Genomic DNA, 121,035 nt, shown 5'->3' with positions numbered 1-121,035 from the left:
ATGAATAATCAAGGGGTACAAGTTTTGAAACTGAAATTAAATTCCTAGAAAAACTAGGAACATAAAATGTCTTTTCTAATTTTAAAATAAAATCACTATCCAATATAAGGCAGCAAGTCCCAATAGCATCCACATGCGAAGACATCTTGTTTCCTGAATAGATGCTCCGCTCATTTCCTATTGGCTTCCTTAGGTTTTGCATACCCTGCAAGGTATTTGTAACATGGATTGTAGAACCAGAATCAATCCACCATGTGTTATAAATCAAATCAACCATATTAGATTCATAACAGACAAATGAAGTAGGAATACCTTTCTTTTCAAGCCAGTCCTTAAATTTTTTGCAATCCTTCTTAATGTGTCCCGTCTTTTTACAGAAGAAACACTTGGATTCTTTCTTGATGTCAGGTTGGGGTGGAATTATTCCTTTCCCTTTTCCCTTAACTTTGACTTGCTTCTTAAACTTTCTTGTGTGGTCATAAACACATTATCAATTGTTTCCATCAACAGCCTTCCTTCCTCTTGAACACACATGGTCATTAATTCATTAATTTATCATTTATCTTTATGTGTGTTATAGGAAATTTTGAAGGGTCCATATTGCTGTGGAAGAGTGCATAGAATGTAGTGCACAAGAAAAGTCTCAGACATTTCCACTTCAAGTGTCTTGAGCCGAGCCGCTATGTCCCGCATTTTCATGATGTGCTCTCGCACACCTCTCACACTGGTGAGCCTTAATGAAGAGAATTCCATAATTAGGGTGCTTGCAAGTGCTTTATCTGAAGACTGAAACTGTTCATCAATAGCCTTCAGTAACTCTCTGACATTATTATGCTGATCGACAGAACCACGCATACCAGCAGAGATTTTGGTCTTTATAAACATTACGCAGAGTCGATTAGATCGCTCCCATTTTTCATAAAGATCAACGTCATCAGGAATGCTGGTTTCAGTAATAGCAGATGGTTCGTCTTTCCGTATAGCATAATCAATATCCATCCACCCCAATTGAAGAAGAATTCTTTCTTTCCAAATTTTATAATAACCGCCCTTTAGATCGGGAATGTCACATTTCATATCAGAAAAAGTCGCAGGTTGCATAACTGCACAAAATAGCATATGTTTAAAATTTTGAGACAATATCATGTTTTACCAATGTAATTCATGTTTTAAAAATCTAGTGACATAAAATTTGCCTGTGGGCTAAAATTTTAATTTAATAAGATTTTTCTGTAACTTTATGATAAAATTATCAAAACGTATTTTCCTTAACTCCTGTGGGTAAATTAAGAAAAATATAATTTGATATTTTAACCTAATTAGTTATATAAATATAATAAAAATCCATGTGGGGTAAAATTTATTATGTTTATATAATTAATTACAATTGATATCCATTATGTGATCCAAATCCACTTAATGCATAATTTTTCATAATTAAGAATGATGTGCCTATTCCTCAATTATTTAAAATTATACGGTTCACTGGACTAAATTTTGGCTTTACTTAATGCTTTATATAATAATTATTTCGCAATCAACACTTTCCAAGAGTGCTCCCAGGAAAGATAGGTAGTGCAAAGACCCTTTAAATACCTAACTCCTAGACAGAGCAACGTCCCTCAGGGAGACCAGTGGCTAGTCAAGGCAGTTTAAACCGATCTATGAAGAACTCCCTCAGATCATGTTTTCTCACGTTACCTTATAATTATTATTCAACTGAATTATCTACATTTATGTGAATCTTTATAAGCCAAAATTTTTCATTAAATAACTTTTATATTCACATTTTTACTTAATATGAACAAAGACATTCCCCACCAGTTTTTCTCTTCAATCAGAGTAGTGATAAAGTGAGGATCACATTTTGGTAAAAATGTGGGCTCCTCATCAGTTTTTCTCTTTTATCAGAGTAATAATAAAGTGAAGATTATTTGTTCATTTGTGAATATCTGAAATATTTTATTTTGTAATATTATATTCACATCTTTACTTAATATGTTCATTTCAAATTATAAACATCTCAATATAATTTAATATGAACATAATGTGAATATTGATGTACCAAAATATTTTTCAATATAATTTGCATTTAAAAAAAAACTTAAAAAATAAATGCAAACATAATATTAAATTTGCATGTACACATCAAACACTTATCCATAATATTTGATATTTTATTTAACATGCAAAAATAATTTTAATTTTGAAATACTAAAATTTATTTCCAAATCAATTTTTTTAATAATTTATTATTATTATTAAAATAATAATAAATCATTGATATTTTGACCAAAGTCTTCAATCCCTTTTATTATTATTTTATTATATAATAATAATAATAATAATTTTGAACCAATTTGCCGACGCATTTTTTTTAAAGATCGGTGAATTGAAGATTTGTTCAACGCGTGGATCTTCTTTCATTTATTATACTGAATGCGTTGTCTGAATAATTATATTCTTGCTTCAAATTCGATTGGTACAATATTCTTCTTCTTTATCTCCACATTGAAATGAAATTTTCGTAAACGTTCGTAGAGAAACTTTCTTCTGTTCCCAAAATTTATTTTGAAAAAACTGAATATTATCAACCAGTCGGCAGTCGCACACTTCATGTTTCTCCTGCCATTGAAAATTTGCTGAAGCTTTCTGATTTTTTTTCGATTGAAACATTCTAAACACTCAAATACTCCTTTAGATGGTGTATTTTCTGTATGAGATTGTGTGTTTAGGGACCTCAATGCCTTCGGTGGTATTTATAGGTACACTCATACCATCACCGAGTGTTTTGGGAGCTCGAGATTCAAACCAAATTTGTATACGCATCTCGATTTTTCAAAATTTGAGGCGTGTACAAATTTTTCAACACGTTTATTTTACGGGTCACAATTTTCTTACAATACTAGCTAACACTGGACGAGTTTCAGAACAGTGTGTGTGAGGGTGGAAAGAATTTCGGGTCTATGAACATGGATGAATTCCTCAATAGCATATGGAATGCTGAAGAGAATCAGGCTCAATCTCAAACTCAAATGACAATGAACGCCGCTAATGCAGTGCAGTTTCCCCATTGCGAAACTAATTTGTCTGCGTATGAGGGCATGGCCAAGCAATCTAGCTTACCAAGACAAGGTTCTCTTAGTATCCCGGAGCCGCTGTGTCGTAAAACGGTGGATGAAGTGTGGTCCGAAATCCACAGAAGTGGAGATGGTCGAAGCCATGCTCAAAATCCGAATCCTGCTCAAAGAGAACGTACATTTGAAGAAATGACGCTGGAAGATTTCTTGGTTCGGGCTGGCATTGTACAACAACAAGATCACCACTCCGCACAGCCACCTTCGTATGGAATGCACCAAAACTGCAACCATCCAGAAATGGGTCCCGATTTTGTTGCTAGGCCTGTGATTGGAACTTATCAGCCGCTTCTGCAGAGTGGCGTCGGAGAGGTGTCTAGTTATTCTAGTGGGGCGAAAAGGGGCAGCATCGGGTACACACAGCAGTCAAGTGCCGGTATTTTTGTTGGTAGAATGGGGAATGGCTGTGGAGTAGGATATGGGCAGGGGCAGGCAGGTATAGGGATTGGATCTCCAGTAAGTCCAGTGTCCTCGGATGGATTGTGCACGAATCAAGTTGATAGTGCTGGTAATCAGTATGGAATGGACGGGGTGAATGGGGGACGAAAGAGGATCGTAGATGGGCCGGTGGAAAGGGTGGTGGAAAGGCGGCAACGAAGGATGATCAAGAATAGAGAATCTGCCGCCCGATCAAGAGCGAGAAAGCAGGTACTTGATCAGTGGCTTAATGATTTCAGACATTAGATGGATATCGATGATTCAAGTTTGATGTATAGATTAAATTGGCAGGCTTATACAGTTGAACTTGAAGCTGAATTGAACCAGTTAAAAGAAGAGAACGAACTCTTGAAACAAGCTTTGGTAATTACTCGGAAAATCACTATCCATCGACATGTCATGATTCAAAAAACTTTTCTACTCAAAACAAGCTTTATTTCTTGATCCTTCTGCAGGCCGAGTTAGAGAGGAAACGGAAACGGCAGGTAAATTTTTTGGTCCACAATCCAAATTCTCTCATGCAACCCACACCCCATATGACAAAAGTCAGGTCACTAAAATTCCCCAAGTGTAAATTTAGACTTGCTAACTAGCCACATGTGTGTCTCCCTCTAAACGTTGTTCTTATATTGGTAGGCATGATGGTAAGTATATAATTTAATTATACGTTAATTCACCTGTTCTAGCGCGAGCCGTGCGACTTTAGATGTGAGGAAGCAAAAGTGAAGAAGCAATACAAGGTTCCAAAAGCCAACGAGAAGTTGAGAACTAGGAGGAGAAGCTTTAGTTGTCCACATTGATCAAACGAGTGGTTGCAGGCCACCACACATTAATTACGATTCCGGCTAAGCTGCAGTCACGTTCCAATCGGTGGGATGATCTGTGATTGGTCTCTTGCCAAAAAAGAAGAAAGAACTGCATTCCAATCGGTTGTAGGATATTGTGTATATATGAAAATGTAATATGCCGATCACTATTTAGACGTTCTCTTGGAATTAATGTATTCTTTTTCTCCTCGTTCATGTAATTGTATCTTTGGGGATACTTTTTCTAAAAAAAAGATGCTATATTCATTGCGGACTCGTCTAAATTGCTCGTCCAATTAAACGGGACAGTGTGCACAACAGGTACATGCTCGTATGGGAAAGATATGTGCATGCCGCTGGTTTTGTAGTGATAATCTTGTGAAAGATATACGAGTTAATATTATCCATATTTATAATGATAAGTAATATTTTTGATATAAAAGATAATTTTTTTATTAATTTGTGGGCGGGTTGGAATTGGAACTTAAAAAAAAATAAGAACTGGATTTTCAAATTAAAAAAATTACATATATACAGTTGAAAAAGTTGGCTGAACAATCCATTTTCGGAAGAATACGAACAAGAATTTGGGCACATGTGAATATTTAAAACACTATTCATGTTTGCAAAAATAATTAAAAAATCATTCATGTATGCGATATTCTAATTTATTATCTAAAATAAGAATACATCTCTTATGATACGGTTTTACGAATCTTTATCTGTGAGACGGGTCAATCCTATCGATATTAATAATAGAAAGTAATATCCTTAGCATAAAAAATAATATTTTTTCGTGGAATACTCAAATAAGAGATCATTCTCACAAAATACGACTCGTGAGATCATCGAACACAAATTTTTGCCCTAAAATAATCAGAAATATTTTTATTTTCATATTATCTTCCTTTCGGTAAAATTAAATTGATTGTATAACGGATAAAAGATTATGGATAAATGTATATTATTTTATATACAAAATTTTTATGGACAAGCAACGCATGTGTTGGTGGCTAATACGTAAATTTATATTAAATTTAGTTTGTCGAAAAGATAGTTTTGTTGAAGTTGACTCGTGTGATTTGTGAACCCTGGAGATCTTTCGTGATTCCTTTTTTTCATCCTCCGCCGGCAATTTGACACCACCATTTGCTAGCGGAAATTCTCCATTTCCTAGATTGCAGCACACGTTTCGATTAAAGTCTTATTTGTCGCTTTGACGCTGCTTGTTGGCTGAGGTGAGCACCTTCATTTTTTGGAGTTTAATTGGTTCTTCTCGCTGTATTTGCTGTTTAATGCTATTTCTGGAACATCTTTTTCTTTTGTGTTTGAAAATTAAGGAGATTGTTACGAGCTTTTTTAAAACCCTTACATTTGGAAGTGCGGAATGGGGTTTTCTCTCTGGGTTTTATTGGCCGCTTTCTGTTTTGTTCTATCTTCGTTTACTATTGCTTTACTTGGCCGTTTATAATTGTGCTCGAGTTAGTCCTGTGATATGCAGTTGTTTTCTCAATATTCAGCTACAACTGTAATGTGTTTCCTCTTTTGCACATTGGCGTTACTTTAAATTGGCAGTCTCATTATTTGGAGATTTAATTAATGACAGATTGTGAGAAGAAAAGTAGGCAAAAAATCGGGATTTAGTTGATTGTATCTGCATATTTTGGGCTGAAACGCGATTCTTCTTGGTTCGTATTTTTTCCGCAATGGTCACGTGCACATCCCCTTACTTCACTCCTCCGAATACTCAAAGGTCGGTAAGGTTGAGGAATTTTCCTGGTCCAAGAATTTCCCCCTTCAAAGTGTTCGAAGAAAAGAATTTATATCCAAGCATTAGTAATAAAGGTGGTTTGAGTTTCCTCCAGCTAAAATGTACCGCAAACTCTCATAGTGTCAATCAGTTTCAGAGCAAGGACTCGTTTCTGAATCTACATCCGGAGATCTCGATGCTTAGGGGTGACACAAACCCTACAATTACAGATCCTAGGCAGGATAGTTTGAGCGGAAGTGTCTCCGAGAGCTTGAAAGATTCATCAAGTTTGAACAGTTATAACGAGGCCAAGATAAAGGTCATCGGCGTTGGAGGTGGTGGCTCAAATGCCGTTAATCGGATGATAGAGAGCTCAATGAAAGGTGTTGAGTTCTGGATCGTTAACACTGATGTCCAAGCGATGAGGATGTCACCTGTCTTTCCTGATAATCGGCTGCAGATTGGTCAGGAGCTGACTAGAGGACTTGGGGCTGGTGGAAACCCTGATATTGGGATGAATGCTGCTACCGAGAGCAAAGAATCTATAGAGGATGCAGTGTATGGATCAGACATGGTCTTTGTTACGGTAAGTTTAGCTTGTCGTCGATAAAATATTAAGCCATTTTGTCTTTAATATTTGTCACTCATAAATACAATCATGTTTAAATGAATAATACCTCGGAGTGCAGCTATTTTTAGCAGCAATAATTTCGGCTATAATAAGCCAGAGCCTTATTCTGAATTTTTTTTATGTCTCAATCATGATTTGATTGGATCCATAGAGATGACTACTCTCTAGAAATACTTGTGATTTTATTTTTGTAACTTTTTTTGCTTATAAAAATCTTAATTTCATATCCTTGTCACTTGTGAAAAGTCTTATTTTAGTTGAAACGTAGCCAACTGGATGCTGTCTAATGCCATCAAGTTGTTTCTATATACCGTTACTTAGATTTATGATTTTTCTTGCCAGTCCACTCACACATATGATGTGCGCAAATGGAATGCCTTTGAATGATTTGAAAGTGAAACCAAGCAATAATCTTTATAGTGGGTTCATTTCCGACTATTGTAGTGTAAAATCTACATTTAATGAAATAATGATGTTTTTGTCTGGGTCAGCATTTAACTGGCAAGAAACTAGTGTTGCGGACATAAATTGTAGCTTTTGGTTTCTTCATTCTCTCATCTTGTGTTATGTGCAGGCTGGAATGGGTGGAGGAACAGGCACTGGTGGAGCTCCTGTGATTGCTGGAATTGCAAAATCAATGGGTATTTTGACTGTTGGTATTGTTACGACTCCATTTGCTTTTGAGGGACGAAGAAGAGCTGTCCAAGCCCAAGAAGGAATTGCGGCTTTGAGAGAAAATGTTGACACGTTAATAGTGATTCCAAATGATAAACTGCTGACTGCTGTTTCTGCATCTACCCCAGTAACAGAAGCATTTAATCTCGCTGATGATATTCTTCGGCAAGGAGTTCGTGGTATCTCTGATATAATTACGGTATGTTCCTGTATAACAAATGTTATTGTTCTAATAATTATGGTTGGTTATATTTTTAATTTCTCCTGATGGGTTTATGTTGTTATTCATGCAACTATTCTTCAGCGGAAAGCTTTTAGTGTTGTTTTTATTTTTATATATGTTTTGAATTGCTTTCTTGTTTGTTAATATTTAACTTCATTACTGAGTGTCTGGAAATCTGGCTATTATTTAGGTTAACTCAAATTTGATTGCAAATTACTATACACCAAAGTGAGGATGAGGTTGGATTCACTTTACGAAGTTACAATTTTTTCTGTTTTTGGAGTCGATCTTAGTAAGTACAGACTACAGAGATTGATGTTGTTTGAATCATGTACACAATCTTCTTAAGTATCATCCATATCTGAAGTTCTAGATGGTGTTGTGTTCGGTTGTGTGTGCATGTTATAAACATGCTTGTTTAGTTTTGTTCTATATTTATCTGGGGAGAATCAGTTGCTTACCACTCCCGTTCGAAGGAAATTAATTGGCAGTGTCATTACTTGCAGATACCTGGGCTAGTGAATGTAGATTTTGCTGATGTGCGAGCTATTATGGCTAATGCAGGCTCTTCATTAATGGGAATAGGAACTGCAACAGGTATTGCAAATAAACCATTTGGTTTCATGCGTTGCTTCCTGGATGAATTTCGATTTCCGTTTTTCCTACGTTCTCGTCATTTGTTAACCAATCTCTTGTGTTTCCTCTTCAAAATAATACCAGATATTTAGCTTTTCGCCCCATTTTTCAAGAATTTCAAGCATGGAGACAGATACTTGTTGCTTCTGACTCTACATATGTATTTTCAACACTTTGAAATATTTTGGGAAATAAAATTAAAATGAGCAATCGCTATGGATATATTATGAGGGACTAATACTTTCTTTGGGGGTTAGATATGTATGCATTTTGCATATATTGGGGCTTTTTCCACCCTAGTAGAGTGCTATATTGGTTATACCCTGGGAGCAAAATGTAAATGTTCTGTAATGAATGGATATTTTCTGTGCTCCTTTATTTTTGGTCCAAACATAAGAGGTGACATGAAAAATCAGAAATCTTATGGAAAATATCTAGTGAGCTTAAAGAAAAAGAAGCCTTTAAATTGCTCACAGGACACAGAGTGACAATCAGTTTCAGAATGTTCCTAAAATATCTTTATAGTTTTATTTATATTAAACATCTTTTTAATTTTCACTATAATGGGTGTGGACAAAAATACAAAATGCACTGTTCTGATGAAAAATCTTTTTTACAAAAACTTTCTACCATATAGTTTAGTCTAAATATTGCCGTGTGCAGGGAAGACCAGGGCCAGAGATGCTGCATTGAATGCAATTCAGTCGCCTTTGCTGGATATCGGGATAGAGAGAGCCACCGGAATTGTGTGGAATATAACTGGTGGCTGTGATCTGACATTGTTTGAGGTGAACTAGGGGCTATTCCCCTCTTTTTTTGGTTTAAACTCGTAGTTTTTATAGTAGTATATTTTTTGTGACATTTGTTTCTATTATTTACATCGTTTAACATCTAGAAGTGTGAATTATTAATTTTAATTGAAATTCACGTCTATTATGGGGAAAAAAGGATCGAGTGAAAACTTTCTGTATTTACTTTACCACGGTTTCCTCTCTGTGATATTGATTGTGTTGCCTTGCTTTCGATCCACTCTTCTTGTCCTCCCATAATTTATTTTCAACTTAGATGTTGATTGAACCATTTCTTCCTTTCAGCTCCCAGCTACAGGGTTTAATGAATTTTAAGGAATCCTTCTGCGATGATTTTTGCATTGTAGCTAGGTCAATAAAAAATAAGCATTTTATTTGTGAGAGAGGGAGGGAGGGAGGGGGACGAGAGATTTTCTTTTGCAATAAAGCCTGCTACGTGTGATATTTATTGTTGATATCGTGTATCTATCTTCTGTATACTTTGTTCTTCATGATTTCTCTCTTATTCATGTTATTCAGAAACTGTGTTTTTTCAACCTGTGACCATAGGTAAACGCGGCAGCAGAGGTCATATACGATCTTGTCGATCCAAGCGCCAACCTAATATTTGGTGCTGTGATAGACCCGTCGCTAAGTGGTCAAGTAAGTTTATCTTTTTAAGATTCCTTTTATTGACAAAACTGACTACAATCGCAACCGCCATTTCTAGCATACATCCTCAAACTTTGTAATAATGCTCATTGAACTCGACATTATAAATTCCTGAAGCTTGAAGTGTTAACACAGGGAAAGAAACTGAGCTGCTTAACAAAATTTCGGACTGGTGAAAGCAATAATATTGCAATGTTAATAGAAACTATGAATTTCTCTCTTCTTTATTAAATACCAGTTCTGAAGCTCATAATATTATGATAAAAGGTTGACCTATATATATATGCTACTGAATTCAGGTCAGTATAACATTGATCGCCACCGGTTTTAAACGTCAAGAGGAAAGCGATGGGAGAAACCTACAGGTATATCATCCATACTTCTAATTATGCTACGCCTGCTCGACTTTTCACTTGATCCTGACAACTTGTTGTACCGTACTAAATACAGGCAAATCAGCTGTCCCAGGCCGAGAACAGACAGCCGTCATCGTTTTTAGATGGCAGAGTGGAGATTCCCGAGTTCCTGAGGAAGAAAGGACGTTCCCGCTATCCCCGAGCTTGAAAACACCCTCAGTCCATTCCACTGTTACATATTTCTTGGCCTTGAAGTAAGTCTTTGACTTGATTGTCATCTGTACAGGTTTTTGGCTTTCATACAAAATATAAATCTCAAGTTTGACAAGCGATGGAGACGTAGGTTTTTTCCTTTTACTAAACATGATAAATCTATGTATTCGAGTCGCAGCACCTAAAAACTATAGTAAGCATAGTAGTTTGCCCTATGAGAGGCCCCGCACAAAATCTTGTGTTACACATAATTTTTATGTTCTCCTAAACACGTGGAAGAAAAATCCTCAAGTGCACTGGGGTGGTTCGATGCAGCTCATATCTTGATCTAAGGACTTCGGAAAGGTAGCTTGGGAAAATAGATCAGAGATTCAGAAGAAGACAAAAAACAAAAGAAAAAAAGGAACAAAAAAGAGAAATGCGGAGGACCGTACGACGTGTGGCCCGTCCTATGTTTGGCTATTAGCCGTGTGACAGGGAACATTCGGAACTCTAAAAAAATTAATTATAGTAAAGTCCAATTAGTTAATTGGGTGAGATTTTTTTAGATATATAAAATCGAAATAAAACAATTTTTAATAATTTTTCTCTACGTATTTTTCATCTTATTTAGAATCATTATTTTTTTTTTTGGCATGGCTTCGCTTTTCTTCTTCTTTTTTTTTTTACTATTGTATTTATTTAAAAATAAAATATATAATTAGATGATAATACTACATTTTACCAGTCAAATGAAATTAAATTAATAAATCAAGCCATGCGCCCCCAGAATCTCAAAACCCCATCCATGAACAATTAATAAATCAGAACAGAAGGCAAAGGCAGTAGCTAACTCACCAACCCCGTCAACCACCACCACTTTCAAACACGCCGACGGATGGCCTTGTGACGACAAGAAACGGAGACGCCGGGGCGGAGGCCGTAGGAGAGTAGTTGCTGCGGGCGAGAGAGGATGAAGAGGCACTGGATGGACGTGGCGGGTTGGGGGCAGGAGGATTTGCTCAAGGATTGGATTGACTGCTCGGATTTTGACTCGAGTTTGGTTGGCAGCAGCATCATGTCGGCGCGAGTAGTGATTAAGGGTAATTTGTGGTAGTTCACTTTTCTTATTATTACAAGTTTTATTGATAACAAATATATATTTGACATGTTGAAGTAGACCTTGAGGTAGCAAAATACATGAACAATGAAATGGATGTACAACTGCATTTCTGATTTATATATATATATATATATAGATTTGATTACAAATTGAATAAATGTTTGTTTTTTTTACTATTAAATTATGTAATCTCTTCCCAACTAATTCAACAATCAACAACTACTCTTTTTGTTACTCCTTTCAAATACATATTTATTTTATTTATATTTCTAATCAAATATATATTGTCTCTCAAGGATATATATGTATTCTTTATTTGGAGAAAAAGGCAATGTTTAATATGAAAAATAACAGAAAATTTACAAAACCCCTTATTTCCAAATAAACTCAATTGTATCGGCAAGTGTTTCTAGAATTGGATGCACGTGTGTGTGTCTATATATATATATATATATATATAGTTTCTAGAATTGGATGCACGTGTGTGTGTCTATATATATATATATATATATCTGTGTGTGTGTGTGTGTGTGTTTCTAGAATTGGATACACGTGTGTGTGTCTCTGTGTGTGTGTATATATATATATGTGTGTGTGTGTGTGTGTGTGTTTTATAGAATTGGATGCACGTTTAGAGTCAAAGATGGAGGCTCTCTATTTCAGTATTCTGTCGCATTTATTTGATTAAATTAATTAAATATACTCAAATATATTATAAACCATGTTTACACATACATTTTCAACGTAGCGACATTCATCATTCATTAGGGTACCCACGTGCATTAATGGGTGATTATTAACATCCATTAATATTCATGCACCAATGTGGGTGCGTGAATTAACAGCCAAAAAATTCAGCAGAATGAAGGGCATAATTTCGCAAATAGCGACGATTTTTCGTAAACCATCGCAAATTGAAAAACGTCGCTACTTGCGACGGTTTATCAAAATCCGTCGCTATTTGCGACGTTTTGTGAAAAACCGTCGCTATATGCGACGCTTTCTCAAAAAAATTAAAATAATCTGCATTTTTTAGAACATTGAATATGCATTTTTGTGTTGAATTTGCATTTTTTAGAACATTGAATCTGACGTCTAGTTATATTAGTGTTTACATAAATGAAACTCGTAAAATAATCAACAAAACTATTAAAATTTTGTTTTTTCATTTTTTAAATAATATTTTAAATAACAGAGTCCAACATTTTTATATTTTTTAATAATATTTTAATGAATATTGAAATTAAGTTATTTTTAAAATAATAATACTATTTATTTTTAATAATATTTGTGGTAAAATTTTAACAAACTTAGAAAGATATTGAATTAATTAAAATTAAAAAAAATGAGTAAGTGAACAGTGAGACCCATAAATAATGAAAGTTGATATTAAATGAATGTGAGTGTGAGTTAATAATGGGAAAGTGTTAATGTAATGAATATGTGGCTCGTGGACCCCATAATTTTTTAGGAGATCGAAAGTTAATAACATAGATTAATGTGGACGGATGCGGATGCTCTTATCTTCAATTACATCCTCCATTAAATTAAGGCAAAAAGTAACTCTTAAGTCAACAAAATTCTCCTAATTTCATTAAATTATTATAATTATAATAATAAACAAACTTTATTGTATGATTGAATTTGAGCATACAAACTTTAAAAGGTGTCAAAACAATATTATTATTCATAAAATATAAATGGTAAGGATTAAGTATGACGTTTTGATTTGTTTCGATTTTCTAGAATATTACATACCCCATCTAATTAATTACGAGATTTTAAAATGATAGAACATATAATAATTTAAATTTACTCTCTGTGTGTGTATATATTATGTACATATTTTCCAAATCCGACGAACGTGAAAGCAATGCATTGCGGGACCGATTAGACCTCACAAGTTCGTTCTTATTTGACGGCACAAAGCAAAAATTGAGGGTTGAATCTAATCATACAAACAGTAAAAAAGAGATACATACTCAATTTCACATATTTGTTCCTACTGTCCTAGCTCTTGATCAAAATATTGTAAAAAAAAAAGTCATATTTATTTTTATATGAAACTGAATGAGTGTGTTTGTAAGAAAAAATAATTGTGACATCAGTTGAAAGACTACAAAGCATCGCCGGTCTTACTGTGATGTAAACTTATTGGCTTACGAGTAGGTATATTATGTGACAATCTCACGTACATTTACTTGTGAGATCGATCAACACTGTTCATATCTAGAATAAAAAATAATATTTTTAAGATAAAAAGTAATATTTTTTGACCGGTAAGATCGCGACTTATGAGCAAAGCCGTAGAGATGCATATTCTTCAACAAAAGTTAACTAATAAATATTTATATTTTGTTGTGTAAGAACATATTTGGAAAGAATCTCAAAACTTTTATTACTCGCACACTAATCTGAAATTTGAAGTACATTAATGTACACAAATCCCGTATCTCTTTACAGGAACTTATAGCCACGTCATCGGAATAACTAATACTCACCTTCTGCCATGACACGCGCGCGCGGATCCAATTCCAGGGACTCCGAAACCACTTGATTGAAATCCTCCGCGGCCCAATACCCGGATCGCCGCCCCGAAGCGAACCGGGTGAGCCCTCCCAAAGTCGGTGGCTCGCTCGCAGCTTTTTGACTCAAGCTCCTCCACTGCGCTTCAACCGCCGCCGGTTTTTCTTCCGAGACTTCCACAATCTTATGGCTACTTGACCTGTCTGGATTCTTATCAGCCTTCTTGGACCGGAATACGCTCATTAACTTGGAATAAAACCCGCCCTTTTTCTTTTTCTTCTTCTTCTTTTTATCAGCTCCGGTTTTTGGTTTCTGCACCAACTTCTCACGGCTGGTCTCCGGCGGTTTCTCGGTTCTCTTTGACGAATTCGACTTCCGTCGGCCGCGCTTCGAGCGGACTCTCCCGATGCAAGAAACATTCGGGGACCCGGGATCAATTATAGCAATAGTCGATTTTCTCACCGACGTGGAGCGCTTGGGGAACAGCCTTACGTTCACCGATCTACATGTCCTTCTGCTTGAATCCACGAAAGTGTTCTTCTGAGTCTTTGGCAGTCCTATAATGGAAGCCTTTGATTTCAAGGTAAATGAAAACCTCTGAGAACTGTGGTTAGAATTATGGTTCAAACTCGCAGAGTTGGCGTTGCCTTTGGTGGAATCTCTTCTCTCGAAAAAGGCGTTGCGATCGAACCAATCATATTCAGCATCCTTCGACAGCCAGAAAGACTCCGGCGGGAAGTCGGTGTCTTCTTCGTCGGCAATGAATTCATTTTCTGGCGAATTATCATCTGCCAAAGTTTCGCAGACTATTTTCCGGTCATTTCCTCCACCGGCGCAAGCGCTGACAAGATCGACTTGAGGCATAAGAGAAGATAATCTTTATAGGCAAATGTCTTTTTGGTAAACAGGTTAACTGATTGTGGGAGTGGAAGAAAATATAAAGGGAAAATTTTTCAGTCCACGGCAACAATTTTTTTTATATATAAAAAAACTAATATTAAAATAATAATTGCTTCCACATTTTATTATTATTATTATTATTATTATTTATAGTGTTTGATTTTATCTGGAGTTTAAACTTTCAATTTCCAACTTTTTGACTGTTGATTTCATTTATTATTATAAATAAAATAATATATGCGGGAGATATGAAAATTATTCTTCAAAGACTAATTCTTTTAAAAATTATTAATCATAACTACCTTGATAATAAAGGAAAAAAATTAGAAAAATTTATGTTTCAAATTTTTTATGCGCTCCTTTTATTAATATACTTGTTCTACATATGAGCAAATCTGTATAATTTTTCTAGGTTAATAATTAATTTTTTATTAGTTTTATTTATTTATATTATCAAATAATAGATTATTATAATTATCACAATTTGATGTGATGAATCATAAAAAGTAAATAAATATTTCAATAGTACGTGTCATGTGCAACTTACTCCATATTTGCAGTATAAAGTTATATTTATGACATAAAAATAATATTTTTTCTTAAATCATATATATTTCATAAATTTTTTCATATCATAACTAACCAAAAAAAAAATATTTCTATTAAAAAATAATATTTTAAACGTAAAAACTTGACATTCTTTTAGATGTTTTGATTTATATATTTATATATAAAATCTTCTACACCTTCGGTTTTTGGGGGTCCCTAGAAAGTGATATAAATACTTGCTCAATAATAACGTGTGACCTTCAACAATTTTGTCTAAAATAATGTCTCAATAATTTAGGATGTAACCTAGTTTTCTCGCAGTAGATTTCTTGTGAGATGGTTTCATGAATATTTATATGTGAGACGGGTCAATCGTACTGATATTCACAATAAAAAATAATATTCTTAACAAAAAGATAATATTTTTTCATTGATGACCAAAATAAAGATCTGTCTCACAAAATACGACCCGTGAAACCGTCTCACACAAGTTTTTGACTTTCGACAACCCAACAAATCAATAATCGAGCTAACTAGCTATTAGTTCTTGTTTATGACCATCCACAAATTGATTGGATCCAATCTTATATTAATTTAATTTATTTAGATATATAAATTTTGGAGTATATTTATTAAATTCATTCGGATTCTTCGTCCATTTAAACACATACACGGAAGAATCTGGTTTTGTATCTAAATCCAAATATTCATTAATAAATGAAATCTATAATTTTTTTATATGCGATGCGGTTCTGGTATGACAAGTGAAGAAGGGGGTTGCTTGCTTTTTATTAGCTTTGATAAATTACATTGTCCACCCTTCCCCAATTTCATCCACTTCTATTAATTTAATTTTATTTCTATTTTTCGAAATTATTATGTTTCCACAATTTATTACCCAGAAGTCCCTAATTGTGATTGATGAGTAGATGATCAAGTCCAACACACTGATACCAAATCATAGCTTGATTCATTCTATCAAATTACATAAAATATGAATAAGATTATAGAAATATATCAGTTGTCCTACCAACGTGTTCACGGGAGAGGGAGACTATCGTGTTTATTTGATTAACATGATGATTTATAAGTTATTGCGTCAATTCGACAATTTACTCAGTATGGATTGAAAAATAAAGATCACATATTTCATCATTATTATTATATACAATTAGTTGGTCGTGTGGAAGACATGAAGCATTTGCGTGACCAAAAGCCGAAAGAATTCATTTATCAACTTGTGTGGGTTCATGGTAAACATACGATTGATTCTTGTGATGAACTGTTTCGTTCAAATTTGGGTTCCTAATCAATGAGTTTCTTCGGTATATCCAGAATCATTTCAAAAAGGGATGATTAATCGATTTGATTGAAAACAATTGATCATTGTTCATTTTGTCATACGTAATTGTCATATTGCTTTCATACTACCATAGCCTTGAGGATATCTCTTATTTTGACAAAAAAATTGTATGAGTCGGTGTCATGGATCGTATTTTGTGAGACAGATCTTTTATTTGAGTTATCCATGAAAATGTATTACTTTTTATGCTAAGAGTATTACTTTCATTGTGAATGTCGGTAGGATTGACTCGTCTCACAGATAAATATTCGTGAAACTGTCTCACAATAGACATACTCCTCCATTTTTCGGTCATCTATTCTCCAAATATATATTTTTATTCTTTATTTAAAAAATTTTCTACAACATATATTCTTTAAATATTATAAAATTCCCTATTTTTTCATTTTCAACCATTAAATATATACAAAATTAAATATTTGTGCAATGAGTTATTAAAACCGAACTCAATTAAAAGTTACGCGATTGTTCGTTCACGATCTTGTTCATTAGTTCTCATTTTTTTTCCCCAAACAGTGCATTCACATTAAATAAATGTGAATAAAGAGATAAAACTTGAAATAAATTGAAAAGGTACCAAAAAAAAACCATTAAATTAAATAAATGATTGAAATGAAAAAAAATACATATGAAATGAACCCAAAAAAAAACACTGATCTCTTTTACGAATTGAATTGAGTGCGTCACAACTATTATTGTTTGTGTGTGTGTGATGAGAGAATATTAAATATTATTTTTATATCGGTCACACTTCTTAATATATAATAATTTTGAAGTTAAATCAATTAATATATAAATTATGTAGAACTTATATATATATTAATAATTTTTAGCGATGATTTTTACATGACTATTATTATTATTATTCTTATTTTACATGATTAATTTATACATAGGGTTTTTGTTTTTGTTTTTAATTTTTTTTTTATTTTTTTGCCTTTTGAGCTAGTGGGTAGGTTACTTTGGTGTCATGTGAGTGGTGTCAAACTAGGCCACTCGATCGGTTAATGTGGCTTTTAGTGTCAAAACATGTATTTTGAATTTGAGTGATTTTTTGTGAATATGTGGTCGAAATCAGTTTACTCGACCTTACCCCTGCTGGCAGTGCCCACAAGATCGATTCAACGGTTCAGATTTTTCCGAGTCAATTTTTTTTTTTTTTTAAATGGAGGTGGGCTGGAGCTACACGTACGTACTTATGTTTTACGTCTTAAATGTGATTATATCGATATTATAATTATTATATCATGGTTATATTAAATATATTGTGAGAATTTTACTAAAAAAATATATGTTCTTTTTAAAATTAAAATAAAAGAGATAAATATTAGGTTTCATAAATATTAGTTTCGATTTGTTTACCATGTGCGTTATGCTCCCAAAATAGAAAATGAAATAAATTGACGATATTTCATAATGTATGAGTTCATTTTTTTATAACATTTATATCAATTATATTAACATATTTCACTTGATATATGAAATATGTATAATAGACATTTGATGTCTTCTGAAACTTAGATGAATTGACCATGATTTGAAAAATATATGTGAATGAATAACTGAATTTGAAAGCTTCAACTATAACAGTCTTAGATATTTTATGTCAACTGTTATATTTGAATATGCTTTTAGCAATAGTAGAATAATAGTTGATCTTCATCTTAAGTAGACTTAATCTAACGACTTTGAAGGAATTGAAGTGTTCGCGAAGATGATCGTGGGGTGAGATGAAAGATAGATAAATCACAATTTTATTTTGTTAATGTAATTTCATTTTAATTTTGTTATTGTACTGTCTTTTTTTAAATTACATTTTTTTACAGTTTTATTTTTTCAATGTACTTTCTCACTTTAATTTTGTAGTTAATTCTTCAAATAGTTTACCAGCTTGTCCCACCATTCCTGATGAAGAGAAAGATCATCTTGAAAAATGTGTCTGAAATATTGCATACTCGTTGATTTTATATTGATATGTTTAAGTTATGTTATGACTTATTTTTGGGGATGTCAAGATTTTTTTTTGAAGAGCTAGTAATTTTTAGTAACATTTTTTAATGTAATTCTTTATGTTGTGAAAATACTTTATTTATTATTATTAAGTGTGGTCGAAAACATAAATTAATTTTATATTGTGTTTTATTTAAAGGCTTGTTTGTTTCATAATTCAGTAATGTAAGAATAAAAATTACTTGTTTTTATTTAAAAAAAAATTCGGGTCTCACAGTTCTACCCGGACCCGTTTCGTATTTGAGGTGAGATGAGTCCGAAGAATATTTAACATGAGTGAAGCGGGTAGTGTATCAAAATTTTCTTACATAAGACGGATCTTGAGTTTAGCCATACCCACCTCGTAACATTGACATCTCTAAGTATCACTATGACCATAAATATTTTGTTTCAATTTTCAACAAACATGGCTTCGTTTTAATAAAATTTTCCGAGTAAATTTGAGGGGAAAATGGTAACAAATATCAAATTACTATTGTACCCTAATAATGCAGACGTGGCAATTATCTATTGGCTTTACTCTGGTGAAAAATGGCCATCGGCCATACACCTCGAATCTTCACGTGTCATGCAAACAGGTCACCTGAACAGCAGTTCTTATTCCCTTCGCCGCTTCACTTCAGAGTTCGCACTCTTACAAAAAGAAATTTTCCCAATAAAATTTCCCGTGCAAACCCCTGTGACTTTTCTCAATTATGGCCAGGGGGAGGAAAAGGATGAAGTTGTGAGTTTTCTGTAGCCCGTGTATACTACATTTAGCAATTTACATGTTGTTGCGCATTTCTTGGGATTCCGTTTCACGAGATTTGTGGGTTTTATGTTCTTGCTTTACATAGATTGAGATTTACTGTTTGTAGACAAGTAAAGGTTGAGTCTTTTATGCTGAATTAGCGAAAGAAATGGAAATTTGTGGCATTCATTCAGTTTTAAGGTTGCGAAGAAAATGACTAGCGAATGATGAGGGATCCAAGAAAGTATGATTGGTTGTAACTTGTAAGCCGTGAGCGAATCTGTTTTATTTACTCCCTGGTTTATCAAATCTGGGTAGGCTTATAATTTAACAAAGTTCTCCCTTCGAACTTTTTGAGATCAACATTATTGGGATTTGGGACTAGCACAAACTAAGTTGGGAATTTAAGGATGTATACCTGTGATTGTATCTGCTGCGTCGATAATCATATATATATGATCGAATCCAAGGAAAGAAAAATGGCAGCCAAGGGTGATTTCATAATTTGTAATGACAATATTTTTTTATGAAAGATTCCATCTTGTAGATTGAAAACCAATGGTTTGATAACGATCGGAAAGATTCGGTTGTGCGGATTGGTTTATTTAGAAACCAATCACTAAAGAAAACTAAGCATTTGATGACTGCTGGAATGATTCAGTTGTTCAGATTGGTTTGTTCAGAAACAATCATTAAACAATGTTCTCGCCTCTTACACGTGTTGCAAGAGGCGTGGCCTATTTCAATCGTGCAACGGACGACCTTGCCGCGTACACATGTTGCAAAAGGCGTGGCATGTTTCAATTTTGCAATTCTTTAATTGCAATGGCACCCCCTTCATTGGTAGTTTTGGTTGTTTCCGAATCATCACTAATAATTAAGCGTTCGAGTCTGATTCTTTATGTATGTAGTTATGATCAATATATTCTTAAAACAATAATTAGATAACGGCCTTGCTGCTTACACGTATTCTCAAACACGTGGCCTTTTTTTTTGCTGCCTGTGTTTGATCTAAACGACGTAGTTTCCTTATTTAGTTTTTGAGATCATCATTAATAATTAAGCATGAGTGATTGTTCTTTGTGTATAATAAACCAAAAGGTTGGAATATAATTCTGGTGATATTCAGTACAACCCCCCAAAATAGAGTGGCATTGGGAAGAATAGGATGTGGACGGAATTAAGAGGTTGCAATTTAAATTTGAGTGCATCATCGGTTGGCTACATCTCATTCAAATTCTTAGATCCTAGAGCAAGATGATTCAGATAACTAGTTGTAAAAAACAGTGATATAAATGCATTCTGGTCTGACCACGGTAAATCAAATAAGAATAACCAAAGTTCTCTATTGCAAGTTTGTACAGTCCCATTGCTGATCTTTGCTCATGCCGAATTGTCACATTAAATAAGCATCTTGAATGGTTATACTTCTGAGAATTTTTCTACTGCATTTAAGCACATGTGAATTTCTTTACTGATTTACGAATCGAGCATTATAGTTTCTGCATATGATATTTGTTCTATTTGTTTATTTTTCAAGCAGCATTCTTAACCAACAGTGAAGAAGTGCAACTACGGCAATAGCATTTCTCGATTTGATATTGTTGTTCTTTCCCTCGGTTTTTGTTCTTGTAGGTTGGCTGATACAATAAAAAAAGAGAGTAGAGATTCAAGTGTGGATTCAGATGAGGAACAGACATGGTCCGCGCTTCCAATTGAGCTTTTGGAACAATTTCTTTCCCAATTAAACTTAAAAGACAACATCCGTGCATCTGCAGTTTGCAAGAGATGGTTAGCTGTTGCAATCTCTGTCCGAAAAGCCAATAAACCTCCCTGGTTAATGTATATGCCAAAACATGGGGATTTGTATGAATTCTATGACCCCTCTGAGCGCAAGAAATATTGGCTCAAGTTTCCGGAGTTGCAAGACTCTAGACTTTGCTATGCCAAGGATGGTTGGTTGCTGATGATGACCCGTAGACCTCTAAACATGTTCTTTTTTTGCCCTTATACGCGAGAGGTGATAAAATTGCCTGTTCTGCGACGGTTAGCACTTCACATGATTGCTTTTTCGGCTGCGCCAACATCTCCTAGCTGCGTTCTTTTCACAGTTAGGCGAGTTGTAGGCTCAATCGTTGAAATTAGGACATGTCGTCCTGGTGATAAAGAATGGACAACCATTAATTACGAAAGCCATCCGACATTTGACTGCGGTATGTTTGATAAGATTGTTTTCTCCAAGGGCCATTTCTGTTGTTTGTGCAATAGCAGCTTTCTTGGGCTTTATAATCCCAGCAGAAGTTCTTGGACTGTTCATCACGTGCCCCTACCTGAGAGGCCCCTGAATTCATCTTCAAAATCTTGGTATAGCAGAAAGTTCATGGCAGAGCATGGTGGAGATGTCTACCTTGTAAACAGTAGCTCTCACGATGAGCCGCTCATATTCAAGTTAGACGAGACAAATATGGCATGGATCAGAATTCAAACTTTAGGAAACATGTCGCTCTTTGTGAGTTTCTTTTCATCCCATGCTGTGATGGATCTTCTTGGAACGATGAGAAATAGTGTCTATTTCCCTAAGGTTCTCTACTATGGCAAGCGGTGCGTCCAATATTCTCTGGCTGAAGAGAGATTCTTCCCCCGAAAGAAGCTTAATGATTGGGAGGAAAACGACACCTTTAATCGCATTTGGATAGAAGCCCCGGAAGACCTATCGTTCTTGTATGAACGGGGTGACACAGGTATTATTACTTGATGCATGTAATTTTTGGACTACAATGTCACCCTTTCTTCATCTGTTCGGCTTAGTTGTAAAACAAGGAGTTATTCTACAATGTGGTGATCTGTGGTCTCTATATCACATCTGGAACTGATTTCTGCCTTGTTAGAAGCAGCTTTACTTTCTTCATTTAACTTTTAAAAAATAATTCTTCTATATGGTATGTTTGGTCTAAACATCCAAATTCATTTGTTTTCGGAGATAATTTTTCCATATTTTTAGGTTATACTTGAAAAACTGCACGTGGAATGCACACCTGTTGCACTTTAGATGCACAACTAAGTTTATGAATAAAGTCAACATTTAAATACATTTAATTGATATTTCGATGAACAACGACACATAAGAACCAAACAGTTATTTTCAAGTATTTTCCAATTCGACTATGAGCAATTTCTTGATTCTTGTTCAAGTGCGAAACAAATTATTCGTAGTGTCCGAACATGACACCTATGGCTTCCAATTGCTATTATATTAGTTATTTATTTATTTTATCGAAAATAAAAATATTAAAATATGATTTCATTTTTTTATACTAAATATTCCAATTCTTATTTATCCACATTTTTTTTTTGGTTAAAGAGACAATTTTGCTTACAGATATTAAATATTGGATTAGAACAATAGATGCCCCCAATACCGAATGGGTAAGATTATTATTTTTTATTCATTTTTCCAAATCAAAACTGAATAAAACCAAACGCAGAGCGAAAAACTCTTTTTCTCTACATATTTCAATTTGATTAGTATTTAATTCGGTTAATCCAGTTTTAATTAAAAAAAACAATTACACTGTCTTAATTATTTAAAACATTTGTTTCCATTATTTCATCTCTGAAAGTTCAAAGGGACAAATACATATGTTGAAGCGTTCCTTTCAAACAAAAAAGAAGTACGATATTTGTGTTCGAAGGAATATTGGGAAAGAAAAAATTAGAGAACATGGATGTCCCTTGAGTCTTATTTTTCCTAACTCAATCCATTGCTCAGTACTGTATCCTTCGGGCAAATGCAGTCACACTAATGCTACCTGAGTTTCAGTATTTCCCTCGCCACGAATGCCACTTTAGTTTCAACTGAAACCACAACGGTGGAATCCCTAAAACACCTCGTGTCAGTTTTGGATCAAACACATCAAACTGAACACGATTTAAGGTGTCCAGAATGACCTGCGTCGGCACAGCTGGCAGCAGCACCGCGCGAGCCTCAGCAGGGACTGTTCCAGCCAATTCGCGAGCCTTTTGCAGATGCGCGTCGGCAACAGAAGCCATTTCAAAAACCGCATCACGCAGTCCCTCACGAGAACCAATCTGAATGGCCAGCTGCCCGCCTTCATTTACCAAGAGTCCATGTTTTTCTGCCACCTTGATGGGTATATAACGAAAATGGCAGTTTCGGTTTGCATGGTAAGGCAGGGACTTCAGAAGCAATAGAAGACCACTTGCCTTGCCAATATGAGATGCAGCGTGGTCTGCTACTGTAGACTTAATACCACCAGCTTGAAGTGTCGAGTAAAAAATGGTTGACATAGTATCCTCAGCATATTGCTCCAACTCTCCCACAGTTTTTGGGATATCAGTGACATCTCTCTTGGCATCATTGATCCGAGCTTCCACAGAACGTCTCAACCAAATCTTGCTAATTTTGTGATCATGTAAAACCGAAGCAAGTGCCTGAGCTACTGGATGCTCGATTAGCTTATTTGAAAATATCTTGTCAATGGCCTCTTGCCACCATAATAGACGCATCAGACCAATTCTAGGATCAGAAGCGACATCCATAGCTTTTGCTGTTTCGATATTAAAAGCACGCAGAGTGAAAGCTGATTTTCGCATATAAGGTGGAAGTTCGAGAAGGCAAAGATAGTGATGGTAATCATAAGTTCGTACTTGTTGAACACAATAGGATAAAGCGGCTCGTACACTACTAGATGTCGAAGCACCACTCATTGGCTTCTGATAAATTTTCCCTCTGCATTGAGTTTAAATATAAGATTTGACATTTACACATTTCTTCCACACACAGGATAAAACGCAGAAAGGGACACCTTTTGACAGAAGAAACAAAAGATGCTGAACTACAACACACTGGTAACGGAGTAGCATGGAAACTTAAGTATTACATAGTATTTTGCAAATAACTTAATAACATAAAGCACATTGCAAAATCCATTGATACAATAGCTCACTCTGTACTGTATTTGCATTGTCATGACCAAGATTTCTAACAGAAGATTAATTTTGTGACTCCAGAGTCGGGAACGCGAAATTTGTGGATTTTCGCCAATCGATGGGTTAATTTTACAGAAGCAAACAAGACAACAGAGGTTAAATCTACTGCATTTTACATTTCAGGGAAAGTACAACCGTTAAAACTTAGTTAGAATAATATAAAGTGAAGAAACGCATCAAAACAAAAACCCCCTAATTTGGCCCTCAAATTTCCTCGATTCTTCAAACAGCAGGCATACTTGCCGCCTTAAACTAAAAATTACCGACATACAGCAAAAACCCACGAGCAATAACAAGCCAAAATCAATACTAACTGTAAGACTGGACAAAAAAATAAAAGAGAAAAACCTGATCTTGAGTGAAAATTGGGTAAAAGATGCAGATTGACTGAATAGATCAGAGGAAGACAATATTCTTAGGTCTCATTGGTGGCGAAGAGTTTATCGCCGAACGGAATTTGGAGACGAATCGAATTTGTATTTACCTTGACTGAGACTGCGAGCAAAGATTTCCAAGACTTTGATGTCTAATGACAAGTTCAATGAAAATTTGGGAGTTGGTTTCAAATCTTTAAATCAAATATTTATAAAATAATTTCCTTTTAAATATTTAAAGAACTTATTTAAATTATTTATAAATTTTATGTCTTATTATGGTCTGTTTCATTAGCTTATAATTGTGAAGTATTATTTTAAAATTTTATAAAATCTTTTTATCAAGATGGTTAGCAAAAAGATGCGATATTGTAAAATATTTTATTATTAGATTTTAAGAAAGTGAGTTAGTGAGATTTAATTTTTTTTAAAAAAATACAGTATAAATTATAAATGTGAACCAACATAATCCGGTCCTCATTTCTGTCTCATTTTCTGGTTATGACCAAGATTGCACCAGCCACTGCTCATGAAGATTTTGTTCAGAAAAACAGGGGCTAATTTCCTACCTCTTTTTGGTTTGATCTAGTAAAAACCGGTTTACCTTGATTCACGTTGCGAGGTCTGAAGATATAGGATCCTCATCCACCTGAAAATCATTATTCAAATCTGGATTCAAGTTTTTCTCTGTATCAGCAGTTGGAAATTCCTCTGAACGCGCCATCTTTGAGATCAACTTCCAGTACTCAGAGTTTGTGTTGATTTTATGTTCTGTTTTGCATGGGAGTGGATAAAGTACATATCTTTTACACTACAAATTTGGGAGTTATGGAATGCTTATCCAAATCACAAGTTACTCTGTGCTACAAGTGCATCCAAAATTAAGGATCTCGACTCAACTGACTTGCTTTTCAACTCCCGACCACAATTGTAAGATCCCAAATTTAGTTTGATCAAGGATCAAGCTCATCCTACTCTACTGAACTCGTTGCCTGAGTCAAGTTGTATTCAACTTGAATTTGTTTTTGAACATTTTCAAATTTTTAATATAGGCAAGAACGCGTCTGACATTTAAATAATGAACAATGCTTTCCTCCAAATAAAAATTAAATACAAAGCATGCGATTCTCTATTTTTGTCTGCCTAAATATAACGATTTCAAGAACTTCACCTCCAGGATTCCTCCCTTTCAGCTTGTGAATTTAAGCGGCTAGTAATGCTTAATTCCTTGCTTTTTGTAGCAGGTTTTCTGGACTCTTTCTTCACATTATTGGATTTTCTTTCGGTGCTCCAATTCTTTTGCTGTGTTCTTCCATTTCCAACAGCAGCTTTTTCACATTCAAGTCTGTTTGCAGAAAGGTTATCAGACCCATCAGTTAGAATGCTGTCGACAGAACCAAGGAAACAATTGCTTGAATTGCTAGTTTCTGGCTTGGTTGGGGACGTAGAGTTAGCATTGTAGTTTTCTGACAATGGTTCTTTTCCAACGCGAATTTGTTCATCCTGATCACTCACTTCATCGGCTTCAAGAAATACACGCCCCAACGAGCCATGATGGGCATCTTCATCCGGAGGCTTCAAATGCAGTGCACAACCACCATCTGGTACCGAATCTTCTCTTTCTCTCAACGTTTTCATGACGAGTGTTTTGAGGAAATTCATGACTTGGACAACATACATCAATGCTGTCATAGGATCAGACATCTGTAGGTAGCATATAACTGTCAGGTTTGGATCCCAGTACAATATAAGTGCACCAGTTAAGATGGACAAATAAAGAAAACCATAAATAGCCCATCCATCGATTTTTCTTGCTTACATGAGTCATATTGGGTGCAAAAACCATGGCAATGTTCCGTGCACTCATTTTGTTGAGATATTCAAGCTGAGCAACATCAGCCATCAGGTTAATTGCCCAGTCCAGTAGTGCTGCTTCTGTTGGAGGAAGGAGACTAACAAGATGAGTGCAATCATCTTCTGATTGAGCCAGCATTACCTGTTCTGGCGAAAAGGAGTCCAATATCGCTCTAGGGAGTTCTCTAAACCAAGCCTAAATAGCAAAAACCGCAAAGAACTAATGACATCCAATTAACTACAAACTCAATATTTTCATAAATACATAAAGGGACATATTTAAGACAAAAATAAAGAGAGACATGGGCAGACATGGCAAAAAGAAAGAAGAAAGAAAAGCGCAAATCCCGGATGCATGGGTATTTAAAATTGGGGATTTCATTAAGCTTGAGCTCGTTTAAAAATTTCTAAAACCAAACGTAAAAGCAAACAAAATGAAGGATTGGTACCTTAATCAGGCCTGCCAAGCAATGCACATCAATGTTTTCTGGAATCATTCCATTATTTAGTTGTTCCCGAACATACTCTTCCTGACCATTCTCTGCATTAATCCTGAAGATTCCTTCTGACTGCGAAAATTGGAACAAATAATATAACACTCTCTCCGGTTTTCCATGTGTACTACAGAGGGAAACAAATACCTGCAAGCCACCTTGTGAATACAAGCGTCTTTGCATCATCAAGAGTATAGTTGGAACACAATTACCTCTGCAGTCAAAAGAAAGCTGCATCGACTCCGTCGAAACTCCAAAAACCCTTGTACTGTACATAGTGATATCAAATTGTAGTCAATCTGATGGAATAATCATAGGTACTTTCTTCTTTTCTCTTGTCTTGTTCATATAATTTATGAATCCCATCATTTGTACAATATACTATCAGAATACATTCAGGGACGAGCGTAGACAATAGTCCACAGTCTCCCTTGTTGCTATTTTCTTTGGAAAACAACTAAATTAATGAAGGAAACAATAAGAAACCGGAACTTTCAATCGATACTATAGTGTTTGATTTCCAGTTACTCAATTCGGATGTTCCATTTAACTAAAAAAAGGGTAGTCACGATGTTATAAGACGGCTCAACTAAATTACAGTAGGCCTTGCAAAATTTAAGAACAAATTTTTTTCAGAGTCTTAACTTTGGGAAATGGTAATACTATGACCCGTTATTGAACCATTCAGACCAAATACTGAAATATTCTATAATTCAGTGCTTTGTACATTAACTGCAAGAAAAAAGTAATCAACAACCAGTTGTAACAAATACAAGGAAAGAACATGCAGATGAGCATTTAAAACTTGCCCAATTCACCAATATAATTTCCCAAAAAGAGATATAAAAATGCAGTTATTTACATTACGTGTAGATTCTGCCACACAGAACATAGTTAAAAATTAACGAAACCCCATCTTGTAGAAACAAATGGCACGCATGAAAAAACCAAAACATGAATTTCAAGAAAATAAAAAATCAATATACAAAGAGAAAATGGAAAAAGACTGACCTAGCACTAGGTGGCCTTCTCGAAACTTCAGGTTCAAACTCAACCGGGAGACCAAGAAACCCATCAAACCTATCAAAAGTAACATGGGCAACATGCCTTACATTGGTAGGCACCCCAATCTCCATTAGCTGTTCTTCAAGCTCACAGCTTGTACTTCGACAACCCACCAAAGATTTCCTGAAAACAGTCACCAGAACTGCCAGAACAGAGAGCTGATCCCCTTTCTCTTCTCCTTCTATTCCGAGTATTTGTGTACCAGTATTATAGTTATCTTCGTCACAAATATTTCTCCTGTACAAAGCTACAGGGTTAAGAAAGGTTTCTTGGGGCAAAGCATCATTGTTTGTAGGTGCTACACATGTAATGGAGCTTGAGTGTGAAGGCAATATTACTGTCATTTTTAACCTTTTTTCGATAGCAACCTCGTGTACAGTGTGTTACAAGATTAGATTTTTAAGGGGTGAAATGGAATGGATTCGTTAGGTGTAGGGGTTCCTGGTATTGTCTTTAGTGCGGGATCGGTTGGTGGACGAGGAGAAAGACGAGAATTAATGGGGGTTTCTTGGTATAGGATGTGAATGCTTGAGAATTTGGTTAAGAGTGGAGTCGAATTCAAGTAAAGATTTGTGGAGGAAGGTGAGAATCATACATCATCACCACTCCTTTTCTTTCATTTCTTTAATATATCTCTATTTCTCATACTTTCGGTATTCTCAAGGCAAACTTAGCTTCAATATTCCGTAAATCTTACCACATAATTGGTAATCAATATTGGCAAATATTCTTGCTATGTTCTTGATTTTCTAGTTAACAAAAAATGGTTACTCTATTTGGAGTATTTTTCCCATATTATAGTTCAAATACTAACATTTGACCATAAAATATTACAAATGTAGTATAGAATTATCCACTAAAAGCTAAATTAAGGGACTAGTTAATTTATATCATTATTTCAGTAGAGTTATTTTTCATATTTATATCTTCAGATAATTTGTATTGACGTCACATTTGAAAATATATATTTAATATACTTGTACAAATAGCAATAATAATTAAAAGAGACTCAGCTCATGAGATTTCCACCCTAAAATCAAGAATTAGCTCGAGTATCATCACACTTACTAAAAAAACGAGTAATTTGTCTCCATTTTTGGAGCATGTTAAGTGTGTTGGGGGACCCTAGCTTCTTGAAATGCGCGTGATATCAGTAATGTAGGATTTGTAAGCTTTCGCTTGATCTAAGGACAGCGTGTATATCTTTCTTTGTGCAAAGATTTGTCTTAAAATTGGACATGATTCTTAGATGATGCTCCATAAAATGTTCATAATTGAAACATAACAATTTTCCATGCGTAACAATGATTTATATGGAACCATATAATTCAATCACCGTGATTTAAATTTACTTAAATTTGACATGATTGTCGAATTTATGTATGTAAAGATTTACATATATTTGTCCAAAACACACAATGCGCTAAAGTAGCTGTACATGTAGTATAATATAAACATATTGAATACGTCTACTTGTGAGATGATCTCACGAATCTTTATATGTGAGACGGGTCAATTCTACCGATATTCACAATAAAAAATAATACTCTTAACATAAAATATAATACTTTTTCGTGGATGATCTAAATAAAAGATATATTTCACAAAATACGATCCATGAGACCGCCTCACACACATTTTTGTGAAACATGTTTTATCCAAGTGAGATTAACTCGTCGGAGTTGTTGGGCTATTGACAAATATCAATTGGATATATACGTGTGTGTGTGTGTGTGTGATTGTAAGAATTTTGATATTTTTCTCTTGAAAATGGAGTAGTTGAAACCCATCAATCAGTGCTAGCCAGTAATTATACAACAAATACTAATGAGTTATTTTTTAATTTTCAAAAAGAAAGAATAATGATATGGACAAATATTATTGCCTCCCTAATTTACTTAAAAAGATGAGCCTCCGGCTCGAGATTTTGCATTTATATGTATAATATTATTTGCACCTTAATGTTTTACTCTGTATGGATTACATATTTATAAATTTTATATATTCTATTTTTTCGTCTAAAACACGTATTTTCATGTTATATTCTATCTGGCATGTTAAAAATGTATCAGTTCGTGTTGTGAAAAAACGTTTATATAATATGCATTCTCATTAAGAAATTATGTTCGTGGCCTACTTCACGTGCAATTAAAAAAATATATTTTAGTTTCAAAGATATATTTGAGTTGATGGAATACATGGTAGTTGATAAATAGTTAGGTGTTCGATTTTTCCTACTATCACTTTATTTATAATAATTTCTTAAAGTGAATAACAGAGGTTGAAGGTGGAATTATGTATCGGTCTCTATATTAGAGACTGACTGTAATTAATCGGTATCTAAAGTATAAACCGCACATAAAATATCGGTATCTATTTTAGAGACCGATGTCGTAAATGTGGTCGTTAATTTAGAGACCGATTAATCGTACCGGTCTCTCACAATTAGCGACCAAGGTTATTGGTACCAACCAAATCGGTCGCTGGTCGGTCTCTATTTTTATGTAGAGACCGAATAGAGACTGATTTGTCGGTCTCTATTCCGTATTTTTCTTTGATTCGAATCAGCTTATATACATTGAATCAGTTAAAACTTTTATGAATCGTTTTATTAATTTTGCTAAATAAAATATATATTGTAGATATTTAAAACACTAGAAATTGTGATGCATGTATGAATTCAAAGTAATAACCAAGAGCAAATTAAATTTTTTTATCGCGGTTTGAATGGTCAAACTCCAGAATACACCTAAAAACTAAAAAAATGAGATTTTGATTATATTTAAATTATGAAGAAAAAGAAAATATATATGACATTGGGTTATTTTAACATTTTTACTATATTGTAAACTTTTTATATGACTCTTTGATTAATTTATCATTTAAAGTGTGATAAAAAGACGTGTTTGTTTATCTTTTACAACGACTATTTCCTTTTTTTTAATGACAAAGTAAAGCAAAAATAGCCCAAAAAGACATGCATATTGCTTTCTTTCCACGACGTGAAATGAATCAATCCCATTTCATACATTTAAAAAAAAATTTAAACCCCAACAATAAAAAAAAAGATGAATTCTATGCAAATCTTATCACTTTACGATGTACAACGTTAACATATACAACGTTAACATAGAGATTATTTTACTGTATTGATGTTTTTAGTAGTTTATTTATTTTCAGCTACCTTCTCAATACATACCGCAAGGTATCTGTAAACAAGCTACGTACCCAGTTGCAAGAACGATACATATATAGAACATAAAGATCACCACAGTTTCTGCATCGAAGATCTACAGCGCGACAATGAAGATCGACTTAGTACTTTCCAAATATTGTGTTCGGACAACCTGCTCAAGAGCTTCAACGGTAACCACACTGTTCCCTCCGATAACCTACAAAACAGTAAGCTCGACATCCTCAAGTCGTGACAGGAAATAATCGATTCAAAAGTTCAGGACTTGAACGAGACTTACGGGAGAGGCCCCGGCCCTACGTCTACATGGGAAGAAGCAAGAATTTTGGGACGGTGCCGTTTTGATTGCCAAGGGGGGGGAGGAAATTAAACTTCGAAAGCTACTCAAATACATGCCTAAATTTATTTTCTTTAATCTAACAAGACTCCAGGATTGTTTGAATGGTCTTGAGTATGGCTGTGATTGTGAAAGACAAGTGATTGGAAGAATTATAGTTAATCTAACACTAACAATCTAAATTTAAAATAAGATTTCGATTTAAGATCCAACTGTCACAAATTTTTTCTCGTTTTAAAAATATATATATCGGTCTAAAATTTACATTTTTATTATATTTTAAACTTGTAAGGAGAAATTATATTTTCAAAAGTGATACTAGTAGTAACGCTCGATTACAATCATTGATTCATTGCGTGTATATTTGACTTCTTGGAATAATAATTTGTTAACTACTCGATAATTTGTTAATTACTCGACAATAAATGACTTTGCTTTACGATGAATTTAAATAAAATAGATAGCAGATGACATAAAACCAAATCATGTGGTTATCAAGATAAATCTTTTGGTTATGTTCGTGTTATTCATACGAGTAGTGTCTTTATCTACTCAGTACATGTATTGAGTGGATAAATTATGATTATTCATTTAACCATGATGTATGGATTAGTGACAATGATTTTATCACTCAGCACACATGTCATGAAATTTTTTTTATTTATTTGCTAAAAATATTATTTTTATCTAAATATAGATCGAGTTGATCCGTTTCAAAGATATAGACCCGTGACATCGTCTCACAAGAGACCTACTCAAAACAAATCTTATGATACGGTCTTGCGGAACAATTTTATGATATGAATCTCTGATTCGAATAGGTCCATGAAAAAATACTACGTTTTTATTTCTCACGTATGAAGAAAAAAAGGTTATGAAGCCGAGCATGTGACATGTACATGGGTTTTCCTTTTTCATGTAGATTACATTTCTTTCTCAATTTTTTTTTTAAATTTTTTATATTAGTTTTCCAAAGTTGTTGCGGGCATTTAGCTAGACAACTCAATCTTTGCTGTTTTTCCATGGAATAATTATGACAACTTGAGTACTATGGCTTTTAAACTTATGAAATTTGGCACCCATGACAGGTCAGAGCCAATCGGTACACCGACGTGATCTGGTTACCAACTGTATACAGTCCGCCTGGATTTGGAGAAAAGACACGAAAAGGTTGCTAAATACAAATTTACAGTGCATAAAAAATGGTTTCATGTACCAAAAAGTTATTTTCAAATTACCATATCCTATACCAAAACGTATTTCTTAGGCTAAAGTGTTTCCGGTTTCACCTTTAACAGGTTTCATTGCCATTCTTAATTCTGCACGGAGAAGATGATAAGATGACCGATCCATCAGTAAGCAAAGTCTTGTACGAGTCGGCTCGTGCCGTGGACAAGGCCTTCAAGTTGCCTTGACATATGGAAAGCTACCGGAAAATCTTGACACCGTGTTCTCGGACGTTGTCGAGTGGTTGGACAAGAGGTCTTCTGCCCGGAGTGCCCAATTGGAAGAGCAACAAAGATCAACTAATCTGCACTTGATCTCAAATAAATTAATTTTCATTTCTCATGATGTAATTTAATATTGGGATGATCAAACTATCATTCATTTATTGAAAATGATTCTGTTATAAATGAAGACTGTAATGTTAGATATCTAATTCATCAACGAAGCTTTCGATCTTCCTGTTTATATTGTGTTTATGTTGAATATTGAAGAAATATTCTATATGTATTTTTTAAGAAAAATCTAGATATTCAGCGCCTGTTTTTATCACAAGATATATGAAAACATTAGTTCTAGAGTAGGTCTCTTGTGAGATGGTTTCACAAATATTTATCCGTGAGACGGGTCAATCCTACCGACGTTCACAATAAAAAGTAATACTTTTTCATTGATGACCCAAATAAGAGATTCGTCTCACAAAATACGACCCGTGAGACCGTCTGACACAAGTTTTTGCATTAGTTCTATCTAACCATATTTGAATCATATACGTACGAGAACAAAACCAATCCTTATTTCTTTTTGATTTTATGTTATTATATATCCATGTTCCATCCGATTCACATTCACCAAATGTAGGTTTCCTAAAATAACATCTTATTTTCCAAATATTGCATTTTCTTATTTCAAAATTCAATCAATTAAAAAATTATAATTTTACCTTTTCACTTTTAAGAATCAAACATATATATGTTATTTAATTTTCCCAAACTTCTTTCCTGTTTATAAAATCTCAATTATATCAATGAGATCTTACAAAATTAAAATTTGGCCAAAATATAATTTTTATTCTTTATTTAAGTTATCAAAATATAATGTGTGTGCCATAAATACTAGTGTATATGTATAAAATTATAGGTAGAGTTTGCAAATGGTTAAGAAAAATGTGATTATGGATCACTTTTTCTTTACAAATTTGTAAAATTTTGTAAAAGAAAAATCCATAATCAATTTTCTTAAGCATTAATAAATAATATAATAGCACAACAAAGACGTTCATCCCCTAATCTTGGCGTCAAGCGTTTCTTGATTCTTGCATCTTAATCAATCTCTTCAATCAGCACTCTTCTCATACGATCAACAAGCTCATTCATCTGTGCCCTCGAATGCAATGGTGATGGATAAACACAAGCACAGTCCAACTCTCCATCACGAATAGTGTCAAATATAGCGACAGAAGGGCCAACTCCATGTGCAGAAGCACACCCCATGTAGCACTCCACTCCAAGATCTTGCTTCAATTCACCGGAATCATCAAACACAGGATCCTCAAATACTGAAATTAAAGAAGTTCTGAGTGAAGATGATGAGGTCAGGCTCGGGTTTTCCATGGCTTTGCACATAAGATAATTTATATCAGATAAGTCTGTCAAATGTTTATTGCACTTCTTGTGATCAGCGAAGTTGGAGTAGATACTTTGGGCCAAATCCCAGAAGTTTTCGTTCCCTTTTACGGTTTGTACGTCAAGGATTGCAGATTGGTAGAACCCTGGATTGTTTAACAGGATTTAGACAAGAATCTTATATATGATATCCTAGCTACCATTTTTCGTAAACAATAAAAATACCCTTAACTTGCGTATATTTAATGCTTAAGGCGAGGTTAATTTAACATATGATGTATGTTTACCAAAATGATGAGTCGAAAGAGCTGGTTCAAGACTGCAGCGGCAATCAACCAGAGTAACCACTCCATATTTCTTCTTTAGATGATCATATTGAAATTTAGTAGAATGGGCGGCGATTAATCCAGCGGCCGCAAGGGCTCCACACAGTTTAATGCTCCTAGATTTGCAGCCCTGCACAGATTTTATACAATGAAGCAGTTTCCACATGAATTATTACTGATGGTGATATATACGAAGGTTTGCTTTATCCTCTTTTGAGTTTGGCAAGTGAAAACTTCACAATTTGGAAAGTATAGTCTTTTCTAATTTTCTATCCATTGACAAGACTAAATACCAAACAAGCAGAAACGGGGAAAATATCATATGTTCACTGCCAAATTAGTTCCATGCTTGTACTCGATCCAATCCGGGGCCTAATTACCTAACATTTTCTTTAATCTTGAATTTTAAATTAATTTTCAAAAAAATTTTAATTTATTGAAAAGAGCAAAATTTGAAAATTTCACGTGTAATTCATCAGATTATATATTTAAATTTTTTAAAGCAATATATATCTAATTATTCCCACACTCAAAATGAAGTTTTACCATATATGTATCTGCATTCCTTAAATTTATGTCAATGTTTTTTAAACATTTAGTTTTTCTCAATCATCCAGCTATAACTTCAGCATGATCAAAGTAATTTTATAACAGTGATACTTCATATTAACGTTAAAACACTAATTTGTAATTTGGAAAATAAAAGTAGAAAACAAGAAGAGAACTTCTCTGTCGTCCTCCCTATTTCATCCTCCCGATATACACACACATATATTATATATCATTCATCGGAAAAGACAGAATTCGTCAGCGCACAACAAATGACGTTTTATTTTAATAAAATTATTTTGGTGTAAAATCAATCCAAAAACTCACAATATATATATTATCAAGTGAAGATAACAAGAGTATTTTTCTTTTATTTTATCATTCATTTGAAATTATTGAAAATAATTAATATCCGATGCTTGGTTTATAATATATATAGGAACAAAAACTTTTGCGAGGTGGTAAAAAAAAAAAACCAAATCCACTTACATCAATAATCCGGGTGGTATCTTCCGAACTAACATGCAGTCTCACAACCTCGGAAAATCGGGGCTTCTTAGCATTTACGAACTCCAAATTCGTCAGTCTCAATGAATTTAACGAATACCCAAACATTGTCTTTCCACGAGCCCAAATCGTCTTTTTTCCCGTCCCATTCGGAACAAGACTCTCGATCCCCAAATCACCCTCCCCGTCATTCATTATTCCTTTCTCTACCCCTCCAGCGTCTCGACTCTCCTCCATCATCGCTCTGAGAAACGACACCCCAGTGGTCCGGTCGCACACCACGGCGTGAAGCTTCAGCACGACCACCGCCTTTGTTTCGGACAACATGTACACGCTCGAGAAGAACACTTCAATCCCGTTGCATGGGAATGAATAAGGATCAACCCATCTGTTGTTGTTCAATTCGTGTTCGAATATTAAATGAAAATCGGAAATTCCGGAGTTTTGATGTGTCTTCAGGGTTCGTATGATCTGTGAAGTCGATGAATAGTCGTGAAAATTGATCTGAACATGGGGACTACTTGGTATGTGGAACGAATACTCTTTTCTACTGGGATCGAAGTGTAGTTTGGAGCGGAGAAGAGGGTGAGAAATCTGAAGTTCGTGGATTGTTTTGTGTAGGGATGCGATTTCTGAGGGTGTTCTATCAGCGATCTGAAGTGCTAACACAGTATTGCCTGTGCCCGAGGATACTGCGCGGCACCAAGTGTACTCGGTATCGCTGAGACTTCGGGATTTTGGATTAATCTTTTCTGGGTTGTCATAGTTGAGGCCGGCCATTTTAGCTAGCTTGTAAAAGTCGGCGACAAACGGCGGCTGTGGGTATTTTGAGGAGTACTGAGGAAGATGATAGAATCTATGCTTAACCACGGGTGCATGTGTAATGGGAGGAGAAACCATATTGCATGCGCTATGTCTATATATATTATTATTTTGCTTATAATAATGCAGAAAATAAATATCGCGTGAGAGATTAAATATTGGTTAATTATCATTTTCAAGGTCCTGTGTATATAATGTTTTACAGGATTACACAAAGTTGATGATTCTGTATAGAATTTGTTAAAGGAAGTTCAATGATTCCTCTACACGATCGAATTTCAAGCATATAAAATAATCATCCTTAAAATTGGAGTCTTCCAGTAAAGTAAATATCTTTCGATGATGAGATGTATTTACAAATATAGATTGTTTTCTAATTATTGATTTATTTATTTTTATCAGATGTTTAAGCTCCTCCTTATAATAATGTCTAAAATTTGAAAATAACATATGAATGACATGAAAAATGAGTTATTTATATTTATTTCCTGTTTCCTGCTGCGCATTTCATTCTACTGTTGTCCGACAGCTATGGTGCATGCATGGGTCGTCGGTGCATGAATAACATGGATTAAAAGTCAGAGTTAAAGTTGGATAAATTAGGTCGCCCTTGTTCGACTGATACAAGAAAAACGTTGCAAGTAAATGATTTTAATAAATGAGACATATGAACTGTCTAGTCCGAAATGATTCTAATTCGACGACATAATCCTAAAGCCCCACAAGCATCAAATTTATTAATTTCCTAAACATACAACTAGTTGTCCGCGTCCACATTTTTTTGGAAAACGGAAAAAAAAAGAAGAAGAAGAAGAAAAGCATATGTATCCATATTTGTTTTGGAATGGGAGCAGCTTACAGCAATATGTGGTCAAAAATATCTTGCCTAGTAACCTCGCAAATCGCAAATATGTCTATGTGGATAGACGGTTGATCGTCGCCTCGATTTTTATAAGCTATCTGATATAATAAATCTATTACTATTATTAAGAATCTTTTACAACAGAGGCAAAGTAGTGTCTTGGTCTGTTTTTTGAACTTCTAATTTTGCCCTTATGTTACATTAATATTACACTTTTGTTTTTATTTTTATAGAGACAAAATAGTGTCTTGGTCTATTTTTTGATCTTCCAATTTTGTTCTTATGTTATATTAATATTACATTTTTGTTTTTATTTTTAATTTCAACAAACACTTTTGTTTTTTTTATTACAACAATTCAGATATTACTTTAGTCTCTCGATAATTTGTCTAATTTCACTTTAGTTCCTCGATAATTATAAAAAACAATATTATATACACACACACGCACCACGTGTGCAAAGTAGCTGGTAATTTAAAAAGATTGTTCGACATATTTCTCGATCAATTTATAAAGTATAAAGAACAATATATATCTTTGATTTTGAATTTGAATATATTATAGATGAATTTTGGAGAAATACAGACCTAATTTTTTTGTATAAATTTAGGTTAAAAAACCGTATAAGTGAAGAGAAATGCCTAAGCAGTAGGTGGTGGGTGGCCGAACGCCTACCATTTCTTAGAACAATGCTCCTAAATAATATGATATATCTAATTTCATATGTTATGTTTACATCAACTTTTTCTTTGTAGATTAATTTAAAAAGATATAATTAGACATCTGTTTTGTATAAGTTCTACCGGTTTCAACTTGACGATAGTCGATTAACGAGCATTGTTGCTTAATTGGTTGCCAAATCATGTGAGAAAACTCTAGATGATGCCCACGTTCTTGCTTACGTACATGCACTTGGGGTTATATATCTTGGTTTTCTTTCAGAAAAATTTGCTTTCCCACTTCTACAAGTGCAAAACTATTTTCTCTTGCCTTTAATTTATCTTCTATAACTTTAAAATACTTGACTTCCTAAAGTCCTTCCTTAAAAGGAAAAATGCTCAACTCACGTGCCTCCAGAAGCAGGAGTTATACAGCGTGCAGTGAAGCAAATATTTGACACTTTAGAGAGTCAAAACGCAGAATACAGTGTGAGGATCACTTTCTTGGAGCTGTATAATGAAGAAATATCAGACTTGTTAGCACCAGATGATATACCTAGAGGTACCATGGAGGACAAGCAGAAAAAGCTATTGCCACTCATGGAAGATGGGAAAGGGGGCGTTCTTGTTAGAGGACTAGAAGAGGAGATTGTAGCTAGTGCATCTGAGATTTTCACTTTACTTGAACGGGGATCTGCTAAACGCCGAACTGCTGAAACCTTACTGAATAAGCAATCAAGGTTACTGTTATTTCTCTGCTTCTAGTGTGTGATAGAGTTTCGAAACTCTCAAAAAAATATTTTTTGCAATTCCTTTTTAATTTCAGTCGATCGCATTCTCTGTTTTCCATAACAATACATATAAAGGAAGCTACATCAGAAGGTGAAGAACTAATTAAATGTGGCAAGTTAAATCTGGTTGATTTAGCTGGTTCGGAGAACATCTCCCGTTCTGGTGCTAGGGAGGTTAGTTTGGCTTCTGCATAAAGTAGGTTTCCTGGTTTTGAAATTTGTCTTTGTCATTGTAATTTATAATTATCCTAATATCTTTTGAATACGTGCAGGGTAGGGCAAGGGAAGCTGGAAAAATAAATAAAAGTTTGCTTACACTAGGAAGGGTAATAAATGCACGTGTCGAGCATCTTGGACATGTTCCATACAGGTTGAACTTCGACTTATTAAATTTAGTTTTTCTTTCAAATATCTTTGGTTGTGCAATATTGATCTTTAGATTCTCTCTGCTAATTCCTTTGATAGGGACAGCAAGCTCACACGATTACTTCGTGATTCATTGGGGGGAAGAACCAAGACCTGCATCATTGCCACTGTGTCACCTGCAGTTCATTGTCTCGAGGAGACCCTTAGTACTTTAGATTATGCTCACAGGGCTAAGAATATAAAGAATAAGCCAGAGGTGCTATTGAAGCGTTTACATATTTATTCGCTGTTGAATGTTTCCTAAATTTGTTTTTTTCATGCACCTTTCTTCACTATTTTAGACATCACCATTATTTATGCTGATTAATTGATGGAATGTTGCCAATAAATCTATTTGATCAATCTCATAAATGTAAAGATTGATTCAAATGGTGGTCGTCCTTGCATTGGTTCCCAAAACATATACAGTTTTGAACTTCAGAATTTTTAAGATTATTTTCTTTGAAATTGTAGGTGAATCAGAAGATGATGAAATCAACTCTGATTAAAGATCTATATGGTGAAATTGAGCGGCTTAAGGGAGGTAATGGTTTTGTGGTTATGATGGGATGTGTATCTGGACTTATCAATAGGCCTTCAAAATTTGAGCTTCTCGCATCTTTAGTCTCTGTGTGTCTCATTCTCTTCCTGTGTAGAGGTTTATGCCGCTAGAGAGAAAAATGGAGTCTACATTCCCAAAGAGCGATATTATCATGAGGAGACAGAGAGAAAGGTACTGCCACATATTAAATCTTTGGTCTAATATCGATTTCTTAACTCTTGATTTCATATGTCAAATGACTTCTTCACAGGACTTAGAGTCGTGATGGCGTGCTTTTAGATGCATTGTTTTTAATTATCTAAAAACTAGTATTCAATTTGCTCTTGTCTTAATAGTTTACTCCATTCAGGCTATGGCTGATCAAATTGAACAACTGGGATTAACAATCGAGAATCAACAGAAGGTCAGTTCAAGAGAGGCTCTGTACAAGAAAAAGAAAAAGTAAACTGTAGGCATGCCTATGTACAAATGATGAATCTGTTTGGTCATGTTACACAGAAAATCAAGGAATTAGAGAGCAAATATAATGGTCAGGTCCAACAATGCTCTGACTTGAGCAACAAACTCGAGGAGACACAGGCAAGTTATCTTCAATATATGGTGTACTCGTAATGAGTTGATTTGCAAGTTCTTACTCGGAGTTGTTTGCAGAAAGTTATGAACCATACTTGCACGATGTTGGAAAGCACTGAGGATGAGTTACGTCAATGCCAGTATTCTCTTAAGGAGAGAGATTTCATCATATTGGAACAAAAAAAAATCCGATATTTTATCGCTTCTATGGTAAAAGATTTTTTACCTTTCTGGTGGTACCTAATTTATGTTGGAGTGAAAACAGAAAGTGCGTTGGCTCATCAAGCATGTGCTTTGCGTGCTGACTTGGAAAAATCCCACAAGGATAACTCCTCTCTATTCCTCAAAATGGGTCGGTATCTCCTCTGGCATTTATTATTTTCAACACAATTAACCATGAAGGGTGCAAATCATTGCTTTTAATTTTTACTTTCACAGCCAGAGAGGACAAACACAATTCATTTAACAGGTCTATTGTGAATAGTTTTCAAGCTGAACTTGCTAAGCAGCTGGGGTCTCTTGGCAACTTGCTTGCTGCATCTTTGTCTCAACAAAGTGAACACCTCCAGCTTGTTGATAAGCTCTGCATTTATTGTCTTGAAGTACATGACAAGGTGGAAAAACCATCTCAACAAAAGTTCTTTTACTTCGTTTTTACTTGAACATATTTATTTTACAAAATTTTGTCATAGGCTGCCAAAGAGTTAAAAAATAAAGTTAGTGTCTCGAAGGCTTTGTATTCATCACATTTTGAGGCTTTACAAGAAGTCGTCCGGCTACACAAAGCTGGTTCAAATGCTTCTTTGGAGGAACTTTCGGTTTTGGCATCATTTAATTTTAAGTCTTGTCGAGAAGTAAGAACTTTTGTCTGTACTGGGTTAACAACTGTAATGTCAACTTGTATAATTGACACTCACCCTCTTTATTGGAATCATTGATATAGTTTTTAGCTACAGAGGCTGTTGAAGTGAATTCAATTTTCAATGATCTTCAAGAAACTCTGTCTAACCATCAGGGGGAAATGGCTCATTTGGCAAGTGAACTACGGCAGGTTTGCATATTTACCGTAGTTATTTGTTTCAGACTATTTTGAGTCGTTTTTAATTTCTTATTTGTTAATCCTTATCAATGATACTACTTGAGATTTTTGCAGAGATTCAATGCCAGTGTCGGGCAATTGATGGAGACATCAGGATCCCTTAATACATTCATTGATAAGCTTTTAGAAGAGTCAAAAGCACTTGAACACCATGTACTCAAGTTGATGAAATACAAACCAAGTGTATTGCCGAATTTCACAAATCCTACGAGGTTTACGAGTCAAATTCTATGTCAATTTAAAACTCCTATTTATTTTAGTTTTACATGGAATTTTTTTTTGTTTTACATGGAATTTTTGTTGAGTTTGCAGGATCAATCAAGATCAGTTGCGGAGAAGCTCATCACTGATGTGACTACTCTTGTTTCCGATTGCATGCATCGTCAGAGAGAGATGGTTTGCTCTTAGATGCTACATTATTTGTATTTTTCTCTTTGTAAGCTTATGTAAATACCTTAATGGATTGCTGATAGGTTGATGCGAGGCTCTGTGATCTAAAAGAAACTGTAATCGGAAACAAGATGTTTTTGGAAGGACATGTTTCAACAATGGATGGCATTACAACAGATCTAAAAAGGAAATGGCAGGATTCTTTTACACAGGCAGATACCAACTTTAAGGACAATGCCGACTTTTCTGCAGCCAAGCATTGTAGTATGGAGTTGCTTCTACAGAAATGGTCAGAAAAACTTTTAATGCGGTTATTTTAATTGTGTCAATATGATAAACAGCGTTGTTCAATTTTGAGCATTATTTGCATCTTTACTCCTGATTTTTAAACTTCTGAAATTGTTCCTCTTAATTTTCAGCTTCAACAATGCTGACACTGCTTTGAAGCGGTGGCAAAAAACACAAGAATCAGTATGCGATATGGGAAGCCAACATGCCTTAGCAATTGGGGGAAATATTAGGTTTGTTGTTTTCTGTTGGCCTTGTCCTATTGTGATTCCACCTAATTGCTTGTGCTCTGAGGAGTCTTTGTTCTCCAGTTTGGCTGAGTGTTAAAATTATGAGTGCCATATGCTAACTACCTGGAAGATATGAGCTCAGATGTTCGTTGACGGATGCTCTTTTTTTAATCTTACTAGGAGTGATCGAACCTAAAATACATTTTTATATTTTAAAACACATGTTTCAGGAACATATGTGAGGGTAATGAACGACATAATGATGAAATTGAAGCTGCAAGAATGTCTGTTGAAGAAGATATCAAAACAAATAGTGAAGATATAATTCAATATTTTGATGGTTAGTTGTGCTTGCTTCAACAGCTTCCTGTTTTAATTACTCGCACTCGTGTAGTCGTGTTGAATGTTCACATGGCCAAGGAGATCCAGACGTGTTTTGACGATGTGTATGTATTTAATGAGGCCCTTTTGTCTTATTTTCAAGCTGTATTTCTTTAATTACAGGTTTATCAGAGCAGGAGAGAACATCTGTTTCTGAAATTCTGACTACTTCTGAATCTCATTCAAAAACACTTGAAAATCTTCAGAGAGGTCATTCCCAGCAATCAGCATGCATTGAACAACATGCTGCTGATACTTTCAGGCAGAAATATATGGTATGTTGAATTCTGACTCGGATGTGTAGAAACTGTTGGTGGATACACCCCTTTGCAATGTAATTCAATTTATTTTCCGATGTTAGGATTATGAGCCGACAGGGACGACTCCAATTCGAAGTGAGCCTAACATTCCCCAAAATGGCACCATCGAGTCCCTTCGAGCCACGCCAATGGAAGTTCTTCAAGAAGAATTTCGGGAAAACAATACATTCGAATCATTCCACGTAAAGGAAATAAAGACATCTCTGATTCCTCGGGCCCCTCTTTCACAGATTAACTAGTAATTGCAATGTAGTAGCCTGATTTTATCTATTTCATTGTATTTGTATTCGTCATACGTGCATCTACCAGACGGTTCAATATTAGAATTCGAAGTTGGTTTATAGGTTGTAAATTCAACAGGTGAATTTGTAAAGATAATACAGTTTTAAACAATCCTTGTCAGGGATTTTTAAAATTTCTCACATTGTGTCCCTGTCCTCGTCAAACGTCGTTTGTTTCACATGCAAGTGTAATTTTGTTACGATTTAATTTTATTTGTCAAAAATGCTGTGCACATTTTGAGAAATAAAAGGAGATTAAACACGTTTTTATTCCATTGCGTTCAAATTTTTTGTTTATAGAATTTTTGCATATTATGCGTTAATTTGTCATAATATTTAATACAATTTAACCATAAAAGGAATGATTATAGAAGATATACGAGGAACTTTAACACTGTAATGTATTTATGCGTTCAAATTTTTTAGCTTACAAATTATACTTCCTAGCTTACGAACCTTAAAAGATTTATAAATTACATTTTGTAGGAGAAACGATTTATCAAATTACAACAATGAAAAGCAAAAATAGATTGTACCAGCCATGAAAATCAACTGCAAGAAATGAAAAGCAGCTGACAAAGTAGAAGAATGGCAATCGATATAGGGAAGCATTAAATCCTCTTCGGCATTTCATAGGCAACAGAGGCAAACATTAATCTTCCCATGACCCGATATATCTCGAAAAATTACTAAGACAATTTAGTCTTATAACTATTGTCATGTAACTAAATTCAAAAAAATTACAAGCAAAACATCTGAGGAATCGATAAAAGAAAGCAAACACGGAAATAGTTGTTGGTAATATGGCAATAATCCACAAAATCACTGTGCCAACGTTTCCAAAGCTTGAAAGGGTAAAGTTAAACGATGAATAACTCATGTTCAAACTACATATAGTTCAAACATTAAATAAAAAAGATTGAAACTTGTAATTTAGCAAAAACATCCCAAAATAGCTGGAAGAAGTGAAGCGACAGATGACACATTACAGCCTCCTTCCTCTTCTACCACCCTTTCTTCGGGTGCTGTCAGTGGGAATTGGAGTCACATCCTCTGATACAAAAAGAAAGTAAGACAATGAAAAGCAGACATACTAATCAACATCTAGCATGGAATAGGTATGCACTGTGACTGTGAAGAGATAAAACCATTAAATGCAAAGAATAACCCAGTCTTTAATGAATCTCAGGACATAATATTACCTATCCGACCAATCTTCATGCCAGAGCGAGCAAGAGCTCTAAGAGCAGATTGAGCACCAGGTCCAGGAGTCTTAGTCTTGTTGCCTCCAGTAGCACGAAGCTTAATATGAAGAGCATTGATTCCCAGTTCCTGAGGATCACAAGCATCAGTAACTGACAATAACCCAGCATAAACAACAATTGCACGACAATGGTAAAAAATTCTAAAACCTTGCATCGTTGAGAAACATCTTGTGCTGCAAGCATGGCTGCATAAGGAGAGGACTCATCCCTATCAGCCTTCACCTTCATACCACCTGTAATAGGCACTCACAAGTAATTCTCAGTAGTATCGTACACTTGGACAAATATTATCAATGAAAGTGCATCAGTAACTTAGTTCATCGATCTATTTATAAAAGTGACTGCACATGAAATCATCAGATTTTCAGCATAAAAACTCTAATATTGAAGTTTTCCTAAGAAGCTAATTATAAATTATAACATTTGTTTCATTACACAGACCTCGAGTGTAAAGCACCGATCTTGAGAGATTTGTATAACAAAAATACATTGTATCACATTTACCCTAGCAAACAGAATCGTGACCACCAAAGTTACATTTAGAAGCATTATTTTGAATGGAAACCAATGAACAGAAATAAGATAATAAAATTTAATAGTGACTTCAAATAATATAGGAAGAATTTCGAGAAATAATATGATAAAAGAATAAAACAAACAAGAAAACCAAAAGTCACTGTTACCTGTAATACGAACCAATGTTTCCCTTCCTGATAAATCAGTCACGTGCTGCAAGGAAAAACATCAATCAAGTAGGAGCACTCGAAACAAAAAAAAATGCATAAAATGGCAGTTCGCCAATATACTCACGATGAAGGTATCATTGAATGAGGCAAAGATGTGCGCCACACCGAACACTATTTCTCCATCCCTGGTGGCAGGTCCAAGAGTTACGTTCTCTTCTTTCGGCTCTCTGTTTCTTCTTTTCGACTGTCAACCCAAAGTGAAGATTGTGAATGAAATGCGGTAATTGCAAGACAAATAAGCCAGAGTCGAGATATTAGCAGAAGATCACAAAATTAAAAACCAAGGTTTCTCATTCCAAGAGAGATAATCAAACCCATAAGCATAAGATAATAAGACAAGAACATATTTTTATAGTAGCTATTTTGACAACAATTACAACCAGAAAATTCAACCGTGAAGTAGAGTTTTTCCTGTGAAGGAAATAAATGAAGAAGCTGAAGTTCCATAATCAATCCACGGGATAAAAAAATACCGACGAAGAAATTTCCGGAATACTTTCACAAAAAACACCGATTAGAAAGTAGTGCCCAAATATACAATCTTAGCCTCGAAAGAGTAATTTGCAACTTCGTTAATTCACTATCAATCCAACAACTATAGTGCAGAAATTTCTAAGTCGGGCAACAATAAAATAACCTTAAAAAATAAAGCATCATAAATTAAAAAAAAAGAATAGAAGCAAGACTAATTCGACGATGATATACGCACTCTGCAATCCAAGGTGCAAAAACAGAATAAACAGCACCGCGGAAATCTTTAAAGAGAAAAAAAAACAAAATCATATGAGTGGATAGCCAATTCGCCTCACATAAACATGCGTTCTTGTGTGTGGTTCGTTTGGAGGAAAGAGAAGCTTACCATTGCAGTGGTGATGGAGGAGGATGACGGAGCTACGCCGCTTCTGATACTCACAAAAACCCTGATGGCGAGAGGGGGCAACTGAGTGATTCTTTTTTATAATTAGGGTTTGGACCAGATATAGATGTGGTGTACCGTAAATACCCCTGACTTTCTTTGAACTGCCAAACCTATCTAAACCATCTATTTTTGATTCCATTAACAATCTAACAAGTCTATATGAACAACAATCTTAGCAAAAATTCGTGAAACGATCTCACAAGTCGTATTTTAGATTATTTTTATTGCAAATATCGATAGGATTAACCCGTCTCACAGATAAAGATTCGTGAAACCGTCTCATAAGAAACCTACTCCAAGATCTTTCAAGAATAAGAAGATGAAATCACTACACTTATCTTTTCTCAAGTTAGAATATGACTAATACAAATTAAAATGCAGCATAGCCCATAGACTATTAATTGTATAATTTGTTATTTGCATTTTGAGAGTTTCGAACAAACAAATAAACTCATGTAAGTACACGAATGATACATAATATAGTTTAGCATCAAATATCACACAAATGAAATAGCCAATGAACTTGTTAATCCAAAACACTTGTGAAAGCACTCACTTATTAATGAAAGGTAATATGAAGAAGAATTATTCAATCAATCGAGTCAATAATAATTTAGCATAAAATAGGTATTACCATTTTTTCCTTATTTTAAATGATATTTATTTAATACAAGCTGAAATTAAAAATTCGAAAAAGGTATATATTTTACTTGACATATATTAATTTGATATTAAGAATGAGGGTTATTTCTCGAACCGGCTTCTGAACTATGAAGATGCGGTGGCTAAACCAACGATGCAACTGTGAGGCCCAATACTTAAAATAAGCCCAGCCCATTTCCCATTTTTATTATAATTACCCAAACCATTTCTATGAGATAGCATACAGCAGATTAGAGTTCTCTTCCATTCTAGTAGCTTTCGGCCCTTCTTCGTGACTTTCTGCCTCAGCCGCGTTGCGCTCCGTTAGAGGCTGGATTTGAAGTGCAGCACCTAGCCATCTTCTTCCTTCAACCTATTAGCTACTTTCCTGCCATGAATCGGTTGGTGACGAGCTCGATTTGGCTTGATTTCCAGCAGCATTGCGCGTAGCTTCGATTCGGTTTTAGGTAAGCTTTTGGCTTCGAATTTTGGTTGTTCTTGGTGTATTAGTTTATAAAAGTGAAGAATTGAGCTTTTCCCCCTAATTTCCAGCTAGGTTTCCGGCGTGAACAGTATTTCCGGCAACTTGTTCCGGCGAGCGACCTTTGCGAAATTAACGTTGTGCATTCTAGCTTTGAGTATTGAGGTATTAAGTTTGAAATTCCAGATTTTGAAAGGTTATATAGGCTGCCCGGATTTCGAATTTTAACCGAGAAGATTTATTTTGGTTTAGTCGTTTGGTATGCATTGTATTGAAGTGTATAGCGAATTTATATTGTAGGTTTTATCGTTGGACGAGTTCATTCGATAATCCTTAAGAATTTGCCGTGGTATTGTAAGTTGCAATTGAGGTACGTTCAAACCTCTATCATTATAACGCTTATATTGACGTGTAAGAATATTCGGTGAATGCTGTTTGCTATTATGTGCATTGAATGTTTATTTTGATGCATTCATGCATTAATTATGTTGGCATAACATATTGAGCCTTGACTCCTTTGACGGCTATTTATGTTGATTCTGTTGAGATATTGAGTCATCAGAGGGACGAGTGGGTTAGGATTAGCCACATTCTCAGATGACAGCTAGGGACGAGCGACTTAGCTACTCGCATTCCCCGATGCTACGTGCATGGCCGAGCGACGATTTGATGCTGCATTCCTGGCATGGGTGGCCACTTTTACTGTCGATGATGCTATTCGTTTGGACTCCATTTGGTATCCGTTATTCCATTGTTACCATTCATGCATCGCATAGCATTGCCTTTACTTGGTATTATTACATGTCTTTTATATACGTCGTGATTTTACTGGTTTGTCGTACTGGAGTCCGACCCCTGTTGTCTTTTGATGTTGTGGTTGTTTTTGATGTCATAAGCAGGTCATTCCAGGGGTTTTGACGCGTCTGGTGGAGCGTTAGGGAGTGGTACCTAGTAGTCAGTTGGTTTGTGTCAGAGTTCCCAGATATTTATATATATTATTCTAGTTTGATACATTTGCCAGGGAGATGCCCTGTGTAGTTGTATGGTGATGTTTTTATGTTGTTTTGGATTTTATTTGTGGTTGTTGTGACTAGTCCTGGCCAGTGAGGCTGTATGATGTTTGTTGGGTTGGTTGTGAAACTGATGTTATTTTCGAGCGTATATTGTTATTGTTGTGTTTTGAAATTTTTGGGATGTCCTACTTACAGGGAGGTCATGTCGAAATTTCTGTAGGCCCTAATGAACATTTTAAACTCGTTTTCGCTGTTTACACCATTTAATCCTTGTTGTGTGGTAATTAAATATTAACTAAGTGCACGGGCCCTGACAGTTTGGTATCAGAGCGTAACTGGGATACGCTCGAATTAGAGTCTAGGACACTCGAGTTTAGACACAAATAAAATGATTGTGCATGTGTTTGATTATTTGCTCTTACTTGTTTCTATGTTTTGACTTAATTGTATCAGCATGACTAGAGCGTATAGTTGATTAAGTTGTCATTTAATTTAGAATTTCCTATTAGTTTAAGTTTATGCTCTTATACTCAGCCGATTATTTTTCTGCCTGTGGATGTGTCTTGTAGATGGCACCGGGACGTAAGGGCAGAAAAGGAAAGGAAGTTGTTCAGGAATCTGAAGCTCCTAATGTTAGAGGACTTAACGAGACTGATTGGGGAAGACGAGGTCGTCGTCCTCGTGGTGAAGCACGAAATGCTAACGTGGAGCATGAAGTGGATCAATTGACTAGAGGAATGGGTGAAATGGAACTAGTGATATCCCGATTTCAGAACATGCGTCGTCCTCGATTCTTTGGGAATGAAGATGGTGAGAAAGCTATAGCATGGCTAAAAAGTATGAAGCGTTTGTTCAATATGTTGGAGTACACCCCTGGATTGCAGCTTAAGTTGGCTATTTGTCAATTAAAAGACCGAGCCCAGTTATGGTGGGAAACTACTGAGGAAGCTTTGAAAGAATCAGGTGAAAGAGTTACTTGGGATGTATTTTGCGCTCAGTTTGCTCGAGAGTATTCACCGCCTTCGTACTATTCGGCCAAGGAAGCTGAATTCAATAGATTGACTCAAGGTAATATGACTGTAGTAGAGTATGCCTCTCAATTTTCAGCGCTTCTTGCCTATGTTCCTCATGTTGCTAGCAGTGATCGAAACAAGCTATCGCATTTTATGCAAGGATTGAATCGAACCATTTGCACTTTAGTAGTCGCTGGAGCACCTGTTAATTATGCCGATGCTGTAGATAAGCCAAGAATGTGGAGGCAAGTCTACTTTTGGCAGAACCACAGTCGGTTCAACCAGGTATTCCTCAGAGTTTCGGGGGCAATGTGCCGATGCCAGTTGGTGCACCATTATACCGTCCTTTACTGCCGTACCAGCCTACGCAGTCTTATCAGCAACCAAAGCAGCAAAATTTTAAGGCCAAAGGAAAACAATTCAAGAAACAGACTCGTAGCAGTTCTTCTAGTTCCGACAGTCAGCGTGGAAGTTCAGTTGGGTCACCAGGTGGAGTATTTTGTGATCGTTGTGGTGGTATGCATTTCAGCACTCAGTGTACGGGAGTTCAGGGATCTTGTAATATCTGTGGGCAAGTTGGACATTATGCTAGAGTATGTCCGAATGCAGCGAGACAACAATTTCAGCAACCTCAGTTTGGTCAGGGTTTTAGAGGACAAGCAACTAGACCTTTTGTTCCGACTCAGTCTTTTCAGCAGTCTAGCTATCCTCAGCCTAGAGGTTCTGCACAGCAGCGTTTTCTCGGGCCACAGCAGGCTAGAGTTCATGCTCTAACTCAGGATCGGGTTCAAGACGCACCGGGCGGAGTTATCGCAGGTATCTGTCTTATTTTTGATCATCCCGCTCGTATATTGATAGACACAGGAGCATCTCATTCATTTGTATCTGTTGTATTTGTTGATGAGCATGAGATTGCTGCTACTCCGTTGATAGATACTGTGTCAGTCTCTACACCTGCCGGTGTATGTTTGATGTCTCATGAGATAATTCTGAATTGTGTGATTAGATTCGATGATAATATTATGATAACTAATCTCATCAAGGTAGATATGTCTGACTTCGACTGTATTATGGGGATGGATACTCTGTCTAATTATCGAGCTACCATCGATTGTTTCCATGGAGTTGTCAGATTCAGACCGTATTATGGCAGTAAATGGAATTTTTACGGTAGTGATTCGCAATCACGTATTCCATTAGTGTCAGCAATGGAAATGTTTAGAATCTTGTCGACAGGAAATGAAGGATTCATGATCTATGCAGTTGATGCGACACAGGGAAAAAGATTTGAATTTTCTGATATTCCTATTGCCAAGGAATTCTCTGATGTATTTCCCGATGAAATTCCTGGATTTCCACCCCAGAGGGAAATTGATTTTAGCATTGAGTTGTTGTCCGGGACAAATCCTATTTCTAGAGCACCATACCGTTTGACTCCAGCGGAATTGAAAGAGCTCAAAGAGCAATTACAGGACTTGCTGGAAAAAGGCTATATTAGACCAAGTATGTCACCTTGGGGAGCTTCCGGTATTGTTTGTCAAGAAGAAAGACGGAACGATGAGAATATGCATTGATTACAGGCAGTTGAACAAAGCTACTGTGAAGAATAAGTATACTCTGCCGCGTATCGATGACTTGTTTGATCAGTTGCAAGGTACATCAGTGTATTCAAAGATCGATCTCCATTCTGGCTACCATCAGCTTCGAGTTCGAGAGGAAGATGTTCCGATGACAGCATTTCGAACACGTTGTGGGCATTATGAATTTCTAGTTATGCCTTTTGGATTGACTAATGCTCCTGCGGTTTTTATGGATTTGATGAATCGTGTTTTTCGAGAATTTATAGACAGATTTGTTATTGTCTTTATAGATGACATTTTGATTTATTCAAAAACAAAGAAGGAGCATCGAGAACATTTAAGGTTGGTTCCTCCAGACACTCAGAGCAGCGCAATTGTATGCAAAATTTTCTAAATGTGAATTTTGGGTGGACATAGTTGTATTTCTGGGTCATGTTATATCAGCTCAAGGAGTATCCGTGGATCCTAGTAAAGTGGAAGCTGTTATCAATTGGCCAACACCGACGAATATTTCCGATATTCGCAGTTTCTTGGGATTGGCAGGATATTTTAGGCGTTTCATTGAAGGATTTTCTATTATAGCAAGGCCTATGACTCAATTAACGCAAAAAGATCGACGTTTTGTGTGGACTGATGAATGTGAGTCAAGTTTTCAGACTTTGAAGGAAAAGTTGACAACAGCTCCAGTGCTAGCTTTGCCATCAGGCTCAGGTGGATATGTTGTTTGTTCAGATGCATCCCTAAATGGACTTGGATGTGTTCTAATGCGAAATGGGCGAGTGATTGCATATGATTCTCGTCAGTTGAAGCTGCATGAGACCCGATATCCAGTTCATGACTTAGAGTTGGCTGCTATTGTGTTTGCATTGAAGTTATGTCGTCATTATCTGTACGGTGAGCAGTTTGTGATTTATTCGGATCACAAGAGTCTTAAATATCTTTTCTCACAGCCTGACTTGAACATGAGACAACGTCGATGGATGGAGTTACTTAAAGACTTTGATTGTGAGATTCAGTATCAACCAGGGCGAATGAATCTTGTTGCAGATGCTCTCAGCAGGAAGGTTCATAATACTATGCTGACATCTTTGACCTATCTCTAAAGTTCACGAGCACTTGGGAACTTCAGGATGGACTTATCAGATCAGTGGAGACTACTTTATAGTGTCATCTATTCAAGTCGAGCCACAGATTTTGTCCATGAATCAAAGCAGCACAGAAGACCGATCCGCACATTCATAGATTGAAAGAATTGTCTCGAACATGTCAGACAGAAAAGTTTAGTGTTGCTTCAGATGGTAGTCTACGCTTTAATGGTAGACTTGTGGTTCCTAATTTGATAGATTTGAAAGAAGCTATACTACGGGAAGCACATTGTAGTCGACACAGTATTCACCCAGGAATTCGAAAGATGTATCATACCATGAGAGCTCATTATTGGTGGGAAGGTATGAAGAAAGATATTTCTCATTTTGTGGCTAAATGTTTAACGTGTCTGCAAGTTAAAGCCGAGAGAATGAGACCTGGTGGAATGTTACATAGTCTTGAAGTGCCGCAGTGGAACTGTGACCACATTGCTATGGATTTTGTGACACATTTACCTCGTTCTAATCCTGGTTGTGATGCGATTTGGGTGATTGTTGATAGGTTGTCTAAATCAGCTCATTTTATCCCGTATGATCGTACTTGCACTTATTTGAAAATGGCGAAACTGTACATTGATCATATAGTGAGATTGCATGGTGTGCCAGTAACCATAGTATCTGATCGTGATCCAAGGATTTGCTTCGAAGTTTTGGGGAAGTTTTCAATCAGCTTTGGGTTCAAAGTTGGCTATGAACACTGCCTATCGCCCGCAGACAGATGGTCAGTCAGAAAGAACCATCCAGACTCTAGAGGATATGTTACGAGCAGTAGTGATGGATTTCAAATGTGGTTGGCAAGAATCATTGTCTTTGGTTGAATTCTCTTACAATAATAGTTTTCAGGCAACTAATCGGTAATGGCACCATTTGAAGCTTTGTATGGAAGAAAATGTAGATCGCCGATATGTTGGGAAGATGTAGGAGAAAGACAGATGTCAAAACCAGAATTTATTCAAGAAATGAAAGATAAAGTTGAATTGATCAGGAAAAGGATGAAAGCTGTCCAGGATCGTCAAGCCAGTTATGCTAATAAAAGGCGTAGACCTTTAGAGTTCCAAGTGAGCGATTATATTTTCTTGAAAGTATCACCATTCCGGGGTACTATGAGATTTGGACATAAAAGGAAGTTAGCTCCGCGTTATATTGGTCCGTATATGATTGTTGAGAGGATTGGCACATTGGCTTATCGTTTGGACTTGCCGCCGAGTTTGTATTTGATACATAATGTGTTTCATGTATCTATGTTGCGGAAGTATGAGCCAGATCCGTCTCATATCTTGAATGTCGAGGATGTGGAGTTGGACAGTTCTCTTAGCTATGTTGAACATCCTATGCAAATTTTGGACCATTAGGAAAGACAGCTCAGGAACAAGACGATTCCATTGGTTTTGGTACAATGAAGTAGGCATGGAAGAGAAGAATCTACATGGGAATTAGAGGCAAAGATGCGACAAGAATGACCTCATTTGTTTGAGAATGTAATGAATTACGCGATGTATTCTGAATTTCATATGTATTATAAGATGTAATGTTGTGGATATCAGTGTTGTGTTTGTTAGATTTCGAGGACGAAATCTTTTATTAGTAGGGGAGAATGTGAGGCCCAATACTTAAAATAAGCCCAGCCCATTTCCCATTTTTATTATAATCACCCAAACCATTTCTATGAGATAGCGTACATCAAATTAGAGTTCTCTTCCATTCCAGTAGCTTTCGGCCCTTCTTCGTGACTTTCTGCCTCAGCCGCGTTGCTCCGTTAGAGGCTGGAGTTGAAGTGCAGCACCTAGCCATCTTCTTCCTTCAACCTATTAGCTACTTTCCTGCCATGAATCGGTAGGTGACGAGCTCGATTTGGCTTGATTTCCAGCAGCAGTGCGCGTAGCTTCGATTCGGTTTTAGGTAAGCTTTTGGCTTCGAATTTTGGTTGTTCTTGGTGTATTAGTTTATAAAAGTGAAGAATTGAGATTTTCCCCTAATTTCCAGCTAGGTTTCCGGCTTGAACAGTATTTCCGGACAACTTGTTCCGGCGAGCGACCTTTGCGAAATTAACGTTGTGCATTCTAGCTTTGAGTATTGAGGTATTAAGTTTGAAATTCCAGATTTTGAAAGGTTATATAGGCTGCCCGGATTTCGAATTTTAACTGAGAAGATTTATTTTGGTTTAGTCGTTTGATATGCATTGTATTGAAGTGTATAGCGAATTTATATTGTAGGTTTTATCGTTGGACGAGTTCATTCGATAATCCTTAAGAATTTGCCGTGGTATTGTAAGTTGCTATTGAGGTACGTTCAAACCTCTATCATTATAACGCTTATATTGGCGTGTAAGAATATTCGGTGAATGCTGTTTGCTATTATGTGCATTGAATGTTTATTTTGATGCATTCATACATTAAATATATTAACATAACATATTGAGCCTTTACTCCTTTGACGACTATTTATGTTGATTCTGTTGAGATATTGAGACATCAAAGGGACGAGTGGGTTAGAATTAGCCACATTCCCAGATGACAGCTAGGGACGAGCGACTTAGCTACTCGCATTCCCGATGCTACGTGCATGGACGAGCGGCGATTTGATGCTGCATTCCTAGGCACGGGTGGCCCTGTTACTGTCGATGATGCTATTTGTTTGGACTCCATTTGGTATCCGTTATTCGATTGTTACCATTCATGCATTGCATTAGCATTTACTTGGTATTATTACATGTCTTTTATATACGTCGTAATTTTACTGGTTTGTCGTACTGGGGTCCGATCCCCTTTTTCTTTTGATGTTGTGGTTGTTTTTGATGCCATAGCAGGCCATTCCAGGGGTTTTGACGCGTCTGATGGAGCGTCAGAGAGTGGTACACAGTAGTCAGTTTGTTTGTGTCAGAGTTCCCAGATATTTATATATATTATTCTGGTTCGATACATTTGCCAGGAGATGCCCTGTGTAGTTGTATGGTGATGTTTTTATGTTGTTTTGGATTTTATTTGTGGTTGTTGTGACTAGTCCTAGCCAGTGCGACTGTATGATGTTTGTTGGATTGGTTGTGAAACTGATGTTATTTTCGAGCGTATATTGTTATTGTTGTGTTTTGAAATTTTTGGGATGTCATACTTACAGGGAGGTCATGTCGAAATTTCTCTAGGCACTAATGAATATTTTAAACTTGTTTTCGCTGCTTACACCATTTAATCCTTGATGTGTGATAATTAAATATTAACTAATTGGGGGCAACAATCTCGAGAAGTCCCTTGGCATTATCAACATGAACCCAACCGCCGGTATTAGGAAGAACATGAGCCGAGAATTTCCCTTCCGTTTCGTCGATCCTTTTGGAAAAAAGGTTATTTAGTTGCTTTATAACGTATGCATTCCATCTGTCGCTCTTCTCTGCACACACAATGGCTATCTCCATGCCTTTGGGTGTATTCTCCAATAGGGCCAAGTCATCCATTTCTCTAACATTGTACATAGAAAAGGCACGTTTTGTATTAACACTAAACAAGTTAAAAGGTATTCAGCAAGACATGATTTTGATTTTATACCCGTAAGAATGAAACATCTGGACAGCATAAACAAACTAGTAGATTTAGATAGTTTTAAATAGAAAATCAAATTCACGAGCTGTTTTTCTCTTCCAATTTTTTGAAAGATTTTGAGAACTTTGAAGCATAAATGAGAATTCTCGACAAGGTCCGATAGATTAACATCCGACCACAAGTCAGAGGAAAAAAAATTGAATCGCAAATTAAGTAAAAATATTAATGAAAATTAAAATACAACAAAATAAGCTACAATACTCAAAAAGCACAAAAAATTGATTCAAAACGGCAAGTCAGCATATCAATAAGCCTCGTATTTCAGCTCAAAGAGATGATTCATTTCACCTCTCATACATCTAATTTTCTCATCATTCTTGCCGCAGAAAGAATAATATTGAAACAAATTTGGCAAAAAATTCATGTCCACAGCCTGTAGCTCAGAAGCATTCAGGATAAAACCACTTCGGATCAATAAAAATCATGTAATTCGAGGCACCGGCATAACTATTTATCCCGGGGAATCGAAATTTCAGAGAAGAATAGAGATCCGAAAGAAATGAATAGGTTCGTTAAGAAACAGGATGTGGTAAAATGGAATTCTGAAGAAGGAAAACCCTTGAAAGAACGCCATACAAAAACGCACAAGCACACTCGTACGAACAAAACGTGCGTATTTCATGCGCATGTGCGCGTAGATGTTTGATATAGCGCGGCTATGACTCAAAACGCTTCCATGGGATACAATGAAAGGCGATCTTAAGAGCTGCGCTTACTGTAAAAATGGAAGACAATCAAACCTAAGAAATGAAAACCCTAATTTCCAGGTATCGACGAGTGTGGCGATGTGAGAAGAGGAAGTGGTTCTGTTATATAGACGGAGTTTTAGGTCTAATATATGGGCCTGATTAGCCCGATAATGGCCCAATATTGTTACAATCTATTGGGCTTTAGTGATTGGTGGTATTGTGGTTTCGATGTGAAGGTAAGGATTTGATTTGCTAGGAGGTATTTAATATGTGAGAGAATGAATTGGAAATACACGTCCATTTTAGATTTATTACAATGGATTTGAAATCGGTGAGTTCAAATATAACTTCTATGTTTATCGAAAAGGATTTTACATTTGCAATCCCGTCACCAATTATTACTCCCAAATCCGATCTTCGGTACACGATAGGCCCATTTGCCGCTATCACATGGGCCAACTACAAAACCCGTCGGACGTTTTTCAGTAAAATAATAATATAATGCATATAAATTGGCAAAAAACCTGCAGCTTCTTCAATGGGGTTTTCTCCAATTATTGAGTGAAAATCTTATGGTTTCCGGTTGAGCTACATTCTCTGTATATTATTTCCCCCCCTTTTCTTATATTGGGAACAAATATTTGTCATACTCGAGAGGTCTGATCTACAAAAATAAAATCTTGGCTGTTCCGGGGACGAAACCCTTTGCTTCCGAGTCTGATTTATGCGCAGCCCTTTTGTCTTTGAATAAAATGGAAGCAACCACTTGTGATGGAATGGAGTGACTGCTTTGGGATTTCAATTTTCTGAAGGGAAAGTTTACGTCCTCTGAACCAACCTTAATCCCTTCTTGTTGTGCCGCCTTCCCCCTTCCTCCCAATTATGCAGCTAATGGGCACTCATTGTGTTGGGAAGTGAAGGGGGGAAACCTACTTTGGGCACTATTAATTTAGGTAAGGAGAAAGTGCTCGGTTTTTAATGCTCAGTAGAAGTTGTTTTCGTTGGTGAAACTCGGGGCCGACCAAGTGAGATGAGTGGCGCGACTAAAAAAATGATGTTTGTTTGTGTTGAGAAAATATAATTTAATTTTCGATGTCCCACACCCTCTCTACTGAACTGCATGAAATCCGATGTCTCCTGTTTACTGAGGAGGCTATCAAATCTATTTTGGTGCAAAAGCTACCGACTTTTTAAAATTACTCATCAGATTTAAGTTTATTAACCGAGTGCTTACCTACCAGTTGCAGGGTTCGGGCGTTGGCGGAAGGAATATTTTCTGAGTTTGTATCTAGGAAACATAGCTTTTGTAATGGTTTGTCATAGTCTTGTCCGTTTCTTACTGTTCAGTGTCTTGTTTTAGGAGTCTGAAGTTGTTATTTACTTGAATGGGGTCAACTGAAAAGGACGTTGGCGAGGAAAAAAGAAAAGAAGCACTTGATGGCCAGGTTTCTCCAGCGCAGCCTTTTCCTGAAATCAGAAGCCCTCTGGGCAACGGCCCTGTCAGAAAAAGTATCGAAGGGAAAAATGCCTTATCTTTTGCAGACATTCTCCGCTCTAGGAATAAGTTTGTGGATGCACTTGCTGTTTATGAGAGTGTGTTGGAAAAGGACATTGAAAATGTTGAAGCTCACATTGGCAAAGGAATTTGCCTGCAGATGCAGAACTTGGGTAGCCTTGCACATGAAAGTTTTGTCGAAGCAATTCGATTGGAACCCCAAAATGCATTTGCTCTCACACATTGTGGGATTTTGTTTAAAGACGAGGGTAGACTGGTGGAGGCTGCTGAGGTATGAAATCCCAACTGTTGGTGCTACTTGACTGTTGCAACATGTCACTTCTCCAATTTTGTTTTGGTTGCCCATATTAAATGTCGACGCTGATCTTGCTTAAATCTTAAACTTGTGTTAAAAAATTCTATCTTTGGTAGTCATGTTGGTTAATTGGTGTAAGAGAGAATTTATTCTCAGTGTAAACATGGATTAGTTCTAAAAAATTTAAATCGTTATATTTTCGAATTATGAGAGGCACAGTAAAAGCTTGTAATTTATGCTAACTTGTGATCCTATGTTTATTCCCCAATCTTGCTCTTTGTCCCACATTGAGACCATGTTTCAGTTGCTTCTCCTCCCAAATATTTATTTTTCATGGGCATTTGGAACCAGTTGCATTTCTTCTTCCCAATTGGTGGGATCAATGTCCTTGTTGCCCTTTTGGGTCGAATCCACCTGTTATAAGTCACTTCCAGAGTTCCAGTATACAAACATTATTATAATTTTATTCTTTTGAACCTTATACTTTATTCTCTACTCTCTTTGTGATTAATAATAAATGCACTAAAATGGATTTCGTATCTTCATCTCAATTGAAAATTAATTTTCTCCCAATTTATTCTCTAGGAGCATCCTTCTTGATTGTGTGTAACTGCATGATTATGTTCATTTTGACTTGTAGTTGGGAAGCTCCTGATAACTACTAGATGTTTAGAGCATTACTTTGAAAAGCTTGTGGTTGTCTTTGCAATTGGAGCTTGCCTCAAGCTGTGAATAAGTAGGCTTGTTTCATATTTATAAGCTGTCTGCAATACAGATGCATCAGAAAGCTCTAAAGACTGACCCTTCCTTCAAGCTAGCCACAGAATGCTTGGCAATCGTACTAACAGATCTTGGAACAAGCTTGAAGCTGGCTGGTAACACTCAGGCGGGAATACAAAAGTATTATGAAGCTATCAAAATTGATCCACACTATGCTGTAATTCCATGTTTCATGTTTTCCATTTTGTGATTTCTAATGAATTTCGATCTTTCTGCACGGCCATTCGAATTTTAACTCTGCCCCCTTTTCATGTGTAGCCAGCTTATTATAATCTGGGTGTAGTCTATTCAGAAATGATGCAATATGACACAGCCCTCAGTTGTTATGAAAAAGCTGCAATTGAGAGACCCATGTATGCTGAAGCATATTGCAATATGGGTGTTATCTACAAAAATCGAGGGGATCTGGAGTCAGCTATTGCTTGTTATGAGAGGTTTGCAGATTGTTATTATCATCTTTTTTTATTAATTTGCTGAATTTTACTTTCCTCCAAATGATGCACTGAATTCTATTTCTTAATTTGTATACAGGTGCCTGGCTGTCTCCCCAAACTTTGAGATTGCAAAAAATAACATGGCTATTGCATTAACTGATTTAGGCACAAAGGTGATTTCTAGATATTTTTACTCATTTATGTGTTTAATCAAGTCCAACAATTATTTTACAAATATAAATAATTAGTCAGTCTTTTTCATCATCCTTTTATCCTAAATGATTGTTTTTTTTCTTTTTCCATCTCTTGGGCACTTAACTGAAGCATGATGATCTTATATTTCCTCAATATTTGATGTCAAAATGTTGGCCAACTGAAACTCTTTTGACTCCATTTGGCATTATATGTCATGATTTGCTGTTTATGTTAAAATATTTTCTCATATAGGGCCTCAGGAGTCGGGTCTAACAAGGCTGTTTTTCAGTTCCTGTTGTGTATCTCTAAATCAAATGGAGTCTTTGAATTAAGCTGTTATGGCCGCATATTAAATGATACTATCTGGTTGATCACTTTACAGCTAGCATATCAGTTAAACATACTATACTGTTTATGAATTCAGCAAAGATCCTTAAGAACACTTCTTGTGATTATTTGGAGGTTGCTACTTTGCAGGTTAAATTGGAGGGTGACATCAGTCACGGTGTGGCATTATATAAGAAAGCTCTCTATTACAACTGGCATTATGCTGATGCCATGTACAATCTTGGAGTTGCATATGGAGAAATGTTGAAGTTTGACATGGTAATTGGAAATAAAATACATGGACAAGTTTACCCTTTTAATGCCGACAGACAATTGTTCTTGTAACACTGGCAGCTAATTTGAGATGATAATCTTGAATAAGACACATTTCTAGGATTTTTTTATATTTGTTGTTTTAGCTATTTGATTTATAATGAGTGGTGTATCTTCTGATTATCGTTTATGTTTATAAGTAAAACATCCTTGTTATGCAGGCCATTGTATTTTATGAACTTGCTTTCCACTTCAATCCCCATTGTGCAGAGGCATGTAACAATTTAGGAGTGATATACAAAGATCGAGATAACCTTGATAAAGCAGTAGAGTGTTATGAGGCAAGTTTGGCTCCTGCATTTCTTTCTTCATGAAATATCTCACATGCTTACCTTTTATTGGTATAATACACATGTATTTACAGATGGCATTGTCAATCAAACCGAACTTTTCCCAGTCATTAAACAATCTTGGAGTAGTGTATACTGTCCAGGTTCTGTATCTGTAGTTCTCTTCATATTTTTTTTTTCTTTTTTTTAATGGAGAACATGCCTGGTTGGTAAAACTGTAACTCTGTCACTATATTCAGGGCAAAATGGATGCTGCTGCGAGCATGATTGAGAAAGCTATTGTTGCAAATCCTACCTATGCAGAAGCATATAATAATTTAGGTCCCTTTCCATCTTCACTTCTTCTACTTGAATGAAGTACATAATTTTTTGTTTGGTTAACTGTGCCATCATATTAAGTCTGTTCCTTGATGATATCACCAAAAAATTGATACTTCTAGAATTATACCACCCATGAAAAAATAAGAATTTGGATTTGTATGGGCAATGTGTACTGTCATTGTTTGTTATGTATTTGCGTGGGTGGATATTGGGAAAATAGAACCTACTCATACAATAGTGCTTAGATATGCCTGGTTGGTATTCACCTAGCATTTTTCATATTCAAGAGAGAGAACTATATACAGAATCATGCTTTGAATTATCTAGTTGGTCATCAGACTCATTCATGTATGGAATCTATTGCCTTACTTTTGGGAATTTTTGAATCCCTTTCTTATCAGCCATACTGCTGTGTGACATTAAATTTGTAATTTTATTCTGCAGGGGTTCTCTACAGAGATGCTGGGAACATATCTCTGGCAATTGAAGCATATGAGCATTGCCTCAAAATAGATCCTGATTCACGCAATGCTGGACAGGTTATTCTGTTAGGTTGTTAGTAATTAGTAAAATCATGTGGTGAGCCTTTGCATGTGATCGTCATGGATCAATTTATGCTCTTTTTATCTTTTTTTTCTAGCATCAGATGTGGCTCTTTTTGTCTGGTGGTCCGTATACAGCTGTTGTGATTGTTTCTTGTTTTGACTTGTTATTGGGTACTTGGATTGTGTTCTTTCTACACTGACCATTCAAAATAGTTGTTAATTACTGCTCTTAATAGTAAAAGCTTCTGCTTGGGTTACATTTGCGATTGATCTATTATTGCTTTAGTCAATCGAATTCCTAACATCACCTTTACACGTATCTTTCAGAATCGGCTGCTTGCCATGAACTACATAAATGAGAGTAGCGATGACACGTTATATGAAGCTCACAGGTAAAACATCTGACCATAATTTTATAATTTGTGTTCGCACTGGTGTACAGTATTTGTAGAAATAATGGTTGTCGCAGAAAAAATGGTTAATCTTTCAGTATCTCGTCTTTTTGTGGGGTATGTATTAATTCAGTGACAATGTAGTAAGAACTATTTAATCTTTGATTTGATGATAGATGCATAATAATTTAATTATAGCGGCCTTTTCTGATTCTCAGCAATTTTCAATCATTTGTACCATGACCTAGCATTGATGTGTACCTCTGTGTCTATTCAAGTGTAGTTGGCACACATGTGTGGATGTATGCATTTTTTCTGTATGGATACCGTTTTTACATGAGAGTGGACATATATCTCTAGTTAACACCGTGATAGGTTGGATTATCCTTTTGGTGTTTGGTAGCATGGACAATTTTTATTTTGGGGTACTCTGATTTGAAATGTGCAATTGCAGGGATTGGGGTATGCGCTTTATGAGATTGTTTCCACAGTATACATCATGGGACAACCCTAAGGATCCAGAAAGGCCAATTGTGATTGGATATGTGTCTCCTGATTATTTTACCCATTCTGTGTCATATTTCATTGAAGCACCACTGATTTATCATGACTACGTGAACTACAAGGTGGTTGTTTACTCGGCAGTTGTAAAGGTATAGTTACTTCACCTTACTCCCTAATTCAAAATATCTGAGTTTCTGGTCATTTTTGCCGAATAGAGTAGTGTGTTGGTTTTTTGCGATGGCCAATTAGTTTCTGTTTATGTGCTAACAGTTCAAAAGCAAATCTATATTCTCAATTACGTTTCTTACTTTTGAGATATTCCTTTGTTGAGATGCAGGCAGACGCAAAAACTAACAGGTTCAGAGACAGAGTCCTAAAGCATGGAGGGAAGTGGAGAGACATTTATGGCATCGATGAGAAAAAAGTTGCGAGTTTGGTTAGGGAAGATGAAATTGATATCTTGGTGGAACTTACTGGCCATACTGCAAACAACAAGTTGGGGATGATGGCTTGCCGACCTGCGCCTGTGCAGGTATCTCTGAGCAATTGCCGACTCCATTTTTCTGCTTTTATGGTTTTGGGGAACTTTTATTCAAAATTGAGTTTGAGAACCTTAGGTAATATGATTTTTTCATGGATGGGAATAAGTTTTTCATACATTTTGAGAATCATAATCAATGGAAAATTTTCTGTTAGACCTGTTTAAGTCAGAATTTGGCGAATGCTGTAGTTCCTAAACTTCTTAAGTCCCTTCTACTAAATGCATCATGCTTCTGACTTTTGAAAGATGTTCATATAGCAATCTTAGCGCGATGAAAGTTAGTGACCAGTATAACATGACCAACTATTAGGTTTTGACATGATTTATCTTTATTCCCTTCTATTTACTCTCACTCTCTGATTCTGAATGACTTGGCTCTTTAGGTGACTTGGATTGGCTACCCGAATACAACTGGTTTGCCTTCCATTGATTATAGAATCACTGATGCTCTTGCTGACCCCCCTGATACAAAACAAAAGTAACTGGCTTTGTCAACTTTTTTTTGAATTTTTCTGTTTATTGGTTCGGAAGTCGAATCCTTGTTTTAGTTGAATTAAAATTCTGTGCAATTCTTCCATGGATGCCAGACATGTTGAAGAGTTAGTTCGATTACAAGAGTCCTTCCTTTGTTACACTCCTTCACTAGAAGCAGGGCCAGTGTGTCCAACTCCTGCCCAATCCAATGGCTTTGTTACTTTTGGTAGCTTCAACAATCTTGCAAAGGTATTGATAAAACCGGAGCAAGTGTTTCACTATTGGTAAAAGTGGAATACACATTTTCACATTTATTCGTTAAATCATGTCTTCTCTCTCTTTTCATTTTTCAAAAATTTTCAAATACACCAGATTACACCTAGAGTGCTTCAAGTCTGGGCAAGGATTTTATGTGCAGTTCCAAATTCCCGGCTTATTGTGAAGTGCAAGCCCTTTTGCTCTGAAAGCGTGAGGCTTCAATTTCTTTCGTTGTTGGAAAAGTTAGGTTTGGAATCACAACGGGTTGATCTTCTGCCTTTAATTCTTCTCAACCATGATCATATGCAAGCATACTCTTTAATGGACATCAGGTATGATCTTTGTTTTTTTCTGCCATATGATAGCTGGGATAAATTAAGTTTGCAGTTTTGCTTCTCACTCCTTGCTACTCTAGCTTCTATTGCTAGATTTTTTCAAATGAATTGCACATTTTTCTTGATGTTAATGACAAACTCTTTCTATTTCTAGCTTGGATACCTTTCCTTATGCGGGGACAACTACCACATGCGAGTCTCTATACATGGGAGTTCCATGTATTGCAATGGCAGGTGATGTTCATGCTCATAATGTTGGTGTAAGTCTCCTCAACACGGTTGGTACGTATTTTTCCATTCGAACATGATTATGCAAGCCCTAGCAGGCTAGCACCCTTTGAAAATGTTGTAAATTGGTTGGATAAATCAGGTTGTGTGTTGATTAATACTTTCAGGATTGAGCAATTTAGTCGCCAAGAATGAAGGGGAATACGTAAAACTGGCTCTACAGTTATCCTCTGATATACAGTCCCTCTCAAGCTTGAGAATGAGTCTCCGAAATCTCATGCTCAAATCTCCCTTATGTGATGGATCAAAATTTACGAAAGGCCTAGAGTCAGCCTACCGGTGCATGTGGCATAGATACTGCAAGGGCGACGTGCCATCTTTGAGGCGTATGGAAATGATGCAACAGAAACAGAACATTCGTTCACAAGAAGATGTTTGGGGAGATCCAGATGTCAGATTCACCGACCCAGTGAAGATAAATAATTCTGGAAATGATCCCCTTACTCAACCCATCAAGGCCAATGGATTTAACATGGATCCATCTTCCTCCTTCAGCACTTCAAATCGAGAAGAAAATGTGTTGTCTAGAAAAACAACCAGTAACCCAGGCAAGTTGAGCTGACCTTCAAATGTTCGATAATTCCTTGAATTGAAGATGACCTGTGAATTATGAACGAGCACCATATCTCGGATTGTGTGATGTGGTAGAATTTGGGCTTAAATTGCTTTGTGGGGATTGATAGGAAATACTCAAGTAGATATTTGTATTTGGTCAAGGTATAAAATTTAGTGCAGGAACATGAAAGTTTTAGAGCCAAGGGCCTTCTACTGGGATATATTATTGCAATTCTGCCGGTTTCTGTAATGTATAAAGTTGTGCTTTTATTTTTAAAAAATTATTTAAGTCACAACATTGGGTGATGTCTGGTTTCTGCATTTTGAACGTCTTTTGTGCTCACCAATTTCTGTTTTATTTTCTCATTTGTCTGTTTTATATTTACCAATTATGCTAAATGTCTTCTTTTTTTCTTTTTTTTCTTTTTTTTTAAAGTAATGTGGAAATTAAATTAAGTCTCAGCCTTACAATTGTCTAAAGTAATGTGAAAATTAAATCAAGTCTCAGTCTTACGAATGACAATCGTGTTCACAAAAACCAAGTATAAATGCACTGCTCCACTTTACTAGTGGATCAGAAAATAGATTCAACAAATTACACTTTATTAGTTGATTGATCATGTAAAAATCCTAATAAATAATATTAATACTTATGATATACTTTAATTTCTCTATGATGATTCTAGTTGACCCATCATTTTTTGATTATCCCGTTGACCAATCACGGGGCCAGACTCCAGAGGTGGAAGTGACGTGTTTAGGTGTGGCGCAGGAGCAAGTGCCTCCATTTGAATATCATCTTTTTCAATATTTGTTTTTTTTTTTAAAAAAAAAACAAATTAATCCAAGAAACACGACTTATTTAGTACATTTTAATGCACCAGAATTAATCCAATCTCCATGCCTAACTACCCCAACAACGTTAATGCTCGAAAGGAACTCTTATATACAACCAAAAAAAGAAGAAGTGATCGATTCATAAAACATTGAATCAACTATGCAACAACTATTCTTACTCCATCATCTCATATTTAATTTCGAACTGGAATTCATCAAATCTTGCTTGATCGCTATTTAACTGATGAGCCTCTTCCCTTTTGATGATCATTTCTTATAATATCACAAGCCCGATTGATCAGTTTCAAGTTTTATCAAAGAGAGAGAGATCCGTATACATGGAGAGCATGGAGATTGGAGAAACAAAGAGGGTGAGCAAAGGGAAAGCACCCTTTGTGGGGAGTTCAAGGGGAGGATCATGTAAAAGGGCTATAGGGATATTCGATGTTGTCCTCCGTATAAGCGCGGCCACTGCGGCTTTAGCGGCCACCATCACCATGGGAACTACAGAGCAGACCCTTCCATTCTTCACCCAGTTCTTCCAGTTTCAAGCCAGTTATGATGATCTTCCCGCTTTCACGTACGTAGTTTTTTTATTATTTTGTTTCTACTAGTGATTATTATTTTCAAGTTCAAGTACGTGAAGAAGATTCTTGATTTTTGCAGCTTCTTTGTAATAGCCATGTCCATAGTCACCGGATATCTGGTTTTATCCGTCCCTTTCGCTGTAGTATGCGTCGCACGGCCTCTCGCTACTGCACCAAGGGTCCTGTTAATTGTTTGCGATACAGTGAGTTTTAATCTCTAATTAAAATGCAAATATTTTTTTGATTAACATTGATTATTTCGGTTGTAATTGTGTCAAATTCTTTGCAGCTGACAGTTACATTGGCTACTTCCGCCGCCTCCGCCTCCACATCAATAGTGTACCTGGCTCACACTGGGAACCCGGGAGCCAACTGGCTGGCGGTATGCCCGCAATTCAGCGATTTCTGCCAGAGGGCCAGCGGAGCGGTGGTAGCGGCTTTCGTTGCGATAGTTCTGATACTTTTCTTGGTGGTGCTGTCTGCTCTGGCTCTCAGGAAAAACTAAACAAGTTACCGATCATGACTGATTTTTTTATCGCCACCATGAATTGATGCACCGATTAAGGTGGTGTTTGGTTTACGTTTCAAATATTATTTTGGTTGCATAATTGGTTGGCAATGGGTTTCTTTTTATTTTCTTGTTCACGGGAAATATATAATGAAGCAAATGTAAAATTCATTTGTATATTTCAAAATGTTATATTTATTTGGATTTCGATTTGGTACATATTTGGCAAATCTCATATGTAATAACCATGAAATAGTTGAGTATGAACTTTAGAGATACTTGGCGACTGCATAACGTGCAAATCAACAAAATTTGAAACTTCTATGATTTTTTTGGCATAAACTTCTATGATTTTTTTCAATGATTCAATGTCGACTTGATGTTAATAATTTGACAAAATATGAATCATTAGATTACATCTAATCTAATTGTTAAGATAATAATGAGTAACTTGAAATTAAGCCATTCGATCTTCAAATACATTAAATATCGAAATTGTTTTGCTTAAAGTTGACTTCCTACCATGTTTCCAGCTCCTATCGTGCTTCATTAGGGGAGTGACATAGCTAAACAACTTCACAACATATCAAATTATATCGAATAATTATGCTATTTTTCGGCATTGATACTACGCAGTTCATGTAAAATCATCAAATTTTAGATTTTTTTTTTTTTTTTGAGTAATCAAATTTTTAGATTTTAAGGGGGTGATTATAGATAGTTTTTTTATTAGTTAAAAAGGCTACAGGAACAGGAGTACAGGACAATAACCTTTGAAAAGATTATAAAGACAAGGGGTAAAAAACGAATACAAAACCTACAAGGGTGTTTGTGCGAATTCCCGTCATTAAACCCTAGCGTTGCCCATTTCCCCGTGATATATAGTTGGATCCACACTTTCCTCGTACGTTTGGACAAACCCTAAGCCTTTCTCGACCCTCGGCGGCGGTAACTCTCAACAGAAGTACATCGTCGAAAATGGGTCGTGTACGTACGAAGACAGTGAAGAAGTCGTCACGGCAAGTGATCGAGAGGTACTATTCGAAGATGACCCTCGATTTCCACACAAACAAGAAGATTCTGGAGGAGGTCGCCATCATCCCCTCGAAGCGCCTACGCAATAAGATAGCTGGTTTCTCCACCCATTTGATGAAGCGTATCCAGAAGGGATCCGTTCGTGGTATCTCGCTGAAGCTTCAGGAGGAGGAGCGCGAGCGTCGAATGGATTTCGTGCCTGAAGAATCAGCAATTAAGCTTGACCGCATTGAGGTTGATCAGGAAACTGTTGATTTGTTGGAGTCTATGGGGATGAAGGAGCTCCCAGGTGTTGTGCTCAGGGAGGATCAGGGGCCCATCAATGTTGCGCCACCTGTGAACTACGGCCGTGGTGGTGGAAGGAGATACTGAGAGGAAGAAAAGGTCTTTTCTTGGAGTTTTCTTTTATGTTAATTGTGATTCGGTGATGGGTTACAGTTAATTTGCGAAATGGTCTAAGACATTTACTTTCAGACTATGCATTCTGGGAATTTGAGACTTAGTGTTTGGTGTGTGTTTGATATTTTACATTTTATATTTTCTATAATTAAGTTTCTCATATTGCTTGGAGATGTGTTTTTTTATTCAAAATATATCCTGTAGCTTTGAACTTTCATATGTTTTGTTCAATTGTGACATTGATTACTTGTTATTCTGCAACATTGCCCAAATTTTTGTCTGGAAGCCGGAATCTTGCTATTGTTTTACGCGCACCTATGCTAATTATCCCGCTGGAACCTATTGAGTTCGAAGTTGATTATTATTTATTGAGTTTGGAGTTGATTATTACCCATTGAGTTTGGAGTTGACAATTCTTGTTCTCGTGTTTTGTTTTGTGTGAGTGTCATCACTGTTTTGATCCAGGATCAATTCATGTTTAAGAGATAACTTCGAATTGATTAGTCTTTTTGAAAGGAGAATCATTACTTAATTATTGTCTAGCAAGGGACTTTAATTACGACTGCAAGATAGGGGACTCAGATCCTTTGTGTGCCTGTAATGGTTCATGGTTACGGTGTATGTGTTTGTATTGTGCTGTTTTTGCTCAAAATAATAGGTTTCTTCTCATTACTGTGTTTGAATTTGTAATTCTGTTGTCTATTCCACATCTTGGTTCTTCTATTCTTGCTTATTTGTTATTTTGATCGGGATTATGCGAAAACTTGTTAATTCTACTCACTATGATTCCTCGTTGACTGTTGAATTTCTTGGAAAATCTTGTTTCAGGATCCACTCTGTATTCCAATCCCTCGTACAAGATTTCCAACACTTTCTTTAACCCAAAAAACCTCGTTATTTTGCTTTGAACTTCCTGGACCAAACTCACAATGCGTTATGTTTAATCCACTGAAACCGGAGGTCAACTTCATATGTTGACGCATAATCGTTGTAACAACTGTTTCAGTAGTCAAGAAATATAGGCACTGTTTCATTAAAATATACTCTGTACATTTATATGTTTTGCATAAACAAGTTCCCCAGCATTCTATCACTTCTGGGGTATACACGATTGGTCTTGGATAGACGTGGACTGTCAAATGTGGTGCAGGGAAAGATACGGCCTTGATCAAATCTTGCAGAGATGAACAATCCAAAATGATTTACACGCCCTCCAAAACCTATGCCATCAGGAATGCTGTCCGAACTGAAATTCACAGCACACTGACAACGCAAGGATTTTAAGATTATGTTGACCATAAAACAATATGTTTCTACTAGAACTGGATTTTGCTTTTTAGGACTTTCCCGTTGTGTACGTTGTTATTTGCTCCAGTTGGAAAATTGAAGCTTTTGGGTGCAGTTGAAAATAAAATATTTCATATCCCCAAAAAAATCACCGCGTATTTCCCATGGCTGAGAAGCATAGCCTACGTAGATGTAACCTTCTCAGTATACTAAAGTACGTGGAGGCACTAATGAATTTGGGAATGACTAAAAGAAATACCACACCATGAATCTGATCTTACAGAAACAAGTATATGAAAGAAATAATGTCCGCACGTGTACTGGCAAAAAAATAGTCATCTCAATGATATTTTGGCCCAAGGATCATCCGATCTCACAAAATTTACTCCTATGAACAAAAATACATAGTGTGACAAACTCTCACATCACAAGCTCGTATTCACACAAATCAAGCACATGTAAATGAAGAATTTCAAGCCCTAAAATGACATCTAGATGACAAACATAACAAACGTGCTCATAAACAAAGCAAATTTATTTTCATCGCATCTACGGTATATTACCAAAAAATGTGCTGTAACTTAAACCATGAACAACACCATGACACAAAAGCTTCCATTCTTCCAGTTCATATGGGGGCAGTGCTCCTCCAAAGTGCCAAGCATATTCCTTCTTCAACACTATCAAACTAAGATCAATGTGATCCTGGTGCAGTAGTTGTGGAATTTGAGAACCTACCAAGAAGAAGTAACATGCGAGAAACTCCACAACCAGTAGTCAGTCAAGGTTACATGATTGTCATATTTGATAAAATAGATGATTAATAGTAAAAAATAAAGGGGAAACACAATCAGATACCTGAATCGCATAGCATCAGCAAACTGCAAAGAAATTTCCAGACTGATGGCAGAAAGGCACACCATTTTCTGAAATCTTCAACTACTATCACTTTCCACATACGATAGCACTAAAGATCAATCTCAAAAGTCAATGTAAACCACCAGAACCGAAATCTTCACTTAGTTTTAACTTAATCATGCTTTCTATAAGTACTCTGCATCGAATCATAACCATATCCACTCATGTAAGCTTCGAAAAATTGCTTAAAACCAAAGTGGCAAAAAAGCAGCAGAACTAAATCTTTCTATCTTCCTTGAAACAGTAGCTGATGATCCACTGTTCATTGATATGCAACAATAAACAGGAATGTTAGCAGATAAATGAAAATGCTTTAAATTTACCTTGGCAATAACAAGGTCCTCAAAATTAAGCTTTTGATCCCTCCGTTTCTACGAAACTAAGTAAAATACTCTATCCCGGAGAAGCCCGTCAATCCCAATATAGGCCTGTGAATGCAAGTGTGTTCCTATATATCACGTGCTAAAAGATCAGCTTACTGTAAGCATAAGAAGAACAAAATGCACCTTTAGAGCTGGAGGAGAAACATATTTTCCATTGCTTTGTGACTGCGCACGGTGAGTCAAAGAACGATCTCAAGTCTTCCAATTCTCTGTGAGTAAACGCTCTATAATCAACTTAAGGGGACTAACATATCAATCAAATACAGATACACACACAAAAGAGGGAGATATGTAACGAAGAAATTCTGGAATTCGAGAAGAAGGAAACCTGGAAGCGTAAGCAAAGCGGTGATCAGTGGCGGAAGACAATGATCCAGAATTGCCCATTTCTCCAAACTCCTGGTTACTTCCCATTTGCCATTTTCTGGTTTATTTAATCAGAGGACTCGAAAATAAAAGGAACCGGCGCCTAGTCATAACTTTAATTTTACTTTGAATTTAATGAAGCATGGCCCAATTCACGTACGGATCCAGTTATTGGAGCATCTAATTTGGATCAGACGGGCCGGTAAAACATATTGGCCCATGGACTACGTTGTTCACAGTCACGAGTTGCAAAGTTTAAAAGTCTATATTGGTCCGATAATGGCAAATATGAGCCCAATCAAAAAGTTTTCTTTAATCTTTAAAATAAACTACTTTTATTTGACCAAAATAAACGTATTACGATCCACTGCATAATATTGTTTTAATAATAAACGGAGATATGTGAAAATGGGTTAGTTTCGTTGAGTCATTCTTCCACCCCACTAAAATGCCGGATTTGGATTCTCTATTGTGTTAGAAAGACAGCATTTAGTGTTGTGCATTTTTTACACATGTGATCATCTCGTGGACATCACACCATATGAGATAAATTTAAAAAGTTGTCAGATTAAATGAGATGATCATGTGATCATCTCGTATAAAAAAATACACAACACTTGATTATGTGTTTTCAACAAAGTAGAAGATTCAAATTCCTAAAATAGTGGGTGAGGTGGTGGGTTGCGATCAGACCCGACTGTCTTGTCCGTTTTGTTAGTATTTTTACACATCAAATTTATTTAAAAATGGTTGACTTGATCAAGCATAAAATGCAATGAAAAACGTGTAATTAATGTGAATTATTGGATGTTTAATTTCAAGATCATTATATAGTTTTTAATTAAGAGTTGTCTGCTCATTAAGCTTGACCGTACTGGTTGCACTTAATGAGTTTATTTATTTTGTGATAGCATGCATGTTGTATGCTACAAATTATTTTTAAAAACTTGACTTGTAATTATTCAAACAGCTTTAAAAAATTCTAACATTATTATACAATAAATATATCCACCAGAACTGGATGAAAATATAAATTCAGTCAACTATATTTGAGATGTACATGCAATCAGGACAATGGATTCTAATATTCAATCCAACTAAGTTTTCTTTAATATATATCATATCTCATTTTTTGAGACGAAGAATTCGCAACCGCATCTGAAAAACTTTCGAGCTTAACATAGTAGTCTGCAAATTATATTAATCGGATAAACCACACACCGCGCTAGGCAAACCCAGTATGCCTAGCTGATGAAATATTTAGAAATTTAGATCTAGACACTGATGGACCACCTCGAATAAAAGCCATCATAGGAAAATGATCTTGTTTAACGAGTTCAAAAACTAGTCATCTTAAGGAGCCGAGCTTGAGTCAGACTTGTTAAACGTGATAAATGAACTATTAACGAGTCGAGTTCAAGTTATTTGCGAGCTTAATAATTTTAAAATGAGTCAAGTTCGAACCTCAAGATAAAAACTCGAATCGAGTTCGAAGCTAGTACATATTTTAAATGAGTCAAGCTCGAATCTGATACTATTTAACTCGACTAATATACATCTTAGTTGGATCACCTCGCATGATCAAAAGATAATAAAAGCCCTCACAGGAAAATGCAACAAGAAATTAATTGCAGATGGGCTTGCTCTAAAACAAAATATTTTTTTTTATTATTTTTTTAAAAAACTAATAAACTAAAATTTTTTGGTTTCCCTTTCATGGAAACTTAAATGAATGTCAATTAAAGAAACTGGTGACCACGATCTAACTTGATTGTTCTTCTTTAATTTGACCAGCTTTTGATGAGGTTTGGTTGGGACAACAAACTACAAATGTTTATTGTACTTTGAATGCACTTTGTTTTCTTCTTTTTATATCCCGATGCATTCACAATTTCAAAACTATTAACTGGAAAAAAAATTAAATTTTTATATTTTGCAATAAAAAAAATTTTCAAAAATTTATTTGAGTATTAAATAAAAGTTCTATTGAGGTGAAATCATACCACTTTTAAAATTATTATTGAACATTATTTTAGAGGTCAATCTTGTAAGGCCCGAGAATTTGATTACCGTAATCGGAAATGATTTGGGTATATTTACTGTAATCTGATATTAATCTGAGATGATTTCTTGATTAATTGAAGTGATTGTAGACGGAACGTATTAGACCGGAAAAGATGAGAAAAGACGCGAAATATATGTATAAGGAGGTGTGCTCGCTCACATGCGCGACGTAATGCGCGAGCCATGCGCGGAGTGGACAGAAGACCCCGCGCATATGCGCGGCGTGAGGACGCGCATATGCGCGAGGTGTCCAGTAGCCTAGTGGAGTGCTCGGCGCATATGCACGACGTGAGCGGCGCATATGCGCGAGCAGGGCAGAAAGGTTGGCGCACATGCGCGGCAGAAGGCGCGCATATGCGCGAGTAAGGGGAGGCACGAGACAGTAGGTCTCGCGCATATGCGCGACTTATGTGCGCGCATATGCGCGAGTAGTCCAGTGGTTGGATAAGGCTTCCGGCGCATATGCGCGGACTTTGAGCGCGCATATGCGCGAGTCATGCAGAACAAGAACAAGCCATTTGGCCTCACCGTGCGACGTGGATATATATATATATATGTGTGTGTGTGTGTGTGTGTGTGTGTGTGTGTGTGTGTGTGTGTGTGTGTGTGTGTGTGTTGTGTGTACATGCAAATCTTTCCTCAGAAAAGAACCGAGGGTCTCCGAAGGAAAAATTGATTTTGTGCTTCAAGTTACAATCGTTCCAAATCCGTCTGTCCGAATTGTAATCCGACTTCAGTACCGAGTTACTATCGACGTAGGCTACAACGGGACGTAAGTTTTGTTACGTTTTGACATGTTCTGAAATTATGATGTTGTCAGAATTGAATGGGATTCATATATGATGTTCTTGACATGTTAGACATCACAGAATCGAAGTCAGAATAAGAAACGGACTGATTATGTAATTGTTATGATTTTTGGAATTGATTAACTGAGATTCAATATCAGATTGGTGTTGTTATTGAAATTATGAATTGCACCGATATCGATTATGAGTTCTGGTATTATATCTGTGGTGTTGAAATTGACGGGGTTATCGAGACTGTATTGTTATGTCGTCGAAACATCAGTCGATTGATATTGAGCAGATTCGGTATTGGGTGAGATTGTATTGTGGTATCATATGTCGATTGACATTGATCAGATTATGTTTTGATTTGAGTATTAATCAGAACAGGTTTTGAACTGAGTTATGTACTGATATTGTATCTATTCGATTGTCATTATCAGATTGGGTATGGACAGAGTTGACTTCGATACTTCGTCTTCGTCGGACCGAGAAGATAAAGGTATAAATTAATGTTGAGTTGGGATTGCACAACTCGAGTAAGGTTTGGCTCGAGTTTCCCTAAATCACATACTTTACCTTATTGTATTGATTTGATTGATGTACTTGTTCTCTTGATTTATAGACAGCAGGTATTAGACGAGTAATCTTGTGACAGAAGTGCCTGATAGTGGTGGGATCGCCACGGGCACATTGCACGATGTCACAAGATAATGTATTGGCGATTGTGCCAAAGTCTGTCACCGGATGTTTGGCGATCGATGTGGATAGAATCATAACTTCTTCTATTACTGATGATCGATATTATATCGATGTGGATAGAATTGGAGCTTCTTCTTCTATTAGTGGTGATCGGTACCGTATCGATGTGGATAGAATCATAACTTCTTCTATTACTGGTGATCGATATTATATCGATGTGGATAGAATTGGAGTTCTTTCTATTACTGGTGATCGATACTATACCGATGTGGATAGAATATGAGCTTCTTCTATTACTGGTGATCGATACCATATCGATGTGGATAGAATTGATATTTCTTCTATTACTGGTGATCGATACCCTATCGACGTGGATAGAACTGGAGTCTTTTCTATTACTGTTGGTCGATATGAGAATGCTGACTTCTGGAAACCGAGATCCCTAGACTAGGATTGAGTCTAGTCTTAAATGTGACGTCATGAGTCTAATTGATAGTGTATATTGAGTTATGTTGATTATGTTCCTGAATATGGTACATGATGAGTATGTTCCTCATGATGGTACATGTTTAGAATAGGATTTATTCTTGACATGGATTTATATTCTGATTTGAATACATGTTAGACATATCTGTTATATGTTTTTATATTGTTTTTATGATTGCATGTATACATGATTTATACTGAGAATGTAATTCTCACCGGAGTTATCCGGCTGTTGTCTTGTTTGTATGTGTGCATGACAACAGGTGTGATGGAATCAGGGTCAAGAAGAGAACGAGACTGGACTAGATAGCGTGGAGATCCGAGCTTCGAAGCAACTTAGGATTCAGCACTGATATATAGTTGAACCTAGTTGAATTCTTGTATATAATAAAAGATTTGTATAATTATGTTTAATATGTAATCTGAATTGAATTACATTACGTTTCCGCTTTGTTTTAAAAAAGAAAAAAAAAATTAGATCCTGTTTATTATAATTGGTTGAATCATTCCTGAAGACGATTAAGGAATGAATTAGCGTCCGGGTCCCCACAAATCTTTCGGTTTCTGTTTTTCCCCCTATTATTCCCTAATTAATTTTAGTTTTTATTTAAAATTTAGCTCGGTGATATCGGCAGTTATTACGGTGGACATGATTTAATGATGTATTAATGTCATCAATATTCAAAGTCAACGAAATTATCTTGAGATTAATCCCAAAATAATAATTACAATAATTGGATAAAACAATAATAATAATCATAATATAATAGTAATAATCTATACTATATATAATGCATATGTCGAGAAAAAGATGCCAACATTTTGCTCTCAAATTATCTTTATAACAACGTACAAATTTTTTTTTTCAAAAAAATCGTTTTAACTTATTTTTAATATTATATTTCTCAAATTATAATTTAATCTCCAACTAATTTTTAAAATTACGATATGACTTTTATTTTAATATGAATTTAGAAAAAAAATTGTATACGCACGCAACACCTGCACGGACTTGCGTGCACGGAATGTACTGTTAATAATAAGGGCACCCACATTGGGTGTTAAAGGGGTTTTAACACCCTTAACACCCACTCTCCAATGTGAGTGGGCGTTATAACGCTCACTCACATGAGAGAGGGTGTGGGGCGTGTCAGTTTATTTTTTAAAAAAAATTGCACACTTAGCGACGGTTTTTGAAAAACCCGTCGCTATTAGCGACTGCTTTATAGAAACCGTCGCCGATTTGCTGACACGCGGGCCCCACGTGTTTTGGATTATTTTAACGCCCAAAGAAATTGGACATTTAGCGACGGATTTTCAAAAACCGTCGCTAAACGTTGTTACTTATTTAATGTATTGGTTTAAAGTATCCGTTGGTGAATATAACCGTTGCAAAATAGCCGTTGCAAAGTAGCCGTTGGAATATAGCCGTTGCAAATTTCAATATAAATAGACACCTTGTACTATACAATTCTTCATTCTACAAACATACAATTTGGCAAACAGATACACTTGAATTTGTTTACTCCACAATGTCTCAATATTCCAGTAGTTCAACCTCTAGCTCGACAAGTGAAAACGAAGTCCAAGTTGAAGTTGATGACGAAGATTATGATCCGGGGAAAGAGCTAATGTCATTGATACTTCAACAAAGTCGACAAATAGTTGAATCATGTCAAAGTAATAACGTGATGCGGCGAAGAAGAAGGTTCATCCAAATAAATCGTGAAGCCGGGCATGCGAGGCTCTTCAATGATTATTTCTCCACAAACCCGGTGTATCCAGATCAAATATTTCGAAGACGATTTCGCATGCGAAGAGAGTTATTCTTTCGAATAGTGAATGCACTTGAGGATCGTTCACCGTATTTTCAGCATAAAGACGATGCTGCGAGAAGAAAAGGCTTGTCACCACTACAAAAATGCACGGCTGCAATTCGTCAATTGGCGTATGGAGTCCCGGCCGACCATCTTGACGAGTACCTACGCATGGGTGAATCAACTGCCATCAAGTGTCTTTTCAAGTTCTGCGGATATGTGGTTGAACTTATTTAGTGATCGATATTTGAGAAGGCCAAATGCTGATGATGTTCAACGTCTTCTTCATATGCATGATGAAAGGCACGGGTTCCCTGGAATGTTGGGCAGTCTTGATTGCATGCACTGGGAATGAAAAAATTGCCCAGTTGCTTGGAAAGGCCAGTTTACAAGAGGCCATGGGTCACCGACAATCGTGCTTGAAGCGGTCGCGTCTCAAGACTTGTGGATATGTCATGCATTCTTTGGTGTCGCCGGTTCACGTAATGATCTTAACGTGTTGTACGAATCTCCCATATTCAATAACGTCTTGCAAGAAAATGCACCAGAGATTAATTTCATGGTCAACGAAACTCAATATACGAAGAGGGTATTATTTAACAGATGGAATATATCCGGAATGAGCCACTTTCGTTAAGGCTTTTCCTTGCCCGGAGGATCCAAAGAGGAGGCTTTTTAAGGAAAGACAAGAGTTTGCAAGAAAAGATGTTGAACGAGCATTTGGGGTGCTCCAAGCTCGATGGGCAATTGTCAGAGGTCCAGCTCGTTATTGGTACAGAAAAAAGTTAAAATATATTATGTTAGCATGCATTATTTTACATAACATGATTATCGAAGATGAGGAGGTTCACGTGACAAATTGGTACAACGATGAAGGTGACGAACCCGCACAACCCGTCTAGGGCTCAAACCGAGGATTTCATGAATATCTCCGAACAAATTCCGAAATACGTGACACTCATGTGCATCACCAACTTCATGCCGACTTAGTTGAACATATTTGATCACAATACAACAACAATTCTTGAATTAGTATTTTGCATCTTCTGTTAAATTTAATTTATTTTCTTTTATTTTTATGCAAGTGTTATTTATTATTATATGTTGTACCGTTTTATTTTAGGTTTATAATAAATTTTTAATTTTAAGTAAATGACACTCATAAAATTAAATTATTTTACGTATTGAATATATAAAAATAAATTATTATTAATATAAAATAATAATAATTTAAATTTCTTAAAAAATTTGAAATTGAATTTATTTAATGTAAAATAAGAGTAAGATGAATGAGTGGATAGCGGGACCCACAAATAATGAGTGTGAATGTTAAAATGAATGTGAGAGAATAGATGCGTTAATATAATATGTACGTGGCATGTGGACCCCACGATTTTCTATGAGGTGGTGGGTGTTATAACACCCACCAATGCAGATGCTCTAAGAAACCTCCACTTCCTAATATTGACCATGTTTTAAAATAAATTTCAGGTATTATTGGACCAAGCGTGCCATAATTAAGCCTTGCCCTCGTTTTGACATGATAATTTCTTGAGTAAGTCTCTTGTGAGATGGTTTCACGAATCTTTATCTGTGAGTGTGTATGATATTCACAATAAAAAATAATACTCTTAGCATAAAAAATAATATTTTTTCATGGATGACCCAAATAAGATATCTGTCTCACAAAAACGATCCGTGAGACCGTCCCACACAAGTTTTTGTCAAATTCCTTTAGTGCATGCACGTCAAAATTGAAGTTTATTTAAATATATTGCTATACACACACTTTTGAGATAATTCAAAATTCAGAATTAGTTTCAAACCTTTCCCCTCGATCGTTATTCCTATGCTTAGTAGTGAAGACGGATTCTAAATTCCCAAAATCATAAAAATTTACAACCATTCAAATATTGGTGTTAGTACATAAATTTTTTTTGCTGTCGGAACATGCCTACGAGGTGGGCCGTCCCGCCGTTTTGGTGGTCGGAAATTACATACATAAATCCCGTATTTTATGAGACGGGATTACCTTAATCAATTTTGATAGTTTTATAACTGTCAGATTAGGTGAGTTGGTTTACATGTATATATTTTTTTATCCTCGTTATAATCGACCATAGGACGAAGATGAAAAAATTGTTTTATATGTTTCAATAAAAAGAATCTTCAATGATTTTACAACATATATTTTCTAAAAATTCCCTATTTAACCTAACAACTCATGACATCATCTTATTAAATTCAACAATTGCGACTGAGACCGCATTTTAAACAAATTGACTTCCTCCATAAATATTTCGTAATTCAACTTACACATTAACTAACAATAAATGACACTGATGGAAATTATGACTTCAGAACAAACAAATCAACAATACAGTTAAATTATTTAAGAAATCTTGAAAGTTTAAATGCTCACCATACACACTGCATTAGAAAAATAGAAACAACTAACAATGATATGTGTGGAAAAAAAAAACAAATAGTCTGATACCTTATGATGTGCTCATTAACATTAGGTCCAAACCAGATTTTGGATGCCAAATGCTTGCATGTCAATTTTTCCCCTCGAAATGAATTCTTGTGCCAAGATGAAAAATTAATGACCATAAATCTATCTACAACGAGAAATGGTTCATGATATTCATATGGATATTTTCAATTTTGGGAATCCTGATTTGGTATATATATATATATATATATATATATATATATATATATATATATATATATAGTTTTGATATGCTGCACACATACCGTGCATACACCTATGTGAGCACCGATGAGGTGTCACTCATCCATTGGATGTGATGAAATATAGAAAAATTACGCATCCAATGGGTGAGTGACACCTCATCGATGCTCACATAGGTGTGCACGGTAGGTGTGCAACATATCAAAACTATATATATATATATATATAAACACAGCTAGGGAGTTTAGCTATCAATTCAGAAAACAAGTAGGGTTTTTAAGCACATAGATTTTGCAAACCAATTTAAAATAACAAAAGGAGTGCCATAGCCAATTTACCCACCATTCTTCCAACTCCATTCAATAACTTTTTTTACACACAACTGTTTTTTCTACACCTTCCACCTCTCATCATAATTATATACACTTTAAAGCAAATCCCATCTCTCCTCTCTTCAACCCTCTCGCGCCTGTGTGTGTATATAATGGCTCTTTGAGGTCCAAAACCAACAAAGTAAGACGTATATTTCAGCAAGTTCATGTTGCTGGTGCAATTACAGCCTTATTCAAATATGATATGCAAATACATGAGCTAATCAATCCTATTCCTCAAGTCTGAGAAAAGTTAATATTAGAAACTCAGTTGTAATTCAGACTTCTTTTTCTCACCAGTTTCTTCTTTTGTTGTAATAAGTTGTGCAGCTGGAATATACTATTTCAAAGAGAAGAAAAAGGGTTACGTTCATATCAACAATCTTGGAAGCTATGAGTCAAAGGAATGGGCCGAAACTCGATCTGAAGCTGAATTTGTCCCCACCAAAAGTGAGCAGTCCTCGAGTCCAGTCCCCAAGCCAATCATCCCCGGCTTCTCCAACTCGCTCATGCTTGTCGTTGGAGACAAACCAGCAAGAAGAGGGCCTCCTATACTCCACCAGCCCAGAAGCGACATCCATGATGCTGGCAGGGTGCCCGAGGTGCCTCATGTATGTTATGCTGGCAGAGGAGGATCCCCGATGCCCCAAATGCAAGAGCACTGTTTTACTCGACATAATCCATGATAAGAAACTCACCATCAACAAGACATAATAGTTAGAAGTCCAAAGAATGATCAAAATCTTGAAATTCTGTCATTAGTATTACTAGGTAGTTCTCCCCCATCCTCAAGTATACAGAAAGTAGCACCATTGATGTTCCATTTCCAGTTCAGTATGCGCAAAAAAGAAGGAAAAAAGAGTGGAGCCTTTATGGTGCTGCTTTCTTCGATTCCCTTACTTATGTTTCTCTCCTTTTTCAAGCAGTCGAGGAAGTTGTTCCGGTCGAGCAGTGGTGTTAATGATCTCTTACAAAATACAATGTTCATGACCAAAGTTTTTCTTATCAAAATGTTGTGTGATTTCTGGTCCGCATTTTTTTAAAGCCTTTCAAGACATGCCTGAGTTCTTCACCGAATCACAGCAAATCACAGCATCACACAAGCCAAAAAAATGTCCAAGCACCGATCCGTTTTCAAGAGCAAGTATATCAAAATGAGAAAAATTAAGCCCCCTTAAAATTGCTTGATGTGATACCTAACTTGAATGCAAAGTTATGTCAATCGATATATGCAATAACATTAACCTTGTGTTTCTAAAAGTTCATTCACCGCAACGTTTACTAGTTTAACACGAATTCTGTCAATTTAATCCATTCAGAGGAAGGATGATTTTGTAATTGCACCAGAGGAGAAAAGTGTGGCGTATTAGATTGAGAACCATTAATACCAAATAAATGCAAGTGTAATTGAGACCGTTGGGAAAAATGAAGCTATTACATCATATGCTAAAAATACAAACTTGAATTCAATGGAAACTATTTTCCCTTATCTTTCCCATTCAATGCTCATCTTCACCTACTTTTTATATTGTTTTTGCGCCAATTGGCACTAAAAGCAATCTTCAGTTTTTCATCCATTACAATTTACTCCAGATTCCATTATTATAAATCAGCTATTATTTTCAATTCCCTGGCTTAAATCTATTAAGAAAATCAATATATTTTTATGTTTAGATGAAATAATTGTCTTTGTGATAAGAGTTGTACTTGTAACGAGAGTGATCGAACCGTGATACTTACTTAAAATCTTGAGATGTTGTATGGTTTAAAGATTTGTGATTAGTTAAAATTTTTTGTAAAATGATAAATGTTCGATCTTACATTCGAGTTGTTCAAGTAAACTAAAAACGATGTACGTTTTGAAATTGTGTCAAGATACAAATTTATTTCTCATTTGATATGGCCAAATTTAAACTAAATAAATATTTTTTTCTCATATGGAACGAAATCATGAAATAAGGTGAATTTGTTCTTAGTTCCACGATTGTAAATATATGACGGGATACTTTTATTTACCAACTCAACTACAAAACCGATGAACCTCAGCAGCAGCTGCACTCATATAACATAGGCACAACTACAGAACTACGAACCTCGTATCAATTTCCAAGATGAGTCTAAGGTAATGTTAAATAGGATGGGAAATGGCAGACAGAAGCTTTCATAATCCATAAAGAAAACCTTGAGTTTATCCACCTCTTGACTTGTAAATTCATCAACAAAGAATCCTCTGCCATCTGTTTAAGCACCAAAATTGAAAAGCACAGCGCCGGTGTTGCTCATCTAGATGTTGGTGTTCCAAGACGTGCGCATGTATATCACTGGATTGAAATGAAAAAGTTAACTATAAATCTCCGAGATTCTTTCGTTGCAATGGCTTTTGATTTCTTGATGTGAGCTCGAACCGCTTAACAAGATATCTCATCAATGCACTCATCAAATAATTGATGGAAATGTACCCTGTGAAAAAAGTATCAATCCAGTAGCATATATAAGCAAGGCAGATCAAAGTTTTCTGTCGTATCACAATTCACTACTCGAAAACTCGGAAGATTATGTGTCAGTGACAAACTATTCTAGTCATTCTAGCATGATAGCCAGCAGAATCATTGCTCCAACTTCGAGAAACTGTCTGCATGTAGCTGATGTATCACTCTAAGACCATGTTCATGAGAAATGTATGCTGGAAACATTATTCCATCAACCAACAATCATCATCCCTACAGTGGTTTATCTGGATGGCTATGAATACAGTCCCCATTCTATAATTATGTATCTCGAAAGACACCAACCAGAAACTTGCCAATCTCATAACCATCCATTGAAAGGTTTATTGTGATCTATCTAGGATCATGGTGACCACTTAAGACCAATGCACCATAATTGACATTCATCCACACATACAAGTTTTTCTATTTAGCCCGTGTTTCCTGCTCTCTAAGAGAACCAAAATGAAGGGAAAATAATGCAAACCACATTCTCCTCTCAAAGAGGATGTCAGGCATCAATCCATAAAGCATAAAACACCAAGGATTTTAAGCATTGTACAAGAATTTGGTTTCGCAGTGCTCTTAATGATATAAAGCTATTTGATCAATGGATTGATGCTACATTGTCCCAAGCATTGTAGTTAAACTTAAAAAAATATATTCTTTGATACAACTCAATTAATTTTTATCTTTTCTAGTTCAAATACAGATTCTATTAATTTATTTTTTATTAAAAAAATTAAGTGACCCAACTAATTAAAAAAAATTGCTTAATACATGGAAGTGACAGTAATTTTTATTATAATTTTTTTTAAAAAAAATATCTTCCAATAATTTATTTCGTATCAGCTTTATTCGGCTTTTTCACTAAATAATTTATCCTTTCCTGTTTGCGTTCAGAATCGGCGGCCATCGCATCGCCTTCACCCAAATTTTCATCCTCCATCGAATCGATATCTGCTCCGAAACCCGATACATATATCGAAGCATGACCCTTGGTTCAGGAGGATCCAGCGTCGTGGGTAAATACTAATTCATCTCTTGGAAAGAAGGTTTCCAGTGTTATTATTTCGTTCAATCTTGTGATTTCTTATATTTTGATCGATTTCCGTTATTCTAAAGGCAAATCCGCGAATGGGTTGTTGGATTTCGTGGTTTAAGAGTCAATTCTTGGTTACTAACTGCGTGTTGTTCTTGTTAAGTCGAATATCACTATTATACGGTTCAGGTTTTAATTCAAGTTTCATGCTTGAATCCGTGGTTTTCTATATCGACTAGAAACTAAGGGAGATGTTGATTGAATGGATTTACTGTTGTCTTTGGTATGAATTGACGGAAGACTTTGATTTAAAAAGTTTAGGTGAATAATTTGATTATTTATTTGTAGGGTGAACGGATTATTTCATATACTGCTTGTTCTTTTGTTCAATCTGAGTGTTGTGTTTTATAAAGCTAAATATTTCCTCGTTTAAAGACTAACCTAAATCTTGAACTGGTCCACCATTGAGATTATTGATTGGCACTCAGAAGGAAAATTAGTATTTCCTTTTGTGTACTTGTGTTATGTATTTATTGTTATTATAAGTTCAAAAGGACTTAAAAATTCATAGATAGTTATTTTTTTTAAATATATGTTTGTTCTAGGAAGTCAAGAAAAAATCTTGAAAATGGTGTTTAGTGGCATGATTTTGAATTTATTCCCATGAGTTTTGTTGGCTTGGTGGTTGGTAAATCAAGTTCGAGTTGATATCATGCAGTATGGACTTCACTTCCTATATGATATTCCTTCTTCTTTGAGTAAATGCAAATTGTTTACATTTTTGTTGCTCAGTTCTCTTAACACTTGGCATTAGTCAATTATGATAAATGGAACTCTAGTTGCCAGTATCTATGCTTTTTAAATTGTCGTAGCTTGATTATTATGGAAAGTTTTAGCATCTCAAGATCTCTAGTTTTGTGCAGTCCCTCGAAATTTCAGATTGTTGGAGGAACTTGAACGTGGAGAAAAGGGAATTGGAGATGGCAGCGTAAGCTATGGAATGGATGATGGAGATGATATTTACATGCGATCCTGGACTGGTACTATTATAGGTCCTCACAATGTGAGTATCCTATGTTTATTTCATCTAACCTCATTGTTCAGTTGCACACACACACACCCCATTCCTAGGCTAATTTGTAAGTACTCTCATGGAGTGTTTTGATCTGAATACTATGGTCGTGAAATTATTGTAGAAGTGATACAACTGAAACATGTTGGCTTTATCCCTTGTTTATTTTATTTGTACTCCACGTACATTCAGTTTTGCTCATTGAACATTTGCCATGTCAATGAAAATTACTTGAATGAATTTTTTCTCCAATTTCAGTCCGTACATGAAGGGCGTATTTACCAGTTGAAGCTATTCTGTGATAAAGATTATCCGGAAAAGCCTCCCAGTGTTCGTTTCCATTCTCGGATCAACATGACTTGTGTAAACCACGATAGTGGAGTGGTATGAACACGATTATCTCTTTTGTCTATTTTCATATTATGATTTTTTTATCAAGAATATGCAACTATGGTCGAGTGAGGATATTATAATGCCCATCTTATTTGTTTATGGTCCAGGTGGAACCCAAGAAATTTGGACTTCTAGCTAATTGGCAGCGAGAGTACACAATGGAGGACATACTGACACAGTTGAAAAAAGAGATGGCTGCTCCTCACAATCGCAAGCTTGTCCAGCCTCCTGAAGGGACGTATTTTTAATGTAATGGTTTACAAAACATATAGTAGTTCGGCATTAAAATGTAAAAGGAAAAGTCCATGAAGGCTTTTTCCTATCAACTCTCTTGGATTTCTTTTCTCTGCTGCAACTTCCTTTTTCGTCCGTGAGATTTCTTATTGTGAATTTAAAGTATAACATCATTATATAAACCTTATTGTTGACGAGTGCTGTTTTTCAGTTTCTTTTCCTCTAATCTTTCACGGCATGATTTCTCTGTTGGGTGTCGCTGTATTTTGTGCAAGTTTGTCATGGATAGTGAAGGTTTTATGTTTCGCTTGGACTGATGGATTTGTTTTCAAATTTCTGTTACTTATTTGGATTGACTAAATATTATTGAGTTTCAATAATTCGATAAAGCAAAAACTTGTGTGAGACGAGTCGTATTTTGTGATACGGATCTTCTATTTGGGTTATCACGAAAAAATATTATTTTTTATATTAAGAGTATTATTTTTTATTGTGAATATCGGTAGGGTTGACTCGTCTCACATATAAAGATTCATGAGAGTATTATTTTTTATTGTGAATATCGGTAGGGTTGACTCGTTTCACATATAAAGATTCATGAGATTGTTTTACAAGAGACCTATTCTTAGGTTAAATAATTTAAATAGAATGTAAATGACATACTTATACGATGAATAGTTGAATAGTTGTTGAATATTTTCTCAAAAAGGCTGTCAGTGCTCACTTGTGCGCGGTAGTATACCTGCTCAACAACAGTAGCTGATGAGTGTATTGGTTATTTTTAAATTATTTTTTTATTAATAATATTCTATAAATACTCTTTTTTTATCAAAGAACAAAAATAATTTTGACCATATAACAAGTATTTTTATTAAATAAATTTTTCATAAATGAAAAATATACAGTTTATCGGGATAAAATTAAAAATAAAGTTACCAGTAAAAAAATATTTTATACATTTTTTTAAGTATACAAAAATTTATTTGATTTTCTCAAATATATATCTAATAGAGTGAATTTATAATAATAGAAAATTTTAAAAAAAATTAAAATTTATAAATAAGTTATATAAATTTAATAATAAAAATAATTTTATTGTTTTTAAAAATTCAAATCCCATTAAATCCTCATTCTTTGTAAGATTTACTCCTTCGAAGTCCCAATCATCAATCTCTCTTAAAATCTCAAGATTATATCAACGCCGTCTTCTCCAAAATATCTTTCTTGCTGCGATTGGCTTCGATCTCTTTTCATATCCTGATTCTCGTATAGACGCCATGACCCTCTGTTCGGGAGGATCCAGCATCGTGGGTCAGCTCTCTTTCCGTTCACGAAGAAAAAGTTTTTTGAAATGATTTATTCTTTCAATCTCTTGTTTTCTCTGAATTTTTTTTGCCGATTTTTCATGGTTAATCTGCAAAATGGTTGTTGGATTTTGTGAAAAATAGTGCGTGGGCGCATACTATATTGAACAGTTGGTGTAAGAGTGAAAATGCTGGATTTTTTTTTTATGTGCTGGTAGTTCTTTTTGAGTTGATTGATCAAATTATGCCTATGGATATTAATTTATGCTTCTGTTGATTATCTAAACCCTTTTGTGTTGTTAACTTCGGAAAAGTGTTATTGAAAGGTATTTTGTGATGGAGTTGATTAATCTAGCTTCTATTTGATTTCTTTACTTTTAATGGATGACTTGTTGGATAATTTATCATCCTGTGAATATTTGTAAGCGCGTTAGAATTTTGATTTCTTCTCAGTCGCTAGATTGTTTCTGCGTGTTATCGACGGGACTGTGTTTATTAACAGTGTTTACTTTATGTGCGAAATGTCACAGTTATTACTGGTTCTTTGAGTAGTAGTGAGGAAAAGATTGAGATGGTTTTATTTAGATTTTTCATTTCATGAATATCATGGGAACCAAATTTCCAGCTATAAGCTCAGGAAACATGTACTTGGTTTTATTCAACTTACTCCTTTTGGCGTTTAAGTGTTTGCATGATATGTTTGTAATTTAACATCTGAAAACTTCATACTTTTTTGCAGTCCCTCGAAACTTCAGGTTGCTTGAGGAACTCGAACGTGGAGAAAAGGGAATTGGAGATGGCACTGTAAGCTATGGAATGGATGACGGAGATGACATTTATATGCGATCCTGGACTGGTACCATAATAGGTCCTCACAATGTGAGCATCTTCTTACATGTCATCTCATTTTGATGGGCAGTGATGTGAATTCAAACCTTTTCTTGTGCATCGGTGCATTATACATTTAATCTTTTACAAGAGAATTCATAGATGATTAGTACTCCATAGACACTATAAAAAATATATATTTTATCGTGTGAGGATTATGGATACAAGGTTTCCGAGTTGCTTCATCTATGTTAAGTGGAATTGTTTGTAGGTTTAAGTTATGTTAGTTAGTAATGCTAGAATCCATTGCCTGTGGTGATTGTTCAGTGGATATGAATGTATCCTTTTGTGTTGGGATGAATCCCATTAAAATTTTAATGCTACATTAGATGACAGCGCTGCATTAGTACTTGACGTTCATCCTACAAACTTTTATAGACTCCTTAAAAATATTTTGCGCTGTAATTACTTTAGTTGTAGATTGTGATCATATTTCAGTAGAATGGCTCTAATTTCAGCAAGTGTGCTTTCATTTCTCGAGAGAACATAAATTTTCTAATGCGTATTGCCCCCATTAAATGTTGAGCTTAGTAGCTGACTGTAGTTTGTTAAATATTTTTCACCTAAATCCGTCCCAATAACTTGAATGCGTTGAAATCTTTTTCCTGTTAGTCTGTACATGACGGGCGAATATACCAGTTGAAGCTCTTTTGCGACAAAGATTATCCAGAGAAGCCTCCTGCAGTCCGTTTCCATTCTCGGATTAACATGACATGCGTAAACCATGAAAATGGAGCGGTATGAACACAAGTATCTCATATCTATCTCAATACTTTTGTCATAGAGAGACCTTGTCACTGTATCGTTTTGAGATTGTGAATATAGAAATAAACTAGTTTGTTTAAATATTTTTCTGCTTTATACTTGCATCAAGGCTTGTATCATAGTTATTCGCATACAGACAAGACTAGGTGTAAGATGGAGTTGAATGATTTTTCTTGTTTTTTAATGTCACTTCAATCTATCTATATGGGGATAAAATCTCATCTTTTGAGCTCTAAACTCTCTTGAAACCTTTTTTCCCCTGGGTTTTATGTTGATTTTTCCACGAAACACCATTTTATTAAATTCTCATCAAGTTAAGTGTATTTTGTAACTCCTAGCTCTGTCAAAGCATGTACAAGTGGAATTATTGATGTGTGATCTCTACCATATAGGTGGAAGCAAAAAAGTTTGGACTTCTGTCAAATTGGCAAAGAGAGTACACCATGGAAGACTTACTGACTCAGTTGAAGAAAGAGATGGCTGCTCCTCATAACCGTAAGCTGGTCCAGCCCCCCGAAGGTACCTATTTCTAGTGTAAAGATACCGAATCAGGCTCCATAATATCTGTGTTTAGTAATTGGATTAAGATGTTAAGGGGAATGCATCAACTCTCATGGATTCATGATTTATTCTTCCGCTGCTGCCGCCGCTGCTGCACCCCATTTGTGAAACTGTGTTGTTGGTATGTTTGGTTAATGGAATTTCTGTTTAAGATGATCAAATGTAATTTGTATCAACATTTCAGCTTTGGACTTGATCCGTGAAGGTTAAGTCGAAGGTTATAATGCCTTAGAATTCCAAAAGTAGTAATAATATCAATTCTCTTGTTTGTTGTTACCGGGATCATAACCTTAAGGTGCCTTTTGATTGTTTGGCTTAATGATAATATTCAAGATAATTTTCACATTACGGACTATGCTTTGTATGTCGTAGATACACTGTCATGCCATTTTCAAATAAAATTTTAGATAAAGAAAAAATTATACCAGTATTATTATATTCTAAAAAAAATATTTCACATAAAATTTGAATTTAATATACATACATATATAACTTCTCAAAAATCGCTAACACGTAATTTAGATATTAATATGCGATGATAAAGAAGTAAACTTAATCAGCTGGCACTCTGCTAATCAAGGTTGACCGGGTAAAAATCCAACTTTAAATAAACTGAATCAGTAAACTTCGAAGCAAGTCTTTTGTTTTTGTGAGAATGTCAGATCTTATTCGTATTTGAAATAAAAAATATTATCTTATTCGTATTTGAAATAAAAAATAATATTTTGACCTAAAAAATAATATTTTTTCGTGAGTCGAATTGGATATTTGCATCACAATTTTTATTTTTTTTAGAATGGTTTCTTTCATGAGAAAACGAGATTTTGTTTTCAAAGATAAATATCTGACAAACGGGTTTGAGCGGATTAATAGTTGGCAATTGGGTTGATCCAGTCATGTCTGGGTTCAATCGGGCCGATTTCTTTGTGGGTACGGACCCGATATACGTATACCATATCCAGGCAACTGCTATCTAGATCCCAGCATGGCCACCGTTGAATCGTCCATCACTAATGATGTTGCTGAAATCGGTGATGCTAACTAGGAGGTCGGATCTTCACTGGTGGAGCTCGGATAACACTCTAGGAGAGGGGCTTGGGGGTCGGATATTCGCCTTGGGAGCTCGGATCGGACACCTCGAAATCAAGAAACACAAACAAGAGTGTTAGAAGGGGGCCGGAAGGTTGTTCCGACGTAGCCCCTCCGACGCTCAAGTCAGAGAATAGAAAACTGAGAGAATAATGTGCGTGCTGAGAGAATGTGAATATATGAATGAATTAAAACAATGAACGGAACCTGGTATTTATAGGAGAACAACAGAGTCCTAGTTTGGTAGATTTAGATCCTCAGAATCTCCGGAAGATTTGATTAGATATTGCACCGGATTTGGTTTAGATATTGTGCCAGATTTGATTAGATCTTTAATGGGCTTTACCTTTTTGGGCTTTGATCTTTGTGGGCTACGCATCTAACGTCTGAGTCAGAGCTCTCGTAGGTATGAGCCCGCCTGCTGCCAGGACCTTATGGGAGCTCGGCTCGGGAGCTCGGCCGAGACGTCTCCAATCGTCTCGACTTCGCCGTTTTGGAGGTCGGCTCGGCTCCATTTGGGGAGGTCGGCGCGGGAGATCGGCTAAACTTTATGGATCGACGGAACTGCTGATATGGGAGGTCGGCTGGGATGACCTCCCAGATGACCTCCCCCGCTCTTCTGAGTACTGGGCTTCCAACGAAATGGGCCATCGAGAGCGGGCCGAGCCCATCGTCCATCCAGGGGTATCGCGAGTCCCCCCCTCAAGTCGAGCTGACGTTGAAAACCAGAAGCTCGTAGTTGTATGAGCTCTCGGTGGCCTATGATTACTTTGAGCTCAAAACCATTGAACCGTGCTGAGATTAAGATGACCGAGTGACTGGGTGAGCTGACGTTACAAACCAGAGGCTCGTAGTTGCGTGAGCTTTCGGTGGCCCTTGGCTATACTGAGCTTAGAATTTTGTAGGCTGTGCTGATCTTTCGTGACAACGTGCTGGTTGTCCTGATGTGAGAGGCAAAACCTCTAGCCGAGCTGAGTCTTTGGCTTCTTTGACTGTCTTGAGCTGTCAGATGAATTTCCTAACTGAACCGTTCTGCTAGGTAAGGCTCTTTGCTGTGCTGAGTTGACATATTTCTGTTTGAGCTGAGCTGAGACCCGCGGTCCCTAGCCACATTGGATTAGTCATTCTATGACCTGTTCTGAGCTTTGTGAAGGGCTGAGGCGCGTCATTTTTAGCCCTATAGGCTCCCGACCTAAATATGAACCGTCACTGCCACCTGTCAAGCCAACGGCTAGTTGCACGTTTCTCGAGAAGATCCAAGCCGTCCACGTCGCCCGAAATCGATGGTCCGATCTTCTCAAGGTCCCTCTATAAATACCATCCCAACCCCACTCGATCAAACTTTACATTTCGATCTCCTCACCTCGGTTCTGACCCCCCAAAGGAATTCTCCTTTTCCTACTTATTCTAGCTCTCCCAATCCTCAATATGTATTTTTATTATGGTCTCCCCCAATCGTTCTTCCCTGTCGACCTCCGAGGGGATCTTCCGAGAGGTGGATCAGTATGATCCCCACACGGAGGTCGTCTCGGGGTCAGGTGTGTGTCCCGAGGCTCCGAGGGTCAACCCCCGGTTCGTTACTGGTGATGATGGCGCAGCCCTGAACCAGCTCAGTCTCAGCCACCCCATGGAGCCGATCAGGACGTCTGATCCCTGGTTTGAGCTCCACCCTTCGTGGCTGGATGCCTCGGATGAGCCTCGCATCCGAGCTCTCTCTTATGCCCCCTCTGATTATAATTTTATATTCCCTCACTCCGAGGAGAGGGCGAACAACCCCCATCCTGGCTATTACACTTTCTATCAGGACCAACTAGAGGGTGGACTTCGATTCCCTCTACCCCATTTCTTCCAAAAGCTCAGCCAATTCTACCAAATTCACCTCGGCCAGTTTACCCCCAACGCCTTCCGTACCTTGTGTAATTATGTAGTTCTTTTCAAAGCCTTAGGTTTCGAAGTTGACCCTATTTCCTTCTCCCACTTCTACCTCCCTAAGAGGTTAGAAGAGGGTCCCTTCTACTTCTCAGCTCGGCCAAACTGTCAGTTCTTCGAGGGGGCCCCGAGTTCTAACAAATATTGGAAGAACCATTTCTTCTTTGTTCAACCCTCCGATCAGTGGGACATCTGTTCCCAATGGAGGGTTGCTCTCCCCGAGCTCCCCTGTCCCATCTCGGGCTTCCGTAAGAGTGAGGCTTTTCTGGGGCCCTTCGGGGCCATCCAGGGTCGGCGTTTCCATACCCCCACCCTTCTAGCTGAGGACCTCTTGCGCTACTATGGGCTCAGCTCGGCCAAAGTCACTCCCAAGGGCGATGAGGGTATGGAACTCAGCTCGTCCTAATACTCAGCAAAAATTTTATATATATATATATATATATATTTTGACACGTATATTTATGATAGATCTGACTTCCCCTTTATTTTTTACTTGTGTTAGCAAGTAGAGTCATGAATGCCCTGATCCAAAAGGTTGCAGCCCGCAAGAGGCAGCAGGCCAGCTCGGATGCTGCGAGCAAAGGCAAGGTTGTGGTTGCCGAGGCTAGTACTGAGGAGGTCACTGTGGTGGCCGTTACCGAGGCTCTGGAGGCTTCTCAGAGTGCACCCTCCAGGAAGCGCCGTGCCCCGGGCACCCCTGGCCCAGTGGATCAGTCCGGCAGCAGCGGGGAGCTCGGGCCTTTTCAGAATGAGGCTGTGCCCCTGCGTCAGTTTAGGCCGGACCCTCGCTCCAAGGTCCTCCGTTGCAGATCCAACCTCTACGACATGTACCGGGATGACCTCCGGATAATGGGTCGGGGCCCACTTCTCTGGCTGGAGCCATGCTGCGGGACGTCGTCTCGCAGGCTGATGCCGACTTCCTTGAAGAGCTCAATTGGTCGGAGCTCGTCTCTAGGTCAACTTCTGCCAGCGCTGAGGTGATTATCTCTCTTCTATCTCTCTCTCTCTTTTTTTTTTTTGACCGCTCCCTTTGTTCAGGCTGTCTTACTGAATGCCGAGGTGGCCTTCCGGGCCACCAATTTTTGGAAGCAATCCTCCAAGGATACGAGGGCCTTGCAGACCACCTCAGCCGAGCTGGAGAAAAAGCTGGCTGACCTTACGGAGGCCCTGGAGAAGGAAAAGGCCAATTCGAAGAGGCGGGAGGATGATATGCGCCAGGGCTTTGCAGCGGAGGCCCTGAAATTAAAGAATGAGCTACGAGTGGCGGAGGTCCGACTCGAGGCGTCTCAGGAGGAGATTAAAGCTGCTCAGGAGGTTGCCAAGGTCGCTCTTGCCGACCTAGAAAAGGGGTCTGAGGCTTTCAAGGAGGACTTCCTGAAGTCCGAAGAATTTGCCCTTACCGTTGCTGAGAAGGCCCTTGGCTTCATATACGTAGGTTTTGACGGTGCTGTAGCTCAGTTCAAGGAGGCTGGTTACCCTCCGGAGGGATCCTCAGCTGATTTTCTTGATGCTCAAAAGATTGTGGATAACCTCCCCCCGGAAGTCTGAGTAGCTAGGCTCCCCACCCCAGGTCCTTTTCATTTTTATTCCCTTTATCCTTGTACTGAATATTAATGAAGACTCATTTCATTATTTCGTCTCTTGTGAGGTCAGCAAAACGCTTAGGGAAAAATAACCTGATGACGCCCTGATAGAGATCGGCCGTGCTTTTGGAGCTCGGCCTAGAACTTGCTAAAATCAATTTAATGAAATCACTCTGGGCCCTAAGAGATCGGCCCAGAACTCAATAAACTAATAAACCAGTGAGGTCACGCTGAGAGAGATCGGCTGGGCTCCTGGAGCTCGGCCTAGAACTTGATAAAATCAATTTAATGAAATCACTCTGGGCCCTAAGAGATCGGCTCGGAACTCAATAAACTAATAAACCAGTGAGGTCGCGCTGAGAGAGATCGGCTGGGCTCCTGGAGCTCGGCCTAGAACTTGATAAAATCAATTTAATGAAATCACTCTGGGCCCTAAGAGATCGGCCCAGAACTCAATAAACTAATAAACCAGTGAGGTCACGCTGAGAGAGGTCGGCTGGGCTCTTGGAGCTCGGCCAGACACGATAAAATAGTAAACCAATGAGGTCACATGGAGAGAGGTCGGCTGGGCTCCTGGAGCTCGGCCCGACACAACAAAATAATAAACCAATGTCACGCTGAGAGAGGTCGGCTGGGCTCTTGGAGCTCGGCCCAACACTCAACAATTGGTAAGATAAAACAGCGGTGAGATCGGCTCGGCCATGGGAGCTCGGTCAGACACAATAATATGCCGTGAGAGATGAGCTCGGCCCCAGGAGCTCGGCATAATACTTGACGACCACTGAACCGTAAAGTTTATGCCGAGCTGAGGTCAGCTCTGGGCTCCTGAACTGTCTGAGGGTGAAAACCTTTACACTTGGCGTAACCAAGATGAGGTGAGCACTGGTGCTCCAGAGATGAGATGAGCTCTGGGCTCCTGAATTGAGATGAGCTCTGGGCTCCTGAATTGATGAGGGTGAAAACCCTTTTCATACTTGGCGTAACCAAGATGAGGTGAGCACTGGTGCTCCTGAGATGAGATGAGCTCTGGGCTCCTGAATTGAGATGAGCTCTGGGCTCCTGAATTGCTGAGGGTGAAAACCCTTTTCATACTTGGCGTAACCAAGATGAGGTGAGCACTGGTGCTCCTGAGATGAGATGAGCTCTGGGCTCCTGAATTGTGATGAGCACTGGGCTCCTGAATTGAGATGAGCTCTGGGCTCCTGAATTGCTGAGGGTGAAAACCCTTTTCATACTTGGCGTAACCAAGATGAGGTGAGCACTGGTGCTCCTGAGATGAGATGAGCTCTGGGCTCCTGAATTGCTGAGGGTGAAAACCCCTTTTCTGCAATAATAATAATTTCTAACACAAAATGCATAATTTGATTAATATATTTGAATAAAGCATTAAAACCTGACGTCCTTGCATCGAAAGTAAATGACATAAAAAACTAAAGCTTCTAACAATATCTAAGCATAATATTTGCGGAGGTGATAAGCATTCCATGGCCTCTTCAATTTCTTCCCTGCCCAGTCTTCTAAGTAATAGGCACCTGAGCTAAGCTTCTCCACTACTTTGAACGGTCCTTCCCATCTTGAATCGAGCTTTCCGACCTTCTCTTCTTGAACCTTCTTCCAAACTAGGTCTCCAACCTGGAAGCTCTTCTGAATGACCTTCTTATTGTAAGACTGGGCTATGCGTCTCTTGTAAGCTTCCATTCTTATGGCCGCGACTTCCCTCTTTTCTTCCAGGAAATCCAAGTCTGCTGCTCGCCTCTCATTGTTTTGCTCATCATAGAATATTACGCGAGGTGTCTCTTCACCGATCTCCGCCGGAAGCACGGCTTCATTTCCATAGACCAGGCTGAAAGGCGTCTCCCCCGTGCCTATCTTAGAAGTAGTCCTGTATGACCAAAGCACGCTGGGGAGTTCCTCCACCCAATTACCTTTTGCGTTCCCAAGTCTGGTCTTCAGGCTCTGCACTAAGGATCTGTTAGTGACCTCCACTTGGCCATTGCACTGAGGGTAGGCCACAGAGGTGAAGTGCTGCTGGATCTTCATCTCTTTACACCAGGCTTGGATCCGGCTTCCTTGAAATTGTCTTCCATTGTCAGATATCAACTTCCTCGGGACCCCGAACCTGCAGACAATGTTCTTCCAGAGAAATTTGAGTACCTCATTTTCAGTTATCCTAGCCAAAGCCTCAGCCTCCACCCATTTTGAAAAGTAATCTATAGCAACAAGCAAGAACTTTTTCTGAGCTGGGGCCGTGGGAAAAGGTCCCACAATGTCGATCCCCCATTGGTCAAATGGGCAGGCTGCCACAATACTCTTCATTAGTGCCGCCGGTTGATGTTGGAGTTTAGCATGACGTTGGCAGCTGTCGCATGAGATGACGATGGCTAGAGCGTCTTTTAACATAGTGGGCCAGAAATATCCGGCCAAGAGTGCCTTTCGCGCTAGAAGGTAAGATCCCAAGTGATTTCCGCAACAGCCTTCATGAATCTCCCTTAGCACATAGTTAGATTGCTTGGGACCCAAGCACTTGAGAAGAGGCCGAGAGGCTGACCTCTTGTAAAGAGTTCCGTTGACCAGTATGAACCGAAGGCTCCTTCGCTTCATCCTGTATGCCTTTTTTGGATCTTCGGGGAGCACTCCATCTTTCATGTAATCCAATAACTCGGCGCGCCAGTCATTGTCTTTGAGCTCAGGAGAGGGGTAGTGCAAAGAAGGACTTAGTTCTACTTGGACCACCACCTCTCTTGATTTCCAACTGTGGAGTGAGCTTGCCATTTTTGCGAGGGAGTCGGCTCCCTCATTCTCCTCCCTGGGGATCTGCTTAAAAACCAGTTCTGTAAAGAGTTCTTTAGCCGCCTCCACCGCTTTTACGTATTCTATCAGTCTTTCATTCTTGATATCATAGGATCCATTCATTTGGTTGGCCACCAGCTGAGAATCAGAGAAGATGTGGACCCGAGCAGCTCCGACTTGCCGTGCTGCTCTTAGACCCGCTAAGACCGCCTCGTATTCTGCCTCATTGTTGGATGCCCTAAAGTCTAGTCTCACAGCTAACTTTAGTTCATCCCCTTTCAGAGAGATCAATAACACACCGACTCCACTGCCTTCATTGGCGGATGAACCATCCACATATACTTTCCAAAGATCTTCTATATCAACATGCAAAGTCTCAGCAAGAAAATCGGCCAAAGCTTGTGCCTTTATTGCGGTCCTGGGTCCATATTGAATGTCATATTCTCCCATTTCGGTGGTCCATTTCACCAACCTTCCCGAGATATCAGCATGAGTCATTATCTTCCCGAGAGGACTGTTAGTGAGGACCATAATGGGGTGAGATAGAAAGTATGGCCTCAGTCTTCGAGCGGTTGTGACCAAAGCCAGAGCAAGCTTCTCCACAACTGTATATCTGAGCTCCGCTCCTTTGAGGGCATGAGAAATGTAATATACTGGGCTTTGTTCGGTGCCTTTCTGTCTGACCAAGACTGAACTGACAGCCATCTCAGTGGCCGAGAGATAGACATATAATGGTTCCCCTGAGGCTGGCTTGGCTAATATGGGGAGCTCCGCCAAATGCTTCTTTAGATCATCGAATGCCTTCACGCATTCTTCATCCCACTCGAACTTCTTAGCTTTCCTGAGAACTTGGAAGAAGGGCAGACTTCGATGCGCCGCTCTTGAAATGAATCGAGACAAAGCGGCGATTCTCCCGGCAAGCTTCTGGACCTCCTGGAGATTCCCAGGAGGTGTCATAGATTGAATAGCTTTCACTTTCTCAGGATTGGCCTCGATTCCTCTTTCCGTTACCATGTATCCAAGGAACTTTCCACTTCTGACCCCGAAAGTGCACTTTTGGGGGTTGAGTTTTAGCCCGTAAGATCTTAGAGTGGCAAAGGTCTCGCGGAGGTCCTCTATGAGATCGGTTGAATTCTTGGACTTTATAAGAATATCATCCACATAAACTTCCACATTTCTTCCGACCTGAGCTGAGAAAACTTTGTCCATGAGCCTTTGATAGGTGGCTCCCGCATTTTTTAAACCGAAAGGCATCACCACATAACAGAACGTCCCTTCGGAGGTGATGAAACTCACTTTGTCCTGGTCTTCCTCTGCTAGGGGGATCTGATGGTATCCCTGATAGGCATCCATCAAACATAAGTACTGATAACCTGCGGTGGAGTCAACCAGTTGGTCTATCCTCGGCAAGGGGTAGAAATATTTTGGACAAGCCTTGTTAAGATCTCTGAAGTCGACGCACATTCTCCATTTTCGGAGCTCTTGGGGACCAGGACAACATTTGATAGCCATGTTGGGAAAAAGACCTCCTTAATGTGCCCTGCCTTAAGGAGCTCGTCTACCTGTTCTTTTATTACTTTGTCCTTCTCGGGACCAAAATGCCTTTTCTTCTGTTTGACTGGCCGTGCTTCAGGAAATATATTGAGGCGGTGTTCCATTATCTCGGGGCTGACCCCACGGAGCTCTTGTGAGGACCAAGCAAATACATCAAGATTAGCTTTCAAACAGGTCAGCAGATCATGCTTAGTTCCGGGATCAAGATCAGCCGCCACTCTGACGCTCTGTTGGACCCCTATTTCTACTGTTTCTGGCTCCTCTTCTGATGTGAGCTGAACCTCTTTTTTGGAGGTCACATTTGGTTGGGTCACAATCATCCCCACCTCGATCCGAGATCTTTTGACTTCCTGCTTTACCTCATCTACATAACAACGTCGTGAGGATTTCTGATCTCCCCCTACGACTCCCACTTCATTCCCCACAGTATATTTCAGCTTTTGATGGTAGGTGGAGCTTACAGCTCGGAAATCGGCCAGGGCAGGTCGGCCAAGTATACCGTTGTAAGAACAAGGGGCATCCACCACAGTAAAACATGTCATTTTGGTGATGCGGTGCGGTCCCGTCCCTAAAGATAAGGGGAGCATGATTTGTCCAATAGTTTGGACCGCATGTCCTGTGAAGCCAAATAAAGGCGTAGAGATATGATCAAACTCGAAACCTTCCACCTTCATTTGGTCCAGGGTTCTTTTGAAAAGAATATTAACTGAGCTTCCGGTGTCAACAAAGATTCTTGCGACGTCATAGTTAGGGACAGTAAGAGTGTATAATAAGGCATCGTTATGAGGCGCCACAACACCTTTTAGATCATCCGGCCCGAAGCCAATGACGGGGTCGTCTTTGGGGGCAAGGTCTAACCCTAGACTCTCCAATCTCCGCCCATGAGCTTTACGAGCTCTGCCTGAATCTCCGTCGGTGGCGCCGCCCGTTATCATATGGATTATACCTCTGGTCGAATCATTAGCAATCTGTTGGACCTGAGGTCCTTGATGTCGCGAGCAGGAAGAGGCCTGCAGAGAGAATCAGAGGACACAACCTCGGTTGGGTCGGTTCTCCCGGGGTTGTGGCCTCTGATTCATCCCAGGAGGTCCTCGATCCCTTCTATCATCTCGATACCTTCCTTCTGATCGGGCTAAGAGGTTCTTCATGTGAGGGTCTCTTTGCATGATCCTTTGGACCTCTTCACCCAATTTCTGGCAATCATTCGTAACGTGACCGTACTCTTGATGGAACTCACAAAACTTATCTGAGGGAGGTAAACGCGGCCCCTTTTCGGCTTGTTTCGGGCGCTCTAACTTCCTTCTTTCGTCGCAAATTGCCATGGCTCTTTCCAAGCTCATGGCCAAGGGGGCATAGGGGAAGGGTCCAGGACCTCGACCCCTCTCCTCTATTCTCTCTGCAGGCCTCTTCCTGCTCGGCTCCACTTTCTCCTTCCCCTTATCCTTATCGCTGGGTCGAGTATCCACTCGCCTTTGCCTCTGTGCGTCTTCCAGGTTCACATATTTCTCAGCCCGACTCAGGAGTTCATCATAACTTTGAGGGGGTTTCTTCACCAAGGAGTTGAAAAATTGTCCCCCTCGAAGCCCCTACGTGAAGGCATTTACCAAGGTTTCTGTTGTCGCGGCGGGGACCTCCAAGGCTGCACTGTTGAACCGCTTAATGAAGTCCCTCAATGAATCTGCATCTCCTTGTTTCAAACTGAACAATCCCAGGGAGGTCTTCAAGTATCTCTTGCTTGTGGCATACTGGTTTATGAAGAGGGTGCTAAAGTCCCGGAAGCTGGTAATGGAATGTGGTGGGAGCAGATCGAACCACCTCTGAGCAGGTCCTACCAAGGTGGTAAGGAAAACCCGGCATTTGACCCCGTCTGAGTATCGATGGAGAAGGGCGGAATTACTAAACCTCCCCAGGTGTTCTTCAGGGTCAGTACTCCCATCATAATCTTTAATAATTGGCTAGCGGAATTTAACGGGGAGGTCCTCATTCAGTATTTCGGGAGAGAGCGGGCTTTCCTTATCCAGCATAGGAGGTCGGCCTCCCATCTGCCTGCCAAGCCTTCTGACTTCCTCCCATATGGCTTCTAGATGTTCAGGAGGAGGTTTAGGAGGTTGTTGCGGTGGTGGTGACTGGGCTTGATTCCGACGGAGGGCCTCGTCCACAGATCTGTTAATCAACTGGGCCAGTTGGTCTAAGCTAAGATCAGTCATTCTTCCCCCTTGACCCCCTCTGGGACCTCGATTATTGCCTTCGGTACCTTGGTTACCACCTTCATGGCCTCGACCCCCTGCGGGGCCTGTTCTTCTACCTGTTCAGTCCCCACATGCATACGTCTTCTTAGTTTTTCCCACAGACGGCGCCAATTGATGTTGCTGAAATCGGTGATGCTAACTAGGAGGTCGGATCTTCACTGGTGGAGCTCGGATAACACTCTAGGAGGGGGGCTTGGGGGTCGGATATTCGCCTTGGGAGCTCGGATCGGACACCTCGAAATCAAGAAACACAAACAAGGAGTGTTAGAAGGGGGCCGGAAGGTTGTTCCGGCGTAGCCCCTCCGACGCTCAAGTCAGAGAACAGAAAACTGAGAGAGTAATGTGCGTGCTGAGAGAATGTGAATATATGAATGAATTAAAACAATGAACGGAACCTGGTATTTATAGGAGAACAACAGAGTCCTAGTTTGGTAGATTTAGATACTCAGAATCTCCGGAAGATTTGATTAGATATTGCACCGGATTTGGTTTAGATATTGTGCCAGATTTGATTAGATCTTTAATGGGTTTCACCTTTCTGGGCTTTGATCTTTGTGGGCTACGCACCTAACGTCTGAGTCAGAGCTCTCGTAGGTATGAGCCCGCCTGCCGCCAGGACCTTATGGGAGCTCGGCCGAGACGTCTCCAATCGTCTCGACTTCGCCGTTTTGGAGGTCGGCTCGGCTCCATTTGGGGAGGTCGGCGCGGGAGATCGGCTAAACTTTCTGGATCGACGGAACTGCTGATATGGCAGGTCGGCTGGGATGACCTCCCAGATGACCTCCCCCGCTCTTCTGAGTACTTGGCTTCCAACGAAATGGGCCATCGAGAGCGGGCCGAGCCCATCGTCCATCCGGGGGTATCAACTAACATTACACCTTATCAAAACAATAACGAGGAGCGACCTCCCGGAAACCCTGTCGGAGACAGTGATATGATGTGAAGCACTTGACCCAATTCTGCACGGGGATTTGGATATAGTGGCTCGGTCGTTGGGGGTGGAATGTCATGCTGGAAAGTTCCATGAGGACGGGTCGGACGATAGCTTCCTTACATGGCAGGCGTTTGCGGAGAGAATAAGTGTATCTTTTGCATTCGGGTCTGACTACCGATAATAACTTCATATATCTACAATGCACAGCTGGCTCAATCCCTTCCGAAATTACAAGGAAATCTTGAACTTGTAGAATTCGGGTTCCTATTTTGATAAGTTGCATGATACATATTGTGACTGCGATATTTGTTTAGACAAATTAAAGTTGATTGGAATGGTTCACCATCTCGGCCGGGGATACAACGAAAAGGACCAATTACAGAAATGTCCGACCCTTTGCTTTTAAGATAGTAGTCTAGCCAAGACAACAGTTTTTAGGTCTTTAATAAATGTCATATAATCTCACCTAAACAAACAAATAAATCATGAAAAACTGATATAATTAAACTGGACCACAGTTAGGTCGATGTGATGGGACACAGATTTTAATAAATAACGTCTTCAAATTCCTCAACAAGTTCGTTCATTCAACTTCTACCAGTATTAAATTGTCTGGTCAGACAATTTAATTTGGTGAAGATTAAATAAAGATTTAAAAAATAGAAAATTAATAAATACCATATACATATACAAGTCGGGTTCTCTAAATTGATTGATGGCTATATATTATTTACATGCCAATTTTATGAGAATCTTTTGATTATTTCAGAACGTTTTATCACGAGATACTGGATGAAAAGACTAAAATAAAAAAAAATGTGAAAAAAATTGAAAAACATATATATATTGTTTGCTCCTGTATCCATACCAAACCTCTGGAGTAGAGCCTCCAACAATTAAGGCATAGTTTGGTACATGGGATAAGGGAGGGATTGATAAATAATCATCCTTATCTCATGTTTGGTATCTTTTTAAAAAGCCCATGATATTATCATGGGCCTTTGATAAATAATTTTTTAGAAGGATAAAATGTACATTCTATTAGGTGTGATAATTTTAATTTAATGATAAAATACACTACAAATGACTTAATTGCCCTCAATTTATAAATGATTTTTATAAATCTATGCTAGTAGGTAGAAATTAAAATCAAATAAATATTTTTATTTATTTTTATATATTATATAATATGATAATTATATAAATGAATTCGAGATAATTATATAAATAATTTTTATAAATATCAATAAAATTATTAGTATCACTCGATTAACCTTAAAAATTGATATTTAACTTGACTCACAAACTCAAAGGCTCAATTATCATATTATATAATATATAAAATTAGGTAAAAATAAATAAATCATGCAAGCACTATCGGCGCATGAACAGATAAAAAATATGAACTCAAGCAACAACTTTGAAATTATAAAATTCATTATAATAAGATTAATTTTGTTATTACAATCTAATATATAAATTTAATCAATGTTATTAAAATCATACCAAACATTAAATATAATATCATATATCTTATTTATCCTTAACTTATCCTTATATTATATATTAATGTTTATTCTATCATGTGTATCAAACTATGCCTAAAAATATACACCATATATGCGTGTGCTTCGATGTTTAGCATTTATTTAATTTTAAGCATAGCAAGGAAAGAACTCATAGATCAATGCCCTTTCGTTGCGATCATTTACATATCAAATTGCATTAATTCTCTGGAACCTAATTGTAATTATTGTGTAAAATATTGAAAAATAATATTTAAAATGTGTGTATTGAATATTTGAATGTTGAAAATAAGAGTTGTAAATATTGAAAATTAGTGTGTGATGATGTAGGTAATGATGTATTTTATTTTTGGATTATTTGTAAAGATTTCCTATAAATAGATCTCTCATTTGTGAAGAAAATCACAATTGAGTAGAGAGAAAAATATTATAAAGTGTGTAGTTTGGTAAATTTTGAGAGTTTGAGATTTTTACTTTTTACCATAAATTTTTACTTTTTCACAACACGTTATCAGCACGAAGCTCTAAAAGTCCTACATACTTTTCCAAGCTCCAAACAGAAGAAAAAGGTAACAAAATAATTATATTTATTTTACTGTTATTTATTTATTGTGTATTTATTTAATATACAATATAATGTTATTATTAGAAATAATAAAAATAAATTTTTCATAAACTTGTTATAAATCCTGGGAGGATGTTAAGACGACATCCCACACTCCCGGAAAGGGATACGACAAGTATAAAAGCCTATAAGATTTTTAAACAAAATAAATTATGACACTCATTATAATATTATGATATGATATACATAATTATTTAAACATGTCTAATATTATATATATCATATTATTACCATAAAATTATACAAATACATACCTTTATTTTTTTTGTACCCCAACGGTCATAAATGGTAAAAAACGGCTAGTTTTTGCCCTATAAATATGATCTCACAAACACATTCCATCACTCCAACTTTCTCTTCTTCTCTAAAAATTATTCATCATCAAATTTTTCGAAGAAAAAAAAAGATGGCTTTCTCAAGGATATTTTTAATTATTTTGGTTGTCATACTCACGAGTCTTGTATTTATCGGAGAATATCCTCCTCGTGCGTTTTCTTTATTTTTACAAATACTTGTACTTGTTGTTTATCCGTTACTTTGTATTGCAATAATTATTAACTAATAAAATGCATCGTAATTTTTTTTAGTACCACCATATCAAATTTAACAAAGCTCGAATTTGTTGCGCTCGACATCACGGGAAAGAATTATATGCCATGGACTCTAGATGTAGAAATGCATCTTGAGTCATTGGATCTAAGCGAGACCGTTAAAGAAAATGGCATATGCACGTCACAAGAAAAGGCAAGAGCCATGATATTTTTGCGTCGACATCTCGACGATGGATTGAAATGTGAATATCTGACTGAAAAAAATCCCATGGTTTTGTGGAAGGGATTAAAAGAAAGATTCGAACATATAAGAGGAGTTATACTTCCGACCGCCCGGGATGAATGGAATACATTGAGATTCCAAGACTTTAAAAAAGTCAGTGATTACAATTCGACGATGCATAGAATAATCTCGCAATTAAAATTTTGTGGACATGAGGTCACAGAATCTGAGATGCTTGAAAAAACATTTTCCACGTTTCATGCATCAAATATTACTCTACAGCAACAATATAGAGTACGTGGATTCGCGAGATATTCTGAACTCATCGCCTGTCTTCTTGTGGCGGAAAAAAACAACGAGCTATTAATGAGAAATCATCAGTCCCGACCCACTGGATCAACAGCATTTCCAGAAGTAAATGCTGTAAGTAAAAATGAATTTAAACCTGGAAACCAAAATCAAATTCAAAAACAAGGTTTTGGTCGAGGTCGAGGTCGTGGACGTGGACGTGGAATTGGCCGTGGTCGTGGTCAAGGCCGTGGTTTTGAAAATAATCGAGATAGTTATTTTTATAACTCATCTCAAAAGAACGTCCCAAACCATCTACAGAAAAGGCATCATGAGAATACAAGTGTTAATGAGAAGCACTCAAAAAGATATGAAAGTTCTTGTTACAGATGTGGTACTCCAGGACATTGGTCCAAAGTTTGTCGAGCCCATGAGTACCTTTGTAAACTTTATAAAGAATCATTAAAGGGGAAAGAAAAGGAGACCAACTTCACTGAACGCAGTGACCGTTTGAGTGATTCAACTCATTTTGATGCTGGTGATTTTATGAATGATTTCTCTGGAAATGATCAATATGTTGGTGGGATAGAAATGAACAATATTGATGCTGCAGATTTTCTCAACGATTTCTCTTAAAATGAACAATATAATGGTAGAATATAAATGTACAATAATCTATTTTTCATGTATTCATAAAATAATGTTTTATTGTATAATTATGATTTGTGTTATATTTAAATATATATTGCAAGTAATTTATTTCATTGCATATTTTTTTGAAGTTCAAATATGGAAAATGCTATGAGCAAAGCTGAAGTTTGCATACCCGATAGTAGTACAACGCACACTATCCTCCGAGATAAAAGATATTTCTTGGAACTAAAACCAACAAAAACAACGGTGAATACAATATCAGGTCCTGTAGACTTGATTAAAGGATGTGGTAAAGCACAATTTTTGTTACCTAATGGTACAAAATTTTTGATCAATGATGCTTTATATTCACCACAATCGAAAAGAAATTTGTTGAGTTTTAATGATATATATTCTCATGGGTATGATACTCAAACAATGAATGAAGGGAATGAGAAATATATGTGTCTTATCACATATAAATCAGGAAAGAAATATGTGATTGAAAAACTACCAATGCTCCCTACTGGATTGCATTATACACATATAAGTCCCATTGAATCAAACATGGTAGTTGATAATTCTTCGATATTAACCAATTGACATGATCGATTGGGACATCCTGGTTCAACAATGATGCGAAGAATTATAAAAAATACACATGTTCATCCACTGAAAGACCAGAAGATCTTTCAGAATAATAAATTTCAATGTAAAGCATGTTCTCTTGGAAAACTTATTATAAGACCATCACCAGTCAAAATCCAAACTTGAATCACCAATGTTTCTTGAACGTATTCAGGGTGATATTTGTGGACCAATCCATCCACCATGTGGACCATTCAGATATTTTATGGTATTGATTGATGCCTCCAGCAGATGGTCACATGTATGTTTATTATCAACTCGAAATGTTGCATTTGCAAGATTACTTGCTCAAATAATAAAATTGAGGAATCAATTTCCCGATTATACAATCAAGAAAATTAGACTTGATAATGCTGGTGAATTTACTTCCCAAACTTTCAATGATTATTGTATGTCTATGGGAATCATTGTTGAGCATCATGTTGCTCATGTACATACACAGAATGGATTGGCTGAATCATTGATTAAACGTCTGCAAATGATTGCTAGACCAATGATTATGAAAACAAAGCTCCCTATTTCTATATGGGGACATGCAATTTTACACGCTGCTTCATTAATTCGCATCAGACCAAGTGCATATCATAAATAATCCCCATTGCAGCTTGCATTTGGTAAAGAATCAGACATTTCTCATCTGAGAATTTTTGGATGTATGGTGTATGTGCCTATTGCACCACCGCAACGAAAGAAAATGGGACCTCAAAGAAAGGTTGGAATTTATATCGGTTATGATAGTCCATCAATCATTCGATATCTTGAACCTCAGACAGGCGACGTGTTCACAGCACGTTTTGCTGATTGTCATTTTAATGAGGAAATCTTCCCAATGTTAGGGGGGGAACAGAAACATACCGAAAAGGAAATTACATGGTATGTATCATCATTGTTACATCTGGATCCAAGAACAAAACAATGTGAAAAAGATGTACAACAAATTGTACACTTGCAAAGAATAGCAAATCAAATACCAGATGCATTTGCAGACACAAAAGGGGTAACTAAATCATATATACATGCTGCAAATGCCCCTGCTCGAATTGAAATTCCAAAGAAACAAATGGAAGATACTCATGATGTCATTAAACGCCTGAAGCGTGGAAGGCCAGTCGGTTCCAAGGATAAAAATCCTTGAAAAAGAAAATTCATAGAGAAACACGATGATCACAAAATAAAGAATGACGTTTCTGAAGAAACACATGATGATCACAAAATAGAGAATGGTGTTCCTGAAGAAACACATGATGATGAGAATCATGAAATCTCTATCAATTATATTAATACTGGAAAAATATGGAATCGAAAAGATATAGATGAAATTGATGATATATTTTCTTATAATGTGGCAATCGACATCATAAATGATAACGAAGATCATGAACCAAAATCTTTTGGTGAATGTAAAAATCGGCAGGATTGGATAAAATGGAAAGATGTCATCCAGGTTGAATTAAATTCGCTAAATAAACGTAATGTTTTTGGACCTATAGTCCTTATACCTGAAGGTGTAAAACCTGTTGGATACAAATGGGTTTTTATTCGAAAGCGAAATGAGAAAAATGAAATAGTAAGATATAAAGCTCGACTTGTTGCACAAGGTTTTTCTCAAAGGCCTGGAATTGATTATGAAGAAACGTATTCTCCTGTGATGGATGCAATTACGTTTCGGTATTTGATTAGCTTGGCGGTATCTGAAAATTTAGAAATGCGTCTTATGGATGTTGTTACAGCTTACTTATATGGATCACTTGATAGTAATATATATATGAAAATCCCTGAAGGATTTAAGATGCCTGAAGCACAAAGTTCAAAACCCAGGGAATGTTATTCTGTGAAATTACAAAGATCATTATATGGGTTAAAGCAATCAGGTCCAATGTGGTATAATCGACTAAGTGATCACTTGATGAAAAAGGGATATGTAAATAATTCAATATGCCCTTGTGTTTTCATTAAGAAAACAACATCCGGATGCGTAATTATTGCTGTATATGTTGATGATTTAAACATCATTGGAACGAATAAAGAAATTCAAGAAGTTGTGTCATACTTGAAGGAAGAATTTGAAATGAAGGATCTTGGAAAAACCAAGTATTGTCTGGGTTTACAAATTGAACAAAAAGAATGTGGAATGTTTGTTCACCAGACAAATTATACAGAAAAGATTCTTAAACGTTTTAATATGGATAAAGCAAATCCTTTAAGTACTCCAATGGTTGTTAGATCATTAAACATAGAAAAGAATCCATTCCGTCCATGTGAAGATGATGAAGATATTCTTGGTACAGAAGTACCATATCTAAGTGTCATCGGTGCCCTTATGTACCTTACAAATTGTACAAGGCCTGATATATCTTTTGCCGTGAATCTGTTGGCACGATTTAGCACATATCCAACAAAGAGACACTGGAACGGAATTAAACATATATTCCGTTATCTACGAGGAACGACAGACTTGGGATTTTTGTATTCAAAAGATGCTAATCCAAGTATAATTGGTTATGCTGATGCTGGATACTTATCTGATCCACACAAGGCACGTTCCCAAACTGGATATGTATTTACTCGTGGAGGCACTGCAATATCTTGGCGTTCTCAGAAACAAACGCTCGTAACAACTTCATCAAATCATGCCGAGATTATTGCACTACATGAAGCAAGTCGTGAATGTGTGTGGTTAAAATCAATGACCCAACATATCCAAATTTCATGCGGATTATCATCTGATGAGAAGCCTGTGATACTATATGAAGATAATGCTGCATGTGTTGCTCAAATGAAAGAAGGATACATAAAAAGCGACAGAACTAAACATATTCCTCCTAAGTTCTTCGCATTCACCAAGGAGCTTGAGAAGAATAGATGTATTGATGTTCATCACATTCAATCAAGTGAAAACTCATCAGATCTCTTCACAAAGGCACTTCCTACGTCAATATTCAGAAAGCACATATATAATACTGGGATGCGCAATCTACGAAATTTGTGAAGAATTGTTCATGTCAACATCAGAGAGAGTTTACGTGACTGCACTCTTTTCCCTTACTATGGTTTTTATCCCAATGGGTTTTTCCAAGTAAGGTTTTTAACGAGGCAGTACAAAAACACGTAATGAAGACATCATCGTATCATGATCATCATCACAAGGGGGAGTATTGGAATATAATATTTAAAATGTGTGTATTGAATATTTGAATGTTGAATATTTGAATGTTGAAAATAAGAGTTGTAAATATTGAAAATTAGTGTGTGATGATGTAGGTAATGATGTATTTTATTTTTGGATTATTTGTAAAGATTTCCTATAAATAGATCTCTCATTTGTGAAAAAAATCACAATTGAGTAGAGAGAAAAATATTATAAAGTGTGTAGTTTGGTAAATTTTGAGAGTTTGAGATTTTTACTTTTTACTATAAATTTTTACTTTTTCACAACATAAAATATTTATTTTTTAATACATTTTACATTCGAATATTGATGTCAAAATCTCCCGTTGGCGTTGAACCAACCCTGTCCAAGCTTTTAATGCATCGTACCAATAAAAGTGGAAAAAAAAAACGTTACACCAATCCTCCCAACCAGATTTCTCCCCTGGCTCACAAAACTTGGTAGAAAACCAGCCCAAATGAGCAAGAAAATGAAGCTGCCATTTACGCTCAAACCCACAGTAAACGCCGCCGCCGCCGCCTCTCCTTGGCTATGGCCAACCTGTGTAAACAACCCCAGAACCCACTCTTTCCGTTCCAACTCCGACGAAAGCAGTTACAAGATTACGAATTCAACCAGCTATCTCGAAGAGCATGATAGGAATAACATTGAATTTATCGACACCCCAGATTCATTTTTCAGCGCCACGGCCTATTTTAACTCAAATATTTCAATCATGGGTCAGCAGAATCCGAATGGCAATGATGCATCTGCAGCTACTGCGGTGGTTCAAGGTTTGAAGTCAAACAGGCTGTTCTTCAAACCTGGAGAGACGAGTTCCATACTGGAAGAAGCGAAAACCCGCGTCTTCCCACGTACGAAAAGTGTCAAAATCGTGGCTATGGATTCCAGGGACCCTTTGACAGATTTCAGGGTTTCAATGGAGGAAATGGTGGAAGTTTGTGGGTGGAAAGATGATTGGGATTGCTTGGAGGAGCTCTTGGCTTACTATCTGAGAGTAAATTGCAGAAGTAATCATGGTTATATCATCAGAGCGTTTGTGGATTTGCTGCTCCATCTTCGAAATCTTGCTGTTTCAGCTAGAGTTTCTTCAAATCCTGCAATCATCGATAAACGCTGCTTATCTTCTTCAAATGCTACTCACTGTTCTTTCACTTCTCATATGTCGGTTCCTTCTTCCACTTCATAATCAGCCAGCCCATGTTTGTCTTCCCTGGAAAATGAAGATTAGATTAATATTCAGGACAAAAAAATGTTTAAATCATTAGATAAATATATCGATTGTATTAGGAGAAAAAATATACTTTAAAATATTTAGTTTCAGAAAATTAGTGGCAGTTTATTTTGTTAACCCTCGTGTTTGATCTGGTATCGGAGTTAACAGTACTGTAGAAAAGGTGATTGGAGGAACTTGCTCGTCGGCATATATGAAATATGACGATGAAGAAGACAGTTGAAATTTCGACGGTTTTCCATAAATTAATGATATCTTTATTGAACTGTCTTAAGTTAAATACCGAGATTGCTACAGATATTTTGCCCATTTTATTTATTCAAAAAATTTAGAGTTTCTATTAAATTATCAATTTTTAACAACCCGGCTTAGTTGGCATTTGGCTGTCTCTTGTATCCATCTTATATTAAGAATTTGAGCAAAGTTTTTTGTGAGACGATCTCACGAATTTTTATTTGTGAGACGGATTAACTATACCGATATTCACAATAAAAAACAATACACTTAGCTTAAAAAGTAATATTTTTTCATGGATGATCCAAATAAGAGATATGTTTCACAATATACGACCTGTGAGACCGTCTTACACAAGTTTTTGCCTAAGAATTTTTTGATTTAATGATAAGCGTTTAGTCTTAACAAAATGATTGGAAATTTAAGACGAATGGATGAGCTATATAAAAGAAAAGAGTATAGTGATTAGGATTATAAGATTATGGAGTCTATGAAAAACTACATATGCATATATGTACACTTATTTATATCACAAAAATTTGTATTAGACGGTCTCCTGGGTTGTATTTTGTGTGACATATCTCTTATTTGATCATCCATGAAAAAATGTTATTGTGAATATTGATAGGATTGACCCGTCTCACATATAAATATTCGTGAGACCGTCTCACAAGAGACCTACTCTATTTATATTGCTCTATTAATCACACATAAAGATTTTGTATATTTCAATTATATATGTTAGTCGGGCTCAGCTACACTTTTTGTACAAACCAATTCGAGCGAATTTTTTCATTTTTTATGAGGTGAGAATAATAGTTGTTACATTTCGACATGCACTGGATAAATCTCGTACTAATACAATATTCTATAAATTATATTAATAATCTAAACAACATTAGATAAGTTTTATATGACAAGTTTGTGAAAAAGATGTTGGCAGAAGAACATACTCTTGACGACTGTCTAAAAGCTTATCTACTACACCAATTGGAATATCGATTAAGTGATGATACATTGAGTAATGCGTCCTTTTTCTTGTGTTGCCTGGTTTATTTTTAGCATAGAAAATTAAATGAAAATATCATTTCTAGGGGTGGGACGGTACGGTATACCGTACCAACTATGATATCGTATACCGTACCGTAAATATCGGTATGAAATTTTTCCATACCGATACCGATACCGAAAATTCGGTATACCGCATATTCGGTATACCGAACTTTCGATATGAAAAAGTTTATACCGGATACCGTACCGACACCGAAATTTTGTCGGTATACCGACATTTTTCATGTTTTCGGTATACCGAAATTTTTTCGGTATATCGAACTTAAATTTTAAAAAAAATAATAAAAAAAATTATTTTCGGTATTTCGGTATAATACCGAAAAAAATAATTTTGTACCGATACCGAAAATTTCGGTACGGTATCATACCATATCGAAAGTTTCGGTATATCGATAATTTCGGTATATTTTCGATACGGTATTTCGATATTTTTTCCGACTCGTAATCATTTCCCAAGGTTTTTTTTAGATCATTGGTAGCATTTAATAATGGGCCGAGGCCCTGGTCGCAATGGGCGTCAAAAGTATTCCAAACTATCTAATAATTTAACTCCAAAAAAAATGTTTATCTTAAAGACCATAATTCAGTGTCTGTTTCATACATAGACAACCAAACAAAGTTGTCCACAATTTTGTTGGGGCATCTTGTTTCTATGCTCGTCTCTCAATCTGGAATATTCCTTCCATATTTTATCTTTGATGTTTTGAACGAAGTCTATAATTTTCTTGATTCGTAATAATATTTATGATTTTTGTTAAAAAAAACACACAAAACGCATGTTTGAGGAATATATTTAGGAAATAAATATATACGTATATACCGAAACGTTCCATATCACAAATAATTTATTTATTATTATAAATGTTAACATTTTTTATTAGATGAATTGCAAGTTGATATAAATTTTTCAAAAAATGAAAATCCTAAGGAGAAACAGTTGCAACACTAATCAAGGCGTTTGAGTTGTTATGCAACTTAAAATATTTGAATTTTATAATTTGTTATTATTAAATTATTTGGAAACGTAACAGTTTCTACAATATTGATTGGAAATAACTAAAAATCATGTTGAATGACTAAAAACGAGCCGATTCTAAATTTAATTCGAAATATCCCCCAACATATAAATTAATCATTTAGCAAAACTTACGATAAAGTATGTGGATGTCTTTTTCTCCAAAGTCCATTGATTTTAAACTTTAATCATGAATTGTCCATACGTACTTTGATTTCCGTCCACATCTTTTCATACAAATGGGGCACAATTATATATATATATATATATATATATGAGTTACATTTAATTGTGAGATATCACAAATTAAGGTCGTTTCACGCTATTGGACAAGAATTAATGTGACAACGACAGATTAAATAATCTTGAGTTGAAAGCATTGCAATGAGACAATAATTGCATTACAAAAGTTAGCTGTAGTTACTTTTGAACAAATTCAATTGCATGAGCTCAAGAATATTAACTAGAAAAAAACATCGATTATTTGATGAACAAATTTCATTTTTTGTTATCATAAATTATGTATAAAATAGGGTTACAATATAAAAAAAAAAAAAAAAAACCAAGAAGATTTTTCTACGAGGAAAGTCCTTTTGTTTGTGGAAAAGGTTGGAGCAATGGGGGACGCTTGTTCCCGTATCTAAGCGAGCAGTGATAAATTTAAATGATTTTTGGTGTTTGACAAGAGTGGACAGATCAAAAGGTTTTACAACTCAATGGAGGCCTCAAATTTTGATGCTTTAAATCAAAACAATTCAACTCATTGGGAGAGAAATAAAAGGTGGCTTCGGTCCCTTGATTTTACTAATCTTTTGATTTTCAAGAATCTGTGTTTTATGTCCAATTTTTAGCCAAGAAGATGAGATTTCCCCTAATCTAATTTTACGATAAAAGATATCGATGTGATAAAGAACCATCATTTAGTACATAAAAATGACACTAAACAACCATACAATCTATCGTTAGAGTAGATGTCTTTTATGAGACGGTCTCACGAATCTTTATCTGTGAGACGGGTCAACCCTACCGATATTCACAATAAAGAGTAATACTCTTAGCATTAAAAGTAATAATTTTTCATGGATGACCCAAATAAGATATCTATCTCACAAAATACGATCCGTGAGACCGTCTCACACATGTTTTTGCCATATTGTTAAGAAGCATGTTTTGGTAAGTAGAGTTAAAAATTGGTTGACACTAGGTTTATAATACATATATGCACTATTTATATTTCTTATAACGTATATACATAATGAATATTGATAATAATAATAAAAAAAAAATCAATTTTCTAGCCTATTTCTGAAAAATATTGTTTTTATTTGTTAAAAAACTATTGATCCTTTTGTAACAAAAATTGGTCCCATGATATAATAATGCTGATCATAATTCTGCTATACAATTGCTCGGTGTTTTCTTTCGTAACATATAAAAAGATGTCTCCCACTGAGACAATACTCTAAAAATGTTCACATGGTTTCGGTCTTTTCTGTCTTCACCTCAACCAAATTTCAACCTTTTTAATGTAATAACACAATTCCTAGTTCGAGAAGGGAGCTGAAAATGGCCACGTACATTCTTGAAATGAATTATTAATATTATTGAGCACAAAGAACTTGCTCCTCCGCCACAAAATCGACCATTTTTTTTTACAATGTTCGATTTACGAATTATATTTGTTGATTCAAGAGTAGGAAATTTAGTTTATTTCTTGGATATGGAAAATATAAGAAGCTGATCAAGTGTGATAAAGATTAAACCCTGCCAAGCATTTAATTAGTGTTCATTGGACAGAAGCATCGTTGCAAGGCAGCAAGCAAAATATATTTCGCCCTTAATATTGGACAAGATCTAAACAGTAGACTCAGCCCAATTTTTTCATAGCAATTAAATATTTTCAATATCGAATAATTATCGATATTGCCTACATCTATGATCTTGACGAGTAATTGTTATTTGGTATTAGTAACCTCGACGGAGAGACAAAGTTGTATCCGACCAGGAACCAAGATAATTTGGTAGATGAGTGTTCATCATGAAAATATATGTAAACATCGACTGAAATCATGTCCGTCAATGCCTGGTAATCAATTGGCGCGAGTGAGTAAGTCTCTCCGAAAACGTGCATATAAAGTAAGGAACAAAGAATAAGTAACATATAAAAAAGAAAAAGAAGACGTAGTAATTTCATCCATTTAAATAAATTCCATATTTGCCTGTCCAAGGCTAGCTGAGTTATATAATTAAGACAAAAATTTGTGTGGGATAGTCTCACATGTTATGTTTTGTGAGACAGATATCTTATTTGGGTCATCCATGAAAAATTATTACTTTTTATGGTAAGAGTATTACTTTTTATTGTGAATATAGATAGAGTTGACTCATCTCACATATAAAAATTCGTCCGACTGTGGTACAAGATACCTATCCTATATCAATGAACTTATCAATAAGATGAATTAATTAATTGGTGCTCAAAAATTTTTGGGGTTGTGAGTGAAGTACTACTCAGACTGCTGCAGAACGGACAATTTCTTTTCTTATGAAATGATGATCGATCAGTAATTTAATGATCAGCCACTGTTACACCTATATATCACATCTCCACAATCAATTTCACTTCCCATTAATTAAAAAGTAAAGTACATAGCTTAATTTTAATTTCTTTACTAAAACTACACTTGAGAATTTGTTCTTTTTTTAAAAAAAAATATTCATAATCCCAAAAGATCAGTTAACTGAAACCGATCGATGTATGGTTTTATTTTTAACACCAACGTCGATTTTGATGAGAAATTTCATATATTTAAATATACATGCATGTATTATTAAATATTTGAAAATTTATGTAAACTTGAATTAATATAAAATTAAATTACCAAGAACAATCAAAGATATCACGGGTAAGAGAAAGGACAATTAATAAGTTGGCCATACAAGTCGTATCAATAGTAATTGCTTGTCTTATTAAATTGCATTAAAATGTACAGCAACTACACTACTTTTTTTTTTTTTTTTTGAATAAGAAACAATTACATTTTCAAACCCTAAATTAATTTTTCATATTCCAATGTTTAGACATGTATATCTTCTAAAAAAATAGAATTGATTTCAAATTACATAATTACCGATTATTTGCATAGATTTGTGGTTTTATTCAGTGAACTCCTGAGAAAATATTAACAGTTTTTAAATTAAATTAAAAGGAGTGAGTTTATAATAATGTTAGGGATAACTATAATTATAAAATTAGTTCTTAACGAGCAACTGATACATAGCAATATACATCGAACACAGTTACAGATAGTTTGCAATAATTCTAGATTCTAAATAATTTAGACGATTTCGTCGTGCATGCATGAAAATCTTTCATTAATATTTAATCTAGTCGAAATCGAAATTCAGGGGCATCACGTGACTTCCACGTCCCGTGCAAGTTTGGAGACGAAGAGGCATTCGGCCTGATAGAGTAAACCCCATTCCAGATCTCTGTGAAAGCTCTAACAATTATCCCGTGATAGTACGGTGAATTCAGCTGCAAGAAGCAGTTCAGAAGCTCTTTCAGGTCATCTTTAGCGTAAATCTGCTTCTCCAGGATCATCTGCAGCATGGAGTGGCGGAAATCAAGATATGGGTCGTCGGAATCTTTCTCCACCGCTACACTCTCACCGCCGATTCTGCCGAAGCCCTGAACAGCCTTCAGGCTCTTGATTTCTGAGTCGGTGTCGGAGGAGTAGAGTGACCGAGGGGTGTTGAAGACGGAGGAGAAGGTTGTGGTGGTGGTGCTCCATGAGCTGGGGGTGGCGCCGGAGCAGGAGGAGGAATTCTGTGGTCTACGGGTTTTTGGGTTTTGGTGGAGTATGGAGGAGATTTTGGGCCTTCTGCAGGTGCTGATGCAGCCTAAATCTACAGTGATTGAATTGAGAATGAAGTTTTTCTTGACTTTAGACATTGCAGTTATGAACAGAGGCGGAGGAAAATAAAAGATGGTTTTTTTGTTGTCTGTGTGAATATTAGGGGAGCCGAGGTGTGTGTGTGTGTGTGTGTGTGTGTGTGTGTGTGTGATGTGAGGGCCTATTTGTAGCAAGCTTTATTGATTATCATCTTGGACACAATTATTTGATTTTGTACCACATAGGTATATATATATATATAATAAGAAAAGACTTCTTCCATTTTTCAATCCGAAATTTGATACAATATAGATCACTCCAAAAGCCCTACTCCGGAAAGGTTATTACTTAAGAAACAAATTTGACTTGTTTTTAATTTGAAGAATTTTAAATATATTTTTTGAAACTCGTGTTTGCTTAAGCAGCCTTTAACCAACTTTAGCATCAAAACAGTACTTTTTTATTTCTCCAAAAAATACCTTTTTTAAAGAAATTTTTGATAAAAATAACTTTTTAAATCCAAATGCACACTCAAGTTTAGCTACGGTTTATTAATTAGACATAGTATATGATGATTTTTATTAATGACGAAATCGCATTTTAATCTTAAATAAATGCTAATACATATAAGTTTACAATTCTTGACATCGATATATGCTGTCCAATTTGTTTGGGCTTCAATCGGAACTTGGGCCACTAGCCAGAAGCGCATCGGTTACTGAGTCCAGGTCTTGGGGGAAAAACACCCTGCACATTAACCAATCCGTTTCAAAAAAATTACTTGTAATAATTCAACCATAATATGTTGAGAAAGCACAATTTGCAGTTGTGAAAAAAGAAATGAACTACGCTACTTCCAGATAAATTCTACACTATCTTTCAACCACAGCCTCCGTCATGTGAATCTTTGTATTTTACGAGAAAGCCACCCCATCCCCACCCTATGTTTCAAGGAATCAAAGGCTGAGATTTTACCATGTTATACTGGACGAAAAACACAAAACACTCCATGTCATATAGACTATGCCTAATGTTTAAGTGTCAAGATTTATGTTCCACAGTGATTGCTTCGACGAGGAATTGGACCCATGGCTTAGCATTTGTTAACAATTTTAGCATCGAAATTTCTGATAGTATTAAAATTTGTAGCTACTATAGATGGCTGGACAAGTTGAAAATTCTTGTAGTCAAGTGTAGCGTATACATTATGCTTTCAGAACAGAGCAGCGGCATCATCGTGATCAACCAATACTCTGATGAAAATGTTTAGCAATTTATTATACTCGTTTACAGAGGAAAACGAGAGTATGTGACCTGCAAGTGTTGTGGTACAAGGTTTTGCTCACTTGATCAATGTCCGAAAAACCTTTAACGCCAGCAACCACCTCAAGCACCTGCCTGGAAAAGTTAACAGTATTATTCGACATTGTGTGATTACAACAGAGACTGTTGAGGGAAAAATAAGTCTCTTGTACAAACGGGATAAGAACAGAATAAAATGCATGGGTATTTCAATGTCTTTCCACTCACCGTACTAAACATGGTTCATTGCGACCTTTGACAACACACTCGGGATCATACTTCTCCTTTTTCTTTGAAGGCCATAAAGATTTCACAAAATTAATTCCAGCGTGTGTATTTTTGATTTCACAGTAAGGAGAATCTGTTTCGATCATCATTCTTTCAAGAGGAATCGCCTTTACAACATTGAGATTCTCAGTAGTCTTCAAAGAGCATCCATTTACACCTTCAAAAGAAAGAATCAAATAAGATAAAAAAATAATTCTTAAAAAAAATCGATACTCAATACATTAAAAGATGCAGAGGGACATATCAAATTCAACCAAGAGCGGAATCAATATGGAATTCACCTAGAAATAGATTGTCAAATGAAAGAAGCTGATCACGATCTTCTGCACTGCCTGTAAAAGAATGAGCAACCCCAGAGCAGAAACTGCCAGGAATAATTTTTTAAAAAAGGGACAAAATGGATGAACTACAGATCTGGATTTGGCATTAAAAATTAAAATGCAGCAACTGCTTGGCATTTTCATACTTTTTAGTATAGCAACATGAAAAACATTAGAAGATTGATTGACACCAAGAGATAGAGGATAAGGTATTCTAAACATGAGAGTTTTTTCGAGCGTTCTCAACAAGTAAATGAAAAAAATATCTCGACAGACACCTTTTACTGATTACCATGACACTGAGGCGTCATTATTTGCATTTACTGTATTCTTAGCGGCGGAAATGTCTATTAACACGTTGCAGTCAGTTTTAAATCTTACTTATGTTTGTTTTGCTCAAGAATGCCACAGAAATCTTCAGCAGCAGCTCGCATGTGGAGAAACATTGGTAACTTTGTGGCATATGCTAATTGAAATTGCTTCTCAAAGTACCTGAATTTTACTATTTCAAAAACAGAAAGATTTGCCACTAGAAAAAGAATGATATGTACAAAATAGAGGTTTAAGAAACAATAAGATTATATATCACATGCACAAATAAAAACTCCCAAAGATTCACTACCACTTCTTTCAACTCAGACCTCCTAATGCAAGATCAGAGGAATAAAAAGAACAACATTAGAAAATTAAAAAAAAAAAAACAATAATAAGCAAGTTGTTCGAAAATTAGACCTCCAAATGCAAGATTAGAGGAAGGCACGTACTTCTTTTGAATTTCAGGCGGGCAAAAGTGAAGCCTATCATAATCCAATCCACATTCTCCAACTGCCACCACCTTGCTTGAAATTAAGTTGACAGCAAAGAAATGACCAACAACTTCTTCATTAATCATGACATGATTTAAAAATAGGAATGACTCATAGTGCTGATCAAATAATGTAGCACCAGTTGCAAAAAAGATCATAGGCTACCTCAAACTAGTAATTTAATTAAAGGCATGATTTTTATTTTTATTTTGTGAAAGATAGGAATGAAAATCTATTCACAGTGCTCGCATAAACATACTTTGCCTTTCTCAACTCCTTCTTTTGCCAAAGACAAAAGAGCCTCAAAATGCTTCTCTGCATCACCGCTGTCGTCAAATTCCTAATGGGAGGAATCCAAGATTAAATAATCTCAGGAAGATAAAATCTTATGATTATGAATATTTGGTTTGTATTGACACATAAATGCGGGTATAGAATCTCACATTACATCTTGTTGGATGCACACCAACAGTGCAGAAAAGTCTTGCTGTGATGAGAAGCATATTCACAATATAAGCAAGCATAGTATAACGAAGAGGAACTAGTTGACAATAGCAAAAATCAGCAACACCGTACTTATATAGTGTAAAGTTATAAAGTAGAATATGAAGAGCTGACCATCAGTTTCAGCGATAGCAAGAGCTTCCTTTGACTCCTCAAGGGATCCTCCAGTGACCTGAATCAGCAATCATAGAATCATACATTTTCAGAAAATCCAAGATGAAAACACAAGATTTGTCATTAGCTCTCCTGATTCAACTCTAAAATTTAAAAATCACTTCTCAAACAGAAAATGCAGTTGGACAGGACAAAAATACTTTGAAAGTGTCAGCATTAACGTGGCAGAAACTTTGATTTATAGATATACATACCACCACAGATTATAATTAAGCCGAAGATTTTCATTTCTCAAGCTTCGTTCGCTCAACATTTCTTTTGGATACCACTCAAACCGTTTAAATGCCAAATTTATCCCCCAAGAACTTGACTTCGACGATTCATTTGACATTTAACGCTCTTCCGCAACAAAACCAATTACAGAACAAAAGTGCATAAGATAAAATAATAGGCTGAAAAATATACAATAATCCGATTGACGCCAGCGTTCCAAGCCCTGCTGAGCACGGTGGAAATATCAGCTACGTGATAATGCTTCCCATTATACATTCCTCTGAACATACCATCTGCATTTATTCTTCTATGAATTTTATTACTAAAAAAAAATCAAGACTGCTTAAAGAGATTGATTAGAAAAGGAGAGAGAAAGACAAGAAAAGAAAAACGAAATCGCACATTTATACCTGTGAAATTGACGGCTATATCTGCAATCGAAACAAGCAGAAAAACAGCTGAATTGGATTAAAAAAAACGGATGTGAACAAAAATTGAAGAACAGAAATGGTGAAATTACTTGCCTATCATCTTCATGCTGCTGCTTGTCATGACCAATATGTTCAGAGAGAAGTGTTTGTGAAAATGTCCGCAAAAGGACAGGTTGGACGGAAGTAATCAGCGATTTTTCTTCTTTTTTAAAAAAATAATAATAATTCCTGAAGATGTCGCTAAGTCGTGTTTTATATTTAAGTACACGTTTTATGAAGTAAGCCAGTGCGACGAAACGAAATATTTATTTTTCCTAGGCTTATAATTTCTTAAAGGCGAAATGCTTTTTGCCATCTACTATATGCAATGTAAAAGATTATATTTATATATAAAAATAAATAAAAACAACTACTAATTTTGTTTCAAATGCAAGTCATAAACTCTCAAATCAGAATCAAAATATACTTAGTAAAACTTCGCAAATTTGATATTCCTCTTCGTTTTCCGTAGTTTATATAAAAGTCATATATACTAACAAATCTTTATTTTTTCTGATACAATAAAAATGG

The 121,035-nt window shown here is 36.5% G+C and overlaps 18 protein-coding genes, 2 long non-coding RNA genes and 1 other non-coding gene across 36 annotated transcripts; 12 read left to right on the top strand and 9 right to left on the bottom strand.

Moving 5' to 3' along the window:
• The first annotated feature begins 2,908 nt into the window (after positions 1-2,908).
• On the top strand, positions 2,909-4,524 carry LOC142540152 (protein ABSCISIC ACID-INSENSITIVE 5). Its single transcript, XM_075646103.1, has 4 exons — positions 2,909-3,785; positions 3,867-3,938; positions 4,031-4,060; positions 4,262-4,524. Exons 1-4 carry the CDS (start codon positions 2,967-2,969, stop codon positions 4,373-4,375), a joined length of 1,035 nt encoding a protein of 344 aa, XP_075502218.1. The 5' UTR covers positions 2,909-2,966; the 3' UTR covers positions 4,376-4,524.
• Positions 4,525-5,426: 902 nt separating this feature from the next.
• Positions 5,427-10,777, top strand: LOC142540151 (cell division protein FtsZ homolog 2-2, chloroplastic-like). 4 transcript variants are annotated; one of them, XM_075646100.1, is made up of 9 exons: positions 5,427-5,619; positions 5,988-6,717; positions 7,337-7,636; positions 8,167-8,257; positions 8,960-9,084; positions 9,655-9,747; positions 10,056-10,121; positions 10,207-10,366; positions 10,641-10,777. In XM_075646100.1, exons 2-8 carry the CDS (start codon positions 6,088-6,090, stop codon positions 10,318-10,320), a joined length of 1,419 nt encoding a protein of 472 aa, XP_075502215.1. In that variant the 5' UTR covers positions 5,427-5,619; positions 5,988-6,087; the 3' UTR covers positions 10,321-10,366; positions 10,641-10,777. The 4 variants fall into 4 exon arrangements, with proteins under 4 accessions (XP_075502215.1, XP_075502214.1, XP_075502216.1 ...); XM_075646099.1 differs by lacking the exon at positions 10,641-10,777 and having other exon boundaries at positions 10,207-10,540; XM_075646101.1 differs by lacking the exon at positions 10,641-10,777 and having other exon boundaries at positions 5,972-6,717; positions 10,207-10,540.
• A 3,023-nt stretch (positions 10,778-13,800) lies between these two features.
• On the bottom strand, positions 13,801-14,885 carry LOC142538957 (uncharacterized). The gene has a single exon (XM_075644255.1). It carries the CDS (start codon positions 14,815-14,817, stop codon positions 13,918-13,920), a length of 900 nt encoding a protein of 299 aa, XP_075500370.1. The 5' UTR covers positions 14,818-14,885; the 3' UTR covers positions 13,801-13,917.
• Positions 14,886-19,276: 4,391 nt separating this feature from the next.
• Positions 19,277-22,448, top strand: LOC142540150 (F-box/kelch-repeat protein At1g57790-like). Its single transcript, XM_075646097.1, has 2 exons — positions 19,277-19,499; positions 21,141-22,448. The coding sequence occupies exons 1-2, from the start codon at positions 19,471-19,473 to the stop codon at positions 22,258-22,260; spliced, it is 1,149 nt and encodes a 382-aa protein (XP_075502212.1). The 5' UTR covers positions 19,277-19,470; the 3' UTR covers positions 22,261-22,448.
• A 631-nt stretch (positions 22,449-23,079) lies between these two features.
• Positions 23,080-25,069, bottom strand: LOC142540148 (uncharacterized). 4 transcript variants are annotated; one of them, XM_075646095.1, is made up of 3 exons: positions 24,864-25,069; positions 24,174-24,255; positions 23,080-24,073 (listed from the first exon to the last, which is right to left on the bottom strand). In XM_075646095.1, the coding sequence occupies exon 3, from the start codon at positions 24,063-24,065 to the stop codon at positions 23,322-23,324; it is 744 nt and encodes a 247-aa protein (XP_075502210.1). In that variant the 5' UTR covers positions 24,066-24,073; positions 24,174-24,255; positions 24,864-25,069; the 3' UTR covers positions 23,080-23,321. The 4 variants fall into 4 exon arrangements, with proteins under 4 accessions (XP_075502210.1, XP_075502211.1, XP_075502209.1 ...); XM_075646096.1 differs by having other exon boundaries at positions 25,000-25,017; XM_075646094.1 differs by having other exon boundaries at positions 23,080-24,255; positions 25,000-25,069.
• Positions 25,070-25,767: 698 nt separating this feature from the next.
• LOC142540147 (rho GTPase-activating protein 5-like) lies at positions 25,768-28,904 on the bottom strand. The gene is made up of 5 exons (XM_075646092.1): positions 28,249-28,904; positions 27,385-27,505; positions 27,193-27,312; positions 26,709-26,939; positions 25,768-26,593 (listed from the first exon to the last, which is right to left on the bottom strand). Exons 1-5 carry the CDS (start codon positions 28,644-28,646, stop codon positions 26,057-26,059), a joined length of 1,407 nt encoding a protein of 468 aa, XP_075502207.1. The 5' UTR covers positions 28,647-28,904; the 3' UTR covers positions 25,768-26,056.
• Positions 28,905-34,105: 5,201 nt separating this feature from the next.
• LOC142538956 (uncharacterized) lies at positions 34,106-36,927 on the bottom strand. The gene is made up of 3 exons (XM_075644253.1): positions 36,046-36,927; positions 34,969-35,137; positions 34,106-34,827 (listed from the first exon to the last, which is right to left on the bottom strand). The coding sequence occupies exons 1-3, from the start codon at positions 36,841-36,843 to the stop codon at positions 34,379-34,381; spliced, it is 1,416 nt and encodes a 471-aa protein (XP_075500368.1). The 5' UTR covers positions 36,844-36,927; the 3' UTR covers positions 34,106-34,378.
• Positions 36,928-38,812: 1,885 nt separating this feature from the next.
• Positions 38,813-43,862, top strand: LOC142540146 (kinesin-like protein KIN-5C). The gene is given in 20 exon segments (XM_075646091.1): positions 38,813-39,146; positions 39,233-39,371; positions 39,470-39,567; positions 39,663-39,819; positions 40,077-40,146; positions 40,259-40,335; positions 40,514-40,567; positions 40,663-40,743; positions 40,816-41,089; positions 41,176-41,351; positions 41,430-41,591; positions 41,681-41,788; positions 41,891-41,990; positions 41,993-42,048; positions 42,149-42,232; positions 42,310-42,515; positions 42,646-42,747; positions 42,975-43,084; positions 43,249-43,400; positions 43,487-43,862. Coding segments are annotated over 20 exon segments (2,577 nt in total). The 5' UTR covers positions 38,813-38,973; the 3' UTR covers positions 43,685-43,862.
• Positions 43,863-44,515: 653 nt separating this feature from the next.
• LOC142540145 (small ribosomal subunit protein uS11x-like) lies at positions 44,516-46,779 on the bottom strand. Its single transcript, XM_075646090.1, has 6 exons — positions 46,597-46,779; positions 45,802-45,921; positions 45,675-45,720; positions 45,139-45,224; positions 44,929-45,058; positions 44,516-44,779 (listed from the first exon to the last, which is right to left on the bottom strand). The coding sequence occupies exons 1-6, from the start codon at positions 46,597-46,599 to the stop codon at positions 44,712-44,714; spliced, it is 453 nt and encodes a 150-aa protein (XP_075502205.1). The 5' UTR covers positions 46,600-46,779; the 3' UTR covers positions 44,516-44,711.
• A 2,582-nt stretch (positions 46,780-49,361) lies between these two features.
• Positions 49,362-53,388, top strand: LOC142538390 (uncharacterized). The gene is made up of 7 exons (XM_075643717.1): positions 49,362-50,090; positions 50,168-50,621; positions 50,739-51,308; positions 51,803-52,449; positions 52,656-52,918; positions 53,033-53,135; positions 53,245-53,388. The coding sequence occupies exons 1-7, from the start codon at positions 49,362-49,364 to the stop codon at positions 53,386-53,388; spliced, it is 2,910 nt and encodes a 969-aa protein (XP_075499832.1).
• Positions 53,389-56,349: 2,961 nt separating this feature from the next.
• On the bottom strand, positions 56,350-56,449 carry LOC142541239 (small nucleolar RNA Z266). The gene has a single exon (XR_012819303.1). It is a non-coding gene; the product is annotated as a small nucleolar RNA Z266 (small nucleolar RNA).
• Positions 56,450-57,314: 865 nt separating this feature from the next.
• On the top strand, positions 57,315-65,491 carry LOC142540144 (putative UDP-N-acetylglucosamine--peptide N-acetylglucosaminyltransferase SPINDLY). Of its 2 annotated transcripts, none has more exons than XM_075646088.1 (18): positions 57,315-57,765; positions 58,173-58,599; positions 59,399-59,560; positions 59,662-59,837; positions 59,935-60,010; positions 60,510-60,638; positions 60,854-60,973; positions 61,057-61,125; positions 61,222-61,303; positions 61,748-61,842; positions 62,176-62,240; positions 62,695-62,893; positions 63,082-63,276; positions 63,669-63,763; positions 63,873-64,008; positions 64,132-64,349; positions 64,507-64,634; positions 64,748-65,491. In XM_075646088.1, exons 2-18 carry the CDS (start codon positions 58,198-58,200, stop codon positions 65,200-65,202), a joined length of 2,802 nt encoding a protein of 933 aa, XP_075502203.1. In that variant the 5' UTR covers positions 57,315-57,765; positions 58,173-58,197; the 3' UTR covers positions 65,203-65,491. The 2 variants fall into 2 exon arrangements, with proteins under 2 accessions (XP_075502203.1, XP_075502204.1); XM_075646089.1 differs by having other exon boundaries at positions 57,315-57,776; positions 58,183-58,599.
• Positions 65,492-66,105: 614 nt separating this feature from the next.
• Positions 66,106-67,335, top strand: LOC142538955 (casparian strip membrane protein 1-like). The gene is made up of 3 exons (XM_075644252.1): positions 66,106-66,612; positions 66,699-66,822; positions 66,909-67,335. The coding sequence occupies exons 1-3, from the start codon at positions 66,296-66,298 to the stop codon at positions 67,122-67,124; spliced, it is 657 nt and encodes a 218-aa protein (XP_075500367.1). The 5' UTR covers positions 66,106-66,295; the 3' UTR covers positions 67,125-67,335.
• Positions 67,336-68,012: 677 nt separating this feature from the next.
• On the top strand, positions 68,013-68,732 carry LOC142540142 (small ribosomal subunit protein eS17-like). Its single transcript, XM_075646086.1, has one exon. The coding sequence runs from the start codon at positions 68,106-68,108 to the stop codon at positions 68,532-68,534; it is 429 nt and encodes a 142-aa protein (XP_075502201.1). The 5' UTR covers positions 68,013-68,105; the 3' UTR covers positions 68,535-68,732.
• A 1,393-nt stretch (positions 68,733-70,125) lies between these two features.
• On the bottom strand, positions 70,126-71,588 carry LOC142540143 (uncharacterized). 6 transcript variants are annotated; one of them, XR_012819042.1, is made up of 3 exons: positions 71,478-71,588; positions 71,090-71,373; positions 70,126-70,902 (listed from the first exon to the last, which is right to left on the bottom strand). It is a non-coding gene; the product is annotated as an uncharacterized LOC142540143 (long non-coding RNA). The 6 variants fall into 6 exon arrangements; XR_012819041.1 differs by having other exon boundaries at positions 70,126-71,194; positions 71,273-71,373; XR_012819043.1 differs by having other exon boundaries at positions 70,126-71,194; positions 71,273-71,358; positions 71,478-71,578.
• Positions 71,589-80,146: 8,558 nt separating this feature from the next.
• LOC142538954 (uncharacterized) lies at positions 80,147-80,991 on the top strand. Its single transcript, XR_012818769.1, has 2 exons — positions 80,147-80,604; positions 80,764-80,991. It is a non-coding gene; the product is annotated as an uncharacterized LOC142538954 (long non-coding RNA).
• Positions 80,992-83,784: 2,793 nt separating this feature from the next.
• Positions 83,785-85,862, top strand: LOC142540141 (ubiquitin-conjugating enzyme E2 variant 1C). Of its 2 annotated transcripts, none has more exons than XM_075646084.1 (4): positions 83,785-83,952; positions 84,893-85,032; positions 85,300-85,425; positions 85,542-85,862. In XM_075646084.1, exons 1-4 carry the CDS (start codon positions 83,919-83,921, stop codon positions 85,680-85,682), a joined length of 441 nt encoding a protein of 146 aa, XP_075502199.1. In that variant the 5' UTR covers positions 83,785-83,918; the 3' UTR covers positions 85,683-85,862. The 2 variants fall into 2 exon arrangements, with proteins under 2 accessions (XP_075502199.1, XP_075502200.1); XM_075646085.1 differs by having other exon boundaries at positions 83,803-83,982.
• A 948-nt stretch (positions 85,863-86,810) lies between these two features.
• LOC142540140 (ubiquitin-conjugating enzyme E2 variant 1C-like) lies at positions 86,811-89,462 on the top strand. Its single transcript, XM_075646083.1, has 4 exons — positions 86,811-86,979; positions 87,712-87,851; positions 88,473-88,598; positions 89,018-89,462. The coding sequence occupies exons 1-4, from the start codon at positions 86,946-86,948 to the stop codon at positions 89,156-89,158; spliced, it is 441 nt and encodes a 146-aa protein (XP_075502198.1). The 5' UTR covers positions 86,811-86,945; the 3' UTR covers positions 89,159-89,462.
• Positions 89,463-109,333: 19,871 nt separating this feature from the next.
• LOC142538953 (uncharacterized) lies at positions 109,334-110,472 on the top strand. The gene has a single exon (XM_075644251.1). It carries the CDS (start codon positions 109,435-109,437, stop codon positions 110,164-110,166), a length of 732 nt encoding a protein of 243 aa, XP_075500366.1. The 5' UTR covers positions 109,334-109,434; the 3' UTR covers positions 110,167-110,472.
• Positions 110,473-115,768: 5,296 nt separating this feature from the next.
• Positions 115,769-116,562, bottom strand: LOC142538951 (transcription repressor OFP6-like). The gene has a single exon (XM_075644250.1). It carries the CDS (start codon positions 116,484-116,486, stop codon positions 115,914-115,916), a length of 573 nt encoding a protein of 190 aa, XP_075500365.1. The 5' UTR covers positions 116,487-116,562; the 3' UTR covers positions 115,769-115,913.
• Positions 116,563-116,989: 427 nt separating this feature from the next.
• Positions 116,990-120,688, bottom strand: LOC142540139 (uncharacterized). Of its 3 annotated transcripts, none has more exons than XM_075646079.1 (12): positions 120,559-120,688; positions 120,445-120,465; positions 120,227-120,327; positions 119,762-119,819; positions 119,587-119,630; positions 119,403-119,483; positions 119,102-119,172; positions 118,719-118,829; positions 118,299-118,381; positions 117,958-118,174; positions 117,742-117,825; positions 116,990-117,174 (listed from the first exon to the last, which is right to left on the bottom strand). In XM_075646079.1, the coding sequence occupies exons 1-12, from the start codon at positions 120,584-120,586 to the stop codon at positions 117,105-117,107; spliced, it is 969 nt and encodes a 322-aa protein (XP_075502194.1). In that variant the 5' UTR covers positions 120,587-120,688; the 3' UTR covers positions 116,990-117,104. The 3 variants fall into 3 exon arrangements, with proteins under 3 accessions (XP_075502194.1, XP_075502197.1, XP_075502196.1); XM_075646082.1 differs by having other exon boundaries at positions 120,227-120,341; positions 120,559-120,588; XM_075646081.1 differs by lacking the exon at positions 120,445-120,465 and having other exon boundaries at positions 120,538-120,672.
• Positions 120,689-121,035: the final 347 nt, after the last annotated feature.

Source organism: Primulina tabacum, chromosome 3 (assembly GCF_025594145.1).
Source record: "Primulina tabacum isolate GXHZ01 chromosome 3, ASM2559414v2, whole genome shotgun sequence".
Taxonomy (NCBI): domain Eukaryota; kingdom Viridiplantae; phylum Streptophyta; class Magnoliopsida; order Lamiales; family Gesneriaceae; genus Primulina; species Primulina tabacum.
Note: the sequence above shows the minus strand (reverse complement) of the source record. Positions and strands in the feature narration are given on the sequence as shown.

Excerpts from the sequence above, each read along its gene's own strand:
- LOC142538957 (XM_075644255.1), bottom strand. The coding sequence starts at position 14,817 with ATGCCTCAAGTCGATCTTGTCAGCGCTTGCGCCGGTGGAGGAAATGAC.
- LOC142540152 (XM_075646103.1), top strand. The coding sequence starts at position 2,967 with ATGAACATGGATGAATTCCTCAATAGCATATGGAATGCTGAAGAGAAT. Across the intron at positions 3,786-3,866 it reads GATCAAGAGCGAGAAAGCAG|GCTTATACAGTTGAACTTGA; the intron begins GTACTTGATCAG and ends TTAAATTGGCAG. Across the intron at positions 3,939-4,030 it reads AACTCTTGAAACAAGCTTTG|GCCGAGTTAGAGAGGAAACG; the intron begins GTAATTACTCGG and ends ATCCTTCTGCAG.
- LOC142538956 (XM_075644253.1), bottom strand. The coding sequence starts at position 36,843 with ATGGCCGGCCTCAACTATGACAACCCAGAAAAGATTAATCCAAAATCC. Across the intron at positions 35,138-36,045 it reads ATACCACCCGGATTATTGAT|GGCTGCAAATCTAGGAGCAT; the intron begins GTAAGTGGATTT and ends AAATCTGTGCAG. Across the intron at positions 34,828-34,968 it reads TCTTTCGACTCATCATTTTG|GGTTCTACCAATCTGCAATC; the intron begins GTAAACATACAT and ends TAAACAATCCAG.
- LOC142540150 (XM_075646097.1), top strand. The coding sequence starts at position 19,471 with ATGGCCAGGGGGAGGAAAAGGATGAAGTT. Across the intron at positions 19,500-21,140 it reads GGGAGGAAAAGGATGAAGTT|GTTGGCTGATACAATAAAAA; the intron begins GTGAGTTTTCTG and ends TTGTTCTTGTAG.
- LOC142540148 (XM_075646094.1), bottom strand. The coding sequence starts at position 24,233 with ATGAGTGGTGCTTCGACATCTAGTAGTGTACGAGCCGCTTTATCCTAT.
- LOC142540139 (XM_075646079.1), bottom strand. The coding sequence starts at position 120,586 with ATGACAAGCAGCAGCATGAAGATGATAG. Across the intron at positions 117,826-117,957 it reads AATGAACCATGTTTAGTACG|GCAGGTGCTTGAGGTGGTTG; the intron begins GTGAGTGGAAAG and ends TAACTTTTCCAG. Across the intron at positions 117,175-117,741 it reads TTGTACCACAACACTTGCAG|GGTGTTTTTCCCCCAAGACC; the intron begins GTCACATACTCT and ends GTTAATGTGCAG.
- LOC142538951 (XM_075644250.1), bottom strand. The coding sequence starts at position 116,486 with ATGTCTAAAGTCAAGAAAAACTTCATTCTCAATTCAATCACTGTAGAT.
- LOC142538953 (XM_075644251.1), top strand. The coding sequence starts at position 109,435 with ATGAGCAAGAAAATGAAGCTGCCATTTACGCTCAAACCCACAGTAAAC.
- LOC142540142 (XM_075646086.1), top strand. The coding sequence starts at position 68,106 with ATGGGTCGTGTACGTACGAAGACAGTGAAGAAGTCGTCACGGCAAGTG.
- LOC142538390 (XM_075643717.1), top strand. The coding sequence starts at position 49,362 with ATGGCACCGGGACGTAAGGGCAGAAAAGGAAAGGAAGTTGTTCAGGAA. Across the intron at positions 50,622-50,738 it reads ACCGGGCGGAGTTATCGCAG|ATACTGTGTCAGTCTCTACA; the intron begins GTATCTGTCTTA and ends CTCCGTTGATAG. Across the intron at positions 52,450-52,655 it reads CAGATGCTCTCAGCAGGAAG|ACAGAAAAGTTTAGTGTTGC; the intron begins GTTCATAATACT and ends CGAACATGTCAG.
- LOC142540147 (XM_075646092.1), bottom strand. The coding sequence starts at position 28,646 with ATGACAGTAATATTGCCTTCACACTCAAGCTCCATTACATGTGTAGCA. Across the intron at positions 27,313-27,384 it reads ATTCACAAGGTGGCTTGCAG|TCAGAAGGAATCTTCAGGAT; the intron begins GTATTTGTTTCC and ends CAATTTTCGCAG. Across the intron at positions 26,594-26,708 it reads TTGCACCCAATATGACTCAT|ATGTCTGATCCTATGACAGC; the intron begins GTAAGCAAGAAA and ends TGCTACCTACAG.
- LOC142540144 (XM_075646088.1), top strand. The coding sequence starts at position 58,198 with ATGGGGTCAACTGAAAAGGACGTTGGCGAGGAAAAAAGAAAAGAAGCA. Across the intron at positions 61,304-61,747 it reads AGAAGCATATAATAATTTAG|GGGTTCTCTACAGAGATGCT; the intron begins GTCCCTTTCCAT and ends TTTATTCTGCAG. Across the intron at positions 63,764-63,872 it reads CCCCCTGATACAAAACAAAA|ACATGTTGAAGAGTTAGTTC; the intron begins GTAACTGGCTTT and ends CATGGATGCCAG.
- LOC142540141 (XM_075646084.1), top strand. The coding sequence starts at position 83,919 with ATGACCCTTGGTTCAGGAGGATCCAGCGTCGTGG. Across the intron at positions 83,953-84,892 it reads AGGAGGATCCAGCGTCGTGG|TCCCTCGAAATTTCAGATTG; the intron begins GTAAATACTAAT and ends AGTTTTGTGCAG. Across the intron at positions 85,426-85,541 it reads TAAACCACGATAGTGGAGTG|GTGGAACCCAAGAAATTTGG; the intron begins GTATGAACACGA and ends TTTATGGTCCAG.
- LOC142540151 (XM_075646100.1), top strand. The coding sequence starts at position 6,088 with ATGGTCACGTGCACATCCCCTTACTTCACTCCTCCGAATACTCAAAGG. Across the intron at positions 6,718-7,336 it reads CAGACATGGTCTTTGTTACG|GCTGGAATGGGTGGAGGAAC; the intron begins GTAAGTTTAGCT and ends TGTTATGTGCAG. Across the intron at positions 9,085-9,654 it reads GTGATCTGACATTGTTTGAG|GTAAACGCGGCAGCAGAGGT; the intron begins GTGAACTAGGGG and ends CTGTGACCATAG.
- LOC142538955 (XM_075644252.1), top strand. The coding sequence starts at position 66,296 with ATGATCATTTCTTATAATATCACAAGCCCGATTGATCAGTTTCAAGTT. Across the intron at positions 66,613-66,698 it reads GATGATCTTCCCGCTTTCAC|CTTCTTTGTAATAGCCATGT; the intron begins GTACGTAGTTTT and ends TGATTTTTGCAG. Across the intron at positions 66,823-66,908 it reads TGTTAATTGTTTGCGATACA|CTGACAGTTACATTGGCTAC; the intron begins GTGAGTTTTAAT and ends AATTCTTTGCAG.
- LOC142540140 (XM_075646083.1), top strand. The coding sequence starts at position 86,946 with ATGACCCTCTGTTCGGGAGGATCCAGCATCGTGG. Across the intron at positions 86,980-87,711 it reads GGGAGGATCCAGCATCGTGG|TCCCTCGAAACTTCAGGTTG; the intron begins GTCAGCTCTCTT and ends ACTTTTTTGCAG. Across the intron at positions 88,599-89,017 it reads TAAACCATGAAAATGGAGCG|GTGGAAGCAAAAAAGTTTGG; the intron begins GTATGAACACAA and ends TCTACCATATAG.
- LOC142540145 (XM_075646090.1), bottom strand. Across the intron at positions 45,059-45,138 it reads ATGTTTCTCAACGATGCAAG|GAACTGGGAATCAATGCTCT; the intron begins GTTTTAGAATTT and ends TGTGATCCTCAG. Across the intron at positions 44,780-44,928 it reads CATGAAGATTGGTCGGATAG|AGGATGTGACTCCAATTCCC; the intron begins GTAATATTATGT and ends TTTTTGTATCAG.